General features: G+C 47.5%; 1 protein-coding gene across 9 annotated transcripts; it reads left to right on the top strand.

Annotated features, from left to right (window-relative positions):
- The first annotated feature begins 60254 nt into the window (after positions 1 to 60254).
- Positions 60255 to 101095, top strand: LOC137345655 (class I histocompatibility antigen, F10 alpha chain-like). 9 transcript variants are annotated; one of them, XR_010968597.1, is made up of 9 exons: positions 60468 to 60608; positions 66747 to 67007; positions 74020 to 74292; positions 74871 to 75146; positions 83082 to 83207; positions 84320 to 84355; positions 84652 to 84699; positions 92324 to 92386; positions 100907 to 101095. XR_010968597.1 is itself a non-coding variant. In XM_068008898.1 (8 exons), exons 1-7 carry the CDS (start codon positions 60560 to 60562, stop codon positions 84696 to 84698), a joined length of 1068 nt encoding a protein of 355 aa, XP_067864999.1. In that variant the 5' UTR covers positions 60255 to 60559; the 3' UTR covers position 84699; positions 86573 to 90160. The 9 variants fall into 9 exon arrangements, 6 of the variants coding, with proteins under 6 accessions (XP_067864999.1, XP_067864995.1, XP_067864994.1 ...); XR_010968598.1 differs by having other exon boundaries at positions 92324 to 92431; XM_068008898.1 differs by lacking the exons at positions 92324 to 92386; positions 100907 to 101095 and adding an exon at positions 86573 to 90160 and having other exon boundaries at positions 60255 to 60608.
- Positions 101096 to 144179: the final 43084 nt, after the last annotated feature.

Here is a 144179-nt window from a genome sequence, read left to right as displayed (position 1 = left end):
CCACCCTTGGTGAACTTTGATCTACTGGGTAAGAATTGTGTCCTGAACACACTGTAAATACTCCATTACCTTTTCCCCTTTCTCGACATCTTCTTCCCACATCATTGCTGGAGTTGACATTTCCCATGATTTTTCTGCTATAAATTTTACTTATTTCAGAGCTTTGCGACATAATTTCCACGAATTCCCTTCTACTATTAGGTGGTTTGTACAATGGCCTTTTCTGTGTTTTTTAACCTGACTGTGATCCACACTCCCCGAGGCATTTGTGCCCAATATGGAAATACACTCAGCACATCAGCAGCAACTGGCTGACAATTATTCAAACATTTAAGATGAATTTGGAAGTTATTTTTTATTCATTCATGGGATGTGGGCATCGCTGGCCAGGCCAGCATTTATTGCCCATCCCTAATTACCCTTGAGAAGGTGGTGTGGTTGTGGCTTTCTTGAACTGCTGCAGTCAATGTGGGGTAGGTGCACCCACAGTGATGTTAGGCATTCCTTTTTATTGATTTCGTAGCGGTTAGATACAACTGAGTGACTTGCTAGGCCATTTCAGAGGCCATGTAAGGGTTAACCACATTGCTGTGGGTCTGGAGTCACATGTAGGCCAGACCAGGTAAGAACAGCAGATTTCATTTCCTAAAGGACATTAGTGACCCAGATGGGTTTTTACAACAATTGACAATGCTTTCATGGTCATCATTAGATTCCAGATTCAGAAATTGAATTCAAATTTCACCATCTGCTATGTAGGGAAGTAAAGACAGGGCTCACCGCAGTCCCGCTCGGTCTTCAGGAGAAAAGCCTCCGGCATGTGTACTCCTTCCGCCGCCAGTTATTTATGCAGCTGGTGTGGGAGGAGGTCACAGATGGCCATTTCAATGTAGAGTACCAGGGGAAGACCTACCGAATCTTCTGGTCCGTGGACGGGGTGCAGTGCCATGTCTGCAAGGGGGTGGGGAATGTTTGTAAGAAATGCCCCAACCTCCCGGCTACCAACTCCACCTCGGCGGCCCAGGGTGGCACCGCTGCACCTCCTCCCACTCCCCCTACACCTCCTAAAGATTCCGCTCAATCGGTTCCAGATGGTGTGGTTTTCACGGCCTCCGGTGGGGTGGGGGGGCGGTGTGCCCGTCCGAGTGGAAGGAAGGCGTGGAGGAAAGTTAAACACCGAGAAGTGCGTCCCCTGGACACCATGACACAACCCGAGCCTCGGCTCAGCTCAAGGCCCGCTCACGGGAAATCCACCTGCCCCAGGGCTGGGCTCAGGCCCAGGGTGACCAGGCAAAAGGAGGTTGTGGAGGCGAAGGCCCCTGATGACATGGAGGTCTCTGAGCCTCTGCACCCCAGTAGGAAAAAGAGGAGAAGGCACCCCTCAATGGAGGTAAATCAGGGCCCTGTGGAGCAGGACCCATCTGTTGGAGGGGAGCTGTCTCCTGGTTCAGGTCCCCAGGTTCCCCCTGCCACCACCACCATCAAGGCTGTAAAGCCTGGGCAGGAGCTCCCTGGCCCTCAGGATGGAGGGGAGGGGGAAGCTCCTGTACATGCAGCCCCTCCTGAAGGAGCAAGTGGAGCCCTGCTTGTGGTGGGGGAGCCTGGGGACGTCTCCCTTTCTGTCACTGGGTCGGGTGTCCGGAATGGAGAGGAGGACAAGGCCCCAAAGGGTCGGCACTCCCAGCCGAAATCCACACTCAATCAGGACATGCCAGACCCAGTGATAGTTGAAAATGATGCCCCGTCTGCTGGGCCTGTGGACACAGGCAGGGCAGGAGATGACATCCTCTCTCCACCTCTGGTCTCGGCTCCGGCTGGATTTCTGGAGTCGGGAACTTCCGTCTCCCCTGGAACGCTCATTGGCCTGGGGACGGAGGTGGAGGGGGGTCCTGAACCATTGGCGCCCAAAGGCTCCAGTGTCACAGTAGAACTCAGACAGGACTCCTCCGCCATCGATCCTGGGGGTGGGATCGTGACAGAGGCGGAACCAGCTGGCTCAGCCGGGACGTCCGTTCCACAGTGTGTGGTGGGTGTGTCGGCTGCTGGCGGTGACGACCCAGAGGAGGATAGGGACTCGATGTGGGGCACGGAGGACTATCTTGATTCCATCACCAGTGAGGTGATGGAGTCCCTCGTGCCTCCCACTGAGTCTCCTCTCATCCCCACAGCGAAACTCCGGGATTTTCTCGCAGCATGCAGGGGTTGCTGCAATAAAGTTCAGCTGGCCCTCGGCCATTGGTTGAATCTGGCGCTGATCATCCGGTCTGTCTGTGCCACCCTCCAGAAAGCGGGGAAGGGCACGGGCATGAAACTGGTTGAGAGGCGCTGGTTTAAAGCGTTCCTCAATGGGTTGCAGGAGGAGTGGAAGGCCAGGTGCACTTCCACTCCCTCCTCACAGTGAGGTGTTGGTGATGGTTTTTAAGTACCTTTGACATGAAGATAACCATAGCCAGCCTCAACATCAATGGCAGCAGGGAGTCTCACCGCAGATTTCACAATCTCTCAGTCCTCAGGGAAGGGAGATACGCAGTGAGCTTTCTGCAGGAAATCCACACCGTTCCGGGAGACGTAGCCACCTGGCCCCTGGAGTGGCAGGGTGGGGTCTACATGAGTCACCTCACCCCTATTTCTAGTGGAGTGGCTATCTTGTTGGCCCCGACTTTTCAGCCAGGAATCTTGGGGGTCAAGGAGCTGGTGCTGGGCCGCTTGCTCCACCTCGCTGTTCGCCTGGGGAGTGTGCCGCTCCACTATGTGAAACTGTACGCGCCCAGGCCCGGAGCATTGCAAGTGCGCTTCTTTGAACACTGTGATACCAACCCCTGCAGTCTATCATCTCTCTGTGTTTATAAACACTGAGTGTACATCACCCTGTGTTCACACTGTGAGGCCTCCCCTGGTCTATCATCTCTCTGTGTTTATAAACACTGAGTGTACATCACCCTGTGTTCACACTGTGAGGCCTCCCCTGGTCTATCATCTCTCTGTGTTTATAAACACTGAGTGTCCATCACCCTGTGTTCACACTGTGAGGCCTCCCCTGGTCTATCATCTCTCTGTGTTTATAAACATTGAGTGTACATCACCCTGTCTTCGCACTGTGAGGCCTCCCCTGGTCTATCATCTCTCTGTGTTTGTAAACACTGAGTGTACATCACCCTGTGTTCACACAGTGAGGCCTCCCCTGGTCGATCATCTCTCTGTGTTTGTAAACACTGAGTGCACATCACCCTGTGTTCGCACTCTGAGGCCTCCCCTGGTCGATCATCTCTCTGTGTTTATAAACATTGAGTGCGCATCACCCTGTGTTCGCACTGTGAGGCCTCCCCTGGTCGATCATCTCTCTGTGTTTGTAAACACTGAGTGCACATCACCCTGTGTTCGCACTGTGAGGCCTCCCCTGGTCTATCATCTCTCTGTGTTTGTAAACACTGAGTGCAAATCACCCTGTGTTCGCACTGTGAGGCCTCCCCTGGTCGATCGTCTCCCTGTGTTTGTAAACACTGAGTGCACATCACCCTGTCTTCGCACTGTGAGGCCTCCCCTGTTCTATCATCTCTCTGTTTATAAACACTGAGTGCACATCACCCTGTGTTCGCACTGTGAGGCCTCCCCTGGTCTATCATCTCTCTGTGTTTCTAAACACTGAGTGCACATCACCCTGTGTTCGCACTGTGAGGCCTCCCCTGGTCGATCATCTCTCTGTGTTTCTAAACACTGAGTGCACATCACCCTGTGTTCGCACTGTGAGGCCTCCCCTGGTCTATCATCTCTCTGTGTTTCTAAACACTGAGTGCACATCACCCTGTGTTCGCACTGTGAGGCCTCCCCTGGTCTATCATCTCTCTGTGTTTATAAACACTGAATGCACATCACCCTGTGTTCGCACTGTGAGGCCTCCCCTGGTCGATCATCTCTCTGTGTTTCTAAACACTGAGTGCACATCACCCTGTGTTCACACTGTGAGGCCTTCCCTGGTCTATCATCTCTCTGTGTTTGTAAACACTGAGTGTACATCACCCTGTGTTCACACTGTGAGGCCTCCCCTGGTCGATCATCTCTCTGTGTTTGTAAACACTGAGTGCACATCACCCTGTGTTCGCACTGTGAGGACTCCCCTGGTCGATCATCTCTCTGTGGTTATAAACACTGAGTGCACATAACCCTGTGTTCGCACTGTGAGGCCTCCCCTGGTCGATCATCTCTCTGTGTTTCTAAACACTGAGTGCACATCACCCTGTGTTCGCACTGTGAGGCCTCCCCTGGTCGATCGTCTCTCTGTGTTTGTAAACACTAAGTGCACATCACCCTGTGTTCGCACTGTGAGGCCTCCCCTGGTCGATCGTCTCTCTGTGTTTGTAAACACTGAGTGCACATCACCCTGTGTTCGCACTGTGAGGCCTCCCCTGGTCGATCGTCTCTCTGTGTTTGTAAACACTGAGTGCACATCACCCTGTCTTCGCACTGTGAGGTCTCCCCTGGTCTATCATCTCTCTGTGTTTATAAACACTGAGTGCACATCACCCTGTGTTCGCACTGTGAGGCCTCCCCTGGTCTATCATCTCTCTGTGTTTATAAACACTGAGTGCACATCACCCTGTGTTCGCACTGTGAGGCCTCCCCTGGTCGATCATCTCTCTGTGTTTATAAACACTGAGTGCACATCACCCTGTGTTCGCACTGTGAGGCCTCCCCTGGTCGATCATCTCTCTGTGTTTGTAAACACTGAGTGCACATCACCCTGTCTTCGCACTGTGAGGCCTCCCCTGGTCTATCATCTCTTTGTTTATAAACACTGAGTGCACATCACCCTGTGTTCACACTGTGAGGTCTCCCCTGGTCTATCATCTCTCTGTGTTTCTAAACACTGAGTGCACATCACCCTGTGTTCGCACTGTGAGGCCTCCCCTGGTCTATCATCTCTCTGTGTTTGTAAACACTGAGTGCACATCACCCTGTGTTCGCACTGTGAGGCCTCCCCTGGTCTATCATCTCTCTGTGTTTCTAAACACTGAGTGCACATCACCCTGTGTTCGCACTGTGAGGCCTCCCCTGGTCTATCATCTCTCTGTGTTTCTAAACACTGAGTGCACATCACCCTGTGTTCGCACAGTGAGGCCTCCCCTGGTCTATCATCTCTCTGTGTTTATAAACACTGAGTGCACATCACCCTGTGTTCGCACTGTGAGGCCTCCCCTGGTCTATCATCTCTCTGTGTTTCTAAACACTGAGTGCACATCACCCTGACTTCGCACTGTGAGGCCTCCCCGGGTCTATCATCTCTCTGTGTTTATAAACACTGAGTGTACATCACCCTGTGTTTGCACTGTGAGGCCTCCCCTGGTCTATCATCTCTCTGTGTTTATAAACACTGAGTGCACATCACCCTGTGTTCACACTGTGAGGCCTTCCCTGGTCTATCATCTCTCTGTGTTGATAAACACTGAGTGTACATCACCCTGTGTTCACACTGTGAGGCATCCCCTGGTCTATCATCTCTCTGTGTTTGTAAACACTGAGTGTACATCACCCTGTGTTCACACAGTGAGGCCTCCCCTGGTCGATCATCTCTCTGTGTTTGTAAATACTGAGTGCACATCACCCTGTGTTCGCACTGTGAGGCCTCCCCTGGTCGATCATCTCTCTGTGTTTATAAACACTGAGTGCGCATCACCCTGTGTTCGCACTGTGAGGTCTCCCCTGGTCGATCATCTCTCTGTGTTTGTAAACACTGAGTGCACATCACCCTGTGTTCGCACTGTGAGGCCTCCCCTGGTCTATCATCTCTCTGTGTTTGAAAACACTGAGTGCACATCACCCTGTGTTCGCACTGTGAGGCCTCCCCTGGTCGATCGTCTGTCTGTGTTTGTAAACACTGAGTGCACATCACCCTGTCTTCGCACTGTGAGGCCTCCCCTGGTCTATCATCTCTCTGTTTATAAACACTGAGTGCACATCACCCTGTCTTCGCACTGTGAGGCCTCCCCTGGTCTATCATCTCTCTGTGTTTCTAAACACTGAGTGCACATCACCCTGTGTTCGCACTGTGAGGCCTCCCCTGGTCTATCATCTCTCTGTGTTTCTAAACACTGAGTGCACATCACCCTGTGTTCGCACTGTGAGGCCTCCCCTGGTCTATCATCTCTCTGTTTTTCTAAACACTGAGTGCACATCACCCTGTGTTCACACTGTGAGGCTTCCCCTGGTCTATCATCTCTCTGTGTTTCTAAACACTGAGTGCACATCACCCTGACTTCGCACTGTGAGCCCTCCCCGGGTCTATCATCTCTCTGTGTTTATAAACACTGAGTGTACATCACCCTGTGTTCGCACTGTGAGGCCTCCCCTGGTCTATCATCTCTCTGTGTTTATAAACACTGAGTGCACATCACCCTGTCTTCGCACTGTGAGGCCTCCCCTGGTCTATCATCTCTCTGTGTTTCTAAACACTGAGTGCACATCACCCTGTCTTCGCACTGTGAGGCCTCCCCTGGTCTATCATCTCTCTGTGTTTATAAACACTGAGTGCACATCACCCTGTCTTCGCACTGTGAGGCCTCCCCTGGTCGATCATCTCTCTGTGTTTATAAACACTGAGTGCACATCACCCTGTGTTCGCACTGTGAGGCCTCCCCTGGTCGATCATCTCTCTGTGTTTGTAAACACTGAGTGCACATCACCCTGTCTTCGCACTGTGAGGCCTCCCCTGGTCTATCATCTCTTTGTTTATAAACACTGAGTGCACATCACCCTGTGTTCACACTGTGAGGTCTCCCCTGGTCTATCATCTCTCTGTGTTTATAAACACTGAGTGCACATCACCCTGTGTTCGCACTGTGAGGCCTCCCCTGGTCTATCATCTCTCTGTGTTTCTAAACACTGAGTGCACATCACCCTGTGTTCGCACTGTGAGGCCTCCCCTGGTCTATCATCTCTCTGTGTTTCTAAACACTGAGTGCACATCACCCTGTGTTCGCACAGTGAGGCCTCCCCTGGTCTATCATCTCTCTGTGTTTATAAACACTGAGTGCACATCACCCTGTGTTCGCACTGTGAGGCCTCCCCTGGTCTATCATCTCTCTGTGTTTCTAAACACTGAGTGCACATCACCCTGACTTCGCACTGTGAGGCCTCCCCGGGTCTATCATCTCTCTGTGTTTATAAACACTGAGTGTACATCACCCTGTGTTCGCACTGTGAGGCCTCCCCTGGTCTATCATCTCTCTGTGTTTATAAACACTGAGTGCACATCACCCTGTGTTCACACTGTGAGGCCTCCCCTGGTCTATCATCTCTCTGTGTTGATAAACACTGAGTGTACATCACCCTGTGTTCACACTGTGAGGCCTCCCCTGGTTTATCATCTCTCTGTGTTTATAAACACTGAGTGCACATCACCCTGTGTTCACACTGTGAGGCCTCCCCTGGTCTATCATCTCTCTGTGTTGATAAACACTGAGTGTACATCACCCTGTGTTCACACTGTGAGGCCTCCCCTGGTCTATCATCTCTCTGTGTTTGTAAACACTGAGTGTACATCACCCTGTGTTCACACAGTGAGGCCTCCCCTGGTCGATCATCTCTCTGTGTTTGTAAACACTGAGTGCACATCACCCTGTGTTCGCACTGTGAGGCCTCCCCTGGTCGATCATCTCTCTGTGTTTATAAACACTGAGTGCGCATCACCCTGTGTTCGCACTGTGAGGTCTCCCCTGGTCGATCATCTCTCTGTGTTTGTAAACACTGAGTGCACATCACCCTGTGTTCGCACTGTGAGGCCTCCCAAGGTCTATCATCTCTCTGTGTTTGAAAACACTGAGTGCACATCACCCTGTGTTCGCACTGTGAGGCCTCCCCTGGTCGATCGTCTCTCTGTGTTTGTAAACACTGAGTGCACATCACCCTGTGTTCGCACTGTGAGGCCTCCCCTGGTCTATCATCTCTCTGTGTTTCTAAACACTGAGTGCACATCACCCTGTGTTCGCACTGTGAGGCCTCCCCTGGTCTATCATCTCTCTGTGTTTCTAAACACTGAGTGCACATCACCCTGTGTTCGCAATGTGAGGCCTCCCCTGGTCTATCATCTCTCTGTGTTTCTAAACACTGAGTGCACATCACCCTGTGTTCACACTGTGAGGCTTCCCCTGGTCTATCATCTCTCTGTGTTTCTAAACACTGAGTGCACATCACCCTGACTTCGCACTGTGAGGCCTCCCCGGGTCTATCATCTCTCTGTGTTTATAAACACTGAGTGTACATCACCCTGTGTTCGCACTGTGAGGCCTCCCCTGGTCTATCATCTCTCTGTGTTTATAAACACTGAGTGCACATCACCCTGTCTTCGCACTGTGAGGCCTCCCCTGGTCTATCATCTCTCTGTGTTTCTAAACACTGAGTGCACATCACCCTGTGTTCACACTGTGAGGCCTCCCCTGGTCTATCATCTCTCAGTGTTCATAAACACTGAGTGCACATCACCCTGTCTTCGCACTGTGAGGCCTCCCCTGGTCTATCATCTCTCAGTGTTTATAAACACTGAGTGCACATCACCCTGTGTTCGCACTGTGAGACCTCCCCTGGTCTATCATCTCTCTGTGTTTATAAACACTGAGTGCACATCACCCTGTCTTCGCACTGTGAGGCCTCCCCTCGTCTATCATCTCTCAGTGTTTATAAACACTGAGTGCACATCACCCTGTCTTCGCACTGTGAGGCCTCCCCTGGTCTATCATCTCTCAGTGTTTATAAACACTGAGTGCACATCACCCTGTCTTCGCACTGTGAGGCCTCCCCTGGTCTATCATCTCTCTGTGTTTATAAACACTGAGTGCACATCACCCTGTGTTCGCACTGTGAGACCTCCCTGGTCTATCATCTCTCTGTGTTTATAAACACTGAGTGCACATCACCCTGTCTTCGCACTGTGAGGCCTCCCCTGGTCCATCATCTCTCAGTGTTTATAAACACTGAGTGCACATCACCCTATCTTCGCACTGTGAGGCCTCCCCTGGTCTATCATCTCTCTGTGTTTATAAACACTGAGTGTACATCACCCTGTGTTCACACTGTGAGGCCACCCCTGGTCTATCATCTCTCTGTGTTTCTAAACACTGAGTGCACATCACCCTGTGTTCACACTGTGAGGCCTTCCCTGGTCTATCATCTCTCTGTGTTTGTAAACACTGAGTGTACATCACCCTGTGTTCACACAGTGAGGCCTCCCCTGGTCGATCATCTCTCTGTGTTTGTAGACACTGAGTGCACATCACCCTGTGTTCGCACTGTGAGGACTCCCCTGGTCGATCATCTCTTTGTTTATAAACACTGAGTGCACATCACCCTGTGTTCACACTGTGAGGTCTCCCCTGGTCTATCATCTCTCTGTGTTTCTAAACACTGAGTGCACATCACCCTGTGTTCGCACTGTGAGGCCTCCCCTGGTCTATCATCTCTCTGTGTTTCTAAACACTGAGTGCACATCACCCTGTGTTCGCACTGTGAGGCCTCCCCTGGTCTATCATCTCTCTGTGTTTCTAAACACTGAGTGCACATCACCCTGTGTTCGCACAGTGAGGCCTCCCCTGGTCTATCATCTCCCTGTGTTTCTAAACACAGAGTGCACATCACCCTGTGTTCGCACTGTGAGGCCTCCCCTGGTCTATCATCTCTCTGTGTTTCTAAACACTGAGTGCACATCACCCTGTGTTCGCACTGTGAGGCCTCCCCTGGTCTATCATCTCTCTGTGTTTCTAAACACTGAGTGCACATCACCCTGTGTTCGCACTGTGAGGCCTCCCCTGGTCGATCATCTCTCTGTGTTTATAAACACTGAGTGCACATCACCCTGTCTTCGCACTGTGAGGCCTCCCCTCGTCTATCATCTCTCAGTGTTTATAAACACTGAGTGCACATCACCCTGTCTTCGCACTGTGAGGCCTCCCCTGGTCTATCATCTCTCAGTGTTTATAAACACTGAGTGCACATCACCCTGTCTTCGCACTGTGAGGCCTCCCCTGGTCTATCATCTCTCTGTGTTTATAAACACTGAGTGCACATCACCCTGTGTTCGCACTGTGAGACCTCCCTGGTCTATCATCTCTCTGTGTTTATAAACACTGAGTGCACATCACCCTGTCTTCGCACTGTGAGACCTCCCCTGGTCCATCATCTCTCAGTGTTTATAAACACTGAGTGCACATCACCCTGTGTTCACACTGTGAGGCCTCCCCTGGTCTATCATCTCTCTGTGTTGATAAACACTGAGTGCACATCACCCTGTCTTCGCACTGTGAGGCCTCCCCTGGTCTATCATCTCTCTGTGTTTCTAAACACTGAGTGCACATCACCCTGTCTTCGCACTGTGAGGCCTCCCCTGGTCTATCATCTCTCTGTGTTTATAAACACTGAGTGCACATCACCCTGTCTTCGCACTGTGAGGCCTCCCCTGGTCGATCATCTCTCTGTGTTTATAAACACTGAGTGCACATCACCCTGTGTTCGCACTGTGAGGCCTCCCCTGGTCGATCATCTCTCTGTGTTTGTAAACACTGAGTGCACATCACCCTGTCTTCGCACTGTGAGGCCTCCCCTGGTCTATCATCTCTTTGTTTATAAACACTGAGTGCACATCACCCTGTGTTCACACTGTGAGGTCTCCCCTGGTCTATCATCTCTCTGTGTTTATAAACACTGAGTGCACATCACCCTGTGTTCGCACTGTGAGGCCTCCCCTGGTCTATCATCTCTCTGTGTTTCTAAACACTGAGTGCACATCACCCTGTGTTCGCACTGTGAGGCCTCCCCTGGTCTATCATCTCTCTGTGTTTCTAAACACTGAGTGCACATCACCCTGTGTTCGCACAGTGAGGCCTCCCCTGGTCTATCATCTCTCTGTGTTTATAAACACTGAGTGCACATCACCCTGTGTTCGCACTGTGAGGCCTCCCCTGGTCTATCATCTCTCTGTGTTTCTAAACACTGAGTGCACATCACCCTGACTTCGCACTGTGAGGCCTCCCCGGGTCTATCATCTCTCTGTGTTTATAAACACTGAGTGTACATCACCCTGTGTTCGCACTGTGAGGCCTCCCCTGGTCTATCATCTCTCTGTGTTTATAAACACTGAGTGCACATCACCCTGTGTTCACACTGTGAGGCCTCCCCTGGTCTATCATCTCTCTGTGTTGATAAACACTGAGTGTACATCACCCTGTGTTCACACTGTGAGGCCTCCCCTGGTTTATCATCTCTCTGTGTTTATAAACACTGAGTGCACATCACCCTGTGTTCACACTGTGAGGCCTCCCCTGGTCTATCATCTCTCTGTGTTGATAAACACTGAGTGTACATCACCCTGTGTTCACACTGTGAGGCCTCCCCTGGTCTATCATCTCTCTGTGTTTGTAAACACTGAGTGTACATCACCCTGTGTTCACACAGTGAGGCCTCCCCTGGTCGATCATCTCTCTGTGTTTGTAAACACTGAGTGCACATCACCCTGTGTTCGCACTGTGAGGCCTCCCCTGGTCGATCATCTCTCTGTGTTTATAAACACTGAGTGCGCATCACCCTGTGTTCGCACTGTGAGGTCTCCCCTGGTCGATCATCTCTCTGTGTTTGTAAACACTGAGTGCACATCACCCTGTGTTCGCACTGTGAGGCCTCCCAAGGTCTATCATCTCTCTGTGTTTGAAAACACTGAGTGCACATCACCCTGTGTTCGCACTGTGAGGCCTCCCCTGGTCGATCGTCTCTCTGTGTTTGTAAACACTGAGTGCACATCACCCTGTGTTCGCACTGTGAGGCCTCCCCTGGTCTATCATCTCTCTGTGTTTCTAAACACTGAGTGCACATCACCCTGTGTTCGCACTGTGAGGCCTCCCCTGGTCTATCATCTCTCTGTGTTTCTAAACACTGAGTGCACATCACCCTGTGTTCGCAATGTGAGGCCTCCCCTGGTCTATCATCTCTCTGTGTTTCTAAACACTGAGTGCACATCACCCTGTGTTCACACTGTGAGGCTTCCCCTGGTCTATCATCTCTCTGTGTTTCTAAACACTGAGTGCACATCACCCTGACTTCGCACTGTGAGGCCTCCCCGGGTCTATCATCTCTCTGTGTTTATAAACACTGAGTGTACATCACCCTGTGTTCGCACTGTGAGGCCTCCCCTGGTCTATCATCTCTCTGTGTTTATAAACACTGAGTGCACATCACCCTGTCTTCGCACTGTGAGGCCTCCCCTGGTCTATCATCTCTCTGTGTTTCTAAACACTGAGTGCACATCACCCTGTGTTCACACTGTGAGGCCTCCCCTGGTCTATCATCTCTCAGTGTTCATAAACACTGAGTGCACATCACCCTGTCTTCGCACTGTGAGGCCTCCCCTGGTCTATCATCTCTCAGTGTTTATAAACACTGAGTGCACATCACCCTGTGTTCGCACTGTGAGACCTCCCCTGGTCTATCATCTCTCTGTGTTTATAAACACTGAGTGCACATCACCCTGTCTTCGCACTGTGAGGCCTCCCCTCGTCTATCATCTCTCAGTGTTTATAAACACTGAGTGCACATCACCCTGTCTTCGCACTGTGAGGCCTCCCCTGGTCTATCATCTCTCAGTGTTTATAAACACTGAGTGCACATCACCCTGTCTTCGCACTGTGAGGCCTCCCCTGGTCTATCATCTCTCTGTGTTTATAAACACTGAGTGCACATCACCCTGTGTTCGCACTGTGAGACCTCCCTGGTCTATCATCTCTCTGTGTTTATAAACACTGAGTGCACATCACCCTGTCTTCGCACTGTGAGGCCTCCCCTGGTCCATCATCTCTCAGTGTTTATAAACACTGAGTGCACATCACCCTATCTTCGCACTGTGAGGCCTCCCCTGGTCTATCATCTCTCTGTGTTTATAAACACTGAGTGTACATCACCCTGTGTTCACACTGTGAGGCCACCCCTGGTCTATCATCTCTCTGTGTTTCTAAACACTGAGTGCACATCACCCTGTGTTCACACTGTGAGGCCTTCCCTGGTCTATCATCTCTCTGTGTTTGTAAACACTGAGTGTACATCACCCTGTGTTCACACAGTGAGGCCTCCCCTGGTCGATCATCTCTCTGTGTTTGTAGACACTGAGTGCACATCACCCTGTGTTCGCACTGTGAGGACTCCCCTGGTCGATCATCTCTTTGTTTATAAACACTGAGTGCACATCACCCTGTGTTCACACTGTGAGGTCTCCCCTGGTCTATCATCTCTCTGTGTTTCTAAACACTGAGTGCACATCACCCTGTGTTCGCACTGTGAGGCCTCCCCTGGTCTATCATCTCTCTGTGTTTCTAAACACTGAGTGCACATCACCCTGTGTTCGCACTGTGAGGCCTCCCCTGGTCTATCATCTCTCTGTGTTTCTAAACACTGAGTGCACATCACCCTGTGTTCGCACAGTGAGGCCTCCCCTGGTCTATCATCTCCCTGTGTTTCTAAACACAGAGTGCACATCACCCTGTGTTCGCACTGTGAGGCCTCCCCTGGTCTATCATCTCTCTGTGTTTCTAAACACTGAGTGCACATCACCCTGTGTTCGCACTGTGAGGCCTCCCCTGGTCTATCATCTCTCTGTGTTTCTAAACACTGAGTGCACATCACCCTGTGTTCGCACTGTGAGGCCTCCCCTGGTCGATCATCTCTCTGTGTTTATAAACACTGAGTGCACATCACCCTGTCTTCGCACTGTGAGGCCTCCCCTCGTCTATCATCTCTCAGTGTTTATAAACACTGAGTGCACATCACCCTGTCTTCGCACTGTGAGGCCTCCCCTGGTCTATCATCTCTCAGTGTTTATAAACACTGAGTGCACATCACCCTGTCTTCGCACTGTGAGGCCTCCCCTGGTCTATCATCTCTCTGTGTTTATAAACACTGAGTGCACATCACCCTGTGTTCGCACTGTGAGACCTCCCTGGTCTATCATCTCTCTGTGTTTATAAACACTGAGTGCACATCACCCTGTCTTCGCACTGTGAGACCTCCCCTGGTCCATCATCTCTCAGTGTTTATAAACACTGAGTGCACATCACCCTATCTTCGCACTGTGAGGCCTCCCCTGGTCTATCATCTCTCTGTGTTTATAAACACTGAGTGTACATCACCCTGTGTTCACACTGTGAGGCCACCCCTGGTCTATCATCTCTCTGTGTTTCTAAACACTGAGTGCACATCACCCTGTGTTCACACTGTGAGGCCTTCCCTGGTCTATCATCTCTCTGTGTTTGTAAACACTGAGTGTACATCACCCTGTGTTCACACAGTGAGGCCTCCCCTGGTCGATCATCTCTCTGTGTTTGTAAACACTGAGTGCACATCACCCTGTGTTCGCACTGTGAGGACTCCCCTGGTCGATCATATCTCTGTGGTTATAAACACTGAGTGCACATAACCCTGTGTTCGCACTGTGAGGCCTCCCCTGGTCGATCATCTCTCTGTGTTTCTAAGCACTGAGTGCACATCACCCTGTGTTCGCACTGTGAGGCCTCCCCTGGTCGATCGTCTCTCTGTGTTTGTAAACACTGAGTGCACATCACCCTGTGTTCGCACTGTGAGGCCTCCCCTGGTCTATCATCTCTCTGTGTTTATAAACACTGAGTGCACATCACCCTGTCTTCGCACTGTGAGGCCTCCCCTGGTCTATCATCTCTCTGTTTCTAAACACTGAGTGCACATCACCCTGTGTTCGCACTGTGAGGCCTCCCCTGGTCTATCATCTCTCTGTGTTTATAAACACTGAGTGCACATCACCCTGTGTTCGCAGTGTGAGGCCTCCCCTGGTCGATCATCTCTCTGTGTTTATAAAAACTGAGTGCACATCACCCTGTGTTCGCACTGTGAGGCCTCCCCTGGTCGATCATCTCTCTGTGTTTGTAAACACTGAGTGCTCATCACCCTGTCTTCGCACTGTGAGGCCTCCCCTGGTCTATCATCTCTTTGTTTATAAACACTGAGTGCACATCACCCTGTGTTCACACTGTGAGGTCTCCCCTGGTCTATCATCTCTCTGTGTTTCTAAACACTGAGTGCACATCACCCTGTGTTCGCACTGTGAGGCCTCCCTTGGTCTATCATCTCTCTGTGTTTCTAAACACAGAGTGCACATCACCCTGTGTTCGCACTGTGAGGCCTCCCCTGGTCTATCATCTCTCTGTGTTTCTAAACACTGTGTGCACATCACCCTGTGTTCGCACAGTGAGGCCTCCCCTGGTCTATCATCTCCCTGTGTTTCTAAACACAGAGTGCGCATCACCCTGTGTTCGCACTGTGAGGCCTCCCCTGGTCTATCATCTCTCTGTGTTTCTAAACACTGAGTGCACATCACCCTGTGTTCGCACTGTGAGGCCTCCCCTGGTCTATCATCTCTCTGTGTTTCTAAACACTGAGTGCACATCACCCTGTGTTCGCACTGTGAGGCCTCCCCTGGTCGATCATCTCTCTGTGTTTATAAACACTGAGTGCACATCACCCTGTGTTCGCACTGTGAGGCCTCCCCTGGTCTATCATCTCTCTGTGTTTATAAACACTGAGTGCACATCACCCTGTGTTCGCACTGTGAGGCCTCCCCTGGTCGATCATCTCTCTGTGTTTCTAAACACTGAGTGCACATCACCCTGTGTTCGCACTGTGAGGCCTCCCCTGGTCTATCATCTCTCTGTGTTTATAAACACTGAGTGCACATCACCCTGTGTTCGCACTGTGAGGCCTCCCCTGGTCTATCATCTCTCTGTGTTTATAAACACTGAGTGCACATCACCCAGTCTTCGCACTGTGAGGCCTCCCCTGGTCTATCGTCTCTCAGTGTTTATAAACACTGAGTGCACATCACCCTGTCTTCGCACTGTGAGGCCTCCTCTGGTCTATCATCTCTCTGTGTTTATAAACACTGAGTGCACATCACCCTGTGTTCGCACTGTGAGGCCTCCCCTGGTCTATCGTCTCTCAGTGTTTATAAACACTGAGTGCACATCACCCTGTCTTCGCACTGTGAGGCCTCCTCTGGTCTATCATCTCTCTGTGTTTATAAACACTGAGTGCACATCACCCTGTGTTCGCACTGTGAGGCCTCCCCTGGTCTTTCATCTCTCTGTGTTTATAAACACTGAGTGCACATCACCCTGTGTTCACACTGTGAGGTCTCCCCTGGTCGATCATCTCTCTGTTTTATTTATTTGTATTTTTGTGGAATGTGGGCATCACTGACTGGACCAGCATTTATTGTTGTTGTACTGAGTGACTTGCTGGGCCATTTCATTGGGCATTTACAATTCAACCACATTGCTGTGGGTCTGCAGTCACATGTCGGTCAGACCAAGTCAGGACGGCAGATTTCCTTCTGTAAAGGACATTAGTGAACCAAATGGGTTTTTATAACAATCGATAATGGTTTCATGGTCACCATTAGACCAGCTTTTAATTCCAGATTTATAAATTGAATTTAAACTTCACCATCTGTCATGGTGGGATTCGAACCCCATGCCTTCAGAGCATTAGCCTGGTCTCTGGATTACTAGTCCAGTGACATCACCACGACACCACCACCTCCCTCATTTATGTTTATGTTTATAAACATTGTGCATATTTCACACTGTGTTCACACTGTGAGGCCTCCCCCAGTCCATCATTTCTGTGTTGATAAACAGTGAAGTGCATTGCACTGTTTGCTCGCACTGTGAGGCCTCCCCCAGTCCATCATTTCTGTGTTGATAAACAGTGAAGTGCATTGCACTGTTTGCTCGCACTGTGAGGCCTCCCCCAGTCCATCATTTCTGTGTTGATAAACAGTGAAGTGCATTGCACTGTTTGCTCGCACTGTGAGGCCTCCCCCAGTCCATCATCTCTGTGTTGATAAACAGTGAAGTGCATTGCACTGTGTGCTCACACTGTGAGGCCTCCCCCAGTCCATCATCTCTGTGTTGATAAACAGTGAAGTGCATTGCACTGTGTGCTCACACTGTGAGGCCTCCCCCAGTCCATCATCTCTGTGTTGATAAACAGTGAAGTGCATTGCACTGTGTGCTCACACAGTGAGGCCTCCCCCAGTCCATCATCTCTGTGTTGATAAACAGTGAAGTGCATTGCACTGTTTGCTCGCACTGTGAGGCCTCCCCCAGTCCATCATCTCTGTGTTGATAAACAGTGAAGTGCATTGCACTGTGTGCTCACACTGTGAGGCCTCCCCTTGCTTCACATCGGCCTGGACAGTCCGTGTACCTATTTAACAGTCTGTTGCACGGGACTGCCCCGTGCAGCACCCTGCACCCCGATGTAAAGGGTGAAGTTTCCCACGTAGAGAGACCTCCACGGGGTTTCCCCTCACCCCCAGCTGGTAATAAGGGTCGCAAAAGCATGTCCAGGTGGTAGACGAGGGTGAGGAAGTGGAGAGTGAGCAGGAGCAGCCCGTACAGGAAACCCCTCCGCGTGGTGTGGAATGGCACGGAGGGCATTTTCGAGAGGTGGTTCAGGTTGTGTGGGACAGGCTCCCGAGGAGGGTTTCGGTGCCCCGGACCGATGAGCAGTTCTGGCTGAGCGGGGGTCAGCTCGGCTGGGAGTGCTCCATATTCCCGAGCCCCAATGTCACCCACAGTGAGGGGTGTCCCGGGGGCTTCAGCTACTCCTCCACCCGTCGGTCCATCCCCAGAGCTGGCTGACCCGACAGCCAAGGCCCGTTCCTCTGCCAGCGGGTGGGTGCCCTGACTGGAGGTGACCATGTTCCAGACTCTGAATAGATCGCAGTAAAAGACAGGCAACTCCCTCAGGGAGGCGGAGCTAACATTCCCCACCGAGAGCTGTGTGTTGTCTTGAAGGCAGTGCCCCTGGCAGAAAAAATACAAGACCAGTGCATACTATCTCGGAGGACACTCGACATACAGGTATCTCTGCGGGGTCTGAAGGTGGAGAGTCGCAGTCTGGGTGCGGACGCACACCAGTGACTGGCCGCCCTCCTCAATCGGGAGACACAGGACCGCGGCAGAGACCCAGTGTTTCCTCTTGCCCCAGAAGAAATTGACAAGCTTCTTCTGAATCTTGGTGGCAATGCAGGGGACGGGACCAAAGTGACCAATCAGTATCACAACATTGAGGCCACCAGCTGGTTTATGACCAGTGTTCGGCCCCTGTAGGAAAGCATTCGGAGCAGTCCTGTCCAGAGCCCTAACCCAGTAATGGCTGTCGCCTCCAACTCCTCCCAGTTTGCCGGCCAGGATTCCTCAGTGGGGCTAAGATGGACTCCCAGATAGAGGAGGTGCGTGGTGCCCCATGCAAAACTCATTAACTCCTCCAGCAGGGGCTCCACCCGCCACTGACCCACCAGGAGACCTGAACATTTTCCCCATTTGATCCTCACAGAGGATGTGGCAGAAAAAGTCTGATGTCAGTCGTGCATCCTCCGCAAGTCAATGGGATTTGTGACCGCGAGGAGCACATCTTCGACGTAAGCTGAGAGGACGACCCACATGCGCGGCCTGCTCAGAGCCAAACCTGTCAATCTACTGCGAAGCAGGCACAGGAATGGCTCCACACAGATGGGAGATAATTGGCTGGACATGGGACATCCCTGAGATACTCCTCTACCAAAGCGAAGGAGTGCCATCAAGGACCTGTTAACTTTGATCAGACACTCTGCCACGGCGTACAAAAGTCAGACCTGGGCCACAAGATGCGGCCTGTGTCCGAACTGTGGGATCGAAATTCCTCCCCCTCAACTGGACTTTGTAGAGTATGGGGAAGGTATCCCAACCCCCTTGGACACTAGTACTGTGAGCCAAAGAGCCAAACCTCAGCGCAAAGCACACAGAGGCAGGCTGCATTCCTGTGGGTCAATTTACAAACATTCCAACATCACAACAGAACTCATACTGTGAAAGGACTGGAATTTGGGACATTATTATAACAGTGACACAAGAGAACTGCCATCATGTTAAGTGATTGTGAAAGCCATTGTTACAACGAACCGACCCCAGAGCACAGCATTCACTCCTGTCAAGACAGGAGAGAAACCTCTTTCATGGATATTAGCTTTGGAGCCTGGATTACCTCACCTTGGTGGAATTCATTGTTCTCGGTCAGGGAAATCACATCAGCACTAAATGGATCTGTCTGGACCAGGCAGGTAACAGAGGAAAAGGATTAAAAAGTGCTAAGTGCTGACCATCCAGTAGGATGGCTTCAGGAGATGTGAGGATTATAAATTATCAGCCAAATCCAAGGGGTATTTGAGGCTGAGAGTTTTAAAACAATTTTAAGTGTAGCAACCAAATCCTGGGAGGGTTTGGGTTTTGAATTGAGTGAATTTGGGGCAGAAACGTGGAATTTTGCCTGTGTTTGTTTTTCTAAAAGGTTTATTTTATAAGTTATGGTGACCTGTGTGTTTGGGTGAGCGCTGAGGGTGAAATCGTGGAGGGATTTAAATCTGACTAACCAATCAAGGTGTCGTACGGTGTCCTTTAAATTAGTTTAGAAGTCTTTATAACAGGGTGTTAGGAGGGTTTTTGTTTTTTTAAATAAACGAATTTGTGGTTCAGCCTAACCCTGTGTTGTGTGCGATTTTGTTCTTGTAATTCCCAAAGTCCAAGAACTGTAGTAAAGGGGTACGGGAACGGAACCTCTTACAATCCTGGTGAATCTCAGCTGCACCCTCTCCAGTTCAATCACATCCTTCATATAGTGTGGTGACCAGAACTGTACACAGTACTCCAGCTGTGGCCTGATTAGCGTTTTATACAGCTCCATCATAACCTCCCTGCTCTTCTATTCTATGCCTTGGCCAAATAATGCAAGTATCCCTTATTACCTTATCTACCTGTGCTGTTGCGTTCAGTGATCTATGGACAAGTACACCAAGGTCCCTCTGACCCTCTGTACTTCCTAGGGACCTAGCATCCATTGTATATTCCCATGCCTTGTTAGTCCTCCCAAAATGCATCACCTCGCACTTCTCAGGATTAAATTCCATTTGCCACTGCTCTGCCCATCTTACCAGCCCATCTATATCATCCTGTAATCTAAGACTTTCCTCCTCACTATTTACGACACCACCAATTTTAGTGTCATCTGCGAACTTACTGATCATACCTCCTATATTCATGTCTAAATCATTAATGTACACGACAAACAGCACAAATAGCACGATCCCTGCGGTACATAACTGGTCACAGGCTTCCAATCACAAAACACCAATCCACCAACACCCTCTGCCTCCTGCACGGAGTCAATTTTGGATCCAGTTTGCCAAATTGCCCTGGATCCCATGGGCTCTTATCTTCTTGAATAATCTCCCATGCGGGACCTTATCAAAAGCCTTACTGAAGTCCACGTATACTACATCAACTACTTTACCCTTATCTACACATCTAATCACCTCCTCGAAAAATTCAGTCAGATTTCTTAGACATGATCTCCCCGACAAAGCCATGCTGACTATTCTTGATTAATTCCTGCCTCTCCAAGTGGAGATTAATCCTGTCCCTCAGAATATTTTCCAATAGTTTCCCGACCACAGATGTTAGACTCACTGGCCTGTAATTACCTGGTTTATCCCTACTACCCTTCTTGAATAATGATACTACATTCACTGTCCTCCAGTCCTCTGGCAACTCTCCTGTGGCTAGAGAGGATTTGAAAATTTGTGTCAGAGCCTCCGAAATCTCCTCCCTTGCCTCACATAGCAGCCTGGTATACATCTCATCTGGGCCTGGGGATTTATCCACTTTTAAGCCCTCTAAAACCACTAATACCTCCTCCCTTTCAGTGCTAATTTGTTCAAGTATATCAAATCCCCCTCCACTTACATCATCCTTCTCCAAAGTGAACACAGATGAAAAGTAATCATTCAAAGCCTCACCTATGTTCTCCAGCTCCACATACAAATTGCCACTTTGTAATGGGCCCTACTCTTTCCCTGGTTATCCTCTTGCCCTTAATGTACTTATAAAACACCTCAGGATTTTCCTTTGTCTTGCACACCAGTGTTTTTTCATGCCCCCTCTCCTAATTACTTTTTTAAGTACGCCTCTACACTTTCTAAACTCCTCTAGGGCCTCTGCTGTTTTCCACCCTCTGAATTTGCCATAAGCCTCCTTTTTTTTCTCATCCAATCCTCTTTCCCCCTTGACATCCAGGGTTCCCTGGACCTGTTGGTCCTACCCTTCACCTTTACTGGAACATGTTGGCCCTGAACTCTCACTATTTCCTTTTTGACTGATTCCCACTGGTCTGATGTAGACTTTCCTACAAGTAGATGCTCCCAGTCCACTTTGGCCAGATCCTGATTTATCATATTGAAATCGGCCTTCCCCCAATTCAGTACCTTTATTTCCGGTCCATCTTTGCCATTTTCCATAACTACCTTAAATCTTAGAGTTATGGTCACTATCACCGTAATGTCCTCCCACTGACACTTCTACCACTTGTTATGGAACAAAGGCAAACAGTATGTTAATAGTGTGGTGAAAGACATAACGTTACTAGAGAGAGAGTGTTAATTGACAGAAACATAGAACAACCTGGCCCAAAGCACAAACATGACAAAAATAAGTGGGTTGGCACATGGTAAAAAAAAATGAATTATGAAACAAAATTAAATAAAATAAACAAATAAAAAGAAAAAAAATAGCTGAAAATAAAAAGTGGGGCCCGTCATGCTCTGAAATTATTGAACTCAATGTTCAGTCCGGCAGGCTGTAGCGTGCCTAATCGGTAAATGAAATGCTGTTTCTCGAGCTTGCATTGATGTTCACTGGAACACTGCAGCAAGCCCAGGACAGATATATAGACATGAGAGCAGGGGGTGTGTGTTGAAATGCCCAGCAACCGGAAGCTCAGGGTCATGCTTTTGGACTGAGTGGAGGTGTTCTGCAAAGCCGTCACCCAGTCTGCATTTGGTCTCCCCAATATAGTGAAGACTACATTGTGAGCAGTGAATACAGTATACTACATTGAAAGAAGTACAAGCTGCATCACCCGAAAGGCGTATTTCGGGCCTTGAATAATGAGGAGAGAGGAGGTGAATGGGCAGGTATTACACCTCCTGCGAATGCAGGGGAAGGTGCCATGTGAAGGGGACGAGGTGTCGGAGGTAATAGAGGAGTGGCCCAGGGTGTCCGCCAGCTCGGTCAGTAGTGGTGTTACCGAGCCACTGTTGGTGATGGACATTGAAGTCCCCCACCCAGAGTACATTTTGTGCCCTTGCCACCCTCAGTGCTTACTCCAAATGGTGTTCAACATGGTGGAGTACTGAGTCATCAGCTGAGGGAGGGCGGTAGGTGGTAATCTGTCAGAGGTTACCTTGTCCATGTTTGACCTGATGCCATGAGACTTCATGGGGTCCGGAGTCGATGTTGAGGACTCCCAGGACAACTCCCTCCTGACTGTATACCACTGTCCCGCCACCTCTGCTGGATCTGTCCTGCCGATGGGACAGGACATACCCGGGGATGGTGATGGCAGTGTCTGGGACATTGTCTGTAAGGTATGATTCCGTGAGTATGACTATGTCAGGCTGTTGCTTGAATAGTCTGTGGGACAGCTCTCCCAACTTTGGCACAAGCCCCCAGATGTTAGTAAGGAGGACTTTGCAGGGTCGACAGGGCTGGGTTTGCCGTTGTCGTTTCCGGTGCCTTGGTCGATGCCGAGTGGTCCGTCCGGTTTCATTCCTTTTTATTGACTTCGTAGCGGTTAGGTACAACTGAGTGTCTTGCTAGGCCATTTCAGAGGGCATGTAAGAGTTAACCACATTGCTGTGGGTCTGCAGTCACATGTAGGCCAGACCAGGTAAAGACAGCAGATTTCCTTCCCTAAAGGACATTAGTGAACCAGATGGGTTTTTACAACAATTGACAATGGTTTCATGGCCATCATTAGACTAGCTTTTAATTCCAGATTTATTAATTAAATTAACATTCCACCTTCTGCTGTGGTGGGATTCGAGCCCATGTCCCCAGAGAAATACCATGGGTTTCTGATTACTAGTCCAGAGATAATACCACTACGCCACCGCCTACCCGTGAACTCTCGCTCCCTCTCCCACTCTCTTTATGCTCCGGCTCCAATCTCGTGTTTCCCACTCTCTGATTGAGCTCTCGTTCTCTCTCCCGGTCTCTTTCTGCTCCGGCTCCACTCTCGCTGTTTCCCACTCGCTGAGTGAACTCTCACTCTCCCTCCCACTCTCTTTATGCTCCGGCTCCACTCTCGTGTTTCCCACTCGCTGAGTGAACTCTCACTCTCTCTCCCGGTCTCTTTATGCTCCGGCTCCACTCTATCTGTTTCCTGCTCTCTGAGTGAACTCTTGCTCTCTCTCCCGGTCTCTTACTGCTCCGGCTCCGCTCTCGCTGTTTCCCACTCTTTGAGTGAACTCTCGCTCTCTCTCCCGGTCTCTTACTGCTCCGGTTCCGCTCTCGCTATTTCCCACTCTCTGAGTGAACTCTCGTTCTCTCTCCCGGTCTCTTTATGCTCCGGCTCCACTCTCGTGTTTCCCACTCTCTGATTGAACTCTCACTCTCTCTCCCGGTCTCTTTATGCTCCGGCTCCACTCTATCTTTTTCCTGCTCTCTGTGTGAACTCTTGCTCTCTCTCCCGGTCTCTTACTGCTCCGGCTCCGCTCTCGCTGTTTCCCACTCTCTGAGTGAACTCTCGTTCTCTCTCCCGCTCTCTTTATTCTCCGGCTCCACTCTCGCTGTTTCCCCATCTCTGAGTGAACTCTCGTTCTCTCTCCCGCTCTCTTTATTCTCCGGCTCCGCTCTCGCTGTTTCCCACTCTCTGAGTGAACTCTCTCCCGCTCTCTTTATTCTCCGGCTCCACTCTCGCTGTTTTCCGCTCTCTAAGCTCTCTAGTCTCTTGCTTTTCTTTTCTGTTTTTTCAGCCTCCACAGTACAGGGGAAGAAGCTAATTGGCGAGTAACTGGTAAGTTATTCTATTTATTACACTTATTACGCTAGCGATAATTAGTTCGTAAATCTAAGGCATGGCAGGACAGCTCGGCCGAGTGGCAAATATATAGGCAAATTTCTGAGTCCAAAAACAATAGGGTAATAATAGTGGGAATTTCAACTACCTGAATATCAACTGGGATAAAAACAATGTGAAGGGCACTGAGGGCACAAAATTCTTGAACTGATTCAAGAGAACTTTTGTAGCCAATACGTAACAAGCACGAGAGGGGGCGTAATTCTAGATTTAGTCTTCAGTAATAGCTGGGCAAGTGGATGAAGTACCAGTGGGTGACTATTTTGGAGATAGTGACCATAATACACTTAGTTTAAGCATAATCATGGAAAAGGACAAAGATAAAACAGGAGTAAAAAGTTCTAAATTGGGGTAAAGCAAATTTTACAAAACTGAGCTGATCTGGCGAAAGTGGACTGGATACAGCTACTTGAAGGAAAATCAATGGCAAACCAGTGCGAGGCATTCAAAAGCGAGATTCTACAGGCACAGTGTAGATGTGTCCCCACAAAGATAAAGGGTGGCACGGCCAAATCTAGAGCCCCCTGATTATCTAGAAGCAGACAGAGTAAAATTAAGCAGAAAAAGAAAGCTTATAACAGCGACAAAAAACTTAATACTTTAGAAAGCGTAGAGGAGTCTAGAAAGTGCAGGGGTGAAGTAAAAAAGGAAACTAGGAAAGAAAAGAGAGGACATGAAAAATTATTGGCAGGAAAACCAAGGAAAAAACAAAGATTTTTTTCAATATATTAAGAGCGAGAGGATAATGAAGGAAAGGGAAGCGTTTCGAGGATTTCACAAGCATATGGACAAGGAAATGAGTCTGGAGTTGGAATAACTGTTGACATTAATAGTGATTGCTAGATGTCCTCATTATGATATCAACCTCCCCGTTAACATCAATTTAATGACCTTACTTACCCTGCACTTTCCAAACCTGGGCAAATATTTCTGAACAAAAGCAGTTTGGAAGCAGTTAAATGGATTGATTGTCACAGATGATTGTATCTCTGAGGGAGAGTCAGTTTAACAAGTTTATTTAACCTTCTCCTTCCTTAAACCTGAGCAAGAAGGTCACGTCAGTTACCGAACACTTCCCTGATAGAGATACAGACACTGACTCATTCTGAATATAGATCCATGGACAATGACACCTACTGGAAAATGGATAGTGCCAACAATCACTTAGTGTTTGATGTAAAATTTCCTGATATTATAGGAGGGTAAGAGAAGCATGAGCTGGACGTACAGCCAACAAAATCGGAACTCAGTGATGCCATTGATTCTCTAGCCAGTGGAAAAGCCCCTGGGAAGGACGGCATTACACCTGAAATAATCAAGAGTGCCAAGCCTGCTATACTTTCAGCACTCTACGAACTGCTTTGCCTGTGTTGGGATGAGGGAGCAGTACCACAGGACATGCACAATGCCAACATCATCACCCTCTATTAGAACAAGGGTGACCGCGGTGACTGCAACAACTACCGTGGAATCTCCCTGCTCAGCATAGTGGGGAAGGTCTTCGCTCGAGTTGCTTTAAACAGACTCCAGAAGCTGTCTGAGCGCATCTACCCTGAGGCACAGTGTGGCTTTCGAGCAGAGAGATCTACCACTGACATGATGTTCTCCCTTCGCCAGCTGCAGGAGAAATGACGTGAACAACAGATGCCCCTCTACGTTGCTTTCATAGATCTCACCAAAGCCTTTGACCTCGTCAGCAGACGTGGTCTCTTCAGACTACTAGAAAAGATTGGATGTCCACCAAAGCTACTAAGTATCATCACCTCATTCCATGACAATATGAAAGGCACAATTCAACACAGCAGCGCCTCATCAGACCCCTTTCCTATCCTGAGTGGCGTGAAACAGGGCTGTGTTTTCGCACTTACACTGTTTGGGACCTTCTTCTCCCTGCTGCTCTCACATGCATTCAAATCTTCAGAAGAAGGAATTTTCCTCCACACAAGATCAGATGGCAGGTTGTTCAACCTTGCCCTTCTAAGAGCGAAGACCAAAGTACGGAAAGTCCTCATCAGGGAACTCCTCTCTGCTGATGATGCTGCATTAACATCCCACAATGAAGTGTGTCTGCAGAGTCTCATCGACAGGATTACGGCTGCCTGCAACAAATTTGGCCTAAACATCAGCCTCAAGAAAATGAACATCATGGGACAGGATGTCAGAAATGCTCCATCCATCAATATCGATGACCACGCTCTGGAAGTGGTTCAAGAGTTTACCTACCTAGGCTCAACTATCACCAGTAACCTGTCTCTCGATGCAGAAATCAACAAGCACATGGGAAAGGCTTCCACTGCCATGTCCAGACTGGCCAAGAGATTGTGGGAAAATGGCGCACTGACATGGAACACAAAAGTCCGAGTGTATGAAGCCTGTGTCCTCAGTACCTTGCTCTACGGCAGCGAGGCCTGGACAACGTATGTCAGCCAAGAGCGACGTCTCAATTCAGTCCATCTTCGCTGCCTCCAGAGTATCCTTGGCATCAGGTGGCAGGACTGTATCTCCAACACAGAAGTCCTCGAGACGGCCAACATGCCCAGCATATACACCCTACTGAGCCAGCGGCGCTTGAGATGGCTTGGCCATGTGAGCCACATGGAAGATGGCAGGATCCCCAAAGACACATTGTACAGCAAGCTCGCCACTGGTATCAGACCCGCCGGCCGTCCATGTCTCCGCTTTAAAGACGTCTCAAAACGCGACATGAAGTATTGTGACATTGATTACAAGTTGTGGGAGTCAGTTACCCGTGATCGCCAGAGCTGGCAGACAGCCATAAAGGCGGGGCTAAAGAGTGGCGAGTCGAAGAGACTTAGCAATTGGCAGGAAAAAAGAAAAACGCAAGGGGAGAGCCAACTGTGTAACAGCCCCGACAACCAATTTTATCTGCAGCGCCTGTGGAAGAGTCTGTCACTCTAGAATTGGCCTTTATAGCCACACCAGGCGTTGCTTCACAAACCACTGACCACCTCCAGACACTTACCCATTGTCTCTCAAAACAAAGAGGCCAAATAAGAAAAAGAAGAAGAAGAGGGACCTCTGTATGATTTTTGTGTGTTTGTGCTGGATGTAACTCGCTTTTAACCAACCAGGTTCTTTCTCTGTATTCTTAAGTCAAGATAGTGAGTTCATTAAGCACAGCAAGGATTTGCAAACAATTCTAAACCAATGGCAGTAGTTAAACAGCAGAGTGCCCTCAGTTTTGCTTCCCGAGCTGTTGTGGTGAAGTCTTCTCTCTTGAGGTGTTCTGTTGACTGCAGGATGGTCTCTTTTCAAATCTGTGTGTGCTGATGTCTCTCAGCACCTTTCATTTATACCTGCACCCTGATCCTCCGACGGTTCCTTCATTCCATATTAGGTTACATTCCACCTGAACCCTTTCGATTGATCAGGTATGGCCTCACCTTCAATACATTGTCTCTGAAGATAGCTTGATGGCCTAAGTCATTGTCACACAATGGGGAATGTTTGCTATCCCCATCAACATTCCAGTCATGAATAGTCTCCGAACACCTTTACTTACATTTCCATCATGAGGCCGACAAGTCTATCAATTATTGTGACCCTGAGCCTGTCTTAATTGAAATGCAGTAAGGTACTTATCAAAACATCCTGCCTCATCGCAAAGTCACTTAAACTATTGTTGTTACAGTTAAACCGTCTTCCACCATCTCTCCAATACAGCATACAAATATACATTTCACATAACAACATGATTCCAAACACAAGGTCCATAACTTAATTCTAATATAATACATTGATACATATACAAAGTATAAATATTCCTGAACATAACCACAATATCATTTCAAATTATTCTACTTTAAAACATAGCACCTCATGTGAATTGTATCAGGCCACAACTCGCACAGATTCATCCAACAGATTAAACATGGCAGTTGTTAACCCCTTAGTTCCTACAGTGCCCACTGTGAGGGTAAAATACCAGATGGCATTGATCCCTCATACATTACCCTTAAGTGGGGCATATTCTTTCATGGTCTCCTGTCTAATTCTCATTTTCTTTATTATCCCCATGATTTGTCTTAACGCACACACCAAAATCAGATTTATCGCCTATTGAACGATTACAAAGACATGGGAAATAATCCTGATCCAAGGGGGTATTTCAATGTCACACCAGTGACTCTCATCCCCTATCTCAGGGATTTCCTTATTAATTTCCTCATTTTATTGTTGCAGGACATAAAAGTGTTTGTTGGATGTATTGAGTCTTTGCAATAGCTCAGTCAGATGTTCAGGAAAAGGGGGAATGCCATAAACAAATCTACTGACATATTGATATAACTGCTCCTTGAGGTCATCTTTAACAGTGATATTTATTTGCTGATTATTCCTTATACTGAATAGGACCTTGTTTACTATCTGAGCCCTTAGAGAGGGACTAAAACAAAATTCTCCCTTCTTTATTTGACACATTAAACTGCCATATGTATACTCTGTGTGGGTAGTAACAACACAATACCTTCCCTCACCTTGGTAGACAGAGTGATTGGGAAACTCCTCTCCACTCACTATTTCCATTGCACAGTTGAGGGGATCTTTGTTCCAGGTTAATCCACATGCTGGAGCAGAGTTTTCTACAATATCATATGGGCAAACAAAGGCATCCTCTGACTGGAGACACCCAGACAAGTCAGGGGCAACCCAGGTGGTTTCATTGACCAGGGAGATATAAATAGGTGGATTTTTGCATCTAACAATGTGATTCCTCATTATTATCTGTTCCTTAACAACTGTTGCAGTAATTCAAGATTCCCAAGATCAATACTTTATTCTTTTGCTGAAGCTTGTTAATTCTAAATGATTGTCCTGTTCTCAGTACTTTTGTTTCAAGTAACAGATCAGGCATGGACTTGAATGATTCTCCAGCTCTCTCTTTATCATATCCATCATGTGGATCATTCCTAGCCCTTCAACTGTCTCTCTGAACTTTCATCTTACTACTTCTGCCCATTTCCAGTGTGTTTAATTCTATTCTAATTGTTTTAAAGTCAGTTACTCTATGGAATATGTGACAATGCCTTGACAATTTAAAACATGTTTCACTCTATTGGCCACGTTAACCATTCCCTGTGGAGTAGGTGAACCTGTCTGAGACCTGTTCTTCAGTGCATTGCATTGTGCATTCTGCATGTTCGTTTACCCGTAACACATCACATTTGCACACTTACACCAGTGTCCCAATATCATGTCACACATGGGTGGCACAGTGGCGCAGTGGTTAGCACCACAGCCCAGCCTCACAGCTCCAGCGACCCAGGTTCAGTTCTGGGTACTGCCTGTGCGGAGTTTGCAAGTTCTCCTTGTGTCTGTGTGGGTTTCCGCCGGGTGCTCCGGTTTCTTCCCACAGCCAAAGACTTGCAGGTTGATTAGTAAATTGCCCCTCGTGTAGGTAGGTGGTAGGAGAATGGTGGGGATGTGGTAGAGAATATAGGGTTAATGTAAGATTAGTATAAATGGATGGTTGTTGGTCGGCACAGACTCGGTGTGCCCAAGGGCCTGTTTCAGTGCTGTATCTCTGAATAAATAAATAAATTCCTGACTCTCTGGTGATCTTAACACAAGATGAAAAAGGGGAGGTGGTGGGAAGGTGTCTCGAGAGTCTTCTTCATCTCCCCCTGCATGGTCTGAATGCTTTGGCTAGTGGCCAGAATGTCAATCAGTTCTCTTAAAAAACAACGTAGGCAAGGACACAAATCTCCAAGGGAAAGCTTCAATTTATAATTCTTAACTACACTTTCCTAACTCTTACTGGAAAATTCTGGACTTCCTGGAAATTATGCACATTAGTTTGAATTCTGATTCTGCCATTTTTTGTCCCTAACATTCCTTTATTAGCTCTCACACCAGCCAGATTTTTATTTCGAATTCTCATTAATTATAATTCTCTTTTATTTCTGAGCCCTGGAGAACCTCTACAGTCCATTACCCACCTGTCTTTAAAACAGGCATCAGACAGACCCTTAATCACTATCTCACTGTCGTGGTAGCCCTCACCTACACAACACCTTACCCAGTAACAGTTTACCAGCAGGCATAAGTGTAGTTTATTTTTTGAAAATTAAAATTTTGTTTATCCCAATTTGTTTTATCAATTCCTATTTTAGAAATAATTATCCCCAGGCTTGGTGGTTTTAAATGGTGCTTTTATATCAGACAATAGTGCTTGCATGTGTTTAGAGGCGACCTTCACATTTCTTGTTCATTCTATGATTTCTTGCTGTTCTTGCTATACCAGCATCACCTCTTTAACAAAAACAGAGAATCCATTTAGTTCTGGTTAGGATCCCAATGGGTTATGATGTCGAATCATATTTGTTAATTTATCAACTTAAAATTTCATAATGCCCATATACTGCATATAAATCTTCAATGAACTAAAGGTTGTGCAGTGAGCTAAGCTGCTGGCGGAGGGGGTTAACTCTCTGCTGCTTTGAACAAAAACTCGCAGATGGACCCTTGATGTTATCATCACCCTCCTTTCAAAAAAAAATAAAATAACAAAGGCATTGCCATGTGCTTTGGCTAGTTTGAACTGGTTTTTTTTTCACAAAGTAAATACCTGAATTTTTCCTATGAGACTGTTCTTTTATTTCAAACTCTTGTGATATCTTTTCTTTCCCCCTAAAACTTGCTCAGATTTCAGAACGTTATGCTCACTTTATTTGCTCCAACATTCCAAGCCCTCTCTTTTTTTAAATCTAGAAACAAATGCATTTGATGATTAGACAAACCAATTCAACCTGTTTTCTTCTGAACAAAGAAAGGCTTTTTAAACTTTTACTGAATTCCTTTTCCCAACTATTTCAGAGCAAGAACTCCAATGATTCCCAAAAAGAAACTTTTAACTTTTGTGAAAATGTCTCTAACCCAAGAACAACTCGACATTCATTATCTGATGAAAGGTCACTGACCTGAAACCATGAACTCTGCTTCTCTCTCCATAGATGCTGCCAGACCTGCTGAGTATTTCCAGCACGTTCTGTTTTTATTTCAGACTTCCAGCATACGCAGTATTTTGCTTTTATTTATTATTAATCATAAACGCTTCAAACAACCCAAAATGCAATTTACACTGTCTAACATTAAAACCATCCCATTCTAACATGTGTGGATTTGTATCGGAATAAAATTCTCACGTTTTATCATCATAACTAGAATGTCACTGTGAGCACCAATGAATTTCACAACTTAAAATGGTTTACTTTATTAATTCCCCATCCCTTTAGACTGCTTATAATTCTCATATTTAACACAAAGTGCCAAATCTATCGCAGATTGCAAGTTCTATGGATAATTAAAAAATAATTATTACAAATGCACACACACATGAAACAGACAATTTAAAACAAGTTGCACTCCAGACCAGAAAGGGTTAAACAGCTTTCAGTTCACTGCAGTGAAGAGGACACACAAAAAACGTTCAAACAAAAGAATCGCGCACAAACCCAAACTGAGAAAAGGTCTTTCATTCAGAAATTCGGAAGCTTCCTCTCACATACACTGCAGCCACTCTGGGTCTTTTCAACTTTAATAACTTAAACCTACTTATCAACTAAACACAGAACAGAATAAACACATACTTTTCCTTTAAAAGGGAAAAGAAGAAAATAAATTACATCACTTGTCTTCTTTCTTCAGGTACCTTTTATAAATGCTGCAATAACTAAAGATTTAATTCCACAAACCAAAAGGAAGCATTCAACATTAATAGCCCAAAAAGAAAATCACCCAGCAAACCTTTTGCAGCCTGTTAAGCAGGGCTTTCAGTCACAGGGAGATTCTTAAAGGGACAGAACATGACAATTTCACATCTTCCGTTCTCCTTCATTTCAACAGAACTTATCCTTTTCTTGTTTAACCCAACATTGATACAAATGTATGCAGTACACACATTAAACAAGCAATAACTTGAAAACAGCATGCAAAACTGGACTAAAGAGGGTTAATTAATCTACATTTCAGTGATACAGGACACTGAGCACACACACATACAGAATCACACAGACAGGAGTTACTCTTGGTTTAAATGTCTCGACACAGGAGCTGAGCTGGATAGCTGAGCAGTGACAGTTTCAACTTTAACTTCTTATCACGACCAATCCGGTCGCTCACACACCGTCCTAACCTTTACGGTGGGCTATCATCATTTCTTTTCCTTTTATCCATTCTTCCTCATGGGCAATCTATTTCAAGTTCCAAAATTCTCAATTCACACTAAGTCCCCATTTCAACAGTGCCTATCTCATGGACCCAGGCTTGGAAATCACTTGGGCTCAGGGGCTGGGATCGGGAGTTAGTTCCTGTCTGCTGTCCCGCTTGAATTAAAATCTTCAAAACCACATTAACAGGAAGATTAGGGGGAGGAGATCCCACAGGTCTTCACCCAAGTGGTCCTCGGAGATTTTCTCCCTGAATGAACCCCACTCTACCTCTGAGGAATCAGCATATTCTGGATCATATAGGGGCTCTATGTTGTGTTGTGTTTCTTTATAGGGTGACAGCAGACACATGTGCTCGCTGTTTCCCCAACTTACTCTCTAACTCCCTGATTTTAAGATGGCACTGTCAGTGATCTGTCTCCCAGTGGGTCTGCTGAAGGGCTTCCCTCAGAGCACCACGTGAGTCTTCGAACTGCTGGCTGAGTTTTTTATTCTCGCTTAGTATTTTCAAGGGACTGCATAGCACTCTCTGCCTGTACAGCAGTCACACTCTGCTGCTGCATTACTGCTGATGTACTCACCAGCTGTTGCTGTAATGTATCAATCTGACCCCTTTGGTCCTGGACTAATTTGTCCTTTTTCTGGACTAACTGGTCATCAGTCTGTGCGCGATATGATGCCACGTAAGAGATAAGCTTGAAGGCTCGATCTACATTCAACTTCCTTTCATTAACCTGTTCCTGAATAAACTTAACTATATCCTCATTCTGCAAGCAGGACCTGTAAGACCTTTATTTTAACATTCTTATCCAGCTTGGCTTGAAAAGACTTCAACACGGGTTTGTCGGTCATGCTTATACTTTTGAAAGACAACAGCTACTGGCAATCAATACAATGATCTCTCGCTCCGATCGTTCCCTCCGATCTCATGCCAACACCTGCCCTCCACCACCACCCCCTCCCTCCGTCACGGGTTCCTCCTCCTAGATCAAACGCTGGTCAGGCAACTGACTAAGAGACTCGAACTCAACAATGACCAGGAGTCTGGTTTTAACTAGTCACCTTGTCCTTTCTGTGGGGTGCCAATTGTAAGATTTTAGTGTGTTTAAGTAGGATGTTGATGAGCCTTTGACCCACAAGGTACAGACTCTGGTTTCTTCATCAAGATAGAGATTTTATTAAGTACAATAATAATATACAAGCAATACTTAACCAACAGCAGTAGTTGTGCAGCAGGATATAGGGTGTCCTTGGTCCTTGCTTCCCGAGCTGCTGTGGCACCGTCTTCTTTCTTGAGGTGTTCTGTTGAGTGGAGGTTGGTCTATTCTTGAATAGGTGCATTCCGAGTTGTCCCAGAACCTCCCCTGATCTCTCTCTCCAATCTCACACTGACCTCCCTCCAATCTCTCCCTCCGATTGCTCCCTCCAATCTCTCCTTCCAATTTCACCCCTATCCTCCCTCTGATCTCTCCCACCAATCTCACTCCAACCTCCCTTCAATCTCTCCCTCCAGTCTCCCCTAAACCTCCCTCCAATCTCTCCCTCCAGTCTCCCCTAAACCTCCTTCGAATCTCTCCCTCCAGTCTCCCTCTAATCTCTCCCTTCGATCTGTCCCTGACGCCTTCCAAACTCTTCTTTGGATCACTCCCTGACCTGCCTCCCATCTCTCTCTCTGATCTCTCTGTGACATCCCTCCAATCTCTCCCTCTGATCTCTCTGTGACCACACCCTCCAATCTCTCCCTCTGATCTCTCTGTGACCACACCCTCCAATCTCTCCCTCTGATCTCTCTGTGACCACACCCTCCAATCTCTCTCTCTGATCTCTCTGTGACCACACCCTCCAATCTCTCCCTCTGATCTCTCAGTGACCACACACTCCAATCTCTCCCTCTGATCTCTCTGTGACCACACCCTCCAATCTCTCCCTCTGACCTCTCTGTGACCACACCCTCCAATCTCTCCCTCTGATCTCTCTGTGACCACACCCTCCAATCTCTCTCTCTGATCTCTCTGTGACCACACCCTCCAATCTCTCCCTCTGATCTCTCTGTGACATCCCACCAATCTCTCTCTCTGATCTCTCTGTGACCACACCCTCCAATCTCTCTCTCTGACCTCTCTGTGACCACACCCTCCAATCTCTCCCTCTGATCTCTCTGTGACCACACCCTCCAATCTCTCTGATCTCTCTGTGACCACACCCTCCAATCTCTCCCTCTGAGCTCTCTGTGCCACACCCTCCAATCTTTCCCTCTGATCTCTCTGTGACCACACCCTCCAATCTCTCCCTCTGATCTCTCTGTGACCAGACCCTCCAATCTCTCCCTCTGATCTCTCTGTGACATCCCTCCAATCTCTCCCTCTGATCTCTCTGTGACCACACCCTCCAATCTCTCCCTCTGATCTCTCTGTGACCACACCCTCCAATCTCTCCCTCTGACCTCTCTGTGACCACACCCTCCAATCTCTCCCTCTGATCTCTCTGTGACCACACCCTCCAATCTCTCCCTCTGATCTCTCTGTGACCACACCCTCCAATCTCTCTCTCTGATCTCTCTGTGACCACACCCTCCAATCTCTCCCTCTGATCTCTCTGTGACCAGTCCCTCCAATCTCTCCCTCTGATCTCTCTGTGACCACACACTCCAATCTCTCCCTCTGATCTCTCTGTGACCACACCCTCCAATCTCTCCCTCTGACCTCTCTGTGACCACACCCTCCAATCTCTCCCTCTGATCTCTCTGTGACCACACCCTCCAATCTCTCCCTCTGATCTCTCTGTGACCACACCCTCCAATCTCTCTCTCTGATCTCTCTGTGACCACACCCTCCAATCTCTCCCTCTGAGCTCTCTGTGCCACACCCTCCAATCTCTCCCTCTGATCTCTCTGTGACATCCCACCAATCTCTCTCTCTGATCTCTCTGTGACCACACCCTCCAATCTCTCTCTCTGACCTCTCTGTGACCACACCCTCCAATCTCTCCCTCTGATCTCTCTGTGACCACACCCTCCAATCTCTCTGATCTCTCTGTGACCACACCCTCCAATCTCTCCCTCTGAGCTCTCTGTGCCACACCCTCCAATCTTTCCCTCTGATCTCTCTGTGACCACACCCTCCATTCTCTCCCTCTGATCTCTCTGTGACCACAGCCTCCAATCTCTCTCTCTGATCTCTCTGTGACCACACCATCCAATCTCTCCCTCTGATCTCTCTGTGACCACAGCCTCCAATCTCTCTCTCTGATCTCTCTGTGACCACACCCTCCAATCTCTCCCTCTGATCTCTCTGTGACCACAGCCTCCAATCTCTCCCTCTGATCTCTCTGTGACCACAGCCTCCAATCTCTCCCTCTGATCTCTCTGTGACATCCCACCAATCTCTCCCTCTGACCTCTCTGTGACCACACCCTCCAATCTCTCCCTCTGATCTCTCTGTGACCACACCCTCCAATCTCTCCCTCTGAGCTCTCTGTGCCACACCCCCCAATCCTTCCCTCTGATCTCTCTGTGACCACACCCTCCAATCTCTCTCTCTGATCTCTCGGTGACCACACCCTCCAATCTCTCACTCTGATCTCTCTGTGACCACACCCTCCAATCTCTCTCTCTGATCTCTCTGTGACCACACCCTCCAATCTCTCTCTTTGATCTCTCTGTGACCACACCCTCCAATCACTCTCTCAGATCTCTCTGTGACCACACCCTCCAATCTCTCTCTCTGATCTCTCTGTGCCACACCCTCCAATCTCTCTCTCTGATATCTCTGTGCCACACCCTCCAATCTCTCTCTCTGATCTCTCTGTGCCACACCCTCCAATCTCTCCCTCTGATCTCTCTGTGACTACACCCTCCAATCTTTCCCTCTGATCTCTCTGTGACCACACACTCCAATCTCTCCCTCTGATCTCTCTGTGACCACACCCACCAATCTCTCCCTCTGATCTCTCTGTGACCACACCCTCCAATCTCTCCCTCTGATCTCTCTGTGACCACACCCTCCAATCTCTCTCTCTGATCTCTATGTGACCACACCCTCCAATCACTCTCTCTGATCTCTCTGTGACCACACCCTCCAATCTTTCCCTCTGATCTCTCTGTGACCACACCCACCAATCTCTCCCTCTGATCTCTCAGTGACCACACCCTCCAATCTCTCCCTCTGAGCTCTCTGTGACCACACCCTCCAATCTCTCCCTCTGATCTCTCGGTGACCACACTCTCCAATCTCTCTCTCTGATCTCTCTGTGACCACACACTCCAATCTTTCCCTCTGATCTCTCTGTGACCACACCCTCCAATCTCTCTCTCTGATCTCTCTGTGACCACACCCTCCAATCTCTCCCTCTGATCTCTCTGTGACATCCCACCAATCTCTCCCTCTGACCTCTCTGTGACCACACCCTCCAATCTCTCTCTCTGATCTCTCTGTGACTACACCCTCCAAACTTTCCCTCTGATCTCTCTGTGACCACACCCTCCAATCTCTCCCTCTGATCTCTCTGTGAACACACCCTCCAATCTCTCCCTCTGATCTCTCTGTGACCACACCCTCCAATCTCTCTCTCTGATCTCTCTGTGACCACACCCTCCAATCTCTCCCTCTGATCTCTCTGTGACCACACCCACCAATCTCTCTCTCTCATCTCTCTGTGACCACACCCTCCAATCTCTCCCTCTGATCTCTCTGTGACCAGACCCTCCAATCTCTCCCTCTGATCTCTCTGTGACCACACCCTCAATCTCTCCCTCTGATCTCTCTGTGACCACACCCTCCCATCTCTCTCTCTGATCTGTCTGTGACCAGATCCTCCAATCTCTCCCTCGGATCTCTCTGTGACCACACCCACCAATCTCTCCCTCTGATCTCTCTGTGACCACACCCACCAATCTCTCTCTCTCATCTCTCTGTGACCACACCCTCCCATCTCTCTCTCTGATCTCTCTGTGACCACACCCTCCAATCTCTCCCTCTGATCTCTCTGTGACCACACCCACCAATAACTCTCTCTGATATCTCTGTGACCACACCCACCAATCTCTCTCTCTCATCTCTCTGTGACCACACCCTCCCATCTCTCTCTCTGATTTCTCTGTGACCAGACCCTCCAATCTCTCCCTCTGATCTCTCTGTGACCACACCCTCCAATCTTTCCCTCTGATCTCTCTGTGACCAGACCCTCCAATCTCTCCCTCTGATCTCTCTGTGACCACAGCCTCCAATCTCTCCCTCTGAGCTCTCTGTGCCACACCCTCCACTCTTTCCCTCTGATCTCTCTGTGACCACACCCTCCAATCTCTCCCTCTGATCTCTCTGTGACCACAGCCTCCAATCTCTCCCTCTGATCTCTCTGTGACCACAGCCTCCAATCTCTCCCTCTGATCTCTCTGTGACATCCCACCAATCTCTCCCTCTGACCTCTCTGTGACCACACCCTCCAATCTCTCCCTCTGATCTCTCTGTGACCACACCCTCCAATCTCTCCCTCTGAGCTCTCTGTGCCACACCCCCCAATCTTTCCCTCTGATCTCTCTGTGACATCCCACCAATCTCTCCCTCTGACCTCTCTGTGACCACACCCTCCAATCTCTCCTTCTGATCTCTCTGTGACCACACCCTCCAATCTCTCCCTCTGATCTCTCTGTGACCACAACCTCCAATCTCTCCCTCTGAGCTCTCTGTGACCACTCCCTCCAATCTCTCCCTCTGATCTCTCTGTGACCACACCCTCCAATCTCTCCCTCTGATCTCTCTGTGACATCCCACCAATCTCTCCCTCTGACCTCTCTGTGACCACACCCTCCAATCTCTCCCTCTGATCTCTCTGTGACCACACCCTCCAATCTCTCCCTCTGAGCTCTCTGTGACCACACCCTCCAATCTCTCCCTCTGATCTCACTGTGACCACACCCTCCAATCTCTCCCTCTGATCTCTCTGTGACCACACCCACCAATCTCTCCCTCTGATCTCTCTGTGACCACACCCACCAATCTCTCCCTCTGATCTCTCTGTGACCACACCCTCCAATCTCTCTCTCTCTGACCTCTCTGTGACCACACCCTCCAATCTCTCCCTCTGATCTCTCTGTGACCACACCCTCCAATCTCTCTGATCTCTCTGTGACCACACCCTCCAATCTCTCCCTCTGAGCTCTCTGTGCCACACCCTCCAATCTTTCCCTCTGATCTCTCTGTGACCACACCCTCCAATCTCTCCCTCTGATCTCTCTGTGACCACAGCCTCCAATCTCTCCCTCTGATCTCTCTGTGACCACAGCCTTCAATCTCTCCCTCTGATCTCTCTGTGACATCCCACCAATCTCTCCCTCTGACCTCTCTGTGACCGCACCCTCCAATCTCTCCCTCTGATCTCTCTGTGACCTCACCCTCCAATCTATCCCTCTGAGCTCTCTGTGCCACACCCCCCAATCTTTCCCTATGACCTCTCTGTAACCACACCCTCCAATCTCTCTCTCTGATCTCTCTGTGACCACACCCTCCAATCTCTCACTCTGACCTCTCTGTGACCACACCCTCCAATCACTCTCTCAGATCTCTCTGTGTCCACACCCTCCAATCTCTCTCTCTGATCTCTCTGTGACCACACCCTCCAATCTCTCTCTCTGATCGCTCTGTGACCACACCCTCCAATCTCTCACTCTGATCTCTCTGTGACCACACCCTCCAATCTCTCTCTCTGATCTCTCTGTGAACACACCCTCCAATCTCTCCCTCTGATCTCTCTGTGACCACACCCGCCAATCTCTCCCTCTGAGCTCTCTGTACCACACCCTCCAATCTCTCTCTCTGATCTCTCTGTGACCACACCCTCCAATCTTTCCCTCTGATCTCTCTGTGACCACACCCTCCAATCTCTCCCTCTGATCTCTCTGTGACCACACCCACCAATCTCTCCCTCTGATCTCTCTGTGACCACACCCTCCAATCTCTCCCTCTGATCTCTCTGTGACCACACCCACCAATCACTCTCTCTGATATCTCTGTGACCACACCCACCAATCTCTCTCTCTCATCTCTCTGTGACCACACCCTCCCATCTCTCTCTCTGATTTCTCTGTGACCAGACCCTCCAATCTCTCTCTCTGATCTCTCTGTGACCACACCCGCCAATCTCTCCCTCTGAGCTCTCTGTACCACACCCTCCAATCTCTCTCTCTGATCTCTCTGTGACCACAGCCTCCAATCTCTCCCTCTGATCTCTCTGTGACCACACCCTCCAATCTCTCCCTCTGATCTCTCTGTGACCACACCCACCAATCTTTCCCTCTGATCTCTCTGTGACCACACCCTCCAATCTCTCCCTCTGATCTCTCTGTGACCACACCCACCAATCACTCTCTCTGATATCTCTGTGACCACACCCACCAATCTCTCTCTCTCATCTCTCTGTGACCAGACCCTCCCATCTCTCTCTCTGATTTCTCTGTGACCAGACCCTCCAATCTCTCCGTCTGATCTCTCTGTGACCACACCCACCAATCTCTCTCTCTCATCTCTCTGTGACCAGACACTCCCATCTCTCTCTCTGATTTCTCTGTGACCAGACCCTCCCATCTCTCTCTCTGATTTCTCTGTGACCACACCCTCCCATCTCTCTCTCTGATTTCTCTGTGACCAGACCCTCCAATCTCTCCGTCTGATCTCTCTGTGACCAGACCCTCCAATCTTTCCCTCTGATCTCTCTGTGACCAGACCCTCCAATCTCTCCCTCTGATCTCTCTGTGACCACAGCCTCCAATCTCTCCCTCTGATCTCTCTGTGACCACACCCTCCAATCTCTCCCTCTGAGCACTCTGTGACCACACCCTCCAATCTCTCCCTCTGATCTCTCTGTGACCACAACCTCCAATCTCTCTGATCTCTCTGTGACCACACCCTCCAATCTCTCCCTCTGAGCTCTCTGTGCCACACCCTCCACTCTTTCCCTCTGATCTCTCTGTGACCACACCCTCCAATCTCTCCCTCTGATCTCTCTGTGACCACAGCCTCCAATCTCTTCCTCTGATCTCTCTGTGACCACAGCCTCCAATCTCTCCCTCTGATCTCTCTGTGACATCCCACCAATCTCTCCCTCTGACCTCTCTGTGACCACACCCTCCAATCTCTCCCTCTGATCTCTCTGTGACCACACCCCCCAATCTTTCCCTCTGATCTCTCTGTGACATCCCACCAATCTCTCCCTCTGACCTCTCTGTGACCACACCCTCCAATCTCTCCCTCTGATCTCTCTGTGACCACACCCTCCAATCTCTCCCTCTGATCTCTCTGTGACCACAACCTCCAATCTCTCCCTCTGAGCTCTCTGTGACCACACCCTCCAATCTCTCCCTCTGATCTCTCTGTGACCACACCCTCCAATCTCTCCCTCTGATCTCTCTGTGACATCCCACCAATCTCTCCCTCTGACCTCTCTGTGACCACACCCTCCAATCTTTCCCTCTGATCTCTCTGTGACCACACCCTCCAATCTCTCCCTCTGAGCTCTCTGTGACCACACCCTCCAATCTCTCCCTCTGATCTCTCTGTGACCACACCCACCAATCTCTCCCTCTGATCTCTCTGTGACCACACCCTCCAATCTCTCCCTCTGATCTCTCTGTGACCACACCCACCAATCTCTCCCTCTGATCTCTCTGTGACCACACCCACCAATCTCTCCCTCTGATCTCTCTGTGACCACACCCTCCAATCTCTCTCTCTGACCTCTCTGTGACCACACCCTCCAATCTCTCCCTCTGATCTCTCTGTGACCACACCCTCCAATCTCTCTGATCTCTCTGTGACCACACCCTCCAATCTCTCCCTCTGAGCTCTCTGTGCCACACCCTCCAATCTTTCCCTCTGATTTCTCTGTGACCACACCCTCCAATCTCTCCCTCTGATCTCTCTGTGACCACAGCCTCCAATCTCTCCCTCTGATCTCTCTGTGACATCCCACCAATCTCTCCCTCTGACCTCTCTGTGACCGCACCCTCCAATCTCTCCCTCTGATCTCTCTGTGACCACACCCTCCAATCTCTCCCTCTGAGCTCTCTGTGCCACACCCCCCAATCTTTCCCTCTGATCTCTCTGTAACCACACCCTCCAATCTCTCTCTCTGATCTCTCTGTGACCACACCCTCCAATCTCTCACTCTGACCTCTCTGTGACCACACCCTCCAATCACTCTCTCAGATCTCTCTGTGTCCACACCCTCCAATCTCTCTCTCTGATCTCTCTGTGACCACACCCTCCAATCTCTCACTCTGATCTCTCTGTGACCACACCCTCCAATCACTCTGTCAGATCTCTCTGTGACCACACCCTCCAATCTCTCTCTCTGATCTCTCTGTGACCACACCCTCCAATCTCTCTCTCTGATCTCTCTGTGACCACACCCGCCAATCTCTCCCTCTGAGCTCTCTGTACCACACCCTCCAATCTCTCTCTCTGATCTCTCTGTGACCACACCCTCCAATCTTTCCCTCTGATCTCTCTGTGACCACACCCTCCAATCTCTCCCTCTGATCTCTCTGTGACCACACCCACCAATCTCTTCCTCTGATCTCTCTGTGACCACACCCTCCAATCTCTCCCTCTGATCTCTCTGTGACCACACCCTCCAATCTCTCTCTCTGATCTCTCTGTGACCACACCCTCCAATCACTCTCTCTGATCTCTCTGTGACCACACCCTCCAATCTTTCCCTCTGATCTCTCTGTGACCACACCCACCAATCTCTCCCTCTGATCTCTCAGTGACCACACCCTCCAATCTCTCCCTCTGAGCTCTCTGTGACCACACCCTCCAATCTCTCCCTCTGAGCTCTCTGTGACCACACCCTCCAATCTCTCTCTCTGATCTCTCTGTGACCACACCCTCCAATCCCTCCCTCTGATCTCTCAGTGACCACACCCACCAATCTCTCCCTCTGATCTCTCGGTGACCACACTCTCCAATCTCTCTCTCTGATCTCTCTGTGACCACACGCTCCAATCTCTCTCTCTGATCTCTCTGTGACCACACCCACCAATCTCTCCCTCTGAGCTCTCTGTGACCACACCCTCCAATCACTCTCTCTGATCTCTCTGTGACCACACACTAGAATCTCTCTCTCTGATCTCTCTGTGACCACACCCTCCAATCTCTCCCTCTGATCTCTCAGTGACCACACCCACCAATCTCTCCCTCTGATCTCTCTGTGACCACACCCTCCAATCTCTCTGATCTCTCTGTGACCACACCCTCCAATCTCTCCCTCTGAGCTCTCTGTGCCACACCCTCCAATCTTTCCCTCTGATCTCTCTGTGACCACACCCTCCAATCTCTCCCTCTGATCTCTCTGTGACCACAGCCTCCAATCTCTCCCTCTGATCTCTCTGTGACATCCCACCAATCTCTCCCTCTGACCTCTCTGTGACCGCACCCTCCAATCTCTCCCTCTGATCTCTCTGTGACCACACCCTCCAATCTCTCCCTCTGAGCTCTCTGTGCCACACCCCCCAATCTTTCCCTCTGATCTCTCTGTAACCACACCCTCCAATCTCTCTCTCTGATCTCTCTGTGACCACACCCTCCAATCTCTCACTCTGACCTCTCTGTGACCACACCCACCAATCACTCTCTCAGATCTCTCTGTGTCCACACCCTCCAATCTCTCTCTCTGATCTCTCTGTGACCACACCCTCCAATCTCTCACTCTGATCTCTCTGTGACCACACCCTCCAATCACTCTCTCAGATCTCTCTGTGACCACACCCTCCAATCTCTCTCTCTGATCTCTCTGTGACCACACCCTCCAATCTCTCTCTCTGATCTCTCTGTGACCACACCCGCCAATCTCTCCCTCTGAGCTCTCTGTACCACACCCTCCAATCTCTCCCTCTGATCTCTCTGTGACCACACCCTCCAATCTCTCCCTCTGAGCTCCCTGTGACCACACCCTCCAATCTCTCCCTCTGATCTCTCTGTGACCACACCCACCAATCTCTCCCTCTGATCTCTCTGTGACCACACCCACCAATCTCTCCCTCTGATCTCTCTGTGACCACACCCTCCAATCTCTCTCTCTGACCTCTCTGTGACCACACCCTCCAATCTCTCCCTCTGATCTCTCTGTGACCACACCCTCCAATCTCTCTGATCTCTCTGTGACCACACCCTCCAATCTCTCCCTCTGAGCTCTCTGTGCCACACCCTCCAATCTTTCCCTCTGATCTCTCTGTGACCACACCCTCCAATCTCTCCCTCTGATCTCTCTGTGACCACACCCTCCAATCTCTCCCTCTGATCTCTCTGTGACCACAGCCTCCAATCTCTCCCTCTGATCTCTCTGTGACATCCCACCAATCTCTCCCTCTGACCTCTCTGTGACCGCACCCTCCAATCTCTCCCTCTGAACTCTCTGTAACCACACCCTCCAATCTCTCTCTCTGATCTCTCTGTGACCACACCCTCCAATCTCTCACTCTGACCTCTCTGTGACCACACCCTCCAATCACTCTCTCAGATCTCTCTGTGTCCACACCCTCCAATCTCTCTCTCTGATCTCTCTGTGACCACACCCTCCAATCTCTCACTCTGATCTCTCTGTGACCACACCCTCCAATCACTCTGTCAGATCTCTCTGTGACCACACCCTCCAATCTCTCTCTCTGATCTCTCTGTGACCACACCCTCCAATCTCTCTCTCTGATCTCTCTGTGACCACACCCGCCAATCTCTCCCTCTGAGCTCTCTGTACCACACCCTCCAATCTCTCTCTCTGATCTCTCTGTGACCACACCCTCCAATCTTTCCCTCGTTTCTCTCTGTGACCACACCCTCCAATCTCTCCCTCTGATCTCTCTGTGACCACAGCCTCCAATCTCTCCCTCTGATCTCTCTGTGACATCCCACCAATCTCTCCCTCTGACCTCTCTGTGACCGCACCCTCCAATCTCTCCCTCTGAACTCTCTGTAACCACACCCTCCAATCTCTCTCTCTGATCTCTCTGTGACCACACCCTCCAATCTCTCACTCTGACCTCTCTGTGACCACACCCTCCAATCACTCTCTCAGATCTCTCTGTGTCCACACCCTCCAATCTCTCTCTCTGATCTCTCTGTGACCACACCCTCCAATCTCTCACTCTGATCTCTCTGTGACCACACCCTCCAATCACTCTGTCAGATCTCTCTGTGACCACACCCTCCAATCTCTCTCTCTGATCTCTCTGTGACCACACCCTCCAATCTCTCTCTCTGATCTCTCTGTGACCACACCCGCCAATCTCTCCCTCTGAGCTCTCTGTACCACACCCTCCAATCTCTCTCTCTGATCTCTCTGTGACCACACCCTCCAATCTTTCCCTCGTTTCTCTCTGTGACCACACCCTCCAATCTCTCCCTCTGATCTCTCTGTGACCACACCCACCAATCTCTCCCTCTGATCTCTCTGTGACCACACCCTCCAATCTCTCCCTCTGATCTCTCTGTGACCACACCCTCCAATCTCTCTCTCTGATCTCTCTGTGACCACACCCTCCAATCACTCTCTCTGATCTCTCTGTGACCACACCCTCCAATCTTTCCCTCTGATCTCTCTGTGACCACACCCACCAATCTCTCCCTCTGATCTCTCAGTGACCACACCCTCCAATCTCTCCCTCTGAGCTCTCTGTGACCACACCCTCCAATCTCTCCCTCTGAGCTCTCTGTGACCACACCCTCCAATCTCTCTCTCTGATCTCTCTGTGACCACACCCTCCAATCCCTCCCTCTGATCTCTCAGTGACCACACCCACCAATCTCTCCCTCTGATCTCTCGGTGACCACACTCTCCAATCTCTCTCTCTGATCTCTCGGTGACCACACGCTCCAATCTCTCTCTCTGATCTCTCTGTGACCACACCCACCAATCTCTCCCTCTGAGCTCTCTGTGACCACACCCTCCAATCACTCTCTCTGATCTCTCTGTGACCACACACTCCAATCTTTCCCTCTGATCTCTCTGTGACCACACACTAGAATCTCTCTCTCTGATCTCTCTGTGACCACACCCTCCAATCTCTCCCTCTGATCTCTCAGTGACCACACCCACCAATCTCTCCCTCTGATCTCTCTGTGACCACACCCTCCAATCTCTCTGATCTCTCTGTGACCACACCCTCCAATCTCTCCCTCTGAGCTCTCTGTGCCACACCCTCCAATCTTTCCCTCTGATCTCTCTGTGACCACACCCTCCAATCTCTCCCTCTGAGCTCTCTGTGACCACACCCTCCAATCACTCTCTCTGATCTCTCTGTGACCACACACTCCAATCTTTCCCTCTGATCTCTCTGTGACCACACACTAGAATCTCTCTCTCTGATCTCTCTGTGACCACACCCTCCAATCTCTCTGATCTCTCTGTGACCACACCCTCCAATCTCTCCCTCTGAGCTCTCTGTGCCACACCCTCCAATCTTTCCCTCTGATCTCTCTGTGACCACACCCTCCAATCTCTCCCTCTGATCTCTCTGTGACCACAGCCTCCAATCTCTCCCTCTGATCTCTCTGTGACATCCCACCAATCTCTCCCTCTGACCTCTCTGTGACCGCACCCTCCAATCTCTCCCTCTGATCTCTCTGTGACCACACCCTCCAATCTCTCCCTCTGAGCTCTCTGTGCCACACCCCCCAATCTTTCCCTCTGATCTCTCTGTAACCACACCCTCCAATCTCTCTCTCTGATCTCTCTGTGACCACACCCTCCAATCTCTCACTCTGACCTCTCTGTGACCACACCCTCCAATCACTCTCTCAGATCTCTCTGTGTCCACACCCTCCAATCTCTCTCTCTGATCTCTCTGTGACCACACCCTCCAATCTCTCACTCTGATCTCTCTGTGACCACACCCTCCAATCACTCTCTCAGATCTCTCTGTGACCACACCCTCCAATCTCTCTCTCTGATCTCTCTGTGACCACACCCGCCAATCTCTCCCTCTGAGCTCTCTGTACCACACGCTCCAATCTCTCTCTCTGATCTCTCTGTGACCACACCCTCCAATCTTTCCCTCTGATCTCTCTGTGACCACACCCACCAATCTCTCCCTCTGATCTCTCTGTGACCACACCCTCCAATCTCTCCCTCTGATCTCTCTGTGACCACACCCACCAATCTCTCCCTCTGATCTCTCTGTGACCACACCCTCCAATCTCTCCCTCTGATCTCTCTGTGACCACACCCTCCAATCTCTCTCTCTGATCTCTCTGTGACCACACCCTCCAATCACTCTCTCTGATCTCTCTGTGACCACACCCTCCAATCTTTCCCTCTGATCTCTCTGTGACCACACCCACCAATCTCTCCCTCTGATCTCTCAGTGACCACACCCTCCAATCTCTCCCTCTGAGCTCTCTGTGACCACACCCTCCAATCTCTCCCTCTGAGCTCTCTGTGACCACACCCTCCAATCTCTCTCTCTGATCTCTCTGTGACCACACCCTCCAATCCCTCCCTCTGATCTCTCAGTGACCACACCCACCAATCTCTCCCTCTGATCTCTCGGTGACCACACTCTCCAATCTCTCTCTCTGATCTCTCTGTGACCACACGCTCCAATCTCTCTCTCTGATCTCTCTGTGACCACACCCACCAATCTCTCCCTCTGAGCTCTCTGTGACCACACCCTCCAATCTCTCTCTCTGATCTCTCTGTGACCACACCCTCCAATCACTCTCTCTGATCTCTCTGTGTCCACACCCTCCAATCTCTCCCTCTGATCTCTCTGTGACCACACCCTCCAATCTTTCCCTCTGATCTCTCTGTGACCACACCCACCAATCTCTCCCTCTGATCTCTCAGTGACCACACCCTCCAATCTCTCCCTCTGAGCTCTCTGTGACCACACCCTCCAATCTCTCCCTCTGAGCTCTCTGTGACCACACCCTTCAATCTCTCTCTCTGATCTCTCTGTGACCACACCCTCCAATCCCTCCCTCTGATCTCTCAGTGACCACACCCACCAATCTCTCCCTCTGATCTCTCGGTGACCACACCCTCCAATCTCTCTCTCTGATCTCTCTGTGACCACACGCTCCAATCTCTCTCTCTGATCTCTCTGTGACCACACCCACCAATCTCTCTCTCTGATCTCTCTGTGACCACACGCTCCAATCTCTCTCTCTGATCTCTCTGTGACCACACCCACCAATCACTCCCTCTGAGCTCTCTGTGACCACACCCTCCAATCACTCTCTCTGATCTCTCTGTGACCACACACTAGAATCTCTCTCTCTCTGATCTCTCTGTGACCACACCCTCCAATCTCTCCCTCTGATCTCTCAGTGACCACACCCACCAATCTCTCCCTCTGATCTCTCTGTGACCACACCCTCCAATCTCTCCCTCTGATCTCTCAGTGACCACACCCACCAATCTCTCCCTCTGATCTCTCTGTGACCACACCCTCCAATTTCTCTCTCTGTTCTCTCTGTGACCACACCCTCCAATCTCTCCCTCTGATCTCTCTGTGACCACACCCTCCAATCTCTCCCTCTGAGCTCTCTGTGCCACACCCTCCAATCTCTCCCTCTGATCTCTCTGTGACCACACCCTCCAATCTCTCCCTCTGATCTCTCTGTGACCACACCCTCCAATCTCTCCCTCTGATCTCTCTGTGACCACACCCTCCAATCACTCTCTCTGATCTCTCTGTGACCACACCCTCCAATCTCTCCCTCTGATCTCTCTGTGACCACACCCTCCAATCTCTCCCTCTGATCTCTCTGTGACCACACCCTCCAATCTCTCTCTCTGATCTCTCTGTGACCACACCCTCCAATCTCTCTCTCTGATCTCTCTGTGACCACACCCTCCAATCTCTCCCTCTGATCTCTCTGTGACCACACCCTCCAATCTCTCTGTGACATCCCTCCAATCTCGCCCAGTTCCCTCCAAAATCTCCCTCAGATTTATCCCTCACCGCTCCAATCTTACCCTGATCCCCCTCTAAAATCTCCCTCTGATCTCCCATAGGCCCCCCACCAATTTCTCCCACCAAACTCTCCCTCAGATTTCTCCCTCTGATCTCTATCTGTATTCCCTCTAATTCCTCTATGATTGCTCCTTGACCCTTTCCCTCTCTTTCTCTGATATATGACACACCCTCCCCTCTGATCATTCTGTATTGTCTCTGATCCACCATCTCTGCCCCATCTCTCTCTGACCCCCATCCCCCACACGATCCCACCCGGACCCTCGACACCTTGCTGTAACCCCCCTCACCCGCCCCCCACCCCACCCTCTGTGACCCTGCAATCTTTACCCTAAGCAGCATGAAACTTCCTGCTCCTGAGCTCGAGCCTTTCTGCAGTGTTGCACTCCCTCCAGAGAGCTGAGCCTGTCAATCAGACTGGGGATTGGGGCAGGGAACCTGTTAAAAAAACAAATGCACAATGTGTAGTTAAAACTCCACGCTGCCATCTAAATATGGAGTCAGGGGTTACCCAGTCTGAACTCTTCTCCCCAGCTAGAAAATCCCACCTCAGTAAACACCTGGTTATTGACGTTGTTTTTCTCACCACTGATGCTGCCTGATCGGCTGAACATTTCCAGCATTTCCTGTTTTTTAAAACAAATCGCTTTGATTCTCAACAGTCCTGAGTTTTTCACCATTTATCTTTGTTGCGTCCAAAGTGTATGACGACTCACTTCCCCACATTAAACACCATTTACCACAGCATCATCCACTCTCTTAACCTGTATATGGCACCTCCGACACTGCAGCTCTCCCTCAGTACCGACCCACCAACAATGCAGCACTCCCTCAGCACCGACTCACCAACAATGCAGCACTCCCTCAGCACCGACTCACCAACAATGCAGCACTCCCTCAGTACTGACCCACCGACAGTGCAGCACTCCCTCAGTACTGACCCTCTGACAATGCAGCACTCCCTCAGGACCGACCCACCTAGAGTGCAGCTGTCCCTCAGTACCGACCCACCGACAATGCAGCACTCCCTCAGTACTTACCCTCTGACAGTGCAGCCCTCCCTCAGTACTGACCCACCGACAGTGCAGCCCTCCCTCAGTACTGACCCACCGACAGTGCAGCACTCCCTCAGTACTGACCCACCGACAGTGCAGCACTCCCTCAGTACTGACCCTCTGACAGTGCAGCTCTCCCTCAGTACCGACCCACCGACAATGCAGCTCTCCCTCAGTACCGACCCACCGACAATGCAGCTGTCCCTCAGTACTTACTCTCTGACAGTGCAGCCCTCCCTCAGTATTGACCCTCTGACAATGCAGCTCACCCTCTGTACCGACCCACCGACAGTGCAGCTCTCCCTCAGTACTGACCCACCGACAGTGCAGCTTTCCCTCAGTACTGACCCACCGACAATGCAGCACTCCCTCAGTACCGACCCACTGACAATGCAGCTCTCCCTCAGTACTGACCCACCGACAGTGCAGCACACCCTCAGTACTTATCCTCTGACAGTGCAGCCCTCCCTCAGTACTGACCCACCGACAGTGCAGCTCTCCCTCAGTACCGACCCACCGACAATGCAGCACTCCCTCAGTACTTACCCTCTGACAGTGCAGCCCTCCCTCAGTACTGACCCACCGACAATGCAGCACTCCCTCAGTACTGACCCACCGACAGTGCAGCACTCCCTCAGTACTGACCCACCGACAATGCAGCACTCCCTCAGTACTGACCCACCGACAGTGCAGCACTCCCTCAGTACTGACCCTCTGACAATGCAGCACTCCCTCAGTACCGACCCACTGACCGTGCAGCTCTCCCTCAGTACTGACTCACCGACAGTGCAGCTCTCCCTCAGTACCGACCCACCGACAATGCAGCTGTCCCTCAGTACTGACCCTCTGACAGTGCAGCCCTCCCTCAGTATTGACCCTCTGACAATGCAGCTCTCTCTCAGTACCGACCCACCGACAGTGCTGCTCTCCCTCAGTACTGACCCACCGACAGTGCAGCTCTCCCTCAGTACCGACCCACCGACAATGCAGCTGTCCCTCAGTACTTACCCTCTGACAGTGCAGCCCTCCCTCAGTACTGACCCTCTGACAATGCAGCACTCCTTCAGTACTGACCCACCGACAGTGCAGCTCTCCCTCAGTACCGACCCACCGACAATGCAGCTGTCCCTCAGTACTTACCCTCTGACAGTGCAGCCCTCCCTCAGTACTTACCCTCTGACAGTGCAGCCCTCCCTCAGTACTTACCCTCTGACAGTGCAGCCCTCCCTCAGTACTTACCCTCTGACAATGCAGCTTTACCTCAATACTGACCCACCGACAATGCAGCTCTCCCTCAGTACTGACCCACCGACAGTGCAGCTCTCCCTCAGTACTGACCCACCGACAGTGCAGCTCTCCCTCAGTACTGACCCACCGACAGTGCAGCACTCCCTCAGTACTGACCCAACGACACTGCAGCTTTCCCTCAGGACTGACCCACCGACAATGCAGCACTCCCTCAGTACCGACCCACTGACAATGCAGCTCTCCCGCAGTACTGACCCACCGACAGTGCAGCACTCCCTCAGTACTTATCCTCTGACAGTGCAGCCCTCCCTCAGTACTGACCCACCGACAGTGCAGCTCTCCCTCAGTTCCGACCCACCGACAATGCAGCACTCCCTCAGTACTTACCCTCTGACAGTGCAGCCCTCCCTCAGTACTGACCCACCGACAGTGCAGTTCTCCCTCAGTACCGACCCAGCGACAATGCAGCACTCCCTCAGTACTTACCCTCTGACAGTGCAGCCCATCTCAGTACTGACCCACCGACAGTGCAGCCCTCCCTCAGTACTGACCCACCGACAGTGCAGCACTCCCTCAGTACTGACCCACCGACAGTGCAGCTGTCCCTCAGTACTTACCCTCTGACAGTGCTGCCCTCCCTCAGTACTTACCCTCTGACAGTGCAGCCCTCCCTCAGTACTTACCCTCTGACAGTGCAGCCCTCCCTCAGTACTTACCCTCTGACAATGCAGCTTTCCCTCAATACTGACCCACCGACAATGCAGCTCTCCCTCAGTACTGACCCATCGACAGTGCAGCTCTCCCTCAGTCCTGACCCACCGACAGTGCAGCTCTCCCTCAGTACTGACCCACCGACAGTGCAGCACTCCCTCAGTACTGACCCAACGACACTGCAGCTTTCCCTCAGGACTGACCCACCGACAATGCAGCACTCCCTCAGTACCGACCCACTGACAATGCAGCTCTCCCTCAGTACTGACCCACCGACAGTGCAGCACTCCCTCAGTACTTATCCTCTGACAGTGCAGCCCTCCCTCAGTACTGACCCACCGACAGTGCAGCTCTCCCTCAGTACCGACCCACCGACAATGCAGCACTCCCTCAGTACTTACCCTCTGACAGTGCTGCCCTCCCTCAGTACTGACCCACCGACAATGCAGCACTCCCTCAGTACTGACCCACCGACAGTGCAGCACTCTCTCAATACTGACCCACCGCAAATGCAGCTGTCCCTCAGTACTTACCCTCTGACAGTGCAGCCCTCCCTCAGTATTGACCCTCTGACAGTGCAGCACTCCCTCAGTACTGACCCTCTGACAATGCAGCCCTCCCTCAGTACCGACCCACCGACAGTGCAGCTCTCCCTCAGTACTGACCCACCGACAGTGCAGCTCTCCCTCAGTACCGACCCACCGACAATGCAGCTGTCCCTCAGTACTTACCCTCTGACAGTGCAGCCCTCCCTCAGTATTGACCCTCTGACAGTGCAGCACTCCCTCAGTACTGACCCTCTGACAGTGCAGCCCTCGCTCAGTACTGACCCACCGACAGTGCAGCACTCCCTCAGTACTGACCCTCTGACAGTGCAGCTCTCCCTCGGTACCGACCCACCGACAATGCAGCTGTCCCTCAGTACTTACTCTCTGACAGTGCAGCCCTCCCTCAGTATTGACCCTCTGACAATGCAGCTCACCCTCTGTACCGACCCACCGACAGTGCAGCTCTCCCTCAGTACTGACCCACCGACAGTGCAGCTCTCCCTCAGTACTGACCCACCGACAGTGCAGCTTTCCCTCAGTACTGACCCACCGACAATGCAGCACTCCCTCAGTACCGACCCACTGACAATGCAGCTCTCCCTCAGTACTGACCCACCGACAGTGCAGCACACCCTCAGTACTTATCCTCTGACAGTGCAGCCCTCCCTCAGTACTGACCCACCGACAGTGCAGCTCTCCCTCAGTACCGACCCACCGACAATGCAGCACTCCCTCAGTACTTACCCTCTGACAGTGCAGCCCTCCCTCAGTACTGACCCACCGACAATGCAGCACTCCCTCAGTACTGACCCACCGACAGTGCAGCACTCCCTCAGTACTGACCCACCGACAATGCAGCACTCCCTCAGTACTGACCCACCGACAGTGCAGCACTCCCTCAGTACTGACCCTCTGACAATGCAGCACTCCCTCAGTACCGACCCACTGACCGTGCAGCTCTCCCTCAGTACTGACCCACCGACAGTGCAGCTCTCCCTCAGTACCGACCCACCGACAATGCAGCTGTCCCTCAGTGCTGACCCTCTGACAGTGCAGCCCTCCCTCAGTATTGACCCTCTGACAATGCAGCTCTCTCTCAGTACCGACCCACCGACAGTGCAGCTCTCCCTCAGTACTGACCCACCGACAGTGCAGCTCTCCCTCAGTACCGACCCACCGACAATGCAGCTGTCCCTCAGTACTTACCCTCTGACAGTGCAGCCCTCCCTCAGTACTGACCCTCTGACAATGCAGCACTCCTTCAGTACTGACCCACCGACAGTGCAGCTCTCCCTCAGTACCGACCCACCGACAATGCAGCTGTCCCTCAGTACTTACCCTCTGACAGTGCAGCCCTCCCTCAGTACTTACCCTCTGACAGTGCAGCCCTCCCTCAGTACTTACCCTCTGACAATGCAGCTTTACCTCAATACTGACCCACCGACAATGCAGCTCTCCCTCAGTACTGACCCACCGACAGTGCAGCTCTCCCTCAGTACTGACCCACCGACAGTGCAGCTCTCCCTCAGTACTGACCCACCGACAGTGCAGCACTCCCTCAGTACTGACCCAACGACACTGCAGCATTCCCTCAGGACTGACCCACTGACAATGCAGCACTCCCTCAGTACCGACCCACTGACAATGCAGCTCTCCCGCAGTACTGACCCACCGACAGTGCAGCACTCCCTCAGTACTTATCCTCTGACAGTGCAGCCCTCCCTCAGTACTGACCCACCGACAGTGCAGCTCTCCCTCAGTACCGACCCACCGACAATGCAGCACTCCCTCAGTACTTACCCTCTGACAGTGCAGCCCTCCCTCAGTACTGACCCACCGACAGTGCAGCTCTCCCTCAGTACCGACCCACCGACAATGCAGCACTCCCTCAGTACTTACCCTCTGACAGTGCAGCCCATCTCAGTACTGACCCACCGACAGTGCAGCCCTCCCTCAGTACTGACCCACCGACAGTGCAGCACTCCCTCAGTACTGACCCACCGACAGTGCAGCACTCCCTCAGTACTGACCCTCTGACAGTGCAGCTCTCCCTCAGTACCGACCCACCGACAATGCAGCTGTCCCTCAGTACTTACTCTCTGACAGTGCAGCCCTCCCTCAGTATTGACCCTCTGACAATGCAGCTCACCCTCTGTACCGACCCACCGACAGTGCAACTCTCCCTCAGTACTGACCCACCGACAGTGCAGCTCTCCCTCAGTACTGACCCACCGACGATGCAGCACTCCCTCAGTCCCGACCCACTGACAATGCAGCTCTCCCTCAGTACTGACCCACCGACAGTGCAGCACTCCCTCAGTACTTATCCTCTGACAGTGCAGCCCTCCCTCAGTACTGACCCACCGACAGTGCAGCTCTCCCTCAGTCCGGACCCACCGACAATGCAGCACTCCCTCAGTACTTACCCTCTGACAGTGCAGCCCTCCCTCAGTACTGACCTACCGACAATGCAGCACTCCCTCAGTACTGACCCACCGACAGTGCAGCCCTCCCTCAGTACTGACCCACCGACAATGCAGCACTCCCTCAGTACTGACCCACCGACAGTGCAGCACTCCCTCAGTACTGACCCTCTGACAATGCAGCACTCCCTCAGTACCGACCCACTGACCGTGCAGCTCTCCCTCAGTACTGACTCACCGACAGTGCAGCTCTCCCTCAGTACCGACCCACCGACAATGCAGCTGTCCCTCAGTACTTACCCTCTGACAGTGCAGCCCTCCCTCAGTATTGACCCTCTGACAATGCAGCTCTCTCTCAGTACCGACCCACCGACAGTGCAGCTCTCCCTCAGTACTGACCCACCGACAGTGCAGCTCTCCCTCAGTACCGACCCACCGACAATGCAGCTGTCCCTCAGTACTTACCCTCTGACAGTGCAGCCCTCCCTCAGTACTGACCCTCTGACAATGCAGCACTCCTTCAGTACTGACCCACCGACAGTGCAGCTCTCCCTCAGTACCGACCCACCGACAATGCAGCTGTCCCTCAGTACTTACCCTCTGACAGTGCTGCCCTCCCTCAGTACTTACCCTCTGACAGTGCAGCCCTCCCTCAGTACTTACCCTCTGACAGTGCAGCCCTCCCTCAGTACTTACCCTCTGACAATGCAGCTTTCCCTCAATAGTGACCCACCGACAATGCAGCTCTCCCTCACTACTGACCCACCGACAGTGCAGCTCTCCCTCAGTCCTGACCCACCGACAGTGCAGCTCTCCCTCAGTACTGACCCACCGACAGTGCAGCACTCCCTCAGTACTGACCCAACGACACTGCAGCTTTCCCTCAGGACTGACCCACCGACAATGCAGCACTCCCTCAGTACCGACCCACTGACAATGCAGCTCTCCCTCAGTACTGACCCACCGACAGTGCAGCACTCCCTCAGTACTTATCCTCTGACAGTGCAGCCCTCCCTCAGTACTGACCCACCGACAGTGCAGCTCTCCCTCAGTACCGACCCACCGACAATGCAGCACTCCCTCAGTACTTACCCTCTGACAGTGCAGCCCTCCCTCAGTACTGACCCACCGACAATGCAGCACTCCCTCAGTACTGACCCACCGACAGTGCAGCACTCCCTCAGTACTGACCCACCGCAAATGCAGCTGTCCCTCAGTACTTACCCTCTGACAGTGCAGCCCTCCCTCAGTATTGACCCTCTGACAGTGCAGCACTCCCTCAATACTGACCCTCTGACAATGCAGCCCTCCCTCACTACCGACCCACCGACAGTGCAGCTCTCCCTCAGTACTGACCCACCGACAGTGCAGCTCTCCCTCAGTACCGACCCACCGACAATGCAGCTGTCCCTCAGTACTTACCCTCTGACAGTGCAGCCCTCCCTCAGTATTGACCCTCTGACAGTGCAGCACTCCCTCAGTACTGACCCTCTGACAATGCAGCACTCCCTCATTACTGACCCACCGACAGTGCAGCTCTCCCTCAGTACCGACCCACCGACAATGCAGCACTCCCTCAGTACTTACCCTCTGACAGTGCAGCCCTCCCTCAGTACTTACCCTCTGACAGTGCAGCCCTCCCTCAGTACTTACCCTCTGACAATGCAGCTTTCCCTCAGTACTGACCCACCGACTGTGCAGCCCTCCCTCAAAACTTACCCTCTGACAGTGCAGCCCTCCCTCAGTACTTACCCTCTGACAATGCAGCTTTCCCTCAGTGCTGACCCACCGACAATGCAGCTGCCCCTCAGTACTTACCCTCTGACAGCACAGCACTTCCTCAGTACTTACCCTCTGACAGTGCAGCCCTCCCTCAGTATTTACCCTCTGACAATGCAGCCCTCCCTCAGTACTGCCCCTCCGACAGTGCTGTGCTCTCTCAGTACCGACCCTCCGACAGTGCAGCACTCCCTCAGGACTGACCCACCGACAGTGCAGCACTCCCTCAGTACTGCCCCTCCGACAGTGCTGTGCTCTCTCAGTACCGACCCTCCGACTGTGCAGCACTCTCTCCGTACTGACCCTCCGACAGTGCAGCACTCCCTCAGTACTGCACTAAAGCATCAGCCTAGATTTTGTGCTGAATGATTGGGAAATTCTGATTGTGAGGTGAGAGTGCTACCATCGAGGCCCAGCTGACATCACATAAAAAAGAATATTTCCACTGAGAGTGCAGTGGGCTTGACTGAAAAAAGTAGATCAAGCTTGGTCTTGATAATGAGGTTCACTCTCCTCAGGTATAGGTCATTCCTTTCGGGTTTGGTGAGGTGACCCTGTTATGTATTCCACTCCTGCTAACTTTCTGCAGTTGTGTTTGTGTTTAACAAACTTGCTGGTGTATTTTGCAATGATCTTATAGGGCTCTGTCTCTGTGCATTGGGAACAGAGAGACCTCAGGTTTCTGAACAGCACAAACCTTGTAAGCATCTGACATTTCAACATTCCTTCCAGACACAACATGTAGATGCAGTTAACCATTATATATTCAACACACATCCCCACCACAGAGAACACATCAGAGCCCAGTTTACCCGAGTTTCCTGTTATAGTCACCAGGATGGGCTCCTGTACCCACAACCATAAACTGTCTACAATTTCTATGTAACATGACTGAGCTTCATATTCTGGGATAACCAGCTTGTTAAAGCCTGAAAGTGAAGCAAGTTTCCCTTTCCTCATTGTCTGGGTTTGACACTGTGAGGTATGTGTGATGGTCAATAATGATCCAGTGTTTATCAATAAATCCTGTCTGTGGCCAACCAGAACAACTGGGTAAACCAACCCCATCACATCAGACCCTCACTCCGACTGTGGGAAGACCACTCCCTCCTCACGCCCCTATCACATCAGACTCTCCTTCCGGCTGTGGGGAGAACACCCCACCTCACTCTCCCATCATATTGGACCCTTATACCAGCTGTAGGGACACCACTCCTCCCTCAATCCTCCATCAGCTTGGACACTCACTCCAACTGTGGGGAGACCACTCCCTCCACCCTAACCTATCACATCGGACCCTCACTCTCAACTGTGGGGAGACCACTCCCTCCTCCCTAACCGATCACATCGGACACTCACTCTCAACTGTGGGGAGCCCACTCCCTCCTCCCTAACCGATCACATCGGACACTCACTCTAACTGTGGGGAGACCACTCCCTCCACCCTAACCTATCACATCGGACCCTCACTCCAACTGTGGGGAGACCACTCCCTCCTCCCTAACCGATTACATCGGACACTCACTCTAACTGTGGGGAGACCACTCCCTCCACCCTAACCTATCACATCGGACCCTCACTCCAACTGTGGGGAGACCACTCCCTCCTCCCTAACCGATCACATCGGACACTCACTCCAACTGTGGGGAGACCACTCCCTCCTCCCTAACTCATCACATTGGACCTTCACTCTCAACTGTGGGGAGACCACTCCTTCCTCCCTAACCTATCACATCGGACACTCACTCCAACTGAAGGGAGCCCACTCCCTCCTCCCTAACCGATCACATCGGACCCTCACTCCAACTGTGGGGAGCCCACTCCCTCCTCCCTAACCCATCACATTGGACCCTCACTCCAACCGTAGGGAGCCCACTCCCTCCTCCCTAACCCATCACATTGGACCCTCACTCTCAACTGTGGGGAGACCACTCCCTCCTCCCTAACCCATCACATTGGACCCTCACTCCAACCGTAGGGAGCCCACTCCCTCCTCCCTAACCTATCACATCGGACCCTCACTCTCAACTGTGGGGAGCCCACTCCCTCCTCCCTAACCCATCACATTGGACTCTCACTCCAACTGTGGGGAGACCACTCCCTCCTCCCTCAATCCTCCATCAGATTGGACCCTCACTCCAACTGTGGGGAGACCACTCCCTCCTCCCTAACCGATCACATCGGACCCTCACTCCAACTGTGGGGAGACCACTCCCTCCTCCCTAACCCATCACATTGGACCCTCACTCCAACTGTGGGGAGACCACTCCCTCCTCCCTAACCGATCACATCGGACACTCACTCCAACTGTGGGGAGACCACTCCCTCCTCCCTAACCCATCACATTGGACCCTCACTCCAACTGTGGGGAGACCACTCCCTCCTCCCTAACCCATCACATTGGACCCTCACTCCAACTGTGGGGAGACCACTCCCTCCTCCCTAACCCATCACATTGGACCCTCACTCCAACTGTGGGGAGACCACTCCCTCCTCCCTAACCGATCACATCGGACACTCACTCCAACTGTGGGGAGACCACTCCCTCCTCCCTAACCTATCACATCGGACCCTCACTCCAACTGTGGGGAGACCACTCCCTCCTCCCTAACCGATCACATCGGACACTCACTCCAACTGTGGGGAGACCACTCCCTCCTCCCTAACTCATCACATTGGACCTTCACTCTCAACTGTGGGGAGACCACTCCTTCCTCCCTAACCGATCACATCGGACACTCACTCCAACTGTGGGGAGACCACTCCCTCCTCCCTAACTCATCACATTGGACACTCACTCCAACTGTCGAGAGACCACTCCCTCCTCCCTAACCTATCACATCGGACCCTCACTGAACTGTGGGGAGCCCACTCCCTCCTCCCTAACCTATCACATCGGACCCTCACTCCAACTGTAGGGAGCCCACTCCCTCCTCCCTAACCCATCACATTGGACCCTCACTCTCAACTGTGGGGAGACCACTCCCTCCTCCCTAACCTATCACATCGGACCCTCACTCTCAACTGTGGGGAGCCCACTCCCTCCTCCCTAACCTATCGCATTGGACCCTCACTCTCAACTGTGGGGAGACCACTCCCTCCTCCCTAACCCATCACATTGGACCCTCACTCCTGACTATGAGGAGGCCTCTCCTTCTCTATTGGGATTCTCTGTTGGCCATGCCTCCTTCTGTTGATCTTGACTGTAGGGTAATGGGAGGCCCTCAGCTTGCTGCAGCCACTCTCTCAGTAATCTTCTCCATGTTCAGCAGAGTTTCTAATCGCTCAATCTGTTGTCCAAAGCAGTGAATGTGATCACTTTCTCCTCCATCTCCTCCCTAGGGAGCTCGTCCAAAGTGTGGACCCCCTTTCTCTCCCAGATCTCCAATTCCTGTCCACATGACCTGGTTTATCACAGTTCGAGTAGTTCAGACTGTGTGTGGCTCGCTTGTGGACTGGCTCAGTCCCAGTCTCTGTCCCTAGTGGGACAAGGCTCGTCCACAGCTGAGACCTGCCTTTTCTGAGTCTCCGCTGCTCAAACTCACTCACCTGCTGGATGATCCCAACCTGGTGTCACCTCTTATCTAGCTTGTTCCCAGTCCAATCCTGTGTGGACCGACACTCCCACCTTCTCCTTTAGAATGGGAGATAATCAAACAAGGAATAAGGATTTAAATCTGGGGTCTGTCATGGCTGGTGCTCACTTCCCTTCTCCTCCTGTCACCCCTACTCCCAAGATATAAATGTTAAAGATGCTCTAGAATGTTTCAGGGCTCCTTGTCTTACTCCACCCGCCTGTGCTAATAGTTAGGCAGGGTCCATCCCTAAGATAGTCAGTATTGCCCTTGTCAGCAGGAACATCTCAATCAGTTGCATCTTCCAGCCCCTCCTGGACCATTCGCCGTTCCACCACACTTCTACATGTCTACTTTAAACCTGAGCAAACACGAGTTCCTGTTGACACTATTTGTGGTTTCCTGTATCTGGGGTTGACTTGGTCTGTGGTGCAGCCTTTAATGTTGCCTGTGTATCCTTTAGGTTACTTTTACAGCTACCTTCTCCCTTAACCCATTGTTTATCTTACAGTTTCCAATATCCCCTCCACACTGATTTTCCATCCTGCTTATTGACATTGGAGTGTCACTGGTCTTCCTTGGAGGTAGACTCACTCTGCAAACCTTTCCCTTTTTCAATTCACAGCTCCTGGTTTCTAAATCTTTTTCGCCCAGAGACTACTGTAGTTTTATTCTGATTGGACACAAATATGCCAACGAACCAATCAGTATGCAGCAGTCTGAATAACCAACAACATCTTCTGATTTAATGCAATCAGCACTGGGCACAGCTCACAGACCCAGAACACGGGGCAGAGGAATCACACAGTCTGAACTGGACACAGCTCACAGACCCAGAACACGGGGCAGAGAAATCACACAGTCTGAACTGGGCACAGCTCACAGACCCAGAACACGGGGCAGAGGAATCACACAGTCTGAACTGGACACAGCTCACAGACCCAGAACACGGGGCAGAGGAATCACACAGTCTGAACTGGACACAGCTCAGAGCCCGAGACAGTATTTGGGAAAAGGATTCCCCACAAACTGTTCATCCCAGACTGTTGAGGGAAGCAACAATGATTGGAGTGATAGAACTGGTCCTCCTGTGTGGAGGAGTCTCTGCAGGTGAGTAATGGGGACTGAGAGGGTCTCAGTGCCAGGCTGGGTACTGGGGCATTAACCCTTGGTCAGTGGGTAATGGGCTCTGAGAGGACTCAGTGCCAGGCTGGGTACTGGGGCATTAACCCTTGGTCAGTGGGTAATGGGCTCTGAGAGGGTTTCAGTGCTAGACTGGGCACTGGGACAGGAGAATGGAGAGAGACTTTAGGGGGAGTGAGGGACATGGGACTGCAGAATGGAGATAGAGAGAGAGAACGATAGTAACAGCATTTGTATTTGATCATAATTGATTTGTACCTCAACTTCATTTACCATTTCCACCTCTGTAATATCACCCTCTCTCAGCTCTTCTGCTGCTGAAACCTCATCCATGTCTTTGTTACTTTCAGACGTCACTATTCTAACACACTCCTGACTTGCCTCTCACATTCTACCCTCTGTAACCTTGCGGTCATCCAAAACCTTGCTGCCCATTTCCTAACTTGCACCAAATCCCATTCACCCATCACCCCTGTGCTCACTGACCTACACTAGCACCCAGTTAAACAAATATCAATTTGAAAATTCTCATCCATATTTTCAAATCCCTCCATGGCCTCGTCCCTTCCAACCTCTGTAACACCCTCCGGTTCCACAACCCTCTGAGATATCTGTACTGCTCTAATTCTGGCCTCTGGAACATCCCTGATTTTAAACGTTCCACCATTGGTGCCCTTACCTTTGATTGACAAGGCCTCAGGCTCTGGAATTCCCTCCCTACACCTCTCCACCTCTCTAACTCACTTTCCTCCTTTAAGACACACCTGAAAACCTACCTCTTTAACCAAGCTTTTGATCCGCTGTTCTAATATCTCCTTATGTGGCCCTCTGTCATATTTTGTTTTGTAATGCCCCTGTGAAGCACTTTGGGATATTGTGTAATGTCACAGGCACTATATAAATACAAGTTCTTGTTGTTTCCCAGCTTTGCTCCATTATCCCTTGATACCCTTAGTGAACAAATATCTCTCATTTTGAAAACTCCAATTGATCCCCAGCATCCAGAGCCTTTTGATCGAGCGATTTCCAAATTTCCACTGGCCTTTGTGTGAAGAAGTCTTTCTTGACATCACCCCTGAACGGCGTAGCTCCAATGTGAAGACTATATCCCCATATTCGTCATTCCCCCAATCAGGAAGTAGTTTTGCTGTATCTATTCTATCAAATTCTTGTAACATTTTAATCACTTCAATAATTCACCCTTTAATCTTCTAAACTCGAGAGAATATGAGCCAAATCTAAGCAATTTGTCCTGAACCCAATCAATCTGCCCTGTACCCACTCCAAGCCCAATAGATCATTCCAGAGGTGCAGTGTTCAGAACTAAACACAGCTCTCCAGATGTGCTCTAGCCAAAGCTCTGTTCAGCTGGAGCATAAATCCACCCCTATGGATAACAGGGGCTCTGTATTGTGTTGTGTTGTGTTGGGGTTTATTTACAGGCCCTCTGTGATGTGTACTGGTTTATTTACAGAGGCTCTGAGTTATGTTGGGTTTTATTTACAGGATGCTCTGTTGTGTTGAGGTTTAGTTACAGGGACCATGTGTTGTGTTGGTGTTTATTTACAGGGGCTCTGTGTTGTGTTGGGGTTTATTTATAGGGGCTCTGTGTTGTGTTGGTGTTCATTTCCAGGGGCTCTGTGTTGTGTTGGTGTTTAGTTACAGGGACCATGTGTTGTGTTGGTGTTTATTTACAGGGGCTCTGTGTTGTGTTAGTGTTTATTTATAGGGGCTCTGTGTTGTGTTGGTGTTCATTTCCAGGGGCTCTGTGTTGTGTTGGTGTTTATTTATAGGGGCTCTGTGTTGTGTTGGTGTTCATTTCCAGGGGCTCTGTGTTGTGTTGGTGTTTATTTCCAGGGGCTCTGTGTTATGTTGGGGTTTATTTATAGGGGCTCTGTGTTGTGCTGGGGTTTATTTATAGGGGCTCTATGTTGTGTTGGGGTTTATTTCCAGGGGCTGTGTGTTGTGTTGGTGTTTATTTCCTGGGGCTCTTTGTTATGTTGGTGTTTATTTACAGGGGCTCTGTATTGTGTTGGGATTTATTTATAGAGGCTCTGTGTTGTGTTGGGGTTTATTTACAGGGGCTCTGTGTTGTGCTGGGGTTTATTTACAGGGGCTCTGTGTTGTGTTGGTGTTCATTTCCAGGGGCTCTGTGTTGTGTTGGTGTTTATTTATAGGGGCTCTGTGTTGTGTTGGTGTTCATTTCCAGGGGCTCTGTGTTGTGTTGGTGTTTATTTCCAGGGGCTCTGTGTTGTGTTGGGGTTTATTTCCAGGGGCTCTGTTTTGTGTTGGTGTTTATTTCCAGTGGCTCTGTTTTGTGTTGGTGTTTATTTACAGGGGCTCTGTGTTGTGTTGTGTTTATTTCCAGGGGCTCTGTGTTGAGCTGGGGTTTATTTATAGGGGCTCTGTGTTGTGTTGGGATTTATTTATAGGGGCTCTGTGTTTTATTGGGGTTTATTTACAGGGGCTCTGTGTTGTGCTGGGGTTTATTTCCAGGGGCTCTGTGTTGTGTTGGTGTTTATTTATAGGGGCTCTGTGTTGTGCTGGGGTTTATTTACAGGGGCTCTGTGTTGTGTTGGTGTTTATTTACAGGGGCTCTGTGTTGTGTTGTGTTTATTTACAGGGGCTCTGTGTTGTGTTGTGTTTATTTACAGGGGCTCTGTGTTGTGTTGGTGTTTATTTACAGGGGCTCTGTGTTGTATTGGTGTTAATTTCCAGGGGCTCTGTGTTATGTTGGGGTTTATTTATAGGGGCTCTGTGTTGTGCTGGGGTTTATTTATAGGGGCTCTGTGTTGTGTTGGGGTTTATTTACAGGGCCTCTATGTTGTGTTGGGGTTTATTTCCAGGGGCTCTGTTTTGTGTTGGTGTTTATTTATAGGGGCTCTGTGTTTTATTGGGATTTATTTACAGGGGCTCTGTGTTGTGTTGGTGTTTATTTACAGGGGCTCTGTGTTGTATTGATGTTAATTTCCAGGGGCTCTGTGTTATGTTGGGGTTTATTTATAGGGGCTCTGTGTTTTATTGGGGTTTATTTACAGGGGCTCTGTGTTGTGTTGGTGTTTATTTACAGGGGCTCTGTGTTGTGTTGGTGTTTATTTCCAGGGGCTCTGTGTTGTGTTGGTGTTTATTTATAGGGGCTCTGTGTTGTGTTGGTGTTTATTTCCAGGGGCTCTGTGTTGTGTTGGTGTTTATTTACAGGGGCTCTATGTTGTGTTGTGTCGGTGTTTATTTCCAGGGGCTCTGTGTTGTGTTGGGGTTTATTTACAGGGGCTCTATGTTGTGTTGTGTCGGTGTTTATTTCCAGGGACTCTGTGTTGTGTTGGGGTTTATTTACAGGGGCTCTGTGTTGTGTTGGTGTTTATTCATATGGGCTCTATTTTGTGTTGCTTGTATGCATCTTTGGGTTCATATACTGTCACTGTGGGTTTTGTGTTTGGGCTTCTTGCCCTGATGTCACTCTCTATATATGTATGGCATTGCTGTTTTAGGCTTTATGCTCTGATATCTGTGGGTTATGGGGTGTCTGTGTGTGCGCGCAGTTGAGGATTTGGGGTTCATCTCCTGATGTCCCTCTGTCGCTCTCTGTGGCCTTGATGTTTTGGGGTTCGTGCCCTGATGTCTCTCTCTCTCTATCTCTCTCTCTGTGGGGTTGGTGTTTTGGGCTTCATGCCCTGATGTCTCTCTGTCTCTCTCTGTGGGATTGATGTTTTGGGGTTTATGCCCTGATGTCTCTCTCTCTCTCTCTCTCTCTCTCTGTGTGGGGTTGGTGTTTTGGGGTTCATGCCCTGATGTCTCTCTGTCTCTCTCTGTGGGGTTGATGTTTTGGGGTTTATGCCCTGATGTCTCTCTCTCTCTCTCTCTCTCTCTCTCTCTGTGGGGTTGGTGTTTTGGGGTTCATGCCCTGATGTCTCTCTCTCTCTCTCTGTGGGGTTGATGTTTTGGGGTTCGTGCCCTGATGTCTCTCTCTCTCTGTGGGGTTGTTGTTTTGGGGTTCATGCCCTGATGTCTCTCTCTCTCTCTGTGGGGTTGGTGATTTGGGGTTCATGCCCTGATGTCTCTCTCTCTCTCTCTCTGCGGGGTTGATGTTTTGGGGTTCATGCCCTGATGTCTCTCTCTCTCTCTGTGGGGTTGATGTTTTGGGGTTCATGCCCTGATGTCTCTCTCTCTGTGGGGTTGATGTTTTGGGGTTCATGCCCTGATGTCTCTCTCTCTCTGTGGGGTTGGTGATTTGGGGTTCATGCCCTGATGTCTCTCTTTCTCTGTGGGGTTGGTATTTTGGGGTTCATGCCCTGATGTCTTTCTCTCTCTCTCTTTGTGGGGTTGGTGTTTTGGGGTTCATGCCCTGATGTCTTTCTCTCTCTGTGGGGTTGATGTTTTGGGGTTCATGCCCTGATCTCTCTCTCTCTCTCCCTCTCTCTCTCTGTGGGGTTGTTGCTTTGGGGTTCATGCCCTGATGTCTCTCTCTCTCTCTGTGGAGTTGTTGCTTTGGGGTTCATGCCCTGATGTCTCTCTCTCTCTCTGTGGGGTTGGTGTTTTAGTGTTCATGCCCTGATGTCTCTCTCTCTCTCTGGGGTTGGTGTTTTAGGGTTCATGCCCTGATGTCTCTCTCTCTCTCTCTGGGGTTGGTGTTTTGGGGTTCATGCCCTGATGTCTCTCTCTCTCTCTCTCTCTCTGTGGGGTTGATGTTTTGGGGTTCATGCCCTGATGTCTCTCTTTCTCTGTGGGGTTGATGTTTTGGGGTTCAGGCCCTGATGTCTCTCTCTGTGGGGTTGGTGTTTTGGGGTTCATGCCCTGATGTCTCTCTCTCTGTGGGGTTGATGTTTTGGGGTTCATGCCCTGATGTCTCTCTTTCTCTGTGGGGTTGGTGATTTGGGGTTCATGCCCTGATGTCTCTCTTTCTCTGTGGGGTTGGTATTTTGGGGTTCATGCCCTGATGTCTTTCTCTCTCTCTCTTTGTGGGGTTGGTATTTTGGGGTTCATGCCCTGATGTCTTTCTCTCTCTGTGAGGTTGATGTTTTGGGGTTCATGCCCTGATGTCTCTCTCTCTGTGGGGTTGTTGATTTGGGGTTCATGCCCTGATGTCTCTCTCTCTCTGTGAGGTTGATGTTCTGGGGTTCATGCCCTGATGTCTCTCTCTCTGTGGGGTTGTTGATTTGGGGTTCATGCCCTGATGTCTCTCTCTCTCTGTGAGGTTGATGTTTTGGGGTTCATGCCCTGATGTCTCTCTCTCTGTGGGGTTGTTGATTTGGGGTTCATGCCCTGATGTCTCTCTCTCTGTGGGGTTGATGTTTTAGGGTTCATGCCCTGATGTCTCTCTCTGTGTGGGGTTGATGTTTTGGGGTTCATGCCCTGTTGTCTCTCTCTCTCTCTGTGGGGTTGATGTTTTGAGGTTGATGCCCTGATGTCTCTCTCTCTCTCTCTGTGGGGTTGATGATTTGGGGTTCATGCCCTGATGTCTCTCTCTCTCTCTCTGTGGGGTTGATGATTTGGGGTTCATGCCCTGATGTCTCTCTCTGTGAGGTTGGTGTTTTGGGGTTCATGCCCTGATCTCTCTCTCTGTGCGGTTGGTGTTTTAGCGTTGATGCCCTGATGTCTTTCTATCTCTGTGGGGTTGATGTTTTGAGGTTGATGCCCTGATGTCTCTCTCTCTCTCTCTCTCTGTGGTGTTGATGTTTTGGGGTTCATGCCCTGATGTCTCTCTCTCTCTCTCTGTGGGGTTGATGATTTGGGGTTCATGCCCTGATGTCTCTCTCTGTGAGGTTGGTGTTTTGGGGTTCATGCCCTGATGTCTCTCTCTCTCTCTCTGTGGGGTTGATGATTTGGGGTTCATGCCCTGATGTCTCTCTCTGTGGTGTTGATGTTTTAGTGTTCATGCCCTGATGTCTCTCTCTCTCTCTCTCTGTTGGGTTTGTGTTTTGGGGTTCATGCTCTGATGTCTCACTCGCTCTGTGGGGTTGGTGATTTGGGGTTGATGCCCTGATGTCTCTCTCTCTCTCTCTCTCTGTGGGGTTGATGTTTTAGTGTTCATGCCCTGATGTCTCTCTCTCTTTCTCTCTGTTGGGTTGGTGTTTTGGGGTTCATGCCTGATGTCTTTCTGTGTTTCAGGATCTCACTCTCTCCGGTATTTCTACATGGCAATGACCCCGATTCCTGGTCTGCCAGAGTTTGTGGCCGTCGGTTATGTGGACGATGCTACGATTGATTACTACGACAGCAATCTTCAGGAAGTAATCTCTCGGCAGCAGTGGATGGCGGAGAGTCAGGGCCCTGAGTACTGGGAACAGCAGACACAGATCCTGCGGAGCTCAGAGCACATTGGACAGACCAATATTCAGACCGCCTTAAACCGGACCAACCAGACGGGTGGTGAGACCTTGCCCTCCCACAATGCTCTCTATTCCCGCACCACTGTTTCTCTCTACATTTTCCTCATGTCTATTTACCGTCTCATATTCCTAAATTCAAGCCTCACCGTGTCTCTCTATTCCCCACCGTTGTGTCTATTTCCCCCTCCCATATTTGTCTATTCCACCACCCTGTCTCTCTATTCCTCTCTCCGTGTCTCTCTATTCCCCCATCTCTCTCTATTCCCCTCCAAGTCTCTCTTTTCCACCAAGGTGTCTCCCTATTGGACCCCCATCTCTCAATTGCCTCCTCCCCCACATCTCTCTCTACACCACTCTGTGCCTCTCTACTCCACCCCAGTGTCTCTCTATTCCCAACCCCCAACCCCTCCCCCCCCCCCGCCCCCCAAACCCCATCATGTCTCTCTATTCCCTCTAAGTCTCACTGTTCCACTACGGTGTCTTTCTATTAGACCCCAGTCTCTCAACTGCCTCCCCCACAATGTTTCTCTATACACCCATCCGTCTCTCTCTCTCTCTATGCCCCCCGTGTCTCTGTATTTCACCCCTTTGCTGCTCTATTTTCACCCCAGTAACTCTCTATATCCCCTCCCATGTCTCTCTATTCCTCCATCTGTCTTTATTCTACCCCCATGTCTCTCTATTCCTCCCTCCCATATCTCTCTATTCCCCCCACATATCTATTTGACACTCCATGCCTTCATAGTGAGAGGATTCGAGTACAGAAGCAGGGATGTCTTGCTGCAATTATACAGGGCCTTGGTGAGGCCACACCTGAAATATTGTGAGCAGTTTTGGTCTCCTTATCTGAGGAAGGATGTTCTTGCTATAGAGGGAGTGCAGCGAAGGTTTAACAGACTGATTCCTGGGATGGCGGGACTGAGGTATGAGGAAAGATTAAGTCGCTAAGGATTATATTCGCTGGAGTTCAGAAGAGTGAGGGAGAATCTCATAGAAACCTATAAAATTCTAACAGGACTTGAACCTTTCAGGACTGAGATGTGGAGAACTTTCTTCACCCAGAGAGTGGTGAGCCTGTGGAATTCACTACCACAGAAAGCAGTTGAGGCCAAAACATTGTATGTTTTCAAGAAGGAGTTAGATATAGCTCTTGGGTCTAAAGGGATCAAAGGGTATGGGGCAAAAGCGGGACCAGGTTACTGAGTTGGATTTAGATTTAGATTTAGATATACAGCACTGAAACAGGCCCTTCGGCCCACCGAGTCTGTGCCGACCATTAACCAACCATTTATACTAATCCTATACATATTTCTACTACATCCCCCACCTGTCTCTATATTTCCCTACCACCTACCTATACTAGGGGCAATTTATAATGGCCAATTTACCTATCAACCTGCAAGTCTATTGGCTGTGGGAGGAAACCGGAGCACCCGGAGAAAACCCACGCAGACACAGGGAGAACTTGCAAACTTCACACAGGCAGTACCCAGAATTGAACCCAGGTCGCTGGAGCTGTGAGGCTGCGGTGCTAACCACAGCGATCAGCTATGATCATAATGAATGGTGGAGCAGGCTCGAAGGGCCGAATGTCCTACTCCTGCTCCAATTTTCTATGTTTCTATGTATGTTTCTATTCCCCCAACTCCCCTGGTTTTTCTCAACTCCCGTGTCACTATCCCACCACGCACACCCCCCCCCCCCCCCCACCGTCTCTCTCTGAACCCTCCCCATGTCCCTCTTTTCCCCTCCTGTGTCTCTCTTTTCCCCTCCTGTGTCTCTCTATCTATTCCCCTCCTGTGTCTCTCTATCTTTTCCCCTCCTGTGTCTCTCGATCTATTCCGCTCCTGTGTCTCACTATTCCCCTCCATATCTATTTCCCATCCCATTTCTAACTGTTCCCCCACCCTCCCTAGTTTTTCTCTTCTTCCCACACCCTGTTTCTCTCTCTCTCTCTCTCTTCACTCCTCATGTCTTTCTGTTCCCCTGGGGAGAATTTTACAGACCCCCTGACATCAGGGGTTGTGGTGTGGGGAGTCCGGAAAATGCCTGAGGGACAGGCTCACCACAGACCATGATGCCGGGAAGGCCCGGCCCGATATTGCCGGCGGTGACGAGGCCTCATGGCGGCACTCCCACCGCTTGGCGTCGGGAGCCCAATTTAAATACATAAATTAATTTAAATAAACAAAGAAATTCCCTTTACACTCCCGCCGTCTGTCCTGGTGTGATATTTGTGTCAGTGGCCGGCAATCCCACACCTTCGGATCCCCGTCCAGGGATTAAAGGCGGACCACTGGTGGAGAGGGCGGAGCAGGTGTGTTTCTCTGTGTGGAGAGGAGGGAGTTGGGTCACAGTTATCTCATTGGTGCAGGGGATGGGGGGGAAGGGGTGAAGTGTAAAGTTGATGCACATTGTGGGGGGAAGGTCAGGTGCGCAAGGTAACTGTTTTGTAGGGGGAGAGGGCTGGTAATTTAATCGATGGTTATTGGGGGGGTTGGTGGGAGAGGGGCAAGATCAATTTATTTAATTTTTAAAAATCAATCGCTCTTTAAATATTTAAATTGAAATCTCGGGTTGGAAGCCCTTTAAAAATGGCCTCAGCGCCTGCACAAAGGTAGCTGACGCTGTTGCCGGGGACGGACAGCCGCCCTCTCCATGTCATCGTGGTGGGCGGTCCGAATCGGCTATTTAAATGAGCCGCCGCACTTAATATCGCGGGGGCTGTGCAATGTGCAGCCCGCCCTGCTTTCGCCCACCGCCGATTATGGTGACAGGACTATAAATTTCAGCCCCCTGTGTCTCTCTACTCCCCCAACTCATCTCTCTCTGTTCCCCTACCCCTGCTGTGTCTCAAAAGAACTTAAGAAATAGGAGCAGGAATAGACTATTTGGCCTTTTCCAACATTTAAAAGATCATGGCTGATCTTCTATCTCAATTCCACCTTCCTGCACCGTCCTCCCCTCCCTTCATTCCCTTTGCACCCAAAAATCTATCAACCTTTGTCTTGAATCTACTCAATGAGTGAGCATCCACAGTTCTTTAGGGTGGAGAATTCCAAAGATTCACAACCTTCTGCATGAAGACATTTTTTTTTCAACTCAATCTACAATGACCAACTCCTTATTCTGAGACTGTGACCCCGTATTCTAGATTCCCCGAACAGGGGAATCAACCTCTCAGTGTCTACTCTGTCAAGCCCCTTCAGAATCTTGTATATTCCAATTAGATCACTTCCCATTCTTCTAAATTCCAGGGAATATAGGTCTACCATACTCAATTTCTTCTTATAGGCCAATTAACTGGAATCAGTCTAGAGAACCTTTGTTATACTCCATCTCGGGCAAGTACGTTCTTTCCTTAAACTGCACACAATATTCCAGGTGTGACCTCAACTATACCCTGTGTAATTGTAGTTATCATATCGAAGGTAGAAAAAGTAACCTCACTATTTAAGAAAGGAGGGAGAGAGAAAATAGGTAACTACAGACATGTTAGCCCGACATTAGTAGGGGAAATGCTAGAATCTATTATAAAGGATGTGATAACTGGTCACTTAGAAAATAATGGTAGGATTGGGCAGAGTCACCATGGATTTATGAAAGGAAAATTATGTTTGACAAACCTGTTGGAATATTTTGAGGATGTAATTAGCAGGATAGATGAGGCGGAACCGGAGGATGTGGTGTATTTGGATTGTCAGAAGGCATTCGATAAGGTCCCACACAAGAGTAAGTAAGCAAAATTAGAGCACATGGGATTGGGGGTAATATACTGGCATGGACTGAGAATTGGTTAATGACCAGAAAACATGGAGTAGGAATAAATGGGCCATTTTCAGGTTGGCAGGCTGTGACTAGTGGTGTATGGCAGGAATCAGTGCTTGGATCCCAGCTATTCACAATCTATATCAATGATTTGGATATAGGGACCAAATGTAATATTTCCAATTATGCTGATGACACAAAACTAGGAGGCAATGTGAGTTGTGAGGAGCATACAAAGAGGCTTCAAGGGGATTTAGATAGGCTAAGTGAATGGACAAGAACATGACAGGTGGAATATAATGTGGATCCACTTTGGTAGGAAAAACAGAAATGCAGAGTATTTCTTAAATGGTGAGAGAATGGGAAGTGTTGATGTCCAAAGGGACCTGGGTCTCCTTGTTCATCAGTCACTAAAAAGTAACATGCAGGTGTTTAAAAAAAAACGCCACAGTATACAAGGCGATGGGCCAAGTGCTGGAAAATGGGATTAGAATAGTTAGGTGCTTGATGGCCAGTACGAACACGATGGGCCAAAGGGCCTATTTCTGTGCTGTATAACTCTATGACTATCGGTGCAGCAAGCAATTAGGAAGGCAAATGGTATGTTGGCCTATATTGCAAGAGGATTTGAGTACAGGAGTAAAGATGTCTTGCTGCAATTTTATAGAGCCTTGGTGAGACCGTACCTGGAGTGTCGAGTATAGTTTTGGTCTCCTTGCCTCTGGAAGGATATACTTGCCATCGAAGGAGTGCAACAAAGGTTCACTAAACTGATTCCTGGGATGGTGGGATTGTCCTATGAGGAGAGATTGAGGAGACTGGGCCTCGATGCACTAGAGTTTGGAAGAATGATCTCTGAAGCATACAAAATTCTTCGAAGTCTCGACAAGGTTGATGCAGGATGGAGGTTTCCCCTGGCTGGGGAGTCTCGAACCAGCGGCCACAGTCTCAGATTAAGGATTAGGCCATTTAGGACTGAGATGAGGATGAATTTCTTCACTCAGAGGGTAGTAAATCTTAGGAATTCTCTAACCCAGCGGGCTGTGGAGGCTCAGTCATTGAGTGTGTTCAAGAGAGAGACTGATAGTTCTCTAGATATTGAAGATATCAATGAATATGGGGATAGTGCAGGAGGATGCCCTTAGGGTAGAAAATCAGCCATGATCTAGTTAAATGGTGGAGTAGGCTCACGGGGCTGAATGGCCTACTCTTGCTCCAATTTCCTATGTTCTCTAATCTGATTGATTTAATTTAATTAAATCAGCTCATACACCAAGAGGATGCTGAACGACTTGACCTCTAAAGCTTTGATAAAGTGAATAGTTTGAGCAATGCTGAGAAAGAGAAAGTAAAGCTCAGCCACGTCATTAGCAACCTCCTCATCCCTGAAGCATTTCCATCGTATTTTGGGGCATTCTTGCTCACCTAAACTCTGAAATGATCTTGTTCGAGTTTTCCAGCATTTCCACAATCTGTCAATAGCCAGCAGTAGAAAAAGCCACCTGATCACAACGTGCTTCAACAGATTGCACTCCTCCACGCCAACAAAGTCACAAAACTCCCTTAAATGCTCTGTTCTGATTGCAGAAGTGTGGAAGTGACCGTATACCTTGAGAATGATGGTTTTTTGTATCAACAGCGAGGTTTCAGATGATGTACCTTGTTGTATTATGCAAAATATGAGCCAAACAGTTGGCTGCAACTATGTCCGTTTGAGAGCCTTTTACTTCTTGGTAAATACTGTTGTGCTTTTCAGAATTAACACTTGTGTTGTCAGCCAAATACACGGAAAGTCTTCATGGGATGAGATCAAAGGCACTGAGTTTGGATCATTTTTCTGTTGCGATTGCTTCCCAGGTTTCCTGGCTATCAGTATAAAAATCCAACAGTAAATGCGGGATCCCCTTCTCGAAATTAAAATATCCCAAACGAAGGGGAAACATTTTGTTTCACCCTTGTTTGACGCATCAATTGCCAAAGAAAATAAAAAGATCATCTGCTTTAATGCAATCCAAGTACTTCTGCATGAAGCTTCTCGCTCAGTGTTTTTGCCTTTGTTTCCCCACATGTCAGGTCTCTTGGTATGAAGGAGATTTCTTTGTCACCTTGTACTGCAGTCGATATTTCTATAAGACTGGTGATTCTTCACCGCGTGGCAGACATTTGTAGTTCAGCAGCAGTTACTTTATTGTTTTGAGGTGATGCAGATGATTTGAAAAAAAGACCTCAATGATGATGTACTTGCAAATTGGGTGCTCACTTTGTGTTTTTCCAACAAAATGTGTTGATCCACATCTCCCTTTCCTTGGTGGCTGACATTGGTATCACCTTGGTACAAAATGCAGAGTGTTTGATCCTCTCCCTTCCTGATTTTTTTTTTGCTATGAAATCACTTTCTTTTGACCATACTGCGTTGAACAATGTCTTTTGCTTGAGCGTTTTGATGAAGAAGACAATGGCTCCACTTTCATCACAGTACAAGCAACAGATATAGCGTTCGGGCGTCTAAAAGACAGGCACATGGTTAGGTCCAATAGGATCTTTGCGGGTACTCACAGGACCAATAGAATTCTGATTTTAAATGACACTGATATTAGCCAATGAAGACGAGAGGCTGGACATTTCCAAAGTAATGGATGCAGACCAAATGGCCACCCTACCACATTGTATTTCATCTGACATGTTCTTGCCTACTCACTCAACCTGCCCTATCCCTCTGTGGAACTTTTTGTGTCTTGGGCCTAAATAGCTGAGACCCAAGTACTGATCCCTGTGGTACCCAACTCATTACAGCCTGCCATCCCGGAGATGACCCGTTTATTCCTACTCTCTGTTTTCTGTCCTTTAACTAATCCTCAAAGCCTTGAGTCCTAATTTAGTGGAAAAAAGCTCTTGGATGGCACCTCATTGAATGCTTTTTGAAAATTCAAATACACTACATCCATTGGTACTCCTTATTCATCTTATCAGTTACTTCTTCAAAAATCTCAAACATATTTTCCAAACACAATTTTTGTTTCATACGCTCCAACCGTAATGGTCTCTCCACTATATAGTAAACAGAAGCCGGGAATTGGGTGGAGTGATGCACTTTGTTGTGGGGCTGAAAGACAGGACCAGCTCTTTACCAACTCCCAATCATTCCCGGCTTTCCCCCACCTCCCCTTCACTCTGCTCCTGGATCTGTTTGGCTGTGTGTGTTTCACTGACAGTTGTGGAAGGCAGTCAGAACTGTTGGCTCTCTGTTATTTGGCTCTGATTGGCTATGTGTGTTTGATTGACAGGGATCCACACAGTACAGGTGATGTATGGCTGTGAGCTGCAGGATGACGGGAGCACCAGCGGGTTCCATCAGGAAGGCTGGGACGGGCGGGATTACATCAGCTTTGATAAGGATAACATGGTGTGGGTAACACCGGTAAGCTGGGGACTGATTACCAAGAACAAGTGGGACCAGGACAAGGCCAGGAACCAGCAGAGGAAGGGTTACCTGGAGGGGACCTGCATCGAATGGCTGAAGAAGTACCTGAAACTTGGAGAAAAGGAACTGAGACACGGTGAGTGAGTGGGTGGGGGTGGGGGGAGGGGGGAGAGTCAGTGAATGAGGTGGGACTGAGAGTCAGTGAGTGAGGGGGGTCTGAGAGTCAGTTAGTGAGGGGGGGGGACTGAGAGTCAGCGAGTGAGGGGGGACTGAAAGTCAGCGAGTAAGGTGGGACTGAGACTCAGCGAGTGAGGGGGGGACTGAGACTCTGAGTGAGGGGGGACTGAGACTCTGAGTGAGGGGGTCTGAGACTCTGAGTGAGGGGGGACTGAGAGTTGGTGAGTGAGGGGGGACTGAGAGTCGGTGAGCGAGGGAGGAGAGACTGAGAGTCGGTGATTGAGGGGGAAGGGACTGAGTGTTGGTGAGTAAAGGGGGGACTGAGAGTCGGTGAGTCAGAAGAGGTGACTGAGAGTTGGTGGTCTAAACCCCAGTTTAAAGGGGTACGTACTGTTACCTGGAGTCAGGGTGTCTAAACCCCAGTTTAAAGGGGTATGTACCTTTCCCTGGGGTCAGGGGTCTAATCCCCAATTTAAAGGGATATTTACCATTCCCTGTCTCTTACACTGACCTGCCTCTGATCTGTTTTACTCTCAGTTGCTCCTCAAGTGTTTCTTTCCGCGGACAAGGCATCAGCTGCTAAACCGACACAACTCTGCTGCCTCGTCACAGGATTTTACCCTCGCGATATCGAAGTCACCCTCTTGAGAAATGGCGCACCGATTGCAGACACATGTTCCACTGGCATCCTACCCAACCACGATGGCACCTACCAGCTCAGGAGATGGGTTCAGATCGCACCTGAGAATGGTGCCAACTATTCCTGTCAATATGAGCAAAGCGAAAAAGAAGGAATGGAGATCCTAGACTGGGGTAAGAGGAACAGTGACTGTTTAGAATCACCTCTCCTCATTCTGCCTTCCAAAATCAATCACCTAACACTTCTCTGCATTAAACTGCATTTGTCACATGTCTGCCCATTTCACCAGTCTGTCTATGTCCTCCTGAAATCTGTTCTAATCCTCTTCATTGGTTACTGCATTTCTGAGTTTTGTGTCATTGCACACCTTGAATTTATGCCCTTATACCCAAGTCCAGATCATTAATATATATCAAAAAGAGATGTGATCCTCATACCAATCCTTCACTTTCTACTTCCTTCCAGTCTGAAAAATAATCATTCACCATTCCTCTCTGATTTCTGTCCCTGATCCAATTCCATATCCACTCTGACACTGTCCCTCTAATCCCATTGGCTTCAATTTTACTAGTAAGTCTATTTTGTGGCACTTTATCAAATGCCTTCTGAAAGCCCATATACACAACATACAGCACACTACCCTCATCAACACTGTCCGTCTATTCATCAGAGAACTTGATCAAGTTTGACAAGTTTGCCTTTGACAATTCTGTGCTCGCTTTCAATTTATTAACCCATGTTTTTCCACCTGACATTAAGTTTGTCCCAGATTGTTACAACATTAACAAGAGAGGATCGAGGTAAGTGAAAGCAATCAATGGAGACTGTGATAAGAATTTTAATGGGAGTTGGCTACAGGCATCCTGATAATACATTCTTCCACTGCATAGCTGTTAATTCAGAGATCAAAGAGACTTGTAGTCAATGAAGAGATGTTTTAATGGGAGACTTTAATTCCCATATAGATTGGGAAGAACAGAGTAGCTCAAGTCAGAAAGCTTGTGAATTTCTTGACTGCATTCAACATAGTTTTCTGGAACCAACAAACAGGCAGGCCACACTAGATCTAGTAGTGAGCCAGACATAGTTAATCTAACGGTAAGGGAACATTTACTTAACTGCGAGCCTGACATGTTTGAAAAGGAAAAACATAATACTGTTATGAAGATCCTCGAATTTGGTAAGGCTAACTTTTAATAGGATGAGACAGAGACTGATGACCGCAAACTGAACAAAACTGTTATTGGGTAAAACTACAGATGAACAGTGGGAGGTGTTCAGAAAAGAATTTAGCTTAATACAGAAACGAGAAGGGCCGAGAGGTCTACTCGAGAAGAAGTGAAAGGTAACCTAAAACTAAAGGATAAAGCAAAGCATAGTATAGATCGAGTGGACTGGGAGAGAGCGAAAGAACATACAGTAAGAGCAGAAATATCAACAGACATTTATGAGGGTATCAAGATTAACACAAAGCTTTTACAATTATGTCAGAAGAAAAAGGCCCATGTGGCCCTTTAAAAATCATTGCGGTCATACTGCAAATGTGAATAAGGAAAGGGTAGGACTTTTAGAATAATACAATAAAAACAGACAATGTTGGAAATACTCAGCAGGTCAGGTAGCATCTGTACAGAGAGCAATAGTGTTAACCTTTCAGATCAGTGACCTCCATTCTGACAAAGTGGTATTGACCTGAAACATTAACTCTGTTGCTCACATCATAGATGCTGCCTGACCTGCTGAGTATTTCTAGAATGTTATGTTTTTATTTCAGATTTCCAGCATCTGCAGTGTTTTATTTTGTTGGAACTTCGTGTCATTGAATCATAGAACCCTACAGCACAGTAGGAGGCCATTTGGCCCATAGAGCCTATGCTGGCTCTTGGGATGAGTAGTCATTCTTAGTCCCATGTGTCTGCTTTTTGTCCCTAAATGTGTCAGCTCATCATCCTCAAATATCTGTACAACACCCTGTTTAAAATTGTTTCTGGAATCAGCTTCCACTTCTTTTCAGGTAGAACATTCCAGATCCCGACAGCTGAGTAAAATAAAATCCTCATTTCCCCTCTCTATCTTTTACCAATGATTTTAAATCTATAACCTCTGGTTATTGACCCACTCACCGGAGGGAATAACTTTCCTCTCTCTACCTTAGCAAAACTGCTCATCATCTTGAAAAAAATCTATTAGGTCACCTCTTAACCTTCTCTATTCCAAGGGGAACAGTCCTAACTTTTCCAACCTCTCCTCATAACTATAGTCTGTTATCTCTGTTAACATCCTGATAAACCTCCTCTGTGCCCTTTCTAAGGCCTTTACATCTTTTCAGAAGTGTGGTGGCCGGAATTGTCCACAATACTCCAACCGAGGCCTAACCAGTGATTTATAAAGTTCTAGCATGATCTCTTTACTTTTATATTCTGTACCTCGATTTATAAATCCATGTAACCCATATACTTTTACAACCACCTTATCAACTTGCTGTGCCATCTTTAAGGATTTGTGCATATGGAAACCAAGGTCTCTTTATTCATCTACACTTTTCAAAATATCATCTACATTCTTTCAACATTAGTCCTTCCAAAGTGCATCACTTCACACTTCCCTACATTGAACTTCACCTGCCATGTCTTTGTCCATTTCACCATCCTGTCACCCTGAAGCCTAGAATGATTGAATCACAGAATCGTTACCGTGCAGGAGAAGGCCATTCAGTCCATCTTGTCTACACTGGCTCTCTGAAAGAGCAATTTCCTCAGTTCCATTCAGCTGCCTTCTCCCTGTAACCCTGCACATTCTTCCTTTTCATATAACTGTCTAATTCCCTTTTGAATGCTTCAATTGAACCTGCCTCCACCACGTTCTCAGGCAGTGCATTCTAAACCATAAGCACTCACTGCATGAAACAGCTTTTCCTCATGTCACTTTTGCTTAACTTTACCAAATACTTGAAATCTGTGCCCTCTCATTCTCGATCCTTTCACGAGTGGGAACAGTTTCTCTCTCTCTACTCTGTTCAGACCCCTCATGATTTTGAATACCTCTATCAAATCACCTCTCAGCGTTCTCTTCTCCAAGGAAAACAGTCTTAACTTCTCCAATCTATCTTCATAACTGAAGTTCTTCATCCCTGGAACCATTCTCATGAATCCTTTCTGTAATCTCTCCAATGCCTTCACATCTTTCCTAAAGTGCAGCCACCAGAACTGGATGCAATGCTCCAGCTGAGGCCAAACTAGTGTCTTATATAAATTCAACATAACTTCCTTGCTCTTGTACTCTATCCCCCTACTAATAAAGCACAGGATACTGTATGCTTTATTAACCTCTCTTTCAACCTGTCCTGCCACCTTCAATGACTTTTGCACATATACACATAGGTCCCTCTGCTCCTGCCCCCACTTCTGAATTGTACCCTTTATTCTATATTGTCTCTCCATGTTCATCCTATCCTCATTACTCCATACTACTTTGCCAAAAGTTTTATCATTTGCAAACTTTATAATGCTGTTCCCTACACCTAAGCCTAAGCCATTTATAAATGTTGCCAAGAGTAATGGACCCAAAACTGACCCTTGGGAAACAACACTGCCCCCCACTTCCCAATCTGAAAAACATCTACCAACATCCTTTGCTTCCAGTCACTGAGCCAGTTTCATATCCCCTTGGTTCCATGGGCTGACATCTCCTTAATAAGCCTCCTGTGCAGCATTTTGCTGAACGCCTTCCAAAAGTCCATATGTGCAACATCTATTGAACTATTTGTCAGTTCCAAAGAAGGGTCACTGACCCGAAACATTAACTCTGCTTCTCTTTTCACAGATGCTGTCAGACCTACTAAGTGGTTCCAGCATTTCTTGTTTTTATATCTATTGAACTATGTTGATCAATCTTCTTCGTTACCTCATCAAAGAATTCAATCAAGTTGGTCAGACACAATTTGCCTTTAACAAACCCATGCTGGCTCTTCTTAATTAACCCATGCCTTTCCAATTGAAAGTTAATTTTGTCCTTGATACTGGATTTGAATAACTTCCCCACTACCAATTATCAGCTGACTGGCCTGTGATTTCCTGGTTTATCCCTCTCCCCTTTCTTTAATAGTGGTATAACATTAGCAACCCTCCAGTTCTCCAATAGCGCTCCTATATCCAATGAAGATTGAAAGATTACATAGGATAAATAGTAGAGAAACTGGCCATTCGGCCCAACCAGTCCATGTTGGTGTTTATGCACCACTCAAGCCTCCTCCCATCTTTCCTCATTTAAAGGGCGGCGCAGTGGTTAGCACCACAGCCTCACAGCTCCAGCGGCCCGGGTTCAATTCTGGGTACTGCCTCTGTGGAGTTTGCAAGTTCTCCCTGTGTCTGCGTGGGTTTCCTCCGGGTGCTCCGGTTTCCTCCCACATGCCAAAGACTTGCAGGTTGACAGGTGAATTGGCCATTAGCAATTGCTCCTAGTATAGGGAGGGAAATATAGGGACAGGTGGGGATGTGGTAGGAAAATGGAATTAGTGTTGGATTAGTATAAATGAGTGGTTGATGGTCAGCACAGACTCGGTGGGCCGAAGGGCCTGTTTCAGTGCTGTATCTCTAAACTAAAAAAAATCTATCATCGTAACTCTGTATTCCCTTCTCCCTCATATGCTTGTCTAGTTTCTCCTTAAATAGATCGATACTATTTGCTTCAATCACTCCCTGTGATAGCGAATTCTGTGTTCACATGGTAGCTATCTGTTATTGATCTCCTCCTGTTATGGTCTTCCCAACAAGTGGAAAATTTCTCTCTCTATCCACTCTGTGAAATCCTGTCAAATTTTAAAGACCTCTTTTCAGTCACAATTCATCCTTGTTTTTAAAGAGAAAAGAGACCCAGCTGTTCATCCTTTCCTGATATGTATACCCATGTATTTCCTGTATTGTCCTTGTAAATCTTCTTTCACTCTCTTGAGTGCTTCTATCTCTTTTTTTATAATATGGCAACTGGGACGTCGCGCGGTTTGATACAGGTTTAACATAATTTCAGTACTTTTCAATTCTATTCCTCTGGAAAGAAAGCCTTGCTAACCTGTAGTGATTGGTGTATTTGTACATTCCTGTACTTTTCATAATCTTCCTGGTTATTAACTGAATCTTGCTAGTGACATCTGTCATAGCCTCCTTTTTTCTCTGCTTTAGTTTAACTTTTACTTCCTTTGTCATCCAGGGCACATTAGCTTTGGATGCTCTGCCCTTTCCCCTTCAAAGGAACATATCTAGTTTATATGTTTCTGTCTGAACTATCTCTTCCCGAATGTTCTCCATTGTTCTGTTACTGCTTTACTTTTTCCAGGCTTCAATCTTCATAGGAATGGGAAAGGATAATATACCTGACATTGCAGGGAAACAAATAATGAACCAATGACAATGTAAGCTGGAAAATAGTATTTAGAAAAATGACTGTAGAGACTGAGAAATGCCCAGGACCTGTTGGTTTCACCCCTGGGTTTTAAAGAAAGTAGGTGAGGAAATTGTAGATAATTTCGCCATAATCTTCCAAAGCTCCCTCGATGCAGGAATTATTCCTATCGATTGGAAAATTGTATACATAACTTCATTATTAAAGAAAGGTGAGAGAGAAACCAAGAAATTATAAATCTGTTAGTCTAACATCTGTTGTGGGGAAGGTTATGGAATCTATCATTAAGACAGAGTGACTGAGTACTTAGAGAAATTTGAGCTGATTGAAGAGAGCCAATGTGGATTTGTAAGGGGGAGGTCATGTCTAATGAAACAAATTGAATTTTTTTGAGGAAGTAACTAAAGTAGTGGATAGGGGAATGTCTATGGATATAGTTTATGTGGACTTGCTGAAGACTTTCGATAAGGTTCCACATAAGAGATTTCTTAAAGCTCTTGGAATTGAAAGCATATTATTGAGCTGATTAGGAAATTGATTTGGCAGTAGACAGACTGTAGGGATAATGGGTATGTATGAATTGGAAGGAAATGACCAGTGGTATCTCACGGGGATCTGTGCTGGGGCCTCAACCATTCAGTATTTAAAGTCTTAAAAAGCACAATAGAGCGACACATATCCAAGTTTACTGATGACACCAGGTTCAGTGGCATAGCAAGCAGAGTAGACAGGAGCATAAAATTACAAGAGACATTGATTGTTTGGGTGGACAAAATTGTGGCAGATGTATTTCCGTGCAGGCAAACGTGAAGTCATCCATTTTGGATGAAATAAGGGTAGATCAGCGTATTTTCTAAATGGTGGAAAGCCTTGTCTCGGACCAGACCTGGAGAACTGTGTACAGTTCTGGGCACCTCATCTTTAGAAAGGTATAAATATACTGGCCTTGGAAGGAGTGCAGCACAGATTCAACAGAATGTTACTTGGCTACAAAGGTTTAATTATGAGGAGAGATTACACAGACTAGGCTTGTGTTCCCTGGGATAGAGAAGGTTAAAGGACGATTGAGGTTTTCAGGATTTTGGAAGGAATTGAGGGTAAGGTAGATGGAAAGAAACTTTTCTGCTGGTGGTGGAGTCTCGGACAAAGGGGATATAACATTGAAATCAGACCCAGACCATTCAGGAGAGAAGTTAGGAAGCGTTTCTTCAAACAGATGGTGGGAGAAGTGTGTAACTCTGTTCCATAAAAAGCAGTAAATGCTAGCTCAATTAAATTCAGATCTGAGGTCAATAGATTTTTTTGCTAGCTAATCTATTGAGGTATATGGAGTTAGGACACAGATCACCCTCAATATCACTGAATGGCAGAACAGGCTCTAAGGATTGAATGGTCTACTCCTATTCCTGTTGTCTCAACATTCTCGCACCACTGAAGTCAGGCTAACAGTAGTTGCCCGTGTGTGTGTGTGTGTGTGTGTGTGTGTGTGTGTTTGTGTGTGTGTGTGTGTGTGTGTTTGTGTGTGTGTGTGTGTCTATGTATAACATTTGAACCTCTCCAGTCCTCTGGCACCATCCCACTACCGAAGGAGGATTGCAAGATTGTGACCACAGCCTCCGATATCTCCACCTTTAATTCCCTCAGTAATCTCAGTGACTTTTCTACTTTCAGCATTGCCAACCTTTTAACTACCTCCTCTTTATCAATTTTTATTCTATTCAGTTTCTCTACTACCTCTTCCTCTACTGTGAAATTAGCAGCACCCTCTTTAGTGATGTTTATCAAACCAATCGACTGCTTTTCAACTCACTGAAATTAGCCCTCCTCCAGTTGAGTAATTTCATGTTCAATTTTTCCATGTCATTTTCCATAACTACTGTAAACCTGATGATATTGTGATCACTGTTTCCCAAATGCACCCCAATTAAAACATGCTCCACTTGCCCTACTTCATTCCCCAGAACTAAATCCAACACTGCCTCCTTCCACATTGAACTGGAAACACAATGATCAATAAAGTTCTCTTGTATACATTTCAGGAATTCCTTTCTGACCTTTGCCTTTACATTGTTACTATCCCAGTCTATATTAGGATGATTGAACTCCCCCATTATCACCATTCTAAAGTTCTTACATCTTTCTGCAATCTACCTGCAGATTTGCTTCTCGACCTCCTTCCCTATATTTGGGGTGACCAATAGTTTACACCCAGCAATGAAATAGCTCCTCTATTGTTCCTTAACTCTACCCAAATAGATTCTGACATTGAATCCTCCAGCATGTCACCCCTTTCCAGTGCTGTAACAGTATCTTTGATCAATATGGCACCCCCTCTTTCCTTTCCCTAGAAACTCCCTACCTCCCATCACTATGCTGCAACAAGCCTATTCTGAGATTGATGTGGGAATTAATCACTTGTTTGGGTGACTGGAAGTGTCTTTGGAATGATGTGGAATTCCAATGTCTGCATTTATTTATCTCCTTTAATGTAGATAAACATCCCAAAGTGCTTCACAGGAGTGTAATCCAAGTCATGCTGAACCTTTCTAACCTACAACATGCTCTGCTCAGACTGCCCATTACATCACAGACTTGAATCTCATTCAAACTCAGGCCCCGCTTTGGTACACTTGCTTCTGAATGAGCAGCGATTGTGGTTATTCATTGATCTCCTCCTCATTTCCCCCCCCCCCCCCCCCCCCCCCCCACAGCCAGGATGCTCCCAGTGACTGTAGGATCTTCAGAGGGAACAAATATCAGACTGATTGTTGGAATTGTTGTTGCTGCCATCGCTCTGATTGCTGTTGTCATCGGTGCAGTTGCGTTGAAAAGGAGAGGTAGGAAGTGAGGGCAGGGTCTGTCACTCTCTGGTATCAGCAGTTTTAAAATGTTAAAGCACAAATATCAAAGCATTAGAGACTTTCCTACACATGTGGGAAATGCACACACAGTCCAGTGATGTACAGAGCGTGAGGGGGCTGAGGAACAGGAAGTGAGAGGACCGAGGGCCCATATGGGGAGCTGGGACTGAGGGACTCTTACACGGAGTGAGGGGACTGGGGGTCCCGTACATGGAGTGAGGGGACTGGGGGCCTGTACAGTGAGTGAGGTGACTGAGGGCCTGTACAGGGAGTGAGGGGACTGTGGGCCTGTACAGGGAGTGAGGGGACTGGGGGCCCATATCGGGAGTCAGGGGACTGAGGTCCCGTACAGGGAGTGAGGTGACTGAGGGCCTATATGGGGAGTCAGGGGACTGAGGGACCCTTACATGGAGTGAGGTGACTGAGGTCCCGTACAGGGAGTGAGAGGACTGAGGTCCCGTACAGGGAGTGAGGGGACTGAGATCCCGTACAGGGAGTGAGGTGACTGAGGTCCCGTACAGGGTGTGAGGTGACTGAGGGCCCATATAGGGAGTCAGGAGACTGAGGTCCCCTACAGGGAGTGAGGGGACTGGGGGCCTGTACAGGGAGTGAGGGGACTGAGATCCCGTACAGGGAGTGAGGGGACTGAGGTCCCGTACAGGGAGTGAGGTGACTGAGGTCCCGTACAGGGTGTGAGGTGACTGAGGGCCCATATAGGGAGTCAGGGGACTGGAGTCCCCTACAGGGAGTGAGGGGACTGGGGGCCTGTACAGGGAGTGAGGGGACTGAGATCCCGTATAGGGAGTGAGGGGACTGAGGTCCCGTACAGGGTGTGAGGTGACTGAGGGCCCATATGGGGAGTCAGGGGACTGAGGTCCCCTACAGGGAGTGAGGGGACTGGGGGGCCTGTACAGGGGATGAAGGGACTGGGCTGAATGCAGAGTAAAGGGTTGAGTGAGGAGCAGAGTCTCCTGTAAGCGAGCTCAGGTTAAGCTGGTCATTCCCCCCATGACTACAGTAAGTTTGTGTGGGTGAGGGGTGGGTGGGGGAGCTTTTGTTAACTGAAGTTCTGTTTCTGATCTTTGTAGGAGGAGAATATAAACACAGTTACAGCTCAGCAAATCGTAAGTGTGCAAATATTACAATAGTCTGGTTCAGTTGTTAGCTGCCTTGTCTTCGAGGCAGAACTTTCTGGCATGGACTCGATTGGCTGAACAGCCATTTCTGGTCTGTTAAGACAGTATAGCTCCATTACTTTGTCTCTGTGTGTGTTTACCTCTCTGTTTCTCTGTCTCTCTCTCTGTCTCTCTCTCTCTGTCTCTCTCTCTCTGTCTCTCTCTCTGTCTCTCTCTCTGTCTCTATATGGAACATTCACCATGTTGTAAAGTGACTGTGTGACTGAAATCTTTCTTTTTCACAGCTGTAAGAGGAGTGGAATCATCTTCGAACTCATCAGCCCTGGCCTGAGGTATGAATCACTCACTGGAGTTTAACAGCAGCTAAACTAGCATCAAAGCAGTTTATAAACAGCAGTAACTGTGAGCTCAGGGTATCGGAAGGGACTTTACTGAGTTTCACCACTGGCTCGCAGTGTTTTCACTTGTTTACATAAATTTCTCACATAGTGCTGTATCTCTAAATAGAAATAAAAATAAATAAATAAAGTGTAAGTTGAGTTTCATGAGCCAGTCTGTAAGAGACACAAGCTCCAATGGTAAAGTGACTAACTCTGATAGTAGTGGCCTACCATTGATCAACTCTGGTTTAATACACAGGAGTTCCATCAATATCAGCTGGTTTTGTGACAAGGAGCAGTTTTTTTAACCCACCATCAGTATTGAGCAGGCCCAGGTCTGGTCAGGTAGAATGAAGCTTTCCTCCTCAATTTAACCTCGAGTCACCTCCTTTCATTCTCCTACTGCTCCTCACCATTCATTGCTGCTCTTCCCCATCACAAAGATATACTTGTATATTACAAACCACAGGGAGGCCATTCAGCCTCTCTGGCTCCTCCTTGCTCAGACTGCGATGATTCCTCACACTCCCCCATGTCTAACTGCTGTCCACGTCTCTATCCAGAGACCAGTCTAAGTACTGCTGACTTGTTCTGAACTTGTCTTGTTACTTTGTACCCCTGGTCCTGCACTGATGGTGTAACACGAACCTCCTGGGATTCTCTTGTTCTGTTAAATGTGCCTGACCTGCATCCAGTTCCCTTGAGCCAATGAATTAAACGTACAACTGTTTTGGACCAATGGGAGGTCAATATGTTGGGAAGGGAGCAGGTGATTCCAGGAGTGTGACTGGATTGTGCAGGTTAATATTCCAGGCAGCAAAGACATGAATCACACGGAGAACTGGAACTTTCTAAAGCTGGGCTGGTGAGCAACAAACTTCCGGATGCTGTCAGCTGTTTAGTGAGACACTGCAGCTGTTTAATATACAGGAGGATGGGATCTGTCACCTGGAGAGGGGGAGATAGTTGTGCTGTGTACGTGGGGACAGAGATTAGACTTCATTTTGGAGCCTGGGTCTTAGACTGATAGATTGTGCAGTGAGCCTGGTGATCCAGTGCTGGGACACTCGATCTTCACTGAGATATGGTGCTCCTGGAGAAGTTTCAGGGGATGGATTGTGGGTTCAGGCTGGTCAGTCTGGGTTCAGTCATATCACTGCACTCTTTACCTGTGACTGTAGGGAACCTGTCCCATGACACCTGGAACAGCTGCCAATGATGTGTTAAAGGGAGTGGGATTGGGGGGGAGGGGGGGAAGAAAGAGGTCAGAATTGGAGGTGCGTAGAGATCTCTGAGTTGGGGGGCTACAGAGGTTATGAAGATATGGAGGGATTTGACAATGAGGATGAGAACCTTAAAATCAATTGAGACATTACCGGACCAGGAACCTATGTAGGATAGAGAACGCAGGGGTGATGGTGAATGGGACTTGGTGTGAGTTAGGATTCGGGCAGCAGAGTTTTGGATGACCTAAAGTTTATGGAGGATGAAATATGAGAGGTTGGTCAGCAGTGTCTGGGGGTAATGAAGGTATTGATGAGAGTTTCAGCAGCAGATGAGCTGAGGCAGAGATGGAGTAGGTTAGTGTTACTGCGCTGGATCAAGAGGGGATCTTGGTGATGGAGAGGTTATGGTGTTGGAAGCTCAGCTCAGGAATAAATAGGACACTGAGGTTGTGAACAATCTGGTTCAGTCTGACAGTGACCAGGGAGAGGGATGGAGTAAGTGTCTAAGGAACAGAGTTTCCACATTGATCTTTCTGGGTTCCAACTCCTGTACTGGGTGTGAAGCCTCCATGTGATTCTGTCCATCTCTCATTTGCCAGGTTGATTCCGAATTGAAGATTACTCGAACTAGTGATTGGACTGGCTGTGTCACTGGGAGGATTCATTTAGAAACAATCTGGATGTTTTATCTTTATTTGGCTGTGTTTTATATAGTGAAACAATACATCTATCATTTATTGGAATTCTGAGTTTATTTTCTGCTTGGTAATTTGGTAGAAATCTCCAGTTGAATATTTTGGAGTTTAATATTGAGATGTTTCTAATTGCTGTTGTTGCTTGCATTCCTGCATCTGAGAAATGTTCATTTAAACCAGTAAAGGGGAGGGATCGACAGACCGTGACCAATCACAGATCACTGAGCACAGGGAGGGATCGACAGGCCACTGACCAATCACAGACCACTGAGCACAGGGAGGGATCGACAGGCCGTGATCAATCACAGATCACTGAGCACAGGGAGGGATTGACAGGCCGTGACCAATCACAGATCACTGAGCACAGGGAGGGATCGACAGGCCACTGACCAATCACAGACCACTGAGCACAGGGAGGGATCGACAGGCCGTGACCAATCACAGATCACTGAGCACAGGGAGGGATTGACAGGCCGTGACCAATCACAGATCACTGAGCACAGGGAGGGATCGACAGGCAGGTGACCAATCACAGATCACTGAGCACAGGGAGGGATCGACAGGCAGGTGACCAATCACAGATCACTGAGCACAGGGAGGGATCGACAGGCAGGTGACCAATCACAGATCACTGAGCACAGGGAGGGATAGACAGGCCGTGACCAATCACAGATCACTGAGCACAGGGAGGGATCGACAGGCAGGTGACCAATCACAGATCACTGAGCACAGGGAGGGATCGACAGGCCGTGACCAATCACAGATCACTGAGCACAGGGAGGGATCGACAGGCTGGTGACCAATCACTGAGCACAGGGAGGGATCGACAGGCCGTGACCAATCATAGATCACTGAGCACAGGGAGGGATTGACAGGCCGGTGAACAATCATAGATCACTGAGCACAGGGAGGGATCAACAGGCCAGTGACCAATCACAGATCTCTGATTATAGGGAGGGATCGACAGGCCGGTGACCAATCACAGATCACTGAGCACAGGGAGGGATCGACAGGCCACTGACCAGAGATCACTGAGCACAGGGAGGGATCAACAGATCAGTGACTGGTCACAGATCTCTGATTATAGGGAGGGATCGACAGGCCACTGACCAATCAAAGATCACTGAGCACAGGGAGGGATCGACAGACCGGTGACCAATCACAGATCACTGAGCACAGGGAGGGATCGACAGGCTGGTGACGAATCACAGATCTCTGATTATAGGGAGGGATCGACAGGCCACTGACCAGAGATCACTGAGCACAGGGAGGGATATACAGGCCGGTGACCAATCACAGATCACTGATTATAGGGAGGGATCGACAGGCCGGTGACCAATCATAGATCTCTGATTATAGGGAGGGATCGACAGGCCGGTGACCAATCATAGATCACTGAGCACAGGGAGTGATTGACAGACCGGTGACCAATCACAGATCACTGATTATAGGGAGGGATCGACAGGCCTGTAACCAATCATAGATCACTGAGCACAGGGAGGGATCGACAGGCCGGTAACCAATCATAGATCACTGATTATAGGGAGGGATCGACAGGCCGGTAACCAATCATAGATCACTGAGCACAGGGAGGGATCGACAGGCCAGTGACCAATCACAGATCTCTGATTATAGGGAGGGATCGACAGGCCGGTGACCAATCACAGATCACTGAGCACAGGGAGGGATCGACAGGCCACTGACCAGAGATCACTGAGCACAGGGAGGGATCAACAGATCAGTGACTGGTCACAGATCTCTGATTATAGGGAGGGATCGACAGGCCACTGACCAATCAAAGATCACTGAGCACAGGGAGGGATCGACAGACCGGTGACCAATCACAGATCACTGAGCACAGGGAGGGATCGACAGGCTGGTGACGAATCACAGATCACTGAGCACAGGGAGGGATATACAGGCCGGTGACCAATCATAGATCACTGAGCACAGGGAGTGATTGACAGACCGGTGACCAATCATAGATCTCTGATTATAGGGAGGGATCGACAGGCCGGTGACCAATCATAGATCACTGAGCACAGGGAGTGATTGACAGACCGGTGACCAATCACAGATCACTGATTATAGGGAGGGATCGACAGGCCGGTAACCAATCATAGATCACTGAGCACAGGGAGGGATCGACAGGCCGGTGACCAATCATAGATCACTGAGCACAGGGAGTGATTGACAGACCGGTGACCAATCACAGATCTCTGATTATAGGGAGGGATCGACAGGCCGGTGACCAATCATAGATCTCTGATTATAGGGAGGGATCGACAGGCCGGTGACCAATCATAGATCACTGAGCACAGGGAGTGATTGACAGACCGGTGACCAATCACAGATCACTGATTATAGGGAGGGATCGACAGGCCTGTAACCAATCATAGATCACTGAGCACAGGGAGGGATATACAGGCCGGTGACCAATCACAGATCACTGATTATAGGGAGGGATCGACAGGCCGGTAACCAATCATAGATCACTGAGCACAGGGAGGGATCGACAGGCCGGTGACCAATCATAGATCACTGAGCACAGGGAGTGATTGACAGACCGGTGACCAATCACAGATCTCTGATTATAGGGAGGGATCGACAGGCCGGTGACCAATCATAGATCACTGAGCACAGGGAGGGATCGACAGGCCACTGACCAATCACAGATCACTGAGCACAGGGAGGGATCGACAGGCCACTGACCAATCACAGATCACTGAGCACAGGGAGGGATCGACAGGCCGGTGACCAATCACAGATCACTGAGCACAGGGTGGGATCAACAGGCCAGTGACCGGTCACAGATCACTGAACACAGGGAGGGATCGACAGGCCGGTGACCAATCACAGATCACTGAGCACAGGGAGGGATCAACAGACCAGTGACCGGTCACAGATCACTGAGCACAGGGAGGGATCGACAGGCAGGTGACCAATCACAGATCACTGAGCACAGGGAGGGATCGACAGACCAGTGACCGGTCACAGATCACTGAGCACAGGGAGGGATCGACAGGCAGGTGACCAATCACAGATCACTGAGCACAGGGAGGGATCGACAGGCCACTGACCAATCACAGATCACTGAGCACAGGGAGGGATCGACAGGCCACTGACCAATCACAGATCACTGATTATAGGGAGGGATCGACAGGCCACTGACCAATCACAGATCACTGACTATGTTTCTATCTCTTCCCTCTGGGAGGTTCGACGTTTTAATTCTCTGATCAGTTTAAGTTTCTGTTTTTTAACTGTCCGTCTTCATTGGTGCCTGAGGTTGGATCCTGTGTTTCCCGGGAATGTGGTTTATTAAATGAAATGAACAGCTTCACTTCCCTAAACCCAGTCTGTCACTGGCCTGTTGTGTGAGCCGAGGGTGGGGAATGTAAAATGTTTGGGATTGCACTCTGTACCACTCTACGTACTGGATTAAAGTTTACATTTGTACCTATTGAATAATAAAAACACTTGTTCCACAAACTGTATCTGTGTGTTCACTCTGTCCAGTCCCAGACCCTGACACAAAGAACCAGGATCACTAAGAATCATTTGATCAGGGTTGACTTTGAAACCATCACCCTGACCATCCCCTCCCCCTGCCCCATGACCAGTACAATACTAGACAGGGAATTCCCAGAGCAGCCAGTAATTCTCACTGGCCTTCACCATCCTACCTGGATGAAAGTTCCATGTCTATCCAGAGCTCAGTTACTGCTTTCCCATTACCCTCCTTCCCTCTCTGCTGCCTCTCAGGGAAATCTTGCCTGTCCCTCCTGCTCTACTATCTAGAGTAGGCCAGTGGACTGGTTACACTATGAACAGTTTGAGACAGTTCCCTGTGTCTTTGGACAGACCAGCCTTTCATTCCACCTCCATCACGAGCAGCTTAGCCCCACTACCACAGTCTGCCGTTTGCCTGTATTTGCATTGACCGGACAGTGTTCTCACTTACCCTGCCAACCAAAGACTGGACAATTACTGGCTCCCTGAGGAACTGACTGTCCACTGGCTCCTGGCACTGCCCCTGAACGGAGGGAATGTAGGTATAATATTCCTTGAAGGAACAGAAAGCCACAGCCAAGAGCTCTCTCCAACCCAGCAGTAAATTAGGAATGGCCTTTGGAGACGTCCCTGTTAACTACTGGCCCAATCCCTCTGTGGCAGCAGTGTGGGATGGCAGATACCAACCTGCTCCTGGTCTCTGACTCTCTCTCTCTCTCATGAAAAGGCCTCAGCAGATGCTGGTTGTGTTCCGACTCTGGCTCCCAATTCCAGGAAGCTTCCACAGGCTGAGCCGACAGGGAAGGTTGATAGGGAGTCCTGGGAGCAGGGATCAAGGCAGCTATAAACTGATGAATACAAGTCATTGGTTAAACCTTCGAGATGTGAACCCCTGCCACTTGGGGGAAGTGGCACTGAGACACATGTACCCTCCCTGGGAGAGGGTGCCCTCGCAATCTGGCTGTCCCTCAGCAGTTAGAGGGAGAGGTTGAAGGTGGCTCCACAGTGATGGTGGGGGAGACACTGATCTATAAAAAGTGAACAGAGACCTGCGACTGCCCTCACCAAGGTGGAAATCACCCACAACATCGACGATCCTCAGCATGGTTGAGTCCTCAGAGGGTGATGTCCCCAAATGAGCCAGTGCCAACTGGAGACCAATGTCCCAGGGCTGGGTTAGTGGCACCAGAGGGGATGGCAGATGCCTCGGGTGATGGACTCACCGACAGTAGCTGGTGCTGCCTGGGTGAACCAGCCTGACTCTGGCACCATAGACCCACAGAACAATTACAGCACAGAAGGAGGCCATTCAGCCCATTGTGTCTGTGCACAGACACCTCAGAGGCGCTGGTGCCCAAAGAGGACCATTTGTCTTCATCCTGGGAGGTCTCAATAGAAGCTGTTAACAGGGCTTCACCTGATGGTGTGGACTGGGATATCAGGGACAGGTTGGTGAGTGGCCATAAGCATCCTGTCCCACTCTGAACCATCAAGACAACAGGAGCCTCCCCATCCTGAGCCTGTCCTGTTCAGTCCCAAGGTGAACCCACAGCTGACATCAGTGGGAGATGACTGTATGGACTTGGCACTAACCAGTTTCAGTGTCATTAACCCCAAGCAATGGTGAAGTGGAGCTGGAGCTGGAGCAGGTTTGCTGCTTGATGCTGATGTGGGGACAGGATGTCTGGATGTGGAGGTCCAGCACAAGGGGAGACGGGGTCAATTTATATATTTAACAATAGAAATCAATGTCAGAATCCCGAAGGTGGAAGTGGTAGGGATGACAGACTCAGTGACCTTACTCTCCAAACTCTGACTCACACACTATAGACAGCCTCTGTGAGCTCTGCAATCTGACCAACCAGTCTCTTTCACTCCTTCAAATATTGATCCAATTTCCCTTTAAAAGATGCAAAGCTCTTTCCATCACCCACTCCCTGTTTGTAGGGCATTCCATGTTCCAAACAACTCAGAAGGAATGTCTCCTATCTTCTCTCCTCACTCAATGAGCATTTTAAATTATTGCCCCCTCTTCAATGGCCCCTAAAACAGAGGAAATCGTATTTCCCAATTCACTTGATCAAAACCCTTCATCATTTGAAAATCCCTCAATGAAATCTCCTCTTGTCTCCTTTGTTCCAGTTGAAACAGTCTGAGCACAGATGGTTGGATGACATTGGAGGATCGGCCTGGAGATGAGGCACTGTAAGGGCACGGAATAAGCTTTCTCTTCTCGATTTTTAATTACAAGTATGCAGCAATAATACGTGTGTAAAAATAAATTACAGTATGCAAATGGTCATGCGAGGTGCAAAAGGATATGTGTCAAATATAAAGCCGACAAAATGCAAAGCTCAGGACAGGTGCATCCTGTTATGAACTGATGAGAAATGAATGTGATATGATGTGAGAAGAGGGGTGGGGGAGGAGCTCTTTGAGCTGTTTCACAGTCGTCCTGGGAGCACATTTCTTTGTGGATATTAACTGTCCAGAAAATAGCTCAAACTGTATGGGAGCCAGATAAGACAAGTAACATTACCTGTAAGCACAGTACAATCCTCCTACAAACACCAACTGCACTTTCCTGTACAAGTAGCAGATGGAATTTACTACAGAGCAATGTGAGATGTTGCATTTTGGCAGAAGAAATAGGAAGAAGCAATAGAGACTTAACAACACAGTTTGCAGGAACAGAGGGACCAGGGTATTCATGTGCGTAGACCTTTGAAGGTGGCAGAACATGTTGAGAGAATAATTAGCAGAGCATGTGGGAACTTGTACTGCATAAATAGATAAATAATTGAATAGAAATTATGCTTTACCATTTTGAAGCTCTGGTTAGGCCACAACTAAAGTATTGCATCCAGTTCTGAACATCACACTTTAGGAAGGTTGTGAGAGTCTTTGAGAGGGTGCAGAGGAGATTTACCAGAATGGTTCCAGGGATGCAGGCTGGAATCGTACGTTGGGCTGGAGGCCCCACCCAATGGCCAAGAATTCGGGGGCGAGCCCGCCTCCATCCCACCTGGAAGCCATGCAGAGATTTTACGGGCCCCTGGCCGTTAATTGTCCTCGGGCAGGAGTTCAACCCCTCTGAGGCAGGAACTCCAACCTCCAGGAGCTGCCAATCAGCGGGCTGTCAGCTCTCAGTCCCAGCAGTGCCACCAGGAACGGTGGCACGACTGGCACTGCACCCGGCGAGAGGTGCAGCATGGATGCTGGCCTTAGAATGAAGCTAAGTGTGCGGGGCCTCACCGGGGACAATCGGCCGGGCCCTGTCAAGGCAAGCGGAGTCAGTTGTGGGGGCGGAGGGGAGGAATGTGCTGCAGTGGTGGCTGCTAGGTTTTGCCGAGTGGCCTCTTAAGGTCTTGAGCTGCCCACATGCTGCTGGTAATGGACTAGCAGTGATGGGAGGAGGCCCTGAAGTAGCTGTTAATTGGCTACTTAAGGGCTTTAGTTGGCCTGAGGCGGGTGGGCCGTTTCTTGCCGCCACCACCGCACGTGAAACTGCAGCGAGTGCTGGAAGGCGACGGGAACGGCACCCCCCCACCTCCCACTCAGTTTTACAACCTCCCTCCTCCACCTCCAGCCCGCTCCTGCAGGGGGTGTAAAATTCCAGCTGCAGGATTTTAGTTACATGGTTAGGTTGGAGAAACTGGGGTTATTCTTCTTGGAGCAAAGGAAGTTGAGGGGAGATTTAACAGAGAGGTACACATTTCTGTCAGATTTAGATAAGGTAGACAAAGAAAATCTGTTCCCATTGGCTGATGGTGCAAGGACGAGGGGACACAGATTTAAGGTTTTGGACAAAAGATGCAGGGGAAATATGAAGAAGAATTTTTATATGCAGCGAGTGGTAATGACCTGTAACTCGCTGCCTACGAGGGTGATGGAAGCAGGGCCGATCAATGATTTCAAAAGGAAATTGGATCGACACTTGAGAGAAAGAAACTTTCCGGCCTACGGGGGTAGGGCGAGGGAATGGGACTGACTCTGTATAGGGAGCTGGCATGGACACAATGGGCCAAATGGCTTCAATCTGTGTTGTAATGACTCTATGACCTCCTGCAGGACCCTGGATGCACCTTCAGCTCGATGTTATCAGTTCATTGCCAACTCCTCCAGTTAACCAGTAACATGTGCTACTTATATTAGACAAGTTGATCAAATGGACAGAGGCTTTTCCTTACCATAATAATCGTGCTTTTGTTGAGGCTAAAATATCATTGATTGAGGTGATCTGCAGGTGGGGAGTGCACATACAGGTAGCTAGTGATCAAGGATCACATCTTACAGGAAACGTTTTGACTGAACTACAGAAATTGATGAGGATTAAATACAAATTGCCCATATGTCACCATCCTCAATGATCTGGAGTAGTGGAAAGAGAGAATAGGACTTCAAACAATGTTTAAAAAATTCTGTGCAGATCACCCCTTTCAATGGGTGAGCATGTTACCAATGTATTTACTGGTGATGTGATCTAGACAGTGTCGTACTACATGAATTTACCCCTATCGGGTAATGACAGGATGTCTGATGTGTATGCCTGGACACCTACTGGTGCCCACAGCAGGTCCTTTGCTTTAAAGCAGTTGTACCACTGAGTGGTTGAAGCAGATGATCCATTACATCGATCAGCCGAATCAATTCGTAGCATGGAATTTGGGAGAATCCAAGAATCAGGTCTAAAAGTACTTTGACAAATAGGATCATCCATTTGAGTATCAAATTGGAGACTCTGTAATGGTCCTAAATTATGGTAAAAAGGACCATTTTGTTAGGGTATAGTCCTGCCGTTTTTGTTCTATCACTGATCAGGCCAGTCCTGCCATGTATATAGTTCAGTTTTCAAGTAAGAAATGTCTGAGTTATATCAAATAGTATCACATTAATCAGCTCAAAACTGTCAAGGAATAAATACTACACCTTGCCGGCAGGTGGAATGTGTTTCTTCGAGTATTAATTGTTCTAGGTCTGGTTACCTACCTTGAGAGGCTACCTACTACTACAGAGATCGTATGGAGAGTCATAGAGTCATATCCAGCACAGAAGGAGGCCATTCGGCCCATTAAGTCCATGCCAGTTCTCCACGCAGCTATCTAATCAGTCCTACTCCCCCACTCAATCTCCTGAAGATATATTTCCTTCAACTGGCCATCTAATTTCCTTTTGAAGTCATTGATTGCCTCCACTTCCACCACCCTTGTGGGCAGCGAGTTCCAGATCCTTACCACCCGCTGTGTAACAAGTTCTTTCTCATATTCCCACGCTTCTCTTGCCCAAAACCTTCAATCTGTGTCCCCTAGTGCTTGTACCATTAGTTAATCGGTACAGTTTGTCCTTGTCTAGAGTGAGACAGATAAAATGTGTCTGAATGTCACTGTGCCACCAAGCTGTAATATAACTGATGTTTGTAGTCACTGTCATATAAACTAATGCTACCATGGAAAGGGGCACAGTAATGTTAGGCAATAATAAATGGTGCAAAGTAGGGTATAATGTCAGTCAGCACCCATGGACAGGGATTTGGTCTATGATTATAATTTGTGCTCAGAGAATTGTAATCACTGTACTAATAATCATGATATATGTTATTTGTGATGCTTAATGAAATGTTTGACAAAATATTCGAGTTTTAAATTGGCTGCATTAATTAAAAACGAATTGTCTAAATGTGAGGAGTTGGATAGGATTCCTTCTCTTCAAGGTGAAGAGTATACATGGAATAAACTTTCTCTTCTCCATTTTTAATAACAAGTATTTAACAAGATGTGTAAGAATAAATTGCAGTATGCAAATTGTCACATAAGGTGTGAAAGGATATGTAAATATTAGCTAAACTGTTGATGCCTTGAAATGCTGAGCTCAGGACAGATGCATCCTGTTGTGACCTAGTGTGAAAAAATAGAAAAGCAGATTATTTTTTAAAAGGTGTGAAACTTCCAAACATTGGTGTTCAGCAGTGCTTAGGTGTACTCATAGAAAGTTAACATGTAGGTACAGCAAGCAATTAGGAAGGCAAATGCAAGGGAATTGGAGTCCAGGAATAAGGAAATCTTGCCACAATTGTACAGGGCTTTGGTGAGACCACATCTGGAATGCTTTGTGCAATTCCAATCACTATACTGAAGGAAAGATCTATTTGCATTGGAGGCTGTACTTTAAAGGTTCACTAGATTGGTTCCTAGGATGAGAGAATTGTCCTATGATAAGAGGCTGAGTAAATTGGGTTCATGTTCTCTGGAGTTTAGAAGAATGAGAGGTGATCTCATTGAAACATATAGCATTCTGAAGATGCTGGATAGGGTAGATACTGAGAGATTGTTTCCACTGATCAGGGAATCTAGAATCCGGGGGCACAGTGTCAGGATACAGGACCGATCATTTAGGAATGAGATGAGGAGAAATTACTTCACTCCAAGTGTTGTGAATCTTTGGAATTCTCTACCCCAGAGGGTTGTGGATGCTCCATCGTTGAATATATTTAAGGCTGAGAGAGACAGGTCACTCAGGGAATTAAGGGATATGGGGAATGGGATGGAAAGTGGAATTGAGGCAGAAGGTCAGCCATGATCAAATTGAAAAGTGGAGCAGGCTTGACGAACTGTATGGTCTACTGCTGCTCCTATTTCTTATATTCTTTTAAATGTCACGTAATGTGGAAAAAGTTGTTATTCCTGATGTTGAATAAGATTATCATGGATTAATTTATTCATATTTGTTTTACTGACTCATTTGCAGATATGTTGTAAAAATAGGATTCTAAGCACAGAAGAAATAGGAGGAGTCGATGATAAGGCCCATCGAACCTTCCCCACCATTCACTATGATCATGGCTCATCTTCTGTCTCAACGGATCAATAGTATAGTAGTAATGTTACTGGACAACTAATCCAGAAGCTCAGACTAATACTCCATAGGCATGAGTTCAAATCCCTCAATTAAAGCTGGTGCAGTTTAAATTCAATTATTTCATAAATAAAATAAAATAAAAAGTATGTCTCAGAAATTGGAATCATCAAGTTACCAGATTGTCATAAAAACCCATCTGGTTCACTGCTGTCCTTACCTGATCTGACCTACATGTGACTTCAGACTGACTGTAATTTGGTTGACTCTTAACTGCCCTCTGAAATGGCCTAGCAAGCCACTCAATTGTATCAAACCATGACAGAAAAGTCAAAGAATAAAAATAGATAGACCACCCGGCATTGACCTAGACAGCGAAAAAAACAAAGGCTCCACCCTGCCCAGTCGACCCTGCAAAGCTCTCGTCGCTAACATCTGGGGACTTGTGCCGAAATTGGGAGAGCTGCGCCACAGACCAGTCAAAAAAGAGCCTGACATAGTCATACTCACAGAATCATACCTTACAGCCAATGTCCTAGACTCCTCCATCACCATCCCTGGGTATGTCCTGTCCCACCGACAGGACAGAACCGCCATTGGTGGCAGCACAGTGGTATACAGTTGGGAGGTAGTTGTCCTGGAAGTCCTCAACATCGACTCCAGACCCCATGATGTCTCATGTCATCAGGTCAAAAATAAACAAGGAAACCTCCTGCTGAATACCACCTACAGATCCCCCTCAGCTGTTGAATCACTCATCCATGATAAACATCACTTGGAAGAAGCACTGAGGGCAGCAAGGGTACAGAATGTACTCAGGGTAGGGGACTTCAATGTCCATCACCAACAGCAGTTTGGCAGCACCATTACTGACCAAGCTGCCCAAGTCCTGAAGGGCATATCTGCCAGACTGGGCCTGCAGCAGGTGATGAGAGAACCAACAAGAGGGAAAAACATACTTTACCTCACCAACTGCCCATGTCAGTCTTGGTAGGAGTGGCTACACATAGTTCTTGAGCAGATGAAGTCCCATCTTCACACTGAGGAGACCCTCCATCATGTTGCATGGCACTATCACCATGATAAATGGGATAGATTCAAAACAGGTGTGGCAGCTCAAAGCTGGGAATCCATGAGACACTGTGGGCCATCAGCAGCAGCAGAATTATATTCAACCACAATCTGTAACCTCATGGCCTTTCATATCCTCCACTCTACCATTAGCATCAAGCCAGAGGACCTATCCTGGTTCTATGAGGAGTGCAGGAGAGCATGCCAGGAGCAGCACCAGGCATACCTAAAAATGAGGTGCCAACCTGGTGAAGCTACAACACAGGACTACATGTATGATAAGCAGAAGAAACAGCATGGGATAGAGAGAGCTAATCGATCCCACAACCAACGAATCAGATCCAGGCTCTGCAGTCCTGTCACATCCAGTCAGGAATGGTGGAGAACAATTAAACAACTAACAGGAGGAGGAGGCTTCACAAACAACCCCATCCTCAATGATGGGGGAGCCCAGGATGTCAGTGCAAAAGACAAGTTTGAAATATTTTCAACCATCTCCAGCCATATGTGTGGAGTGCATGATCCATCTTGGCCTCCTACTGAGGACCCCAGCATCATAGATGCCAGTCTGCAGCCAGTTTCACTCCACATGATATCAAGATAGGTAGATAAGGTGGCGAGGAAGGTATATGAGATACTTGCATTTATTAGCCAAGGCATAGAATATAAGAGCAGGGAGGTTATGATGGAGCTGTATAAAATGCTAGTTAGGCCACAGCTGGAGTATTGTGTACAGTTCTGGTCGCCACATTATAGGAAGGATGTGATTGCACTGCAGAGGGTGCAGAGGAAATTGCCTGGGCTGGAGCATTTCAGCTATGAAGAGAGACTGGATAGGCTAGGATTGTTTTCCTTAGAGCAGAGAAGGCTGACGGGAGATCTGACAGAGGAATACAAAATTATGAGGGGCATAGATTGGGTAGATAGGAAGAAACTTTTTCCCCTGGCAGAGGGGTCAATAACCAGGGGGCATAGATTTAAGGGGAGGAGGTTTAGAGGGGATTTGAGGAAAAAAAATTTCACCCAGCAGGTGGTTGGAATCTGGAACACACTGCCTGAAGGGGTGGTAGAGGCAGGAACCCTCACAACATTTAAGAAGTATTTAGATGTGCACTTGAAATGCCATAGCATACAAGGCTACGGGCCAAGTGCTGGAAAATGGGATTAGAATAGATAGGCTTGATGGCCGGCGCAGACCACAGTGGGCCAAAGGGCCTGTTTCTGTGCTGTATAACTCTATGACTCTGAGAAATAGCAGCGCACTGTGGATACAGCAAAGGCTATGGGCCCTGAAAACATCCAAGTTGTAGTACTGAAAATTCGTGCTCCAGAACTAGCTGCACCCCTCGCCAAGCAGTTCCAGTACAGCTACAACACTGGCATCTACTCGACAATGTGGAACATTGCCCAGGTGTGTCCTGTCCACATATAGCAGCCCAATTCAATCCAAACAATTACCGCCCCATCAGTCTACTCTAATCATCAGCAAAGTGAGAGAAGGTGTTGTCGACAGCGCTGTCAAGCGGCACTTACTCAGCAGCAACCTGCTAACCAATGCTCAGTTTGGGTTCCACCAGGGCACTCGGCTCCAGACCTCACTACAGCTTGGATCAAACTTGGACAAAAGAGATGAATTCAAGAAGTGAGGTGAGAGTGACTGCCCTTGACATCAAGGCAGCCTTTGACCGAGTATGACATCAAGGAGCACTCACAAAATTGGAAGTCAATGGGAATCGGGGGAAAACTCTCCACTGGTTGGAATCATACCCAGCACAAAGGGAAGATGGTTGTGGTTAGGAGGCCAATCATCTCTCCCAAGGATATTGCATATTCACTGAGGATGGCACAGTGTTCAGTACCGTGTGCCACTCCTCAGATACTGAAGCAGTCCATGCCCACCTGTAGCAAGATCTGGACAACATTTAACCTTCAGGCTTATGCTGATAAGTGGTAAGTAATATTCATGCCACACAATGCCAGGCAATGACCATCTCCAACAAGAGAGAATCTAACCATCTCCCTTTGACATTCAACAACATTACCGTCACTGAAATACCACGTTCAACATTTGGAGGAAGGCAGTGGGGTTTACCATTGACCAGAAAATTAGCTTAAGCAGCTATATACTGTACCTACAAGAGCAGGTCAGCATCTGGGAATTCTGATGTGAGTAATTCCCCAAATTCTGCTCAATATTTGGAAAGCTTAAGTCAGGTGTGTGATGAAATACTCTCCACTTGCCTGGATGAGTGCAGCTCCAACAACATTCAAGAAGCTCGACACCATCCAGGAAAAATCAACCTCTTGATCTGCACCCATCCACCACCAGTGCACAGTGTAGCAGTGTGTACCATCTACAAGATCCATTGCAACAACTTACCAAGCCTCCTTCAACAGCATTCTCCAAATCCTCAACCTTTACCACCTACAAGGACAAGGACAGCAGACATATGGGAACACCATCACCTGTAAATTCCCCTCCAAGTCACACATCATGCGACTTGAAAGTATATCACTGTTCTTTCACTGTCGCTGGGACAAAATCCTGGTTTCCCTCCCTAACAGCACTGTGGGTGTACCTACACCACACGGACAGCAGCGGTTCAAGAAGGCAGCTCATTACTACCTTCTCATGGGCAATAAGGGATGGGAAATAAATGCTGTGGCCTTGCCAGTGACTGTCACACCTCATGAATGAATTTAAAAAAAAACAGATCCTTCAATGGCCTTCAACTGGAACTTTATAACTGGTGCTTACTGTACAATCTTAATGCAGTGTCTGTCTCTCTTGTTCTATTGCAGAAAACCAACTGATGAAGGATGATATGGGACCCAAACTTTACTCAGTCTTTACAGTGTGAAACATTACAAGCATATACCTCCTAACTTGACCACACAGTTTCAGTAAGTGTCACTTTATATGTGCTAAAATAAAACTCCAATTAATGCCCTTCACCTGCATATAAATAAACACAATTGATATACAATTAACAGATTCCCTTCTTTCTTTTTAAATAAATCTTAAGAGTTAATATGCACAAATAACATTTCAAAAGAAAATCAGAAACAATTTCCATATTCAGTACAGAGCGTTATATTGCCAGATGCTCCTCCTCGAGGACATGGAGAGTCAAAGAGAGAGAGAGAGAGATACAGCACCGAAACAGGCCCTTCGGCCCAAAGACCCCTAACAAGTTCTTTGTACAAGCATTTCTTTTTGTAAAACAATTCAGATTGTTGGTGACTTGCAGCTACCCATTTAATTTTAGAGATTTCATTTCTCTCCAACATTTGTTTTAAGCCAGTAAAGTCAATCCATATCCTTTTCTCACTCACATGTTTCATAGAGTGTACATTATCCCAAAAGGAACGATTATCTACATGGCATTCAATGGGTAGACTATCTCCCAGTATGTCCATTGTATAGAATCCTACTTAAAATGTTTGTCAAATAGAATCCCACTGCCTCACAAAAGCCAGTGTTTCTGCACTAAAGTACTTTTAATAGGCCTGCTTTATTTTCTTAGCCTTCCGAACTAAAGGACAACATTTCCCATTTTCACCCATTAGAAATAACATGAAACCAGCTGCACTCTAATACCTATCAGGAAGATTAGCAGGTGAAGCCTCACTAAAAATAACTATTGCATGTTCTTTGGGTCACCTAAGTTGGGAACTTAAGTACACATTTCTCCAGATTTATTTTTTCAACATTTTATTTGCCCTTCAAACCTTTTTGACTTTATGGTGTTTCATCATAGAACTTAACACCAACATATCAAAACTAGAATCTGGTCTAGTCTGAGTGCACAACCAGTTCAAGTGACCGATCAAGCTTTGCATGGATGATGTTGCCGTCTTCTGCTCAGATCCGCTGTCAGTTCGCACACTGATGAGCATCTGTGACCACTTTGAACTGGCCTCTAGAGCCAAAGTAAATTGTGGCAAGAAAGAGGCCAAGTTCTTTGGGAATTGTGCCAATCGATCCTTTGTCTCCTTCACTGTCAGGTCAGACTGTCTGAAGGTGCTGGGGATATGGCTCGGAGGGACTGGGGCTGGGGACAAAAACCGGAAGGAGTGAGTAGCCATGGGGAAACAGAAACTGGTCATGTGGGAGTGGCACTCCCTCTATATTGTGGCTAAGAACCTGGTCATCAGGTGTGAGGCGCTCTCAGTGTTGCTGTACATGGCACAGGACGGCCCATATCCACTTCTGCGTCATGGCGGTCACCAGAGCTTTCTTCTACTTTACCTGGAGATTGAAAATGGACCACGTCTGCAGGGACATGATGTTCAAACCTCTAGATAAAGGGGGGGAGGGGAAACGTACCCAACATCAACCTATCACCCTCATCCTGATGGCCACCTTTGTCTGTGGCTGCATCAAGCTGTGCGTAGACCTCGGGTATGCAGACACAAGCTGTCACTATGTGCTGTTGATCTGTCTGTCCTCAGTATTGTGAAGGATGGGTCTGGCTACGTTACCGTGGAACGCTCCATTCAGTTGGACTGTCCAGTACCACCTCTCCCTTGTGGAAATGTTTGTACTGAAAAACATCTTTGACCAGAAGTCCATCAGGCATTGGTCCGCACAGAACGTCCTCAAGGCCCTGCGGGAAAAGGAGATGGTGGATCCTGTCGGATGGTTCCCCGAGCAGACTGTCAGAGTCATTTGGCAGAATGCCTCATTGCCAGAACATTCAAACAAGCACCAAGACATAGCTTGGCTGGCGGTGACAAGGGCCCTCCCCATCAGATCCTTCCTGCATAGCCAGAGTCTCACCGCCTCTGCACACTGCCCTCGAGGTGGCTGTGGTGGGGGAGAGACTGTCACCCACCTCCTTCTGGAATGTGCATTTGCAAGGCAGGTCTGCAAAGAGATGCAGTGGATTTTGTCGAGGTTCATCCCGAGCAGCTCCATAATGCAGGACTCTGTGCTCTATAGGCTGTTACCAGGGACGCACACTGAGATAATCATCAACCAGATGAAAGACTCACTTTGATCTGCCCAAAACATGCTGGTCTTCCAGTGCAAAGAGTTGTCCACAACCAAGTGTTGCAGACTGGCACATTCCAAGGTATAGAACTACATGTTGAGGGATGCATTAAAGCTTGGGGCAGCAAAGGCTCAATGGGGAAAGACCACTATGTAAGGTCCTACTGTCAAAGTGTAACAAGGGTGGAACCCATGTAAAACCCCTCGGGCTGTATGGCAAGAGTTGTGAGGCACCTCCTGGACCGCATTGAAAGAAACTGAACTTTATTGCACTTGATGAAATATACAATTTGAATTTTGCAGTATACTTTTAAAAATTTTATAAATAAAGCATATCTTTGGGAAAAAAATCAGCTTTGAAATTGTTCTGTCTCTTCTTCAGATATAACATCATCTTTCTCTGATGACCAATTAACCAGGATGGGAGTAACACCTCTCTATTAGGATTGTGATTAAAGTTACTTCAGATCTACTTTGCTTCATATCTAAACCAATATATTTAAAAGTCCCACTGGTCTGACTCCCAATTTTAAATTCTAATCTAATCTGAGAAAGAACACATTTCTCAAATTCTCCAATACCACCCCATAAGAAATCACTAACACGTATCATGAAGATTCCTGAAAGTGTTCCTTTAGGATACAAATAAAACATTGCGGATCTACCTTTAGTTGAACAGAAGCTATTTTCAGCAAAACAGATCTCACTGAAAGATACCACACCCTGGAAGCATCATTCAGGCCATTGATGCATTTGTTTAGTTTCCATAGTTTTCCTTCTGTATCTGCTGCCTCTAGTCAGTTTCAGAAACATTTCACGCTGAAAAGTGTTACCCTGCAGAAATGCAGCTTTTATGTCAATTGACCGACCCTCCAATGACTATGTGGCCAAAAGAGCTCAAAACAGATGTTTAAGATTACTTTTCCAGCTGTGGCAGAGTCCACTCCATCATCTGTATTGCCCAGTCCCTCTTAAAGAAACCCAGCAACAAGCCTCACTTTAGCCTTATAAGTCACATCCGCAACACTTTTTCAGCACAAATCCATTTATGTCACAAGGCTGGCTGTCCCCTATCTGATAGCTCCGAATAACCACCAAATTCTCTCCAACTCTCGAACTCCTTTGGTTTTGCCTCTCATTAGTTTATCCTAAAGTTTATTGGCAGCCACTAACACTTGATGGTCATGAGGGTTTCTTTTTTTTTATTCATTCATGGGATGTGGGCGACGCTGGCCAGGCCAGCATTTATTGCCCATCCCTAATTGCCCTTGAGAAGGTGGTGATGAGCTGCCTTCTTCAACCGCTGCAGTCCATGTGGGGTAGGTACACCCACTGAAAGGAAGCGAGTTCCAGGATTTTGGCCCAGCGATAGTGAAGGAACGGCGATATAGTTCCAAGTCAGGATGGTGTGTGACTTGGACGCGAACTTGCAGGTGGTGATGTTCCTATGTATGTGCTGCCCTTGTCCTTCTAGGTGGTAGAGGTCGCGGGTTTGGAAGGTGCTGTCCAAGGAGCCTTGGTGCATTGCTGCAGTGCATCTTCTAGAATGTACACACTGCTGCCACTGTGCGTCGGTGGTGGAGGGAGTGAATGTTTGTAGATGGGGTGCCAATCAAGCGGGCTGCTTTGTCCTGGATGGTGTCGAGCTTCTTCAGTGTTGTTGGAGCTGCACCCATCCAGACAAGTGGAGAGTATTCCATCATACTCCTGACTTGTGCCTTGTAGATGGTGGACAGGCTTTGGGGAGTCAGGAGGAGAGTTACTCGCGAATGTTACTTGCCACTTATCAGCCCAAGCCTGGATATTGTCCAGGTCTTGCTGCATTTCTACACAGACTGCTTCAGTATCTGAGGAGTCACAAATGGTGCTGAACATTGTGTAATCATCAGCGAACATCCCCACTTCTGACCTTATGATTGAAGGAAGATCATTGATGAAGCAGCTAAAGATGGTTGGGCCGAGGAGACTACCCTGAGGAACTCCAGCAGTGATGTCCTGGAGCTCAGATGATTGACCTCCAACAACCACAACCATCTTCCTTTGCCCTAGGTATGACTCCAACCAGCGGAGGGTTTTCCCCCTGATTCCCATTGACCTCAGTTTTGCTCGGGCTCCTTGATGCCATACTCGGTCAAATGCTGCCTTGATGTCAAGGGCAGTCACTCTCACCTCACCTTTTGAGTTCAGCTCTTTTGTCCATGTTTGAACCAAGGCTCTAATGAGGTCAGGAGCTGAGTGGCCCTGGCGCAACCCAAATTGAGCGTCACTGGACAGGTTATTGCTTAGCAAGTGCCGCTTGATGGCACTGTTGATGACCCCTTCCATCACATTACTGATGATAGAGAGTAGGCTGATGGGGCAGTAATTGGCCGGGTTGGATTTGTCCTGTTTTTTGTGTACAGGACATACCTGGGCAATTTTCCACATTGCAGGGTAGATGCCAGTGTTGTAGCTGTACTGGAACAGCTTGGCTAGGGCGCGCGGCAAGTTCTGGAGCACAGATCTTCAGTACTATTGCCGAAATTTTATCAGGGCCGTAGCTTTTGCAGTATCCAGTGTCTTCAGTCTTTTCTTGATATCACGCGGAGTGAATCGAATTGGCTGAAATCAGGCATCTGTGATGCTGGGGACTTCAGGAGGAGGCCGAGATGGATCATCGGCACTTCTGGCTGAAGATTGTTGCAAATGCTTCAGCCTTATCTTTCGCACTGATGTGCTGGGCTCCCCCAACATTGAGGATGGGGATATTTAAGAGCCACCTCCTCCAGTTAGTTGTTTAATTGTCCACCACCATTCACAGCTGGATGTAGCAGGACTGCAGAGCTTAGATCTGATCCGTTGGTTATGGGATCGCTTAGCTCTGTCTATCGCATGCTGCTTGTGCAGTTTGGCACGCAGATAGTCCTGTGTTGTAGCTTCACCAGGTTGACACCTCATTTTGAGGTATGCCTGGTGCTGCTCCTGGCATGCCCTCCTGCACTCTTCATTGAACCAGGGTTGGTCTTCTGGCTTGATGGTCATGGTAGAGTGGGGGATATGCCGGGCCATGAGGTTACAGATTGTGGTTGAGTACAATTCTGCTGCTGCTGATGGCCCACAGCGCCTCATGGATGCCCAGTTTTGTATTGCTAGATCTTTTCAGAATCTATCCCATTTAGCACGGTGATAGTGCCACACAACACGATGGACAGTATCCTCAATGTGAAGGCGGGACCTCACCTCCACAAGGACTGTGAGGTGGTCACTCCTACCAATACAGTCATGGACAGAAGCATTTGCAGCAGGCAGATTGGTGAGGACGAGGTCAAGTAGGTTTTTCCCTTGTGTTGGTTCCCCCACCACCTGCCACAGACCCAGTCTAGCAGCTATGTCCTTTAGGACTCGGCCAGCTCGGTCAGTAGTGGTGCTACCGAGCCACGCTTGGTGATGAACATTGAAGTCCCCCACCCAGAGTACATTCTGTGCCCTTGCCACCCTCAGTGATTCCTCCAAGTGGTGTTCAACATGGTGTAGTACTGAGTCATCAGCTGAGGGAGGGCGGTAGGTGGTAATCAGTAGGAGGTTACCTTGCCCATGTTTGACCTGATGCCATGAGACTTCATGGGGTCCGGATTCAATGTTGAGGACTCCCAGGGCAACTCCCTCCCAACTGTATACCACTGTGCCACCACCTCTGATGGGTCTGTCCTGAAGTGGGACAGGACATACCCAGGGATAGTGATTGCAGTGTCTGGGACATTGTCTGTAAGGTATGATTCCGTGAGTATGACTATGCCAGGCAGTTGCTTGACTAGTTTGTGGGACAGCTCTCCCAACTTTGGCACATGCCCCCAGATGTTAGTAAGGAGGACTTTGCAGGGTCGACAGGGTTGGGTTTGCCGTTGTCGTTTCTGGTGCCTAGGTCGATGCCGGGTGGTCCGTCTGGTTTCATTCCTTTTTCTGCTTCTGGTTCTGCTCAAGACTGTTCTGTAGCCCTCATTTCATTGTGTAATCTATTCAAGATATAGCTTGTACTTGCACGTTGATGTTTTTTGGGACTATTGCTGTGAGATCTCTATCTCACACTATAGCATGCTCCTTCTCTGGTATATGACTGTTTTCTGACTAGAGTCACCTTTGAACCCATTTAGAACTTGCACTGCGCTTTCTTACTCTCCATTCATTCACCCAATTCTGCCAGTCCATGGACCTCACTTCTTGACCACCATCCTGAACATTCAACCAATATTTAAACTTGGCCGTAGCTTTTCCTGCATGCCCCCCAATTGTCACATCCCTTCATTTTCCAGACCCCTCTGGAATATAAACATGAGAAACACTGGAAATACTCAGCAGGTCTGGCAGCATCTGTGGAGAGAGAAGTAGAGTTAACGTTTCAGGTCAGTGACCTTTCTTCAGAACCTCTGGAATATACATCACTCATGGACCCACTGTGGACAATTGGTCTTTGGATGTAATAGCTCTGTCCTGTGTTTCATGATCACTCATGTTACCAGTATCCGCCCTTGATCACTGTATTTTGTTCCTCAGGACCTTCTCACAAAACACATGAGCATTTGAGGTACAAGGTGCCTTGTTTCCTTCTATCAGCTGCTCAGATTCTGAGATTTTGTAATCAACTCTGACTAATCATGAAGAATGAAGCTTAACAGTTTGATTGAAATGTTTGATAAGTAGTGTCTTCCCATCATGATCTATTACATTACCAGGGCATTTCCATTTCCTATGACCCTCTCTTTTATAATACACCAAACATCCTGAATTAAATTCTGTTTAAAATGGCCTTACTTGATGCCTCACAGCTCTTCAAATTTTCTCAGAGAACTCAGTCTTGATGAAAGCCCGTCTCCCTGCATGTAAAGAAGTCAAGTGTGCAGCAAAAATGAAACTAACTGTAGTACCTTCTCGTGCTGGAGGACTATCGCACAGCACAGAAAGCAATTTTAGATTTCGCCCATAGACCAATTGAGAGGGACTATATCCCCCAACCATCTGACACGGATTCTTTGCATGAACTGCCCATGCCAGAGCAGTTGCCAACTTGCAGTTTGCTTGATCATCTGGATTTTAAGCAGCATTTCATTGATTGCCGTGTGATTCCTTTCACAGAGTCCATTGCTGAAAGGATATACGAACATACAAATTAGGAGCAGGAGAAGGCCACCTGGCTCCTTGAGCCTATTCCGCCATTCAATAAGATCATGGCTGATCTGATTGTAAGCTCAACTCCACATTCCCACCTTCCCCCAATAACCTTTCCCCCCTTGCTTATCAAGAATCTATCTACCTCTGCCTTAAAAATATTAAAAGACTCTGCTTCCATCGCTTTTTGAGGAGGAGAATTCCAAAGACTCACAACCCTCTGAGAGAAAAAAAAATTCTCATCTTTGTCTTAAATGGGTGACCCCTTATTTTAAAACAGTGACCCCTAGTTCTAGACTAGGACTTTCAGCAGTCGAATTCATGACCATAATGTTTATCTTTTCACACATGTGTCTGAACTCATCATTGGCAAATTCCCCTCCATTATCAGTCAGTGCCCCAAGTCCAGTCCCTATCCATTTCTCCATGATTGTATCTATAATCACCCTTTTGTCCTTGCTATGAATTATTATTAAAAGACGGAATCAAATTGTCTGGTCAATAAAATGTAGAATAAAAATATTTCTGTCTTTGTCCCACACCTTTAGATCCAGGACAACTCCCTTGTTAAAGTCACTTGTCAATGGAAGGTTGGCAATAGGCCGCGGCAGTGTCCTTCGATACTTTTTACAGATTTCACAATTCTCACTAATCTCTTCTATTAACCTCATAGAATCTTCATCAACCACACCAGCATCTTTTAACAGGATTTTTAACCATTGACAAGTAGAGTGTGTAAATTGTCTATGCAACTTTAAGACAATTTGTTTGTTTTCCTCTCTGATTCTTATCACCTGATGCCATTAATTCTTGTCTTACACTCTGATGTGAAACATTAGGTTGTGTTAGGGGGATACAATAATGTCCTGATTGGATAAACTCCAGATCCACTGCCTTGTTATGTTCCATGTCAAGTTTCATTTGTGCTTTATTCAGCAGCAGAGGTATGTCACTGGAGATTGTATCAGGACTGATAAAGTGGCTTACTCCAGCCGGAAACTCCATCTATCAAACATGATGGACACGGAGCAAACAATCTATTTAGGTGGAGTGTCTTCTTTTGGTGCACCTTTGCTGATGGCTGTGAAGGCCAATCCTTGAGAGGCAGAGCCTACATGTGCCGCACAGGAATGTGATTGACTCTTAAAATGCCCTCTGAAATGGCCTCGAAAGCCATTCAGTTCAAGGGCAATTAGGGACTGGCAACAAATGCTGGCCTTGCCAGTGATGCCCACATCCCATGAATGAATAAAAAAAAAAAATGCCCTTTCGAGGACCCTGCCTCTTTGCTGTGGGCAGTTCATCACATAACAACACTTTGAGTCACACCTGAAACACTTATTAACTGTTCCTTGGCATTCCTGGGATTCACCTATTATTGCTATTCCAATTCTGTCTTCTGCTGTAGTAGCCAAATCTCATGTGGGTCACATGTAGGCCAGACCAGGTAAGGATGACAGATTTCATTCTGTAGAGGACATATGTGAACCAGATGGGTTTTTTGCAATAATCAATGATAGCTTCATAGCACCATTACTGAGACTAGCTCTCAATTCCAGATTTATTATTCATTAATTGAATGTAAATAGCTTTCATGCTCATTCCACCTGTCTGTCATTCTTCCTTTGTCTGCCTGTATCCAATATCTGGACCATTTCAAATCTGGCAATCATTGAGTTTTCTATTCTTTGTGTCACTGCAAAATATTCCATCTGTTCAACAAAGACTGCAGCAAATGACTGTTTCCTCTGGATTTTTTTCAAGGCAGCAGACATCTAATCCAACAGGATTCTCTCTGAGAACCAAAAACCATTTCGAACCAGGAGCCTATCCATATGCAACCTTAGTATAATCCAGCAATTTAAATGCTAGCACTGAACCAGGGATCTCTAAATTGAATTTCCTCAATCTTTATGCAGTCTGTTAGAATCCATGGTATATTCTTCCATTGACTAACTATCTGTCTTCTGAAATCTATCAGATTCTGACCATGCCTCATAGGCATTTAATAGATGATATTTCTTGTAGATTTCATCCAAGAACTCTCATGGAAGATCCAAACCTTCATCAGTATTCAACTGATGAGCACTTCGCTCACAAAATACTTTTCTTCTGATTTTACTTCTTGTAAGAATTGACAATGCCAAGGCCATACCTTGTTTCCTGTTTGGTAGGGGCATAACTCATGTCCACCAATCCACTTCATGCTTCCACTGGTTACATGGCTCACTCTGAGAACATTGGAGGGTAATCAAACCCAGATAATTTACACTCACTTTCTGTCATTTCTCACAATGGCTATTAGGATTGTAGTCTTCTGTCTCATTTTTTTTCTTGCTTTTCTACCTTCACCTTTAGGCAACTATCCTCTGCTACCATATTATATTCCAGGAAGCCAGTTGGTGAAGGAAAGCACTGGAGCCAATCTTTAGTCAATCTCACATTTATTTACAGAGTCAAACATTACATGGACACAGCTCCTAACTCAACCACAGTTTCAGTAAGTGTCTCTTTACATGTGCTCAAGTGAAATCCTAATTAATGCCCTCCACCTGCATATAATTAAACACAATTCATATGCAATTAACACATAGACAGTAATGAGATAACTAGATAAAACAAAGTTAAAGGATGTAAAGATAAGCCCAGCAACTACAGGCCAATCAGTTTAACATTGGTGGTGGGGAAACTTCTAGAAACAATAATTCAGGACAAAATTAATAGTCACATGGACAGATGCGGGTTAATTAAGAAAAGCCAGCATGGATCTGTCTCGGGAAAATCATGTTTAACTAACTTGCTGGAGTTTTGGAAGGGGCAACTGAGATGGTTGATGAGTGCAATGCTGTTGATGTGGTGTACATGGACATCCAAAAGACATTTGATACAGTGACACACAACCGACTTGTGAGCTCAGTCATAGCTCATGGAATAAAAGGGACAGTAGCAACATGGATACGAAATTGGCTGAGTGACAGGAAACAGAGAGTAGTGATTAATGGATGTTTTACGGGCTGGAGGAAGGTTTGTAGTGGAGTTCCCCAGGGGTCAGTGTTAGGGCCTTTGCTCTTCCTAATCTATATTAATGACTTTGACCTTGGTGTACAGGGCACAATTTCAAAATTTGCGGATGATACGAAACTTGGAAACATTGTGAACTATGAGGGGGATAGTGTAGAACTTCAAAAGCACATAGACAAGCTGGTGGAATGGGTGGACAAGTGGCAGAAGAAGTTCAATGCAGAGAAATATGAAATGATTCATTTTGGTAGGAAGAACATGGAGACAATATAAAATAAAGGGTACAATTCTAAAGGGTGGTGCAGGAACAGAGGGACCTGTGAGTATATGTGCATAAGTCATTGAAGATGGCAGGATAGGTTGAGAGTGCGGTCAATAATGTATGCAGTATCCTAGGTTTTATTAATAGGTGCATAGAGTACAAGAGCAAGGAGGTTATGTTGAACTTCTATAAGACACTAGTTTGGCCTCAGCTGGAGTATTGTATCCAGTTCTGGGTGCCACATTTAAGGAAAGACTTGAAGGGATTGGAAAGAATCCGGAAAAGATTCACAAGAATGGTTCCAAGGATAAGAAACTTCATTTACGAGGATAGACTGGAGAAATTTGGACTGTTTTCTTTGGAGAAGAGAAAGCTGAGAGGAGTTTTGATAGAGGTATTCAAAATCATGAGGGATCTGGACAGAATAGAGAAGGAGAAATTCATGAAAGGATCGAGAACGGGAGGGCACAGATTTAAGATAATTGATATAGGAAGCAATGGTGACATGAGGAAAAACCTTTTCACACAGCGAGTGGTTGGGATCTGGAATGCACTGCCTGATAGCGTGGTGGAGGCAGGTTCAAACAAGCCATTCAATAGGGAATTAGTCAGTTACCTGAAAATGAAGAATGCACAGGGTTATGGAGAGAAGGCGGGGGTGGGGGTGGGAACTGCACTAAGCGAATTACTCACTCCGAGAGCTGGTGCAGACATGATGGGCCGAATGGCCTCCTTCTGTGCTGTAACGATTCTGTGATTCTGTGCGGATCTGCTAACATTCTAATGATGCCAACTGAACTGCTTTTAATGTCATTAAATATTGTTTCTTCATGGTCTATACACACAATCAGTTCATATCCAATACAAACAGCTGTTGGCTAAATCAGTATTAGCAGCAGTCACACCATTTCAGACGTTTAACAGACTCAAAGCAGGTTACTTTTTTTTTTAAACATCCTTTAAACAGACGAGTTCCTTTCCCTCTAATTCCATTACCTAGTACTCACTGGAAAGTGACATTCTTGGGATTATTTTACAGAACAGTTCAAACCCAGCCTAGTTTCAGTGTTATTTAACAATGCAAGGGATTTATATATATGGTGGAAGATTTTAGTTCAGCCAACTGACAGAATTTCCATGATTATAAGAATTAAACCAACAAGAGATTAATATCAAGATAAAATGGTGGAAATGCTCAGCAGGCAGGTAGCATTATGTGTTCTGATGAAAGGTCACTGACCTGAAACGTTAACTCTGCTTCTCTCTCCACAGATGCTGCCAGACCTGCTGAGAATTTCCAGCAGTTTTTGTTTTCATTTCAGATTTTCAGCATCTGCAGTATTTTGCTTTTATTTTAGCATTATAATGGCACTTGCTAACTGCATGAGTCAAAATTAAATGCACCCGAGAATCACAGCAGAAGCTGGCCTCCCACCTTCACTCCCATTGAAAGTAAATGTGAGGTTCTAACACAAACCACTGTTAATTCATAAAAAGCTGGCGGCTTGCCTTTTTATTGTTCATTCCCTTTCTCCCCCTTCTGTTTTTTCTCTCTCAGTCCCACGCCAGAGATTATGAAGCAAACCCTCTGGAAAGGCAATAGAGACATCCTGCGGTCCAGTGAGCCCCAGTCTGAGGACCACTACTTTATACAGTGAGATTCGGGCTGTGTCTGCCTGTCCCACTCTGGGCTCATGTGGAATAATTTCCTTTTACTGATCCTGTTCATTCTCAATTTGTTCTACACAAAACAGCACAGATTCCTTTCCTACCCTGTACAAGGTCAACTGGAATAAACCCATCCCATTCCATGTCCCTGCACTTTACAATATATACACATTTATCAACCTCCTCTATTTGTGTCTCACTCTGTATCACTGTATTCTGTCTCACCTTTATCAATCACCCTCTGTTTGTGCGTCTCACTCTGTATCACTGTATTCAGTCTTACCTTTATCAATCTCCTCTGTTTGTGTCTCTCTGTATCACTGTATTCAGTCTCAACTTTATCAATCACTCTCTGTTTGTGTCTCACACTGTATCACTGTATTCAGTCTCACCTTTATCAATCACCCTCTGTTTGTGTCTCTCTGTATCACTGTATTCAGTCTCACCTTTATCAATCTCCTCTGTTTGTGCGTCTCACTCTGTATCACTGTATTCATTCTCACCTTTATCAATCACTCTCTGTTTGTGTCTCTCTGTATCACTGTATTCATTCTCACCTTTATCAATCACTCTCTGTTTGTGTTTCTCTGTATCACTGTATTCATTCTCACCTTTATCAATCTCCTCTGTTTGTGTCTCACACTGTATCACTGTATTCAGTCTTACCTTTATCAATCACCCTCTGTTTGTGCGTCTCACTCTGTATCACTGTATTCATTCTCACCTTTATCAATCTCCTCTGTTTGTGTCTCACACTGTATCACTGTATTCAGTCTTACCTTTATCAATCACCCTCTGTTTGTGCGTCTCACTCTGTATCACTGTATTCAGTCTCACCTTTATCAATCTCCTCTGTTTGTGTCTCTCTGTATCACTGTATTCAGTCACACCTTTATCAATCACTCTCTGTTTGTGTCTCACACTGTATCACTGTATTCACTCTCACCTTTATCAATCACCCTCTGTTTGTGTCTCTCTGTATCACTGTATTCATTCTCACCTTTATCAATCACTCTCTGTTTGTGTCTCTCTGTATCACTGTATTCAGTCTCACCTTTATCAATCTCCTCTGTTTGTGTCTCTCTGTATCACTCTATTCAGTCTCACCTTTATCAATCACCCTCTGTTTGTGTCTCTCTGTATCACTGTATTCAGTCTCACCTTTATCAATCACCCTCTGTTTGTGTCTCTCTGTATCACTGTATTCAGTCTCACCTTTATCAATCACTCTCTGTTTGTGTCTCTCTGTATCACTGTATTCAGTCTCACCTTTATCAATCACCCTCTGTTTGTGTCTCTCTGTATCACTGTATTCAGTCTCACCTTTATCAATCACTCTCTGTTTGTGTCTCTCTGTATCACTGTATTCAGTCTCACCTTTATCAATCATTCTCTGTTTGTGACTCTTTGTATCACTGTGTTCAAGTCTCAGCTTTATCAATCACTCTCTGTTTGTGACTCTCTGTATCACTGTATTCAGTCTCACCTTTATCAATCACCCTCTTTTTGTGACTCTTTGTATCACTGTGTTCAAGTCTCAGCTTTATCAATCACTCTCTGTTTGTGACTCTCTGTATCACTGTATTCAGTCTCATCTTTATCAATCACCCTCTTTTTGTGTCTTTCTGTATCACTGTATTCAGTCTCACCTTTATCAATCACTCTCTGTTTGTGTCTCTCTGTATCACTGTATTCAGTCTCACCTTTATCAATCATTCTCTGTTTGTGACTCTTTGTATCACTGTATTCAGTCTCATCTTTATCAATCACCCTCTTTTTGTGTCTTTCTGTATCACTGTATTCAGTCTCACCTTTATCAATCACTCTCTGTTTGTGTCTCTCTGTATCACTGTATTCAGTCTCACCTTTATCAATCATTCTCTGTTTGTGACTCTTTGTATCACTGTGTTCAAGTCTCAGCTTTATCAATCACTCTCTGTTTGTGACTCTCTGTATCACTGTATTCAGTCTCACCTTTATCAATCTCCTCTGTTTGTGTCTCTCTGTATCACTGTATTCAGTCTCACCTTTATCAATCACTCTCTGTTTGTGACTCTCTGTATCACTGTATTCAGTCTCACCTTTATCAATCTCCTCTGCTTGTGTCTCTCTGTATCACTGTATTCAGTCTCACCTTTATCAATCACCCTCTGTTTGTGTCTCTCTGTATCACTGTATTCAGTCTCACCTTTATCAATCACCCTCTGTTTGTGTCTCTCTGTATCACTGTATTCAGTCTCACCTTTATCAATCACCCTCTGTTTGTGTGTCTCACTCTGTATCACTGTATTCAGTCTCACCTTTATCAATCACCCTCTGTTTGTGTCTCTCTGTATCACTCTATTCAGTCTCACCTTTATCAATCACTCTCTGTTTGTGTCTCTCTGTATCACTGTATTCAGTCTCACCTTTATCAATCATTCTCTGTTTGTGACTCTTTGTATCACTGCATTCAGTCTCATCTTTATCAATCACCCTCTTTTTGTGTCTCTCTGTATCACTGTATTCAGTCTCACCTTTATCAATCACTCTCTGTTTGTGACTCTCTGTATCACTGTATTCAGTCTCACCTTTATCAATCTCCTCTGTTTGTGTCTCTCTGTATCACTGTATTCAGTCTCACCTTTATCAATCACCCTCTGTTTGTGTCTCTCTGTATCACTGTATTCAGTCTCACCTTTATCAATCTCCTCTGTTTGTGTCTCTCTGTATCACTGTATTCAGTCTCACCTTTATCAATCACCCTCTGTTTGTGTCTCTCTGTATCACTGTATTCAGTCTCACCTTTATCAATCACTCTCTGTTTGTGTCTCTCTGTATCACTGTATTCAGTCTCACCTTTATCAATCTCCTCTGTTTGTGTCTCTCTGTATCACTGTATTCAGTCTCACCTTTATCAATCTCCTCTGTTTGTGTCTCTCTGTATCACTGTATTCAGTCTCACCTTTATCAATCACTCTCTGTTTGTGTCTCTCTGTATCACTGCATTCACTCTCACCTTTATCAATCTCCTCTGTTTGTGTCTCTCTGTATCACTGTATTCAGTCTCACCTTTATCAATCTCCTCTGTTTGTGTCTCTCTGTATCACTGTATTCAGTCTCACCTTTATCAATCACTCTCTGTTTGTGTCTCTCTGTATCACTGCATTCACTCTCACCTTTATCAATCACCCTCTGTTTGTGTGTCTCACTCTGTATCACTGTATTCAGTCTCACCTTTATCAATCTCCTCTGTTTGTGTCTCTCTGTATCACTGTATTCATTCTCACCTTTATCAATCTCCTCTGTTTGTGTCTCTCTGTATCACTCTATTCAGTCTCACCTTTATCAATCATTCTCTGTTTGTGTCTCTCTGTATCACTGTATTCAGTCTCACCTTTATCAATCATTCTCTGTTTGTGACTCTTTGTATCACTGTATTCAGTCTCATCTTTATCAATCACCCTCTTTTTGTGTCTTTCTGTATCACTGTATTCAGTCTCACCTTTATCAATCACTCTCTGTTTGTGTCTCTCTGTATCACTGTATTCAGTCTCACCTTTATCAATCATTCTCTGTTTGTGACTCTTTGTATCACTGTATTCAGTCTCATCTTTATCAATCACCCTCTTTTTGTGTCTTTCTGTATCACTGTATTCAGTCTCACCTTTATCAATCACTCTCTGTTTGTGTCTCTCTGTATCACTGTATTCAGTCTCACCTTTATCAATCATTCTCTGTTTGTGACTCTTTGTATCACTGTGTTCAAGTCTCAGCTTTATCAATCACTCTCTGTTTGTGACTCTCTGTATCACTGTATTCAGTCTCACCTTTATCAATCTCCTCTGTTTGTGTCTCTCTGTATCACTGTATTCAGTCTCACCTTTATCAATCACTCTCTGTTTGTGACTCTCTGTATCACTGTATTCAGTCTCACCTTTATCAATCTCCTCTGCTTGTGTCTCTCTGTATCACTGTATTCAGTCTCACCTTTATCAATCACCCTCTGTTTGTGTCTCTCTGTATCACTGTATTCAGTCTCACCTTTATCAATCACCCTCTGTTTGTGTCTCTCTGTATCACTGTATTCAGTCTCACCTTTATCAATCTCCTCTGTTTGTGTCTCTCTGTATCACTGTATTCAGTCTCACCTTTATCAATCACCCTCTGTTTGTGTCTCTCTGTATCACTGTATTCAGTCTCACCTTTATCAATCTCCTCTGTTTGTGTCTCTCTGTATCACTGTATTCAGTCTCACCTTTATCAATCACCCTCTGTTTGTGTCTCTCTGTATCACTGTATTCAGTCTCACCTTTATCAATCTCCTCTGTTTGTGTCTCTCTGTATCACTGCATTCACTCTCACCTTTATCAATCACCCTCTGTTTGTGTGTCTCACTCTGTATCACTGTATTCAGTCTCACCTTTATCAATCACCCTCTGTTTGTGTCTCTCTGTATCACTCTATTCAGTCTCACCTTAATCAATCACTCTCTGTTTGTGTCTCTCTGTATCACTGTATTCAGTCTCACCTTTATCAATCATTCTCTGTTTGTGACTCTTTGTATCACTGCATTCAGTCTCATCTTTATCAATCACCCTCTTTTTGTGTCTCTCTGTATCACTGTATTCAGTCTCACCTTTATCAATCACCCTCTGTTTGTGTCTCTCTGTATCACTGTATTCAGTCTCACCTTTATCAATCACTCTCTGTTTGTGTCTCTCTGTATCACTGTATTCACTCTCACCTTTATCAATCACTCTCTGTTTGTGTCTCTCTGTATCACTGTATTCAGTCTCACCTTTATCAATCACTCTCTATTTGTGTCTCTCTGTATCACTGTATTCAGTCTCACCTTTATCAATCACCCTCTTTTCGTGTCTTTCTGTATCACTGTATTCAGTCTCACCTTTTTCAATCACTCTCTGTTTGTGTCTCTCTGTATCACTGTATTCAGTCTCACCTTTATCAATCATTCTCTGTTTGTGACTCTTTGTATCACTGTATTCAGTCTCATCTTTATCAATCACCCTCTTTTTGTGTCTTTCTGTATCACTGTATTCAGTCTCACCTTTATCAATCACTCTCTGTTTGTGTCTCTCTGTATCACTGTATTCAGTCTCACCTTTATCAATCATTCTCTGTTTGTGACTCTTTGTATCACTGTATTCAGTCTCATCTTTATCAATAACCCTCTTTTTGTGTCTTTCTGTATCACTGTATTCAGTCTCACCTTTGTCAATCACTCTCTGTTTGTGTCTCTCTGTATCACTGTATTCAGTCTCACCTTTATCAATCATTCTCTGTTTGTGACTCTTTGTATCACTGTGTTCAAGTCTCAGCTTTATCAATCACTCTGTTTGTGACTCTCTGTATCACTGTATTCAGTCTCACCTTTATCAATCTCCTCTGTTTGTGTCTCTCTGTATCACTGTATTCAGTCTCACCTTTATCAATCTCCTCTGCTTGTGTCTCTCTGTATCACTGTATTCAGTCTCACCTTTATCAATCACCCTCTGTTTGTGTCTCTCTGTATCACTGTATTCAGTCTCACCTTTATCAATCACCCTCTGTTTGTGTCTCTCTGTATCACTGTATTCAGTCTCACCTTTATCAATCTCCTCTGTTTGTGTCTCTCTGTATCACTGTATTCAGTCTCACCTTTATCAATCACCCTCTGTTTGTGTCTCTCTGTATCACTGTATTCAGTCTCACCTTTATCAATCTCCTCTGTTTGTGTCTCTCTGTATCACTGCATTCACTCTCACCTTTATCAATCACCCTCTGTTTGTGTGTCTCACTCTGTATCACTGTATTCAGTCTCACCTTTATCAATCACCCTCTGTTTGTGTCTCTCTGTATCACTCTATTCAGTCTCACCTTTATCAATCTCCTCTATTTGTGTCTCTCTGTATCACTGTATTCAGTCTCACCTTTATCAATCACCCTCTGTTTGTGTCTCTCTGTATCACTGTATTCAGTCTCACCTTTATCAATCTCCTCTGTTTGTGTCTCTCTGTATCACTGTATTCAGTCTCACCTTTATCAATCACTCTCTGTTTGTGACTCTCTGTATCACTGTATTCAGTCTCACCTTTATCAATCTCCTCTGTTTGTGTCTCTCTGTATCACTGTATTCAGTCTCACCTTTATCAATCACCCTCTGTTTGTGTCTCTCTGTATCACTGTATTCAGTCTCACCTTTATCAATCACCCTCTGTTTGTGTCTCTCTGTATCACTGTATTCAGTCTCACCTTTATCAATCTCCTCTGTTTGTGTCTCTCTGTATCACTGTATTCAGTCTCACCTTTATCAATCACCCTCTGTTTGTGTCTCTCTGTATCACTGTATTCAGTCTCACCTTTATCAATCACTCTCTGTTTGTGTCTCTCTGTATCACTGTATTCAGTCTCACCTTTATCAATCTCCTCTGTTTGTGTCTCTCTGTATCACTGCATTCACTCTCACCTTTATCAATCACCCTCTGTTTGTGTGTCTCACTCTGTATCACTGTATTCAGTCTCACCTTTATCAATCACCCTCTGTTTGTGTCTCTCTGTATCACTGTATTCAGTCTCACCTTTATCAATCTCCTCTGTTTGTGTCTCTCTGTATCACTGTATTCAGTCTCACCTTTATCAATCTCCTCTGTTTGTGTCTCTCTGTATCACTGTATTCAGTCTCACCTTTATCAATCACCCTCTGTTTGTGTCTCTCTGTATCACTGTATTCAGTCTCACCTTTATCAATCTCCTCTGTTTGTGTCTCTCTGTATCACTGCATTCACTCTCACCTTTATCAATCACCCTCTGTTTGTGTGTCTCACTCTGTATCACTGTATTCAGTCTCACCTTTATCAATCACCCTCTGTTTGTGTCTCTCTGTATCACTGTGTTCAAGTCTCAGCTTTATCAATCACCCTCTGTTGGTGTCTCTCTGTATCACTGTATTCATTCTCACCTTTATCAATCACTCTCTATTTGTGTCTCTCTGTATCACTGTATTCAGTCTCACCTTTATCAATCACCCTCTATTTGTGTCTCTCTGTATCACTGTATTCAGTCTCACCTTTATCAATCACCCTCTGTTTGTGTCTCTCTGTATCACTGTATTCAGTCTCACCTTTATCAATCACTCTCTGTTTGTGTCTCTCTGTATCACTTTATTCAAGTCTCACCTTTATCAATCACTCTCTGTTTGTGTCTCTCTGTATCACTTTATTCAAGTCTCACCTTTATCAATCACCCTCGGTTTGTGTCTTTCGGGTTCTTTTACCACAAAAATATGCTGTTCACAAAATTTGTAAGTACAACACATATAGGTCAAACTTGACATTGCATAAAATGCAATACAGACCAATTTATTTCAATACAGTATATGAGGTGATTCACAACACTTGCCATTACAGGTACATTTGCATTTGATATCATTCTCTGGTGCATATAGCCCAAGGGGCTTTCCACGGATTCCAGCCTCTCGGCTTACCATAGTGAGAAGGCCTTAGATAGTGGCATTTTCCCATTGAGCCTTTGTGGCAGCTGCCCCAATATATCCCTCAATACATAGGCCCGGACCTCGGACTGTGCCAGTCTGCAACACTCGGTTATTGACAGCTCTTTGCACTGGAAGACCAGTAGGTTTTGTGCAGACCAAAGTGCATCTTTCAGCAAGTTGATGGTCTTCCAGCAGCAGCTGATGTTTATCTCAGTATGTGTCCTGGGGAACAGCCATAGAGCACTGAGTCCTGTATTACAGAGCTGCTCAGGATCAACTTTGTGGAAAACCACTGCATCTCTTTCCAGAGCTGCTTTGTAAAGGCACATTCCAGAAAGAGGTGGGTGATGGTCTCTTCCCCACCGCAGTCACCTCAAGGGCAGCGTGCGGAGGCAGGCAGGCAGGCTCTGGCCATGCAGAACTGACAGGGAGGGCCCTTCTCACCACCAGGATTGCTATATCTATGTGCTTGTTTGGAAGTTCTGGCAATGACACCATCTGGAAATGCATTTGACAGTCTGCACAGAGAACCAACCGACAGGGTCCACCATCTCCTTTTCCCGCAGGGCCTCAAGGATGTTATGTGTGGAATACTGCCTGATGGACTAGTGATCAAAGGTGTTTTTCTGTACAAACGTTGCCACGAGAGACAGATAGTACGGCACGGTCCAACTGAATGGAGCTTGAAGCAACAACATGGCCAGACACATTCTCAGCAACGCCAGGGACAGATAGATCAGTGTGTCTCAGTATCACTGTTCTGAGGCTCACTTTATCAATCTCCTCTACTGCTGACTCTGTGTATCACTCATTGTACTCAGAAATTTTCTGTGTAAATTTTATCTGTAACAGGCGAACTAGAAACTCCTGAGCACTTGAGTATTGGCCATGGGAAATTTACATTTTAAAATTAACTGATCTTAAGCAAAGTTGTCAGTAGCTTGTTCATTACAATTCAAGGCAAATTCTGGATAGTATCTGGCTATGCACACAGGCACCTTAGAGAGAATATTGTCCTCCTTGAAGTCCCATGGTCCCAATCAGCCTCTCCTCTCACAGGTCTCATTCTCGTTCTCTCCTCTCACAGCTCCCATTCTCTCTCGCTCTCCTCTCACTGCTCCCATTCTCTCTCTCTCTCCTCTCACTGCCCCCATTCTCTCTCTCTCTCCTCTCACTGCTCCCATTCTCTCTCTCTCTCCTCTCACTGTCCCCATTCTCTCTCTCTCCTCTCACTGCTCCCATTCTCTCTCTCTCTCCTCTCACTGCTCCCATTCTCTCTCTCTCCTCTCACTGCTCCCATTCTCTCTCTCTCCACTCACTGCTCCCATTCTCTCTCTCTCCACTCACTGCTCCCATTCTCTCTCTCTCCACTCACTGCTCCCATTCTCTCTCTCTCCTCTCACTGCTCCCATTCTCTCTCTCTCCTCTCACTGCTCCCATTCTCTCTCTCTCCTCTCACTGCTCCCATTCTCTCTCTCTCCTCTCACTGCCCCCATTCTCTCTCTCTCTCCTCTCACTGCCCCCATTCTCTCTCTCTCTCCTCTCACTGCCCCCATTCTCTCTCTCTCTCTCCTCTCACTGCCCCCATTCTCTCTCTCTCTCTCCTCTCACTGCCCCCATTCTCTCTCTCTCTCTCCTCTCACTGCCCCCATTCTCTCTCTCTCTCCTCTCACTGCCCCCATTCTCTCTCTCTCTCCTCTCACTGCCCCCATTCTCTCTCTCTCCTCTCACTGCTCCCATTCTCTCTCTCTCCTCTCACTGCCACCATTCTCTCTCTCTCTCCTCTCACTGCTCCCATTCTCTCTCTCTCCTCTCACTGCCACCATTCTCTCTCTCTCTCCTCTCACTGCTCCCATTCTCTCTCTCTCCTCTCACTGCTCCCATTCTCTCTCTCTCTCCTCTCACTGCTCCCATTCTCTCTCTCTCTCCTCTCACTGCCCCCATTCTCTCTCTCTCTCCTCTCACTGCCCCCATTCTCTCTCTCTCCTCTCACTGCCCCCATTCTCTCTCTCTCCTCTCACTCTCCCATTCTCTCTCTCTCCTCTCACTGCTCCCATTCTCTCTCTCTCTCTCCTCTCACTGCCCCATTCTCTCTCTCTCCTCTCACTGCTCCCATTCTCTCTCTCTCCTCTCACTGCTCCCATTCTCTCTCTCTCCTCTCACTGCTCCCATTCTCTCTCTCCTCTCTCTACTCCCATTCTCTCTCTCCTCTCTCTGCTCCCATTCTCTCCCTCTCCTCGCACTGCCCCCATTCTCTCCCTCTCTCTCCTCTCACTGCCCCCATTCTCTCTCTCTCTCTCCTCTCACTGCCCCCATTCTCTCTCTCTCTCCTCTCACTGCTCCCATTCTCTCTCTCTCTCCTCTCACTGCTCCCATTCTCTCTCTCTCTCCTCTCACTGCTCCCATTCTCTCTCTCTCTCCTCTCACTGCTCCCATTCTCTCTCTCTCTCCGCTCACTGCTCCCATTCTCTCTCTCTCTCCTCTCACTGCTCCCATTCTCTCTCTCTCTCCTCTCACTGCTCCCATTCTCTCTCTCTCTCCTCTCACTGCTCCCATTCTCTCTCTCTCTCCTCTCACTGCTCCCATTCTCTCTCTCTCTCCTCTCACTGCTCCCATTCTCTCTCTCTCTCCTCTCACTGCTCCCATTCTCTCTCTCTCTCCTCTCACTGCTCCCATTCTCTCTCTCTCTCCTCTCACTGCTCCCATTCTCTCTCTCTCTCCTCTCACTGCTCCCATTCTCTCTCTCTCTCCTCTCACTGCTCCCATTCTCTCTCTCCTCTCTCTGCTCCCATTCTCTCTCTCTCTCCTCTCACTGCTCCCATTCTCTCTCTTTCTCCTCTCACTGCCCCCATTCTCTCTCTCTCTCCTCTCACTGCCCCCATTCTCTCTCTCTCTCCTCTCACTGCTCCCATTCTCTCTCTCTCTCCTCTCACTGCTCCCATTCTCTCTCTCTCTCCTCTCACTGCTCCCATTCTCTCTCTCTCTCCTCTCACTGCTCCCATTCTCTCTCTCTCTCCGCTCACTGCTCCCATTCTCTCTCTCTCTCCTCTCACTGCTCCCATTCTCTCTCTCTCTCCTCTCACTGCTCCCATTCTCTCTCTCTCTCCTCTCACTGCTCCCATTCTCTCTCTCTCTCCTCTCACTGCTCCCATTCTCTCTCTCTCTCACTGCTCCCATTCTCTCTCTCTCTCCTCTCACTGCTCCCATTCTCTCTCTCTCTCCTCTCACTGCTCCCATTCTCTCTCTCCTCTCTCTGCTCCCATTCTCTCTCTCTCTCCTCTCACTGCTCCCATTCTCTCTCTTTCTCCTCTCACTGCCCCCATTCTCTCTCTCTCTCCTCTCACTGCTCCCATTCTCTCTCTCTCTCCTCTCACTGCTCCCATTCTCTCTCTCTCCTCTCACTGCTCCCATTCTCTCTCTCTCCTCTCACTCTCCCATTCTCTCTCTCTCTCCTCTCACTGCCCCCATTCTCTCTCTCTCTCCTCTCACTGCTCCCATTCTCTCTCTCTCCTCTCACTGCTCCCATTCTCTCTCTCTCCTCTCACTCTCCCATTCACTCTCTCTCCTCTCACTCTCCCATTCTCTCTCTCTCCGCTCACTACTCCCATTCATTCTCCCGCAGCAAGTATGGCATCAAGGAGCCCGAGCAAAACTTCAGATAATGGGAATCAGGGGGAAAACTCTCCACTGGTTGAAATCGTACCTAGCGTAAAGGAAGATGGTTGTGGTCATTGGAGGTCAATCATCTGAGCTCCAGGACATCACTGCAGGAGTTCCTGAGGGTAGTGTCCTCGGCCTAACCATCTTCAGCTTCTTCATCAATGACCTTTCTTCAAAAATAAGGTCTAGAAGTGGGGATGTTCGCTGATGATTGCACAATGTTCAGCACCATTCGCGACTCCTCAAATACTGAAGCAGTCTGTTTAGAAATGCAGCAAGACCTGGACAATATCCAGGCTTGGGCTGATAAGTGGCAAGCAACATTTGTGCCACACAAGTGCCAGGCAATGACCATCTCCAACAAGAGTGAGTCTAACCATCTCCTCTCGACTTTCGATGGCATTACGATTGCTGAATCCCCCATTATCAACATCCTAGGGGTTACCCTTGACCAGAAACTGAACTGGAGTAGCCATATAAATACCGTGGCTACAAGAGCAGGTCAGAGGCTCGGAATCCCGCAGCAAGTAGCTCACCTCCTGACTCCCCAAAGCCTGTCCACCATGTACAAGGCATAAGTCAGAAGTGTGATGGAACACTCTCCACTTGCCTGGATGGGTGCAGCTCCAACAACATTCAAGAAGCTCGACACCATCCAGGACAAAGCAGCCAGCTTGATTGGCACCCCGTCTACAAACATTCACTCCCTCCGCTACTGACACACAGTAGCAGCAGTGTGTACATCTACAAGATGCACTGCAGCAATGCACCAAGGCCACTCAGGCAGCACCTTCCAAACCCACGACCCCTACAACCTAGAAGATAAGGGCAGCAGATGTGTGGGAACACCACAACCTTCAAGTTCCCCTCCAAGTCACACACCATCCTGACTTGGAACTATATTGCCATTCCTTCACTGCCGCTGGGTCAAAATCCTGGAACTCCCTTCCTAACAGCACTGTGGGTGTACCTACCACACTAGGACTGTGGCTTTTCAAGAAGGTGGTTCACCACCACCTTCTCTTGGGCAATTAGGGCTGGGCAATAAATGCTGGCCTGGCCGGTGATGCCCACAGCCCATGAAATAAATAAGAAAATTACGAGTATATTACCTCATGTTTGAGAACTTATTGAACGCCTTCTGAAAATCCAAATACACCACATCCACTGTTTCCCCCTTATGATAGGTAAATTGGCCATTATATAAATTGCCCCTAGTTTAGGTAGGTGGTAGGGAAATATATGGACAGGTGGGGATGTGGTAGGAATATGGAATTAGTGTAGGATTAGTATAAATGGGTGGTTGATGGTCAGCACAGACTCGATGGGCCGAAGGGCCTGTTTCAGTGCTGTATCTCTAAACTAAACTAAACTTTCCTGCTAATTACATCCTCAAAAATACTCCAACAGGTTTGTCAAACATGATTTCCCTTTCATAAATCCATGTTGACTCTGCCCAATCCTACCATTATTTTCTAATGGTTAGATTTAGTTGAGGTCCCGACGTCAGAGTCTGTGGCGGAGGACGCTGGAAGATTGTACCGGCTCCATGGCGGCCCCCCGCCTCTGGGTGATGGGACCTGGCTTTACATATTTAAATTAAGTAAATGAATAAATTTAAGTAGAATTCACAACAATCTTAGCTGCTGCACAGGATCTTCTGAGCGGTGGCCAGCACTCATGCACCTTCACTTTCCTGTCCAGGGAAAGCTGGTGCCACCGAGGTGGGGAAGTACTTCGGATTTTTACTGCAGTGGGGATGGGTTGGGGGAGGTGTCTGATCAGCATTAGTAGTATAGAGGAGTGGGGTGAAGGGGTGACCTCTGTACTTTGATCAGTTTTGGGGGGCAAAGGTCAAGACTTACAGGTAAGTGTTTTGTTGTTGGGTGGGGCGGGGGGTGCGGAAGAGAGACAACTATTACATTTAATTATTATTGGGGGGGAGAGGGGCGATAGTTTATTTTTCAGTGTAATTGGGGGGGTAGACCTTTAAAAATTTCAATGTACTGGCAGGACTGGCTGTCCTTTAAAAACAGCGCCGAGCCTGCGCACAGGCAGCTGTCGCTGTTGTGGGCCTTGGAGAGCCCACCCCCTCCACGTGATTGGGGGGCCGGTGGAGAGAGGGAGGGGAGACCTGACTGGTATATTATGTTGGGCCACCGTAGGGTAGATTGCAGCAGCATGGCAGTGCAATTCAGCCCGAAGTGTCCATTTATCACATCTTTTATAATAGATTCTAGCCTTTTCCCTACATCTGATGTCAGGCTAGCTGGTCTGTAGTTTTCTGTTTTCTCTCCTTCCTCTCTTAAATAGTGGGGTGACATTTGCTACCTTCCAATCTGCTGGAACTGCTCCAGAATCTATTACATTTTGAAAGATAACCATCAATGCATCCATTATCTCGTCAAATACCTCTTTCAACACTCTGGGATATAAATCATCAGGTCCAGAACAACTTTCAGTCCCATTAATTTCTCCAGTACTATATTTTACTACCATCTGTTCCTCTGGGGGACTTTAACGCCAGGGTTGGGGCCGACCATGACTCATGGCCCTCCTGCCTTGGGCGCTATGGCATTGGAAGGATGAATGAGAATGGACAGAGACTGCTTGAGTTATGTACCTATCATAACCTCTGCATCACCAACTCATTCTTTCACACTAAACCCTGTCACCAGGTTTTATGGAGGCACCCAAGATCACGTCGTTGGCACCAGCTGGAGCTCATCATCACAAGGCGAGCCTTTATAAACAGCGTTCAAATCACCCGCAGCTTCCACAGTGCGGACTGCGACACTGACCACTCCCTGGTGTGCAGCAAGGTTAGACTCAAACCAAAGAAGCTGCATCACTCCAAGCAGAAGGGCCGCCCGCACATCAACACGAGCAGAATTTCTCATCCACAGCTGTTACATAAGTTTCTAAATTCACTTGAAAAAGCCCTTAAAAACACTCCGACATGGGATGCAGAGACCAAGTGGGCCCACATCAGAGACGCCATCTATGACTCAGCAATGACCACCTATGGCAAACGTGAGAAGCAGAATGCAGATTGGTTTCAATCTCACTTTGAAGAGCTGGAACCTGTCTTAGCCGCTAAGCGCATTGCACTGTTGAACTACAAGAAAGCCCCCAGCGAGTAAACATCCGTAGCACTTAAAGCAGCCAGAAGCACTGCACAAAGAACAGCCAGGCGCTGCACAAATGACTACTGGCAACACCTATGCAGTCATATTCAGCTGGCCTCAGACACCGGAAACATCAGAGGAATGTATGATGGCATTAAGAGAGCTTTTGGGCCAGCCATCAAGAAGCTCGCCCCCCACCTCAAATCTAAATCAGGGTCATGATCACTGACCAACGCAAGCAAATGGACCGCTGGGTGGAGCACTACCTAGAACTGTACTCCAGGGAAAATGGTGTCACTGAGACCGCCCTCAATGCAGCCCAGCCTCTGCCACTCATGGATGAGCTGGACGTACAGCAACAAAATCGGAACTCAGTGATGCCATTGATTCTCTAGCCAGTGGAAAAGCACCCGGGAAGGATGGCATTACCACTGAAATAATCAAGAGTGCCAAGCCTGCTATACTCTCAGCACTCCATGAATTGCTTTGCCTGTGCTGGGACGAGGGTGCAGTACCACAGGACATGCGCAATGCCAATATCATCACCCTCTATAAGAACTAGGGTGACCGCGGTGACTGCAACAACCACCGTGGAATCTCCCTGCTCAGCATAGTGGAGAAAGTCTTCGCTCGTGTCATTTTAAACAGGCTCCAGAAGCTAGCTGAACGTGTCTACCCTGAGGCACAGTGCAGCTTTCGAGCAGAGAGATCTACCATTGACATGCTATTTTCCCTTCGCCAGCTGCAGGAGGAATGCCGTGAACAACAGATGCCCCTCTACGTTGCTTTCATAGATCTCACCAAAGCCTTTGACCTCATCAGCAGACGTGGTCTCTTCAGACTACTAGAAAAGATCGGATGTCCACCAACGCTACTAACTATCATCACCTCATTCCAAGACAATCTGAAAGGCACAAATCAGCATAGCGGTGCCACATCAGAGCCCTTTCCTATCCTGAATGGCGTGAAACAGGGCTGTGTTCTCGCACCTACACCGTTTGGGATCTTCTTCTCCCTGCTGCTCTCAGATGCATTCGAGTCTTCAGAAGAAGGAATTTTCCTCCACACAAGATCAGGTGGCAGGTTGTTCAACCTTGCCAATCTAAGAGCGAAGACAAAAGTACGGAACGTCCTCATCAGGGAACTCCTCTTTCTGACGCTGCTGCATTAACATCTCACACTGAAGAGTGTCTGCAGAGACTCATTGACAGGATTGCGGCTGCCTGCAACGAATTTGGCCTTACCATCAGCCTCAGGAAAATGAACATCATGGGACAGGATGTCAGAAATGCTCCATCCATCAATATCGGTGACCACGCTCTGGAAGTGGTTCAAGAGTTCACCTACCTAGGCTCAACTATCACCAGTAACCTGTCTCTAGATGCAGAAATCAACAAGCGTATGGGAAAGGCATCCGCTGCGATGTCCAGACTGGCCGAGAGGGTGTGGCTCACTGACACGGAACACGAAAGGCCGAGTGTATCAAGCCTGTGTCCTCAGTACCTTTCTCTACGGCAGCGAGGCCTGGACAACATATGTCAGCCAAGAGTGACGTCTCAATTCATTCCATCTTCGCTGCCTCCGGAGGGGAATCCTTGGCATCAGGTGGCAGAAGTCCTCGAGATGGCCAACATCCCCAGCATATACACCCTACTGAGCCAGCGGCCCTTAAGGTGGCTTGGCCATATGAGATGCATGGAAGATGGCAGGATCCTCAAGTACGCAATGTACAGCGATCTCGTCACTGGTATCAGACCCATCGGCCGCCCATGTCTCCACTTTAAAGACATCTGCAAATGCAACATGAAATCCTGTGACATTGACCACAAGTTGTGGGAGTCAGTTGCCAGTGATGGCCAGAGCTGGTGAACAGCCATAAAGGCGGGGCTAAAGACTGGCAAGTCGAAGACACTTAGCTGTTGGCAGGAAAAAAGACAGAAGCGCAAGGAGAGAGCCAACTGTGTAACAGCCCTGATAACCAATTTTATCTGCAGGGCATGTGAAGTGTCTGTCACTCTAGAATTGACCTTTATAGCCACTCCAGATGCTGCTTCACAAACCGTTGACCACCTCCAGGTGCTTACCCATCGTCTCTCGAGACTAGGAGGCCAAAGAAGAAGATGATGATTTTCTCCAGCACTATTTTTTTTACAAATATTAATTTCTTTCAGTTTCCCATTCTCACGAGTCCCTTGGTTCTCCAGTATTTCTGGGAGGATTTTTTTTTGTACCTTCCTCCGTGAAGACAGTTACAAAGTATTTGTTTAGTTTCTCTACCATTTCCTTATTCCCAATATAAATTCTCCTGTCTCTACCTGTAATGGGCCTGCATTTATCTCTGCTAATCTTTTCCTTTTTACATACTTATAGAAGCTTTTACAGTCTGTTTTTATGCTTCTTGCCAGTTTACAAACAAAGAACAAAGAAACTTACAGCACAGGAACAGGCCCTTCGGCCCTCCAAGCCTGCGCCTATCCAGATCCTCTATCTGAACCTGTCGCCTATTTTCTAAGGGTCTGTATCTCTTTGCTTCCTGCCCATTCATGTATCTGTCTAGATACATCTTAAAATACGTCTATCGTGCCCGCGTCTACCACCTCCGCCGGCAACGCGTTCCAGGCACCCACCACCCTCTGCTTAAAGAACTTTCCACGCATATCCCCCCTAAACTTTTCCCCTCTCACTTTGAACTCGTGACCCCTAGTAATTGAATCCCCCACTCTGGGAAAAAGCTTCTTGCTATCCACCCTGTCTATACCTCTCATGATTTTAAACACCTCAATCAGGTCCCCCTCAACCTCCGTCTTTCTCATGAAAATAATCCTAATCTACTCAACCTCTCTTCATAGCTAGCTCCCTCCATACCAGGCAACATCCTGGTGAACCTCCTCTGCACCCTCTCCAAAGCATCTACATCCTTTTGGTAATGTGGCGACCAGAACTGCACGCAGTATTCCAAATGTGGCCGAACCAAAGTCTTATACAACTGTAACATGACCTGCCAACTCTCGTACTCAATACCCCGTCCGATGAAGGAAAGCATGCCGTATGCCTTCTTGACCACTCTATTGACCTGCGTTGCCACCTTCAGGGAACAATGGACCTGAACACCCAAATCTCTCAATTTTCATTGGACATCAATTTTCCCCAGGACTTTTCCATTTACTGTATAGTTCACTCTTGAATTGGATCTTCCAAAATGCATCACCTCGCATTTGCCCGGATTGAACTCCATCTGCCATTTCTCTGCCCAACTCTCCAATCTATCTATATTCTGCTGTATTACCTGACAGTCCCCTTCACTATCTGCTACTCCACCAATCTTAGTGTCATCTGCAAACTTGCTAAACAGACCACCTATACTTTCCTCCAAATCATTTATGTATATCACAAACAACAGTGGTCCCAGCACGGATCCCTGTGGAACACCACTGGTCACACGTCTCCATTTTGAGAAACTCCCTTCCACTGCTACTCTCTGTCTCCTGTTGCCCAGCCAGTTCTTTATCCATCTAGCTAGTACACCCTGGACCCCATGCGACTTCACTTTCTCCATCAGCCTACCATGGGGAACCTTATCAAACGCCTTACTGAAGTCAATGTATATGCCATCTACAGCCCTTCCCTCATCAATCAACTTTGTCACTTCCTCAACGGATTCTCCCTTTCTTTATCAGTATCTTAATCCTCCTTTGCTGAATTCTAAAATGCTCCAAATCCTCAGGATTTCTACTTTTTGGTAACTTTATAAGCCCCCTCCTTTGAGCGGCACAGTGGCGCAGTGGTTAGCACCGCAGATTCACAGCTCCAGGGACCCGGGTTCAATTCTGGGTACTGCCTGTGCGGAGTTTGCAAGTTCTCCTTGTGTCTGTGTGGGTTTTCTCCGGGTGTTCCGGTTTCCTCCCACATGCCAAAGACTTGCAGGTTGATAGGTAAATTGGCCATTATAAATTTCCCCTAGTATAGGTAGGTGGTAGGGAAATATAGGGACAGGTGGGGATGTAATAGGAATATGGGATTAATGTCGGATTAGTATAAATGGGTGGTTGATGGTCGGCACAGACTCGGTGGGCCGAAGGGCCTGTTTCAGTGCTGTATCTCTAAATAAATCGTACACAATCTTTAAAGTCTCGTTAGTCACAGTTGCATCACTTTTTCTCTTGGGTTTTTGTGCCTGAAAGGAATGCATATTTATTGTAAACCATGTATTAATTCTTTAAATGCTAGCCATTGCCTTTCGACAGTCATACTTTTTAATGTAGTTTCCCAATCTACCACAGCCCAACTTGCCCCTCATATCATCATCGTTTCCTTTGTTTAGATTTAAAACCTTAGATTCAGATTGAGCTACATCATTTTCAATCGCAATGTAAAATTCTATCACATTATGGTCATTCTTCCCTAAAGGCTCCTCTGCAATGAGACTATTAATTAGCCCTTTCTCATTGTATAATACTAGATCTAAAATAGCCCAAACTCTTGTTGGTTCCTCAACATACTGTTCCAGAAAAACATCTTGTATATTTTCCAGATATTCGTCCTCCACGGCATTCAGTTTACTGAGTCTATATATATATTGCAGACCCCATGATTACTGTATTACTCTTGTTACATGCACCTCTAATTTCCCGATTTGTACTGTGTCCTACGTTACTACGTTTGGTGGCATCTAAACAAATCCCACCAATGTTTGCTGCCCCCAGCTGTTTCTTAGCTCCACCTAAACTGATTCTACATCTTGAACTTCCGATCCAAGATCCTCTCTTACTAATGTACTGATCTCATCCTTTATTAACAACGCTACCCACCTCCTTTCCCTTTTTGCCTATCCTTCCCAAATGTCAAATACCTTTGAATATTCAGTTCCCAGCTTTGGTCATCCTGCAGCCATGTCTCTGTAAAGGTAATTAGATCATTCAATTCTCTTTGTGCCATCTATTCATCTACCTTGTTGTGAATAATATGCACATTCAGATCGAGTGCCTTTTTGACATGTTTCTGTATTTTGGCTCTACATGATGCTGGCCTTTGTTTCTGCTGCCTTCCAATTTCATGCACTACTTTTCTTCCTATCATTAGCAGCTTTGTTTCTCTATCTGAAATTCCTCTCGGGTTCACATCCCCCAGCCAAGCTAGTTTAAACCCTCCCCAACAGCATTAGCAAATCACTCTGCGAGGATATTGGTTCTGGCCCTGCTAATGTGTAACCTGTCCTCCTTGTGCAGGTCCCACCTGCTCCAGAACCGGTCCCAATGCCTCAGAAATCTAAAGTCCTCCCTCCTGCACCATCTCTCCAGCTATGCGATCATTTGCACTATCCTCCGATTTCCGTACTCACTAGTAAAGGCCTGCTCGGGTATGAAATTGAAACCCGACCCGAGCCTGACCCGATCACATCCAACCCGAACCCGACCCGGGCCCGAGTCCTTGGATTGTTTTCTCCGCGCCCGACCCAACCCGACCCGACTACCGTAATAAACTTAATTATATCAAACATACCTTGTCCAAATGTTGTGATTCTGCAAATTCTGCAGAATCATGCAGAAGTTCCCTCCCTGAGCAAGGTAACACTGTATCTGCGTCCAGCCCGACCCGACCCGAGCCCGAATGCCGGACCCAGAAGAGAGACCTGACCTGATCCCAACACATGTCATCGGGTCTGGTCGGCTTCAGGTCAGGTAGCTATGCTTTAATCACTAGCACATGGCACCAGGAGTAATCTTGAAACTACTACCTTTGAAGTCCTAGTTTTTGATCTCTTTCCTAGCTCTCTGATATCTGCTTTCAGGACCTCATCCCTCTTTCTACCTATGTTTAGAGATACAGCACTGAAACAGGCCCTTTGGCCCACCGAGTCTGTGCCGACGATCAACCACCCATTTATACTAATCCTACACTAATCCCATATTCCTACCACATCCCCACCTGTTCCTATATTTCCCTACCACCTACCTCTACTAGGGGCAATTTATAATGGCCAATTCACCTATCAACCTGCAAGTCTTTTGGCTGTGGGAGGAAACCGGAGCACCCGGAGGAAACCTACGCAGACACAGGGAGAACTTGCAAACTCCACACAGGCAGTACCCAGAATTGAACCCGGGTCGCTGGAGCTGTGAGGCTGCGGTGCTAACCACTGCGCCACTGTGTATTGGTACTGATGTGAACCATGACATCGGGCTGTTCACCCTCCCCCATTGGAATGTCCTGCAGCCGCACAGTGACCTCTTTGACCCTGACACCAGGGAGGAAACATACCATTCTGGATTCACATCTATGGCCACAGAAACGCCAGTCCGTTCCCTTAACTATTGAATTTCCTAGCACCATTGCTCTTCCACTCTTCTTTCTCCCCTCCTGTGCAGCTGAGCTACTTGTGGTGCCACGGATTTGGCTCTGGCTGCACTTTTCTGAAGAAATATCGCCCTCATCAGCATCCAAAATGGAAAACCGGTTAGTGAGCAAGATGGACCCAGGGAACTCCTGCATTACCTGCCTGGTCCTCCGAGACTGTCTGGTGGTCACCCAATCCCTCTCTGCCTGCACTGTCTTAACCTGTAGTGTGACCACCTCTCTAAACATGTTTTCCACATAGTTCTCAGCCTCATAAACATGCCACAGTTACGCCAACCGTCGCTCAAGTTCTGAAACCCGGAGCTCAAGTTTCTTCAGCTGGTGATACATTCTACACACATGGTCATCTTCCATGGGAAGCATCCGTGACTCACAATTTCCCACATGTCACAGATTGTACATTCCACATGGCTGAGCTGCCTTTCATTCTTCTAAACTCCAGAGAATATAGGCTCAATTTACTCAGCCTCTCATCAATGGACAACCCCCTCATCCCAGGGACCAATCCAGTAAATCTTCGCTGGACTGCCTTCAGTGCAAGTATATCCTTCCTTAAATGTGGAGACCAAAACTGCACACAGTATTCCAGGTGCGGTCTCACCAAAGCCCTGTAAAATTTTAATAAGGCTTCTTTATTCCTGTACTCCAAACCCCTTGCAATTCAGGCCAATATGCCATTTGCCTTCCTAATAGTCTGCTGCACCTGCATGTCAACTTTGTGTGTTCCTTGTACGAGTACCCACAAGTCTCTCTGAACAGTAACACTTATTAGTTTTACGCCTTTTAAAAAATATTCTGCTTTTCTATTTTTACGACCAAAGTGAAGAACTTCAGACTTCCCTACATTATACTCCATTTGCTATCTTGTTGCCCACTCACTTAATCTTTCTATATCTCTCTTCTGCCTCTCTACATCCTCCTTGTAGCTTACCTTTCCACCGAGCTTTGTATCATCAGCAAACTTAGATGCATTCCAAGAGTGTAAACAGCAGAGGCCTTCCAGCACTGATCCTTCCAGCACTCCACTATTAACTGGCTGTCAACTTGAAAATGCCCCATTTATGCCCATTCTCTGGATCCTGTCTGTTAATCGACCCTCTATCCACTCTGATATATTATCCCCAACTCCATGAGCCATTCTCTTGCCTATTAATCTTCTTTGTGGCACCTTATCAAATGCCTTTGGAAAATCTAGGTATACTACATTTACTGGTTCCCCTTTATCTATCCTACTGGTTCCATCCTCAAAAAACTTGAATAAATTTGTCAAACAGGAACTCCCTTTAGTAATAGTGATAGTGATCACAATTCGGTTAGGTTTACCTTAGCGATGGGCAGGGACAGGTATATACCGCAGGGCAAGAATTATAGCTGGGGGAAAGGAAATTATGATGCGATTAGGCAAGATTTAGGATGCGTAGGATGGGGAAGGAAACTGCAGGGGATGGGAACAATCGAAATGTGGAGCTTATTCAAGGAGCAGCTACTGCGTGTCCTTGATAAGTATGTACCTGTCAGGCAGGGAGGAATTTGTCGAGCGAGGGAGCCGTGGTTTACTAAAGAAGTTGAAGCGCTTGTCAAGAGGAAGAAGAAGGCTTATGTTAAGATGAGACGTGAAGGCTCAGTTAGGGCACTTGAGAGTTACAAGCTGGCCAGGAAGGATCTAAAGGGAGAGCTAAGAAGAGCAAGGAGAGGACACGAGAAGTCATTGGCGGATAGGATCAAGGAAAACCCTAAGGCTTTCTATCGGTATATCAGGAATAAAAGAATGACTAGAGTTAGATTAGGGCCAATCAAGGATAGTAGTGGGAAGTTGTGTGTGGAATCAGAGCAGATAGGGGAAGCGTTAAATGAATATTTTTCGTCAGTATTTACAGTAGAGAAAGAAAATGTTGTCGAGGAGAATACTGAGATTCAGACTACTAGGCTAGATGGGATTGAGGTTCACAAGGAGGAGGTGTTAGCAATTTTGGAAAGTGTGAAAATAGATAAGTCCCCCGGGCTGGATGGGATTTATCCTAGGATTCTCTGGGAAGCCAGGGAGGAGATTGCAGAGCCTTTGTCCTTGATCTTTATGTCGTCATTGTCGACAGGAATAGTGCCGGAAGACTGGAGGATAGCAAATGTTGTCCCCTTGTTCAAGAAGGGGAGTAGAGACAGCCCTGGTAATTATAGACCTGTGGGCCTTACTTCGGTTGTGGGTAAAATGTTGGAAAAGGTTATAAGAGACAGGATTTATAATCATCTTGAAAAGAACAAGTTCATTAGCGATAGTCAGCACGGTTTTGTGAAGGGTAGGTCGTGCCTCACAAACCTTATTGAGTTTTTCGAGAAGGTGACCAAACAGGTGGATGAGGGTAAAGCAGTGGATGTGGTGTATATGGATTTCAGTAAGGCGTTTGATAAGGTTCCCCACGGTAGGCTATTGCAGAAAATATGGAAGTATGGGGCTGAAGGTGATTTAGAGCTTTGGATCAGAAATTGGCTCGCTGAAAGAAGACAGAGGGTGGTGGTTGATGGCAAATGTTCATCCTGGAGTTTAGTTACCAGTGGTGTACCGCAAGGATCTGTTTTGGGGCCACTGCTGTTTGTCATTTTTATAAATGACCTGGAAGAGGGTGCAGAAGGGTGGGTTAGTAAATTTGCGGATGACACGAAGGTCGGTGGAGTTGTGGATAGTGCCGAAGGATGTTGTAGGGTACAGAGGGACATAGATAGGCTGCAGAGCTGGGCTGAGAGATGGCAAATGGAGTTTAATGCGGAAAAGTGTGAGGTGATTCACTTTGGAAGGAGTAACAGGAATGCAGAGTACTGGGCTAATGGGAAGATTCTTGGTCGTGTAGATGAATAGAGAGATCTTGGTGCCCAGGTACATAAATCCCTGAAAGTTGCTACCCAGGTTAATAGGGCTGTTAAGAAGGCATATGGTGTGTTAGCTTTTATTTGTAGGGGGATCGAGTTTCGGAGCCACGAGGTCATGCTGCAGCTGTACAAAACTCAGGTGAGACCGCACCTGGAGTATTGCGTGCAGTTCTGGTCACCGCATTATAGGAAGGATGTGGAAGCTTTGGAAAGGGTGCAGAGGAGATTTACTAGGATGTTGCCTGGTATGGAGGGAAGGTCTTACGAGGAAAGGCTGAGAGACTTGAGGTTGTTTTCGTTGGAGAGAAGGAGGAGGAGAGGTGACTTAATAGAGACATATAAGATAATCAGAGGGTTAGATAGGGTGGATAGTGAGAGTCTTTTTCCTTGGATGGTGATGGCAAACACGAGGGGACATAGCTTTAAGTTGAGGGGTGATAGATATAGGACAGATGTTCGAGGTAGTTTCTTTACTCAGAGAGTAGTAGGGGCGTGGAACGCCCTGCCTGCAACAGTAGTAGACTCTCCAACTTTAAGGGCATTTAAGTGGTCATTGGATAGACATATGGATGAAAATGGAATAGTGTAGGTCAGATGGTTTCACAGGTCGGCGCAACATCGAGGGCCGAAGGGCCTGGACTGCGCTGTAATGTTCTAAAAAAAAACCATGCTGACTTGTTCAAATTATACTCTGCTTTTCTAAGTGTAATGTTAAGACTTCTTTAATAATAGTTTCCAGCATCTTCCCAATGACTGATGTTAGGTTAGCCCGTTTTCTCTCTACCTCCTTTCTTGAAAAGCAGCATAACATTTTCCAACTTCCAATCTGATGGGACCATTCCTGAATCTAAGGAATTCTGGAAAATCATTGCCATTGCATCTACTATCTCTGCAGCTTTTTCTTTTCGAACCCGAGATGTAGGCCATCTGGCCCCAGTGACTTGTCAGATTTTTATCCTTCAAGTTTCTCCAATACTTTTTCTCGGCTGTATTTAATATCCTTAATTTCCTCACTCTATTTTGCCCCTAGGTTACTGCCTAGTTCTGATATGGAACTTGTGACTTCCGCTGTGAAGACAGACACAAAATATTTGTTCGATGTCTCTGCCATTTCTTCATTCTCCATGATGATTTCTCCTACCACTGCCTCTAAGGGACCAATGTCTACTCTAGCTACTCTCTTCCTTTTTATTTACTTATAAACGCTATTACAATCTGTTTTTATATTGCTGGTTAGTTTACTCTCATTCTATTTTTTCCCTTTTTATCAACTTTTTGATGGCTGTTTGCTGGTTTCTAAAACATTCCCGATCCTCAGACTTGCTACAATTTTTTTGCAACATTGTAAGCCTTTTCTTTCAGTCTAATACTCTCCTTAGTGAGCCACAGATGGGTCTCTCTGGGCAAGTTTTTGTTTTTGAATAGAATGTACTTTTGTTGAACCCTTTTGTAATGTTTCTTTTAATGTTTCTTACTGTTCGTTTACCACCATATCTTGCAGTCTATTTACCCAATTAACCATAGCCAATTCTCCCCTCATACCTTCGTAATTGGCTTTGTTTAAGTTTAAGATTCTTGTTTGTGATTGAGATGTGTCACTTTCAAACTTAACATGAAATTCAATGGTATTATGATCATTATTTCACAGTGGATCTTTTACTATGACATTGCGTATTAACCCTGCTTCATTTCACAATATGAGATTTAAGATAGTTTTATCCCGAGTCGGTTCTGCAATGTATTGCTCCAAGAAACTGTCACAAAAGCATTCTACAAATTCATCTTCTAGACCACTGTTGCCAGTTTGATTGTCCCAGTCTATATGCAGATTAAAGTCCCCCACAATTAATATATTACCGTTTTTATATGCTCCAATAATTTCCCATAGAAGGGAGAATTACTCTCAGAATTAATTATAAGGTAGCTACTTAATTTGTTTAATGTTTTCCTAATTTCCAGCTATTAACACATGCACACTAACAGTAGTGTAGTAACCCAGCTAATTACAGATGCTCCGTAACAGCAGTTACTCGCTAACCAATCACCTTACAGCTTTCCTGTCATGCCACTGTTTGATTCCTTTTTCAAACTCAGTCAGCGACACGCCAACTCTGAAGCTCCTGTCCCAATGTCAAGTGTTCCTCACAGGTTCAGTTCCTCTCCGCTCCCTGAACATACCCTCTCTCTAATGCTCACTGCTTCTCCAATTACAGATTCACTCTCTCAAGTGCTCACAGCTCCTCGAATCACAGATTTCCTCTCTCCCTCGCTACTCATCCAATAACAGATTCCCTCCCACCCACACCTGCTGCTCCTCCAATCACAGATTCCCTCTCCCCATGCTCGCTGATCCTCCAATCACAGATTCCCTTGCGTCTGCGCTCGCTGCACTTCGAATCACAGATGCCCTCTCTTCTGTGTTCACTGCTCTTCCAATCATAGATTCCATCTCTCCTGTGCTGGTGGCTCTTTCAATTACAGATTCCATCTCTCCTGTGCTCGATTCTCCTCCAATCACAGATTCCATCTCTCCTGTGCTCGATTCTCCTCCAATCACAGATTCCATCTCTCCTGTGCTCGACTCTCCTCCAATCACAGATTCCATCTCTCCTGTGCTCGTTCTCCTCCAATCACAGATTCCATCTCTCCTGTGCTCGATTCTCCTCCAATCACAGGTTCCATCTCGCCTGTGCTGGTTGCTCTTTCAATCACAGATTCCATCTCTCCTGTGCTCGATTCTCCTCCAATCACAGGTTCCATCTCGCCTGTGCTCGACTCTCCTCCAATCACAGATTCCATCTCTCCTGTGCTCGTTCTCCTCCAATCACAGATTCCATCTCTCCTGTGCTCGATTCTCCTCCAATCACAGATTCCATCTCGCCTGTGCTGGTTGCTCTTTCAATCACAGATTCCATCTCTCCTGTGCTCGATTCTCCTCCAATCACAGATTCCATCTCTCCTGTGCTTGATTCTCCTCCAATCACAGATTCCCTCTCTCCTGTGCTGGTCGCTCTTTCAATTACAGATTCCATCTCTCCTGTGCTCGATTCTCCTCCAATCACAGATTCCATCTCTCCTGTGCTTGATTCTCCTCCAATCACAGATTCCATCTCTCCTGTGCTCGATTCTCCTCCAATCACAGATTCCATCTCACCTGTGCTGGTTGCTCTTTCAATCACAGATTCCATCTCTCCTGTGCTAGTTGCTCTTTCAATCACAGATTCCATCTCTCCTGTGCTCGATTCTCCTCCAATCACAGATTCCATCTCTCCTGTGCTAGTTGCTCTTTCAATCACAGATTCCATCTCTCCTGTGCTCGATTCTCCTCCAATCACAGATTCCATCTCTCCTGTGCTTGTTCTCCTCCAATCACAGATTCCATCTCTCCTGTGCTCGATTCTCCTCCAACCACAGATTCCATCTCTCCTGTGCTGGTTGCTCTTTCAATCACAGATTCCATCTCTCCTGTGCTCGATTCTCCTCCAATCACAGATTCCATCTCTCCTGTGCTAGTTGCTCTTTCAATTACAGATTCCATCTCTCCTGTGCTCGATTCTCCTCCAATCACAGATTCCATCTCTCCTGTGCTCGATTCTCCTCCAATCACAGATTCCATCTCTCCTGTGCTCGACTCTCCTCCAATCACAGATTCCATCTCTCCTGTGCTCGTTCTCCTCCAATCACAGATTCCATCTCTCCTGTGCTAGTTGCTCTTTCAATTACAGATTCCATCTCTCCTGTGCTCGATTCTCCTCCAATCACAGATTCCATCTCTCCTGTGCTCGATTCTCCTCCAATCACAGATTCCATCTCTCCTGTGCTGGTTGCTCTTTCAATCACAGATTCCATCTCTCCTGTGCTCGATTCTCCTCCAATCACAGATTCCCTCTCTCCTGTGCTCGATTCTCCTCCAATCACAGATTCCATCTCTCCTGTGCTCGATTCTCCTCCAATCACAGATTCCATCTCTCCTGTGCTCGATTCTCCTCCAATCACAGATTCCATCTCTCCTGTGCTCGATTCTCCTCCAATCACAGATTCCATCTCTCCTGTGCTCGATTCTCCTCCAATCACAGATTCCATCTCTCCTGTGCTCGATTCTCCTCCAATCACAGATTCCATCTCTCCTGTGCTCGATTCTCCTCCAATCACAGATTCCATCTCTCCTGTGCTCGATTCTCCTCCAATCACAGATTCCATCTCTCCTGTGCTCGATTCTCCTCCAATCACAGATTCTATCTCTCCTGTGCTAGTTGCTCTTTCAATCACAGATTCCATCTCTCCTGTGCTGGTTGCTCTTTCAATCACAGATTCCATCTCTCCTGTGCTGGTTGCTCTTTCAATCATAGATTCCATCTCTCCTGTGCTGGTTGCTCTTTCAATCACAGATTCCATCTCTCCTGTGCTCGATTCTCCTCCAATCACAGATTCCATCTCTCCTGTGCTGGTTGCTCTTTCAATCATAGATTCCATCTCTCCTGTGCTGGTTGCTCTTTCAATCACAGATTCCATCTCTCCTGTGCTGGTTGCTCTTTCAATCACAGATTCCATCTCTCCTGTGCTGGTTGCTCTTTCAATCACAGATTCCATCTCTCCTGTGCTGGTTGCTCTTTCAATCACAGATTCCATCTCTCCTGTGCTGGTTGCTCTTTCAATCACAGATTCCATCTCTCCTGTGCTGGTTGCTCTTTCAATCACAGATTCCATCTCTCCTGTGCTAGTTGCTCTTTCAATCACAGATTCCATCTCTCCTGTGCTGGTTGCTCTTTCAATCACAGATTCCATCTCTCCTGTGCTCGATTCTCCTCCAATCACAGATTCCATCTCTCCTGTGCTGGTTGCTCTTTCAATCACAGGTTCCATCTCTCCTGTGCTGGTTGCTCTTTCAATCACAGGTTCCCTCTCGCCTGTGCTCGATTCTCCTCAAATTACAGATTCCATCTCTGCAACAATCACTGCTCCTGCAATCACAGATTCCCTCTCTCTTGCAAGCATCCTTAAAGCGGACTTTGGACGCCCCACTGGTCATTTGGTCCTGGCTGCCTCACCGTACGGAAGGTCCTTGGGTATGTGCCCATCTTCGATTTTGCAGACATGTCCGATGCACTGGAGCTGCCTCTGTTTGGTTAGTGACAACATACTTGGGAGCTCTGCCTTTCAGAGGACCGTCAACATTTGTGATTTTATCCTTCCAGGATACTCCCATAAAGTGCTGCAGACAGTGAAGATGGAAATGATTGAGTTTCCTTTCCTGGTAGCTGTAAGTCACCTATGTTCCACAGCCGTACAGCAAGGTGATGAGAATACAGACCTTAAAAAACATCAGTTTGGTCCTAAGAGTCAGTTTGGAGTTATCCCATGTGCCTTTCACAAGTTGGCAAAAGGTGGTATCTGCTTTCCCAACACATTTATCGAGCTCTGCATCAAGGGACAGATTGTCCCTCACCGTAGACCCAAGGGAGCAGAATACGCCAACCACTTCCAGTGGGGTGTTATTTCGTGTGACCAAAACATGGAAGGAGACACACGAAAAAGGAATATGAAAAGAAACTTGCAGGAATCTCAAAATCAACACAACATCTAAAAATTGAATTGGGAAAAAGAGGATGGTCAACAGCAATGTGGGTCCCTTGGAAACGGTGATGTTGTCAATCAAAATAAGGAAATAGCAGACCTGTTGAACAATTAGTTGGCCTCAGTATTTACAGTAGAGGAAGAATTCAGCATTCCAGCCATCTCAAGGAAACTATTATTGAATCAGGGACAGACACTTAACAAAATTACGTGAGTAATGATGGAGAAATACATGGCACGAAAGAGGGATAAATCCCAGGACTAAATGGTTTCCATTTCATGCCTTTAAAATAAATAGGACAAGACATTGCAGATGCCTGAAGTCTCATTTTCTATAGATCTCGTGATTTGGAATGATCGTTTAGAATTCAAAATTGCCCATGTCACTCCACTATTTAAACAATGTGACAGAGAAAAAAAAAAGGGTTATAGACCAGTTAGTCTATCATTTGTTATCCAAAAATACTGGAGTCCATAACTAAGGATAGGGGTGAATGAACACCTTGAAAATTTTTAGCTGATCAGAAAGGGCCTGCAGGGATTTGTGAAGAACAGATTATGCCTAAGGAATCTGATGGAATGTTTTGAAGATATGACAAAAGTAGTTGACAGGGGAATGTCTATGGGTGTTATTTATCTGGACTTCCAGAAGGCATTTAATGAAGTCGCTCATAAGAGACTATTAGCTAAAGTTGAAGTCATGGGATTGAAGACAAAGCATTGATGTCATTAGGAAATTGGCTGAATGGAAGGAGCCAGAGAGTAGGTATAACGGGCATGCACTCTAATTGGCAGGATTTGACCAGTGGGGTCCGGCAAGGATCTGTGTTGGGGCCTCACTATTTTAATTCATGACTTAGAAATTGGGATAGAAGACAACCTATCCAATTTTGAAAATGACATACAGATAGGCAGCATTGTAAGCAGTATAGCTGGAAGCTGAAAATTTCAAAGAGATATTCATTGATTAGTTGAATGGACAAAAGTGTGAAAAATGGATTCCAATATAGGCAAATGTGAGATTATCCCACTTGGACCTAACAAAAGGATGAAAAAAGATAAACAGTGCATGTCCAGAGATACTTGGGTGTCCAGGGACATATAGTGTTAGGACCAGGTCCAGAAAATAGTCAAAAGGTCTACCAGAATGCTAACTTTTATATTAAGAGGAATACAGTATGAGGAGGTAGATGTCATGCTTCAGTTATACAAAGCATTGTTCAGACTGCATCTGGACTACTGTGACCAGTTCTGGGCAGCATACCTTGAGAAGGATATAGGAGGGAGTCCAGTGTAGGTTTACCAGAATGATACCTGTATGTTAAATGGCTAAATTACAAGGAGAGATTACAAAATCTAGGGTTGTATTTTTTGGAGTTTGGAAGAGTGAGCGGTGGTTAGATCACAGTTTCCAAGGCATTAACGCAACAGATAAGGGAGATTGGTTATAGTTGATGAGTCTAAGACTTGGCGTTATAGTCAAAAATTAGAGCCAAATCTTTCAGGAATGAAATTAAGAAATAATTGTTCACACAAAGAGTGGTAGAAGTATGGAGCTCCCTTTCATAAACAGCAATTGATGTTGGATCAATTGTTAAACTGAAAACTGAGATTGATAGATTTTAGTTAGTCTAAGATATTAAAGGATATGAGGCAAAGACAGGTATGCAGAGTTAGATTGCAGATCAGCCATGATCTCATTGAACAAGCTCGAGGGAGTGAATGGCCTACTTCTGTTCCTTGGAGATGGGTGATTTCGGATTAGCCACCATTAGGCACCTCTCCCGATTGTCCCTCGCTTTGAAAAGGAACATTAGGAGAGGAATATAACAGCTCACCTGCTCCGCCATATCACCAGTATGACACAATCACCAAATGTAAATATTACAATCATTGAATGCAATGGGAAGTAAAATAAGACAGATATTGAAACA

The sequence above is a fragment of the Heterodontus francisci genome, chromosome 29, assembly GCF_036365525.1.
Source record: "Heterodontus francisci isolate sHetFra1 chromosome 29, sHetFra1.hap1, whole genome shotgun sequence".
Classification (NCBI taxonomy): Eukaryota; Metazoa; Chordata; class Chondrichthyes; order Heterodontiformes; family Heterodontidae; genus Heterodontus; species Heterodontus francisci.
This window is presented reverse-complemented; position numbering and strand designations above follow the sequence as displayed.

Excerpts from the sequence above, each read along its gene's own strand:
- LOC137345655 (XM_068008898.1), top strand. The coding sequence starts at position 60,560 with ATGATTGGAGTGATAGAACTGGTCCTCCTGTGTGGAGGAGTCTCTGCA. Across the intron at positions 67,008-74,019 it reads CCGGACCAACCAGACGGGTG|GGATCCACACAGTACAGGTG; the intron begins GTGAGACCTTGC and ends TTTGATTGACAG. Across the intron at positions 84,356-84,651 it reads CAGTTACAGCTCAGCAAATC|CTGTAAGAGGAGTGGAATCA; the intron begins GTAAGTGTGCAA and ends TCTTTTTCACAG.